Source organism: Phyllostomus discolor, chromosome 7, assembly GCF_004126475.2.
Source record: "Phyllostomus discolor isolate MPI-MPIP mPhyDis1 chromosome 7, mPhyDis1.pri.v3, whole genome shotgun sequence".
Classification (NCBI taxonomy): domain Eukaryota; kingdom Metazoa; phylum Chordata; class Mammalia; order Chiroptera; family Phyllostomidae; genus Phyllostomus; species Phyllostomus discolor.
This window is the reverse complement of record NC_040909.2, coordinates 14,709,735-14,851,633: the sequence shown is the minus strand read 5'-3', so window position 1 is coordinate 14,851,633 and position 141,899 is coordinate 14,709,735. Positions and strand designations below refer to the sequence as shown.

General features: G+C 46.9%; 2 protein-coding genes and 1 long non-coding RNA gene across 7 annotated transcripts in view; 2 read left to right on the top strand and 1 right to left on the bottom strand.

Moving 5' to 3' along the window:
* Positions 1-42,353, top strand: part of CNOT10 (CCR4-NOT transcription complex subunit 10) — a 59,550-nt gene extending 17,197 nt beyond the window's left edge. For 3 of the 4 annotated variants that reach the window (XM_036030555.1, XM_028518362.2, XM_028518361.2), the window contains 14 exons: positions 3,086-3,172; positions 3,732-3,815; positions 5,086-5,203; positions 11,030-11,179; positions 12,450-12,652; positions 15,878-15,999; positions 17,318-17,494; positions 18,326-18,406; positions 32,094-32,207; positions 35,985-36,115; positions 36,976-37,011; positions 37,214-37,341; positions 40,960-41,035; positions 41,930-42,353. In XM_036030555.1, coding sequence (XP_035886448.1) covers positions 3,086-3,172; positions 3,732-3,815; positions 5,086-5,203; positions 11,030-11,179; positions 12,450-12,652; positions 15,878-15,999; positions 17,318-17,494; positions 18,326-18,406; positions 32,094-32,207; positions 35,985-36,115; positions 36,976-37,011; positions 37,214-37,341; positions 40,960-41,035; positions 41,930-42,081 — 1,659 coding nt within the window. In that variant the 3' untranslated portion in view covers positions 42,082-42,353. The remainder of the gene's footprint in view (positions 1-3,085; positions 3,173-3,731; positions 3,816-5,085; positions 5,204-11,029; positions 11,180-12,449; positions 12,653-15,877; positions 16,000-17,317; positions 17,495-18,325; positions 18,407-32,093; positions 32,208-35,984; positions 36,116-36,975; positions 37,012-37,213; positions 37,342-40,959; positions 41,036-41,929) is intronic. The other variant, XM_036030556.1, reaches the window with a different exon arrangement.
* A 20,830-nt stretch (positions 42,354-63,183) lies between these two features.
* On the bottom strand, positions 63,184-64,942 carry LOC118501571. Of its 2 annotated transcripts, XR_004904193.1 has the most exons (3): positions 64,546-64,942; positions 63,924-64,080; positions 63,184-63,480 (listed from the first exon to the last, which is right to left on the bottom strand). It is a non-coding gene; the product is annotated as an uncharacterized LOC118501571 (long non-coding RNA). The 2 variants fall into 2 exon arrangements; XR_004904191.1 differs by lacking the exon at positions 64,546-64,942 and having other exon boundaries at positions 63,924-64,154.
* Positions 64,943-65,107: 165 nt separating this feature from the next.
* On the top strand, positions 65,108-131,116 carry TRIM71 (tripartite motif containing 71). The gene is made up of 4 exons (XM_028518293.2): positions 65,108-66,594; positions 111,665-111,832; positions 124,666-124,800; positions 129,584-131,116. Exons 1-4 carry the CDS (start codon positions 65,734-65,736, stop codon positions 131,033-131,035), a joined length of 2,616 nt encoding a protein of 871 aa, XP_028374094.1. The 5' UTR covers positions 65,108-65,733; the 3' UTR covers positions 131,036-131,116.
* The last annotated feature ends 10,783 nt before the right edge of the window (positions 131,117-141,899 follow it).

The following is a 141,899-nucleotide window of genomic DNA, read 5'->3' as shown; positions in this document are numbered from 1 at the left end:
TAAAATGTGAATACAAGTTAATATTTGTAGTTTTTAAATATCATTTTAATTGCAATTTATTGAAATATAACTCACTGTACAGATGGTGACTATAGTATTGAATATTTGAAAGTTGCTTAGAGAGTAGATTTTAAAAGTGCTCATCGCAAGAAAAAAAATTTTGTAACTGTGTTGTGTGGTCGTAGATGTTAACTAGATTTATTCATTTTGTGATATACACAGATATCAAATTATTATGTTGTATACCTGAAACTAGTACAATCTTGTATATCAATTGTACCTCAATTAAAAATATTTTTAATAAAAAAAATCCAAAAATTATTCCTACCCTGAGGAGGCTTATAAACCAGATGGAGACAGATGGAGTAAAGATTTGATTAATGGCAAGAAAGGGAGGGAGGAAATATAATTCACGTGCACAAAATTTACTGTTCTACAGTGTATACAGTTCAGTGGTTTTTATGTCCTTGCTGAGTGGCACAGTCATCATAATCTGAGTTCCAGAACATTTTCATGCCCCACAAGTAAACCCATGTTAGTTAGTGGTCATTCCTTGCTGCCCCTTCTTCAGCCCCAGGCAGCCACGAGCCTCCTTTCTCCCTCTGTGGATTTGCCTGTTGTGGATGTTTTGTAGCAGTGGGATTGTACGATGTGTGGTCTTTTGTGGTTAGCCTCTTTCACTTACACTATTTTCAACCTTTACATGTTACGGCATGGACTTTTTTCCTTTTCCGTGTATTTTATTCCTTTTTATGGCTAAATCATATTCCATTATTTGGATGCCCCACTTTTTTTATTCATTCATCAATAGATGATGGGCATTTGGGTTGTTTTGCATTTTGGGCTGTTTATAAATACTGCTGCTATGAATATTTATACACAATTTTTTTGTGTGGGCATATATTTTAAATTCTTTTAGATATATAATTAAGAATGGAATTGCTCAATCATATAACTTTTTGCTTTATAATTTTTTAAGCTTTATTAGATGTACTGGGGTGACAATGGTTAATAAAATTATATATTATAGGCTTGAAGGGTACAATTCTATCATATATCATCCATACATTGCAGTGTGTTCACCCCCCAAAGTCAAATCTCCTTCCATCAACCTGTGATTATTTGTGATTAATTTTAGGAGGAACTGCCAGACTTTAAAAACAGCTGCACTAGTTTACATTCCTACCAACAACTTCACGAGGGTTCCAGTTTCTCCACATTCTTGCCAGACCTTGTTACCATCTCTTAAAACAAAATTTGTGACATCCCAGTGGATGTGAACTGGGATCTCATAATAGTTTTGATATCCCTAATGACTAAAGATATTTGTTAGCATCTTTTCATACGTGGATATTAGTTTTGCAGAATGTAAAAATTAGAATTAAGACAATGAAATTTCATAATCTGGATAAATAGGGTAGTTTTCACCAGGGAAAATTTCATTATTAAAGTTCTTCAGAAGGTCACAAGTTTATGATGATCAAGCTTAATCGTGTTCTGATAAGAGGCTTGGTGCACATTAGGAGTGCATTTTATTCTCATGTGTTTCAGTTTACCTGTGCTTCTAGTCCTTAAGGGATGTCCTCCTTTCTTCCCGTACCTGCCCTTTTGTTAAACATAGAGTATTTGCAGAAAATAGATTGTCCATCCCTTTCTATCTGTATAAGTTCTTGAAGTTTAAAAATAAACATTTAGCATTGCTTTTTTTTTTAAGATTTTATTTTTTCAGAGAGAGGGAAAGGTAGGGAGAGAAACATCAATGTGATTTGAAGAAACATCGATCAGGTTGGCTCTTGCAAGTCCCCCACTGGGGGCCTGGCCTGCAACTCAGGCATGTGCCCTGACTGGGAATCAAACCGGCAGCCTTTTGGTTCACTGGCTGGTGTGCAGTCCTCTGAGCCACACCAGCCAGGGCATTTTTTTTTTCAATTTAACAAATGTGTGTGTATAAGAGTTCAGTTAAATGATCTTAGCATTATTCATAAGCAGTAGTAAAGTATTTGATATTCAGTGTTTGTAGTAGCTGGTGAAGTATAATTCAGTTCAACAGATGCTTGTGTGCTCTGCTCGGTACTAAAGTGACAATGATGAAAACCTTGCAGTGCTTGCTTTTCAAGGAACGCAAATCGCTGAGCAGATCTGTTCAGGGATGGGGTGGGAGGAAGCAGGTTAGGGAATGTTGCAGAGAAATAGGATGTTTGATTGGGGCCTCTTCACAGATCCGATAGTTCGGCAAATCAGAAAAGGAAGGATGGAGTAGGAGAGCCATCCCAGCAGGGAAAACGGCACAAATGGGGTGGCAGTGGTGTGCTGGAGGAACTCGGGCAATCTGAAATGGGTAGCAGTGCCTGAGAGAGGTGATGGAGGTCAACAGGAGATGCCATTGGCAGCTCAAATAGGGATCATGCTGTGAACGGTTTTGAATATTTTGCTCGGAATTTCGAGTATGATGTTGGCAGTGTTGTGCCAGAGAAAATTTTTAAGAGGGGAATGATATGATCACTTCTGGGTTTTAGAAAGGTGATCTGAGCTCTGCCTGAGTAATATCCGTGAATTTTAAACCTAGTCTGTGATGGTGCTCGACAGTGAGCTTCTCATAGGTAGAGTTTCCTGATGCCCACTCCACATTATTAAACCTCAATCTGTGGGCCTGGGACCTGGCATTCTCAATTTTAAAAATGCTCTCTACATATCATTTCACTTACATGTGGAGTCTAAGGAATCAACTGAACTAACAAGCAAAATAGAGACAGACTCACAGATAGAGATCGGGATGACAGGGTGGGGTAGGGAGGTCAGGGGGTGGAGGGATTCAGCAAAAAGGAAAAAGGACTCGTGGACACGGGCAACAGTGTGGTGATTGCCAGGGGGCAGGGGGTAGGGAGTATAAGACTGAAGAGTAATGGGGAAAAAATACAATAAAAAAAACAAAAAATAGAAATAAATTAGAAAAAGGTTCTAATTTTCTCTTATATTAAAAAAAATGCTCTCTAGGTGATTCTGATGAACTCAGTTGGAAATCAGTGATTTAGTTTATGGTCAAAAGATATTTGATTTTGGTTAACTTTGTTTCACTGCCCTACAGACGGGTAATAACACCAACAAAGACGGATCCAATCATAAAGCTGAAAGTGGAGCTCTAATAGAAGCTGCAAAATCAAAGATACACCAGGTAACATAAATTTTAAGAGAAGTTATGCATCACGCGTATTTCCTTGTGCTTACAAGTGATGAAGAATGCTGTAGATCAATGAAGGCAGAAAGTCATTTAAGGCATGTATATTTATTTGGCTTTGAAGTACTGAAGTACTTGAAGTTTAGAAGCACATTTAATCCTTCTAAATATACTTTGCTTAAGATGATAATGCAGTATCATTTATTTACTCGGTAGAAGATTGAGAAAAATGGTCTGGGAGTGTATTAGGTGATAAAATCAGTTTGTAGAATTTTAAAATTCACTATTCATTAGCCATGTACAGATAAGAATCAGTAGGATTTTTGCTTGGAACTTCTGTATAAATTTTATTCTACCACGTTTTCAGTTTTTTAGAGTATGTTCCAAGAGCACAGTAAAAATAGATTTAAAATAAATTTAAACTTGCTTTTGCAAGCAACTGGCATAACTATGTTGTAAACAAATTGGGTTTGATTTCCTTAACGAGAAAGGAGACCCACTTGAGAAGGTGTAAGTCCTCCCCAGTTTTTACATTCCAGCATTTTCCCTCTGGCAGTACAAAGTAAGAGCGTACATCCAAATGAAGTCTCTGAAAGCGTGCAAAAGGGAGATCAAGTCTGTCATGAACACAGCTGGAAATGTGAGTTTCTTCTTGACTTTTTATTTCAGTTGTTGGCTTTCATGTTCTGAAGTTTTTTTATTCAGACAATTTGTATTTGTCAGTTTAAATCATCTGTCTTAGTCTGTCATAGTAGATTACACTGCCAGGTATAAGCCTTGGTAGAGATTGTGAAGTAGTGATCATACTGTGTCTCCTACCATTTAATGTAATGTGTTTCTCACTTAAAATTATAACAAGCATTTCCCCTCCACATAAAGCCTTCCAAACCATTTTAAATAACTACCCGGTATTCTATGAGTGGTTTACCACAATTCACTTACACACATTTTTATTAGACACTAGGATTTTTTTTAGGTTGTATTGAAAACATTTATTAAAAATTAACAATCAAGCTGTAGCCTAAACCTGCCCCTTCCAAATGACCTTTGGCTTGACAGTGCCTTTGACTTGACCAGTGCTAGAGTATTTCAGATATAATAATTACTCCTTCCTTCCACCCCCTTCACCCCAAACTCCCACTGAAAAATAATTTTTAAGACAGTGGTAAAAAGGGACAGTATTGAAAACAATCTTGATGCTTTTAGGATAACCGTTAACTAAAACTATGAAATCATGCCCTGGCCAGGTGTCTCAACTGGTTGGAGCATCGTCCTGTACACCAAAAGGTTGTGGGTTCGATTCCCAGTCAAGGCACATACCTAGGTTGTGAGTTCAATGCCTGGTCAGGGAGCACATGGGAGACTACCAACCTTTGTTTCTCTCTCACAGCTACATTTCTCTGTCTCTTTCTCCCTTCCCCTCTCTCTATAATAAATAACATGTATCCTCAGGTGAGAATTTTTTTTTAAGAAGTATGAAATCATGAGGAGATATGGTTTGTAGTAGGAATAGTTCAGGAAAATTGACCTTAGAAAAATCTCAAGCAGGATACAGGTTAGCCACTGGGTCAGTACCCAGGTGATTTTTGAGAACAATTGTAGCCTAGACCTAAGAGGAGAATTAGGGCCTAGTCATCATAAAAACTTTTTTGAGATTTAAAAAACAAACAAACAAACCCATGACCCCTGCCTCAAAGGATGCCATAGTCACAGGGAAGAAACAAAAGTTAAACAAATCACTGCAATGCAGAGTGAGTTACACCTGAGCAGGGAGCACTTCGGGGGGAGAGACTGGGTTCTGTGACCCGACTTAACCGCTTTGTTTGTGCCCTGGAACACATGCGGCACAACAGTGTGGTTGTGACCTCACTGGGTCTGAAAACAACTTGTAACTTACATTTTCTTTGCAGTCTGCACCTTCTCTGTTTCTTAAAAGCAATTTTGAGTACCTAAGAGGCAATTACCGGAAAGCTGTGAAGCTATTAAATAGTTCAAACATTGCTGAGCATCCAGGATTCATGAAAACAGGTAAAAGAAAACTGAAGTTTTGTATTTTTTCCTGGCTTTTCTACACTTTGTTGCTGCCTCCCACACCCTGCAAGATTGCTCTTCAGAATGATTTTTGTTAATCTTTTAAAGGAACATGTTTTATTATGTCTGCTGCAGAAAATTATTGGAAATTTACTACTGAGTTCTGTTTTAGAAGACACCTCACTGCTTATACTTCTACTTTTCTTTTATCCTGCTTGTTCTTTCTTTCATTTGTTTCTTAATAGCAGCTTAGAAATTATGTCCAGGGAATAAGGTCTTTGGTCTTTTTTTTTTTGTGAAGTGAGACCTTTTAAGGAAATGGGATTATAATGTTTTTACTTTTTCTTTTTTTCCCATAAAAGCAGTGAAAAATGTGATTTCTTTGAATAATTAACAAAAATATTTCTATACAGTTAAGAAGATAATTACCGTTATCCTTGCCTCTATTTAGAAAGTTTTAATGGATTGCTTGATATTAATGGTAAAATGTGTTGCTGTCAATTTCATATCATTCCTGTTTTATGAGGAGGAAGGACGAAAATCAGTTCATTCAAGAATGAGGTTGGCCCTGACCGGTGTGGCTCTGTTGGCTTGGCATCATCCACAAAGCCAAAGGTCACCAGTTCAATTCCTGATCAGGGCACATACCTGGGTTGCGGGTTTGGTCCCTGGTTGGAGTGCATGTGAGAGGCAGCCAACTGATGTTCTCTCTCACATTGATGTTTCTCTCCCCCTCTCTCTCCCTTCCTTCTCCTCTCTCTGAGAATAAATAAATAGAATCTTTGAAAAAAATAAAATACAAAGACTGAATACATTTTTTCGATTTAATTCTATGCTATATATATGCACAGAACATACATGCAAACTAAATACTTAAACCTTCTCCCATTTCCTCCTTCAGTTCGTTGGAGTCATAGATGACGGAGAAAGGCAATCCCATCATAATTCTCTTGGAAATTCATTTGTTCTGAGTACCCGTGTCTGTCTGTTAAATCTTAATTTTTGATGTTTTTATTGTCATGGCTTCCCCCCGGGGCCCATTAACACTCAATTAATGTAATGGTCTCTCAGACAAGCCAGGTAATATGCTTTGGGAAAACTTTGCTTAGGATGGTCTTGACACAGAGTCCGAAATAGGTGTTGGTGGTCTCCAAACTGGGGTTGGGAGCGGGACGTGTTGTTGACTGACTGGCCAACAGTTACCACACTGTTTTTTAATAATACTTACTTCTTTTTAGAGGGTTGGGAAGGGAGGGAGAGAGAGAGGGAGGAAAACATTGATGTGCAAGAGAAACATCAATTGGTTGCCTCCTGCATGCCCCCAACGTGGAGCCCAGCCTGCAACCCAGGCGTGCACCCTGACCAGGAATTAAACTGTCGACCCTTCAGTTCACAGGACAACGCTCAGCCCACTGAGCCACACCAGCCAAGAAAACAGTTACCATAATTCAATGGAAAGATTTTTATATAATAGTTGAATGTTTCATATATTTGTTTTTCCATAATTAATTTGGAAAATTTTAATTTACTTCCATATATAAAAATGTTGACAATACCACCACCCAGAAGCAGTCTCCTTTAAACATTTTAGTGTATGTCCTTTTTTATATATATAATCATTGCTTAATTATATTTATTTTTATTTATATTTTATTGATTATGCTATTAGAGTTGTCCTGATTTTTCCCCCTTTGTCCCCTTCCACCGACAACCCCCACCCCCTCAGGCAGTTCCCCACCATCGTTCATGTCCACGGGTCATGCATGTAAGTTCTTCGGCTACTCCGTTTCCTATAGTGTACTTTACATCCCCATGGCTACTCTGAAACTACCTATTTGTGCTTCTTAACCCCCTCACTCTTCACCCATTCTCCCTGACCCCCCTCCCACCTGGCACCCATCAGGATGCTCTCCATATCCATGATCCTGTCTCTGTTCTTGTTTGCTTAATTTGATTTTTATAGTTTCAAATTTAGTGTCAACAATTTTTAGATTGTTGATAGATATGTATTTATTGCCATTTTATTCACAGTTTTGATCTTCTTTTTCTTAAATAAGTCCCTTTAACATTTCATATAATAATGGTTTGGTGATGATGAACTCCCTTTGTTGTTGTTGTTGTGTTTTTGTTTGTTTTCTGGGAAGCTTTTTATCTGCTCCTCTAATCTAAATGATAGCTGTGCTGGGTAGAGCAATCTTGGCTGTAGGTCCCTACTTTTCATGACTTTGAATATTTCTTGCCAATCCCTTCTAGCCTGCAAAGTTTGTTTTGAGAAGTCAGCTGACAGTCTTATGGGTACTTCCCTGCAGGTAACTAATTTCTTTTGCTGCTTTTAAGATTCTCTCTTTATCTTTAACCCTTGACATTTTAATTATGATATCTCTTGGAGTGAGCCTCTTTGTTTCTGTGTTGTTTGGGACTCTCTGTGCTTCCTGAACTTGCTTGTCTATTTCCCTCACCAAATTGAGGGAAGTTTTTTATTATCCTTAAAAATAGATTTCCAATTTCTTGCTTTCTTTTCTCCCTCTGGCACCCCAATAATGCAAATGTTGGGTCACTTGATGTTATCCCAGAGGTTGCTTATACTATCCTCATTTTAGAGGATTCTTCTTTTCTTCTTGCTTTGATTGGTTGTTTTTTTTTCCTTACATTCTAAATCATGGAGTTGATTCTTGGCTTCATCCACTCTACTATTGTTTACCTATAAATTGTTCTTTATTTCAATTAGTGTATCATTTGTTTCTGACTGGGTTTTTTATTCTGTTGAGGTCCTCACCACGTTCCTTGAGCATCCTTATAACCTGTGTTTGAACTCTGCATCTGATAGATTGCTTATCTCTATTTCATTTAGCTCTTTTTCTGGAGTTTTGATCTTTTCTTTCATTTGGGCCATGTTTCCTTGTCTCCTCATTTTGGCAGCCTCCCTGTGTTTGTTTCTAAGTATTAGGCAGAGCTGCTTTGACTCCTTGTCTTGGTAGCGTGGCTTAATGTAGTAGATGTTCCATAAGGTCCAGTGGCACAGCCTCCTCTATCATGGAATCTGGGTACTCGAGGTGCATCCTTCATGTGCGCTGAGTACACCTTCTGAAACTGGAAAAGACACCGAAGTTCGGGCTGCCTGCCACTACCAAACCCAATAAGCGGAGACAGGGATTGAATCTTTATGGATGCTTTATTCATATGGCCAGCGATCTGAGAAGATGGCAGGTTCATACCCTAATAGACCACTTTAAATTACATTTTAAAATGGCCCTTTTTATAAGGAGAACAAAGTGTAGGTAAGGGTTTGGAATTCAGGAGAATGTTAATTGCATTAAAAAAAAACAAAAACTTCAGCATTCTTGCCGTGGGCAGTGGGCTTAAGCTGTGTCCCAGGTAATGGTGTTTAGCTGTGTCCTGGGTGGTGGTCCTCTCACCCTGGAGTACAGTGGCTCAGATATCATCTTGAATTACTTTCAGTCCTACTGAGGAACAAAGGTGGAAATACTTATAGTCTCCTGGAGTCAGGGGGGGTCATACCTTCAGTTCCTGCAAGAAAAGCTTTTATATGCATTGACTACTAAGCTAATTAGCTATTATTTAAACTAAAAATGTCCAACTTTTAAGTCCCCTATCACTCCCTCTTGTAGTCAAGCCTTGGTTGCTGTTGGCAGGTCAATGGGAGGGATATACCCAGGCCAGTCAGCTGCAAGGACTGGCTGTGACCACTGATCACCACCCTCTGCCCTCTTTGGAGGATCAGCTGTGCAGGGGCGAGGTGGTCATGCTCTGGCATGGTCTCTAGCTACCCACTATGTGTATAGACCTTGGGATTTCCCAGGTGGTACAGGCCAAGGTCAGCCCCCACCTGTGTTTTGCCCTGGGCCACCCTGCCTGAGCTATAATGCAATCTGAGATGGTTGCTGCTTGTGCTGGACTTGGTGATTCCCAGGTGAAGCCAAACTGTGAATCTAGGCTGGCTGCTGCTAGTGCTGGGCCTGAGGCTCACTGAGGCTGGCTGTTGCTTGTTCGAGAGGATTTAGGAAGTTGTGAAGCATAAGCTAAGACCAGCCATTCATATGGAAAAGCAGCTTGGGTGGACCCATAACTTGGGGGTGGGGGCGGGGGCAGCATCTCCGGATCTCCAGGGCAGGGCAAACAGTATTAGCCAAGTTGATGGCGTCTCAGATATGGCACCAGTTTGCTGGGTTTGTGTGGGAAGGGTTTAGAAAAGGGACAATGGCCTCTGCCAGTCTTGATGCCAGCCACTTCATTTTCTCCCTGTGTACCACTGGTGCCTTTCAAACTGCTACCCCGTGCTGGAGCTCGGAGGGAGTGAGTCTCAGTAGGTGAATCTGTCTGGGTTCTTTAAGAGGAACTGCTTGGGGCTCCAGCATTTTCTTTCACTGACTCAATCCCCACGGGTTTTTGCAGCCAGAAGTTGTAAAGACTTGTCCTGGCACTGGAACCTGGGGCTAGGGGGCCTGGTGTGGAGCTGGACTCCTTCCCTAATTTTAATCCATCACCTGTGGGTGAGGGACCAGCCTGTTCTGCCTCTGTGCCCCTCCCACCAGTCTGCATGGGTGTGGTTTCTCTAACTCTGTAGTTGTCAGACTCCCATTCAGTGCAATTTCTGACAGTTCTGAGTGATGGTTCTGTATTTTAGTTGTGATTTTGATGTGGTTGTGGGAGGAGGCAAGGCATGTGTGTCTATGCTGCTATCTTGTCTGGAAGTTGCCTAATTTTAAACCATTTCAAAAGCTAACCTTTAGTTTTTAGTTCTAAGCGTTGAATATCCTGATCGTGAATTTCGTCAGTCTAGTCAGGCATTTTATATCATTGAGGAAAGGTGAGCTGTCAGTAAATAGCTTTAGAAAGTTTGGGAAGCCATTTAGAAAAAGAAAACTAAAGCTTGGATTGCTTCCACTAATTACACAAAAATAAAATCCAGAGAGATGAAGGATCAAAATGTGAAAACAAAATCATAGAAGCAATAAAAGGAAACTTGGATGAATATATTAATTTTGTGGTGGGGGAACCTTGTTTAAACATTATCCAAAATCCAAGAACCATGGTAGTTACAAAAGATTATTAAATTTGACCACATAAAAATTTAAAAACTTTTTATGATGAAAAACATAAACACACATACACTGGACCAAGTCACAAGACAGATGATAAACTGGCAGTGGGGGGAATATTGGAAACAGATGCAACAGAAGGTTTCCATAACAGGTAACCAATAGAAAAACATCTGTAGCCAAATTTAAAAAACGGGTCAAAAACAGGAAGAGGCAGTGTTCAGAGCAAGAAATACAAATGCCAACTAACATGGAAACATGGATGTTCAGCCGTGGCCGTGTTCAAAGTGTGAACCAAAACAGTGGTGGTTACAGTTTAACAAGCAACACTGGGACTTGCTTTATGTATTCATTTAATATATTTTGACTATTTCCATATATACTTGCTTCATTCTTTCCAGTTTCTACATAGTGTTTTGCTATGTGGATGTAATACGTATACATTAATTTACTAATAAATATTTGGGGGGGTTTGCATTTTTTGTATCTGTTGCCTACAATTATTAAAAATTAGAAAAAAACTCAACAGGCTAATTAAATCATTACACAGTTTGGCTTATCACCTTTAATAAAAGAGATGTTAAAAGGAAAGGGAGTTTACAAGATTTTCAGATGTTCCCTAAACTGCAGACGCCTTGTGAACTGCTCTGCAGGGACTGTGTGGAATGGCATGTAGAGTTGACTCGTGTTAGAGAAGCCCCGTTCTGAGGTGATGTGCGGCAACAGTGAAATTTGTGGACAAATGTATTTGTGTTTTTCATAGGCGAATGCTTGCGATGTATGTTCTGGAATAATCTTGGTTGCATCCATTTTGCCATGAGCAAGCACAATTTGGGGATTTTCTACTTCAAAAAAGCTCTGCAGGAGAATGACAATGTCTGTGCACAGCTCAGTGCCGGCAGCACTGATCCAGGTATGCCCTTTGCTGGGGGACAGCTTACACTTTACCGCGTGAGAAAAGTGTAATCGTAAAGAGCAACTATCTTGCCTGGCTGGCGTGGCTCAGTGGGTTGGGCCCTGGCCTGTGAACCAGGGGTCACTGGTTTGATTCCCAGTTAGGGCACATGCCTGGCTTGCAGACCAGGTGTGGATGCATGTGAGAAGCAACTGATTGATGTTTCTCTCGTACATCAATGTTTCTTTCCTTCTCATTCTCCCTCCCTCCCCCTCTCTCTAGAAATGAATAAATAAACTCTTAAAAAGAAAAGGGCAATCATCTGGTCAAAATGCATGCCGTGTGCATTTACAGTTAACACTGAGCCTGTGCAACAGGTTTGGGGAGTTTTAGTACATATTGCTACTTTCAATAAATAGCAAGGGGTTCAGAATAATTATCAAAGACATTTAAATTTACTTTTTCATGGATTTGAAAATGAATAATCTCATATGGTAATGTTGAAAACAAAAATATTTTGTTAAGATTTCTTGACTGTGCCAAACTTAGTGTTATTATAGCTTCTTTTCAGGGTTTCACTAATGGCACCACCTGGCAATCTTTAAGCAATTTCTGAAATTTATTCCTTCAACATTCATATTATACAGATCCTTGATTTGAAATGCTTAAAATCAAACAATTATTTAGCTTTGTAAAACATTTTTTAAAACTATTAATTGATGAAAAATGTGTCTAAAGTCACCAATAATCTTACTTTATTATGGATTGTGAAACTTTGAATATTTTTGTTTAAGAATACTTATTTATTTATTTATTTTTAGACAAAGGGGAAGGGGGAGACAGAGGGAAAGAAACATCAATGTGTGGTTGCCTCTCACATGCCCCCACTGGAGACCTGCCCCGCAGCCCAGGCATGTGCCCTGACCAGCAATGGAACCAGCTACCCTTTGGTTCACAGGCTGGCGCTCAGTCCACTGAGCCACACCAGCCAGGGCTACTTACAGACTTTAAAAATGTAGCAAGTAGGTCCTATCTCCTCTCTTTGCCTTCCTGGAACATTGTTGCCTGAGGAGCTTCTCATTTGTTGGCAAGCAGACAACTGAGATGACTGGAGAATATTTAGGGGGCTGGTTGGGGCTGGAGAGGATCATCACTGAGGGGAGCTATGAAACTTCAAATTGGGGTCACTGGTATTAAACATGGTAGTGTTTAAGTACTTAGTGGAATAGATGTTTTCAGTGTGACATTTAAATCTGATGATTTCTTCTCATCTGATTTTTATCATTAGGCAAAAAGTTCTCAGGAAGACCCATGTGTACATTACTAACCAACAAGAGGTACGAGTTGCTCTATAACTGTGGGATTCAGCTGCTTCACATCGGAAGGCCTCTTGCCGCCTTCGAGTGCCTGATTGAAGCCGTTCAGGTTTATCACGCCAATCCCCGCCTCTGGCTTCGGCTGGCTGAATGCTGCATTGCTGCCAATAAGGGGGTGAGTGCTGCCTGGGTATCTTTTCAAACCCATGCCTTCCCCCCTGTTACATGGAACGCAAAAGATACTTGGGAACCTACAAGACCTCATCCCTTCTTTAACTCACAGGGAATTTAGAAAAGATAGTCTTCTGTTCTTAAACAGCTCGACCAAAAAATGCAGTTTTCATAAAGTCAATCGTTAACATTCTGTTCTAGGTAAGTGTGGCAGCTGGTGTCAGCAGCCCCATGGAAGACTTGAAGCCCGTAGAAGGTCACACCTGTGGGAACAGACGTGGGCTAGCTGCTGGGGCAGGGGCTGTGCCGTCTGCAGGTGTGAGATGGTGCGCGTGCACCCAGTGGTTAAGAGAAAGACTGGTGGTGACCTAGTGTGCAGACAGCTGCGTTGCACTACGTTTCCCTCAGTGCCTGGGGCTCTACTTTTGATTCAGTAAATGGTTCAGAGTTCGTGGGTTACTGGGCTGTTTCTCTCTACACGTTGGTCCGCAGTGGCTGTGAGAAATAGGCCAGTGTACATTGGCGTCCACACCTAGATTATCTCCAAATGGCAGTGGGTGAAAGGCTTTGTATCTCAGGTGAGGAGTGGTAGTGGGAAGTGGGGGAAGGCAGGTTGTATCAAAATTGCCAGGTGTCTGTATCACCCCGTTTCCTGACCACCCCAACCCTTGCTGCGCTCTGGAGGTCAGTGGAGATTGGAGGGGTATGACCTGAAATGTTACCTGGCATGCCTGCCATAGGTGATGGAGGATGTTCAGGCTGTCCTCCTGCTAAGCAGCACTTCCCGAAAAACACCTGCAAGGACTAATGGGTTCAAAGAGGTGTGCTGGCCTGGCGGTTGGAGCACAGCGGGGGCACAGTGGGGATGTTGCCTCTGAGCGGCTTCTGTGAGTCATTCCGCTGCGCTTCTCCTTTTACGGGACGGTCTTTCTCCTGGATAAGTGTTAAATGGGCTGACGAACCATTCTAGGCGAAATTTATACTTTTTTTTTTTTAAATAAAAGGCTCTCTAGAAAGTGTGTTTTCTTTGACCCATTGATGAATTTGAGTGTTGGAGGCCCTTCTCCTGCACAGTGAATGGGAACCCGGGGGTCACACTTTCCGGGAGGAGAGACACACATTAAGGTTTAATGTCTTCTTTTCAAATGGCTTATTTTTAGAAACAGTGCTTTTTACAGTTGTTTTTGTGGATTATGACCCCTTCCATTTTCTTCTAAAAAGTTTTACATTTGTAATAAAGAAGACTTAGTTACCATAATTTGATCAATACCAGAACACTCATAGTCTGTCCTAATAATAGATTTGCCTTAAATATTTATCTGTCTTTGTGTATGTTTCTCCTCCTTTTAAAAATGATCTGAAGGGACCTAAAAGATAGTAAGAACAACCCAAAATGCTCTCAAAATCAGAAAACAAAATCCAAAGAGGAGCAACAATAAACTCCAAAGAAAATTACATCAAATTTCTTTCATCTAGTGAGGACAGAGGAGATGCTAAATGAAGCAGTTAGTACCCTGAGAAAGAAATTTACTTTTTAATAAAAACAACCAACTTGTTAAATTGAGGGTGCTAAGGAGATCCTTTTGTCCTGTTGATTTGGCAGAAGTAGGGCTTATGTGCAGGTGGGTGGTGTATAATATATGAGAAGAAATCTGCTAAACAACATCACAAGACTCCATTGTAGGGAGAGTACTTAACCAATGTAAGAGAAGGCTTAAAAAAAAACACAGTGTATCACTTAGTTTTCTGAAAATGTACCATTTTTTTCTGAGTTTTGAAATTCAGATTTGTTAATGTTATTACTTCCAAGGTATTATACAATAATATTTTAATTACATGTGATTCTTTAAGACCGATCTGGCACACTTTCTGGCTATGGGTGTATTATTAAATATATGGTTTATTGCCATGGAGTTTCAGGTCCATTCCATCATGGTTTTCATCTGTTGCATCTCCAGATCTAGCCAGATGATCAGCTTGCATGCATGGCCTAAAGGATCAGGGAAGAGAGTATAGATGAATCATTATAAATTTATCACCATCACTAGGAAAAGAAGTCAGAATGGAAGTCCTTCCTTCCAGTAATGGCTCAACACAAATTTGTTCAAATTAGAGCAGTTAAGCATTATGTAATATTTTCTTTTTAAAGTGACTGTACAGTGAATCCTTGTTTTATTAGAAGTCACACTGGAGGCACAGGTATAACGCAGTTACATTAGGGAGCACTAGGTAGCAACACAGAAACATTGTTATTTAGAGAAGGACGTTTCTTCACAGGGCAGAGTTGAACTCTGCAAGTCCATGTGGGTTGGCTCCACTTTGTGCCTGTATGTGAGAACCTGGAAGAGTTCGTCAAATGACTAGCTGGGATTCCACCTGCAGGTGAATCAGAGGCAGAGTAAAGAAGGCAAATGAAATTGGCCCCAAACTCTTATAATGAGATAATATAGCTTAGTGAAATGCCCTATATTTATTAATTTGAGAGAGAAGAAGAGAGAGAAACATCGATTTGTTGTTCCACGTATTTATCCATTCAGTATTTGATTTTTGTGTGTGCCCTGACCAGGGATCAAACCTGTAACCTTGGCATATTGGGATGGCACTTTAATCAATTGAGCTACCTGGCCAGGGCTTAGTATATTTTAATATATATTTTATATGTATGTATACATACATGCAAGTAGCTTTTACCACTTTCAGTTTAATGTTTACAGGGTCTTAGGATTTTAATTTACTGCAAGGCGAGAATTGTGACGTATGTAGCTTATTAAAGTTTATATGTTTTTGACAATTTAATTAATACATACTTTCAATTAGGAAGGGAAAAAATTCACTTTAGGACTCAGAGCTGCCTCCCTTTTCTTTTTCACTGTGTTTATGTGAATCTCTTTTTACTCTGATTTAAAGTGCCTGTGATGTGCAGCCTGGTACCTGGGGGGTCGAATATTCTAAATAAATCATTCTAAATACATGCTCGAGTCATTCTTAAATTGCCTTTTTCCCTTGGAATTACCTCAAATCTCATATTAATTAAAATACAGCATATGTCAAAGACTTTCAGCCCCAAGTACTCTTTTCTTCGATACTGAACATACTTCCTTTATCACCAAAAGCTCCACACTGATGCGTCTTAAGAGCTTTACTGAGTAACTGGTAAGGTATTAGTTAATTTTTCATACCCTGTTTCATGATTCTGTTAAATTAATTGGAAATCGTTTGTGTTTTGTAGACTTCTGAACAAGAAACAAAAGGCCTTCCCAGTAAAAAAGGAATTGTGCAGTCTATCGTTGGCCAAGGCTACCATCGCAAAATAGTTCTGGCGTCCCAGTCCATACAGAACACCGTGTACAAGTAAGTATGCTGCAGAGAGAAAGGGGCTGTGTTCAGACTCCTCATTTCATGGGGGAAACTACGCTGTAGCTAGGTTTTATGGCTCTTTCAGAATAGGTCCGTAGTGAGTGTTGCCTGACATGTGAGTTCGGCTGCCTGCGCAGCATGGGTGCTGAAATGACTAATGGCCCGGGAAGGCCTGGTCTGGTCAGTGCCGTTATCCAGAATGTCCAGGAGAGGGCATCTTCATGTTTCCTTTTCAAGGTTTATCATGGTTAACTTCTCCTTTAGGTATTTTCTTAGAGACCCTGAAGCTAATTCTTTCTATTAGGAGAAAAAAGAACTGATATGTAAAGCATCCAAAGTATCATAAATCTGTCAAATGTAAGAACCTTTAGTGAATGACTTACATACAAACATCTTTATCTTGTATAAAGATTCCAATTTGGTGTTGTATTTCTAAAGTAAGTAGGCTTTGTAAAACATTCACTGCTTCCCTACCCCCCTGCCACCCCCTGCCAAAATAAAAGTTTTCTCATAGTTTTAAAATAGTATCTGACCCACAATATTTTGGTCCTAATTTATTTCAACTGTAATGAAGAATTTTTAAAGGACTTTATGTATTAACATATCACTTTCCTACGATTTCAAAATTGTTACTAATTTTTACATTTATGTATTTTCAAAATAAAACCAATTCAGCTTGATATATCAAAGCAAAGAAAGTTATATAAAATCTCAACAAAATTATAAGACAAGAGATAATGCTACCTTTTCAAAACCTTTTTTTTTTTTTTTAAGTCATTTTCAGCCCTGGCTGGTGTGGCTCCGTGGGTGGAGTGCGGGACAGGTTCGGTTCCTGGTCAGGGCGCATGCCTGGGCTGCGGACCGGGTCCCCCGTTGGTCGGGGTGTGAGAGGCAGCTAATCGATGTCACACATCAGCGTTTCTCTCCCTTCCTTCCTTTCTCTCTAAAAATACATAAATCTTTTTTTAAGTCATTTTCAAAAGTAAATAAGGGTTAAATGTGACAATCTTTCTTCCCTTGCTTCCAGTTCTTATTAAACCTGCCTAGTTGTCCTTCCTTCTCTGTAGCCCCTTTGTTGCATTAACAACGATGTGTATAGTGTGTGTGCTTGCGATCTATGCTTTTTGTACCTTATATATACTATTTAGAATTTGGGTTTTTAGCATTCTCTTGTAACTGCTTATACAAAAATGTCTACCTATCACAGGGCAAAGTTTTCATTTACCATTATATTGGTTTTATTTTGGATCGTGGAGAAGTATTATTTCTTTTTATGTTATTTGCTTAGCTAATTTGGTTTTGTTCTTTTAAGTGACGGGCAGTCCTCAGCCATCCCTGTAGCCAGTATGGAGTTTGCAGCCATCTGTCTCAGAAATGCCTTGCTGCTGTTACCTGAAGAACAGCAAGATCCGAAGCAGGAGAATGGGTCTAAAAACAGCAGTCAGTTAGGCGGGAACCCTGAGAGCAGCGAAAGCAGTGAAACTTGCAGGTATTCTAATTCCTCTGAACCCCTCCCGGACCTCATTAGTAAGCCTCTCTCTGTCCTTTGGGTGCGCTCCTACAGTCTGCAGCCCGAATTTCCAAAATCATCTGTTTTGAATAATAAGAAAGGAAAGTATGAATGTTTAAGTGTTTCTGGAAGAGAAAAACAGGTGAAGGCTGAGTCAGGAGAGAACCTTGGGAGAGAAAAGTGGAAAGTAACAGCTTTTCAGTAACAGGAAGAATAGCTGCAAAAAATCCTGTTGCAGAAGAAGCAGTGTTTTTTTTTTCCTTTTATTAAAAGAAATACTTAAATCTTAAACCTATACCATTCTATAAACATTGGGAAAGCTTCTTTAGTAATAAGTCAACACCTCTTTATATAAGAGTGTTCTTTTTACACATGGCACTTCAAACTCCAGTCTCCCATCCCAGCGTTTTATCTTAAGTATAATAGAAATGAGTGTGTGATATAGAAAATCTGAAACAAAATTGTAGGATTTTTTCCCTCCATAAAGGGGTTGTATTCTACCGTAGTTGATAAAATGCCATGACAAGAATGAGGAATGTGTGAAAACCTTGGAGTGGTTTTCTTTGCATGGCGGAGATACTGTTCTCATTTAGGGGCTTTTGAAAGCGGTATCGTGTGCTGGGGGAGAAACTAGCGTACAGTGTAGTTTTAGCACCTGAGTGATACTGAGTTATAAGCATATTTCATTGCTTTGCCTCTTTCACACTTTTGTCTCAAAAAATTGCACGGGAGTGAGGATAGAGAAACAAAGTTTAGCATTTAACCATTTATTTGTTGCTCTTCATAACTGAGAGTCCATCTTTATTTTAGCAGTAAAAGCCATGATGGTGATAAATTCATTCCAGCTCCACCTTCTTCTCCGTTAAGAAAACAGGAATTAGAGAACTTAAAGTGAGTATCTAAACAAAATTACTGTTGCGTTTATTGAAATAGCACGTCGTTTTTGATCTCCCTTATTCTCTTAGTATTACGAATTACACGGATGGAATGCCAGATGTTAAGCCAACCTTTCAAGCTTGTGACAAATACTACTGATCAGAATATATTATCTCTTTCATAAAATGTTGGATTCAGTTTGTTAATATTTTGTTAGGAATATTTGCTTCTACAATATGTTCGTTCACAAGGAAGGTTGGTCCTTGCCTTTCTTCCCTTGTAATGTCTTTGGTCAGGTTTTGGTTCCAGGGTGGTGATGAACAGATAAATGAGTTGGGAAGTGCTTCTTCTTCCTCTGTTTTCTTAAAGAATTCGTATAAGATAAATGTTATTTCTTGCTCACATGTTTAGTAAAGTTCACCAGTGAAACCATCTGGCCTAGGGTTTTCTCTCTGGGAAGCGTCTGATAATTAATTCAAATTCTTCAATAGATGAGTGCTATTCACATGTTCTACTTCATCTGTGTCGGCTTGAGTAGGTTATAGTTTTATCTATGTACATGATAAGCCCCATTATTACTGCTTTGCACAGTAATGTACATGTTAAAGAAATTAAAAGGAACACAGTAGTCTTTTATGTTTAGCTGCATAAATACCATTTCTTGATGATTTTAGTTTCTATAAGATATCATTTCCCTTCAGTGTGAAGATGTGAAGACAGCAGGTCTTATACAGGTCTTGTTTTGCTAGGTGTTTTTTTTGTTGTTTTGTGTTTTTTTTAAGATTTTATTTACTTAGTTTTTTTTTTAAGAGTGGGAAAGAGGAGAGAAACACTAACGTGTGGTTGTCTCTTGCACACCCCCAACTGGGGACCTGGGTGACAACCCAGACATGTGCCCTGACTGGGAACCGAACCAGTGATCCTTCAGTTCATAGGCTGGCACTCAGTCCACTGAGCCACACCAGCCAGGGCTGCTAGGTGTTATTTTTTAAGTCTAGAATTGTCTTCATCTCATCTTTATTCTTGGAGGCTATTTTCACAGAACACGGAAGTCCAGGTTGGTGGTAGGGGGCGTTTTTGCTCCTCCAGTCTGATCGGTCTGCTCTTTCAGGACGTCACTGTACTGTCCTCTGGCCCCCGTTGTCTCTGATTAGAAGTTCACAGTCATTGCATGTAGGTGATATTTTCCCTCTGTCAGGATGGATTGTCTCTCTCTGTTTTCCAGCAGTTAGGTTATGACGACTCTAAGTCTGATTTTGTTTGATTGTAATCCTGCTTGGGGTCAGTTCAAGTGAAAAGAGAGTACAGTTAAAATGTTAATTATACACTGCTGGTAGCATTGTAAATTGACATACTGCTTTTGGAAAGCATTTCATTTATTCACATTTTGTTTCAGCAAACATTAGTGCTAGTCTTGTGCCAGGTGCAGGGAATCAAAAATAAAAGAAAAAACGGTCCTCAAAAGCAGATGGCCAACACTTAGCAGAAAATGATACTGGCTAATAGGTTAGTTGTTAGGTGGGGAGATTGGGGATGTCTTCTTTCTCGTGATGGTTGAGCATCCTTGTGAAGGGGAAGCGGCCTCACTTGACCATTTTGCGTCTCTTTCATTCTGCTCACGGTGCTCAATCCGATGCGAGAGTTCACTGACCACCTGCATTTCTTGATCTGAGAACCTTTATTTGTTCAGTTTACCATTTTCATACTGTGTTTTGCATCCTTTTCACTTTTATAAGGATTCTTTTTTTTTTTTTTTTAAGGATTCTTATATACTAGGAAATTGGCCTTTATTATTTATTTGTCTTGTGACATTGTTCACGATACTCACTTAATAGAGTAGAATTTCATTTTTTAGAGTCATATTTATCAGTATCATTTCTTATCTGCCACCCATGGGAGTGGGACCAGCTTGTCCCGTGTCTCTGCCCCTCCTAGCAATCTTAAAGTGGTTTCTTCTTCAGTTCTGCAGTTGGTTTCTTCTTTAATTCCATAGTTGTAGGACTTCCATTCAGCTTGATTTCTAACGGTTCTGAATGATGGTTGCTCTATAGTAGTTGTAATTTTGATGTGGTTATGAGAGGAGGCAAATGTGTTTCCTTACGCCATCTTGACCAGAAGTACCTCTTTACTTTTTTTTTTATTTCATGCAGTGTTTAGAAGAAGAAAGTCCTTTATGCCTCTAAGATTTTAAAAATAATCCATCCTGGCTGGTGTGGCTCAGTGGATTGAGTACCAGCCTGCGAATCAAAAGAGTGCTGGTTCAATTACCAGTCAGGGCACTTGCATGGGTTGTGGGGCCAGGTCCCCTGTTGGGGCACGTGAGGGGCAGTGGATCCATGTGTCTCTCTCATGTTGATGTTTCTCTCCCTCTCTTTCTCCCTCCTTTCATCTCTCTCTAAAAAATAAATAAGTAAAATCTAAAACTAAATAAATAAAAGAATTTATCCATGTTTTCTTCCAGCATTTTCACTGTCACACTATCACAACCACCAATCTAAGTCTTTGTTTCATTTCATGTTTATTTTGGATAAACAAGTAAGTTAGGAAGTCTGTCCTTATTTTGTATAATTTTTCATAGTATAGTCCATAGAACTGTACTATGGAACAGAACCTTAAAACGCTAAGGTTTTATGTCTAAGCAGTTTTATTTAAATTAGATTTTTATAAAATAACATGTTTATTTACAGGAACCAAGTATAAAGGACACAGGGACAAAAACTAGGGGTGGGATGGAAATGGGAGGGAGGTGGGGAGCACTAGGGGGGGTGGGCTGGGATGGGAGTAAAAGACAGAAAACTGTACTTGAACAACAATTAAAATTAAAAAATAGGAGAAAAATAACATGTTTATTTCTCTTTGCATTAAAAAAATCTGGAGGGCCCTGGCTGGTGGAGCTCAGTGGATTGAGTGTGGGCTGTGAACCAGAGGGTTGCGGGTTCCATCCCCAGTCAGGGCACATGCCTGGGTTGTGGGCCAAGTCCCCCGGTGGGGGCCATGTGAGAGGCAGCCACACATGATGTTTCCCTCCCTCTCTTTCTCCCTCCCTCTCCCTCTAAAAAGAAATAAATGAAATATTGTTTTAAAATTTAGAGGGATTATATCAAAACCATTATAGTCATTGTCCCTGAGTGGTGGGATAATTGATACTTTTTTATTAGTTAGCTGTGTTTTTCTAGCTATTTAAAAATGGAGCTGTTGCATTCATGTTAGTGATACACCCCTCCTGATACCTTGGCTCTTCAGAGGACACTGGCCAGCACGTGTGCCCTTTTCTGGTCGTGCATCCTCAGGTCTGCGTGTTCATGGCCGAGCACTGCTGCCAGCGAGCACAGGGCGCCAGGCACCCTGCTCAACGAAACAGTAACTTCCTGTGTCTTTGTTTAGTTTTATTCTGTCAACTTATACCATACATTCCATCCTGGCTGGTGTGGCTCAGTGGATTGAGCGCCGGCCTGTGAACCAAAGGGTTGCTGGTTTGATTCCCAGTCAGGGCACATGCCTGGGTTGTGGGCCAGGTCCCTGGTAGGGGGTGTGTGAGAGGCAACCACACATTGATGTTTCTCTCCCTCTCTTTCTCCCTCCCTTCCCTCTCTAAAAATAAATAAAATATTTTTTTAAATTATACCATAAATTCACACTTTGCAGTGATACCCTCTCTGTCCTGGTGTGTGTGTGTGTGTGTGTCTCCATATCCCCACAGTGTCCTACGTCAGGAAGAAAGAATTAATCCTCTGATTATATGGAAGAAAATCTTAAGTCACAGACTTAGTTAGAAATGAAGAGTTGGTCATTTAAGGTCTTAAAAGTAGTATTTTGGTTTTTCAAACTTGACAATGATAGTTAAATATTTTTCCCAATTATCATTGGTATATTAAAATTTCTTGAATTCTTATTTCCTGTATGAGTCATAAAATAACAAGAAAATAAAAGTGACAAATTTCATGAAACAATGGCAAAAACAAAATATACAGAAGAATATTTGCTGTTAAATGAAATAAAATTGAGTTTTTACAAAGCAATCAAATTTCAACCATATAACTAAAATAATTCACTGTGCCAGATTTTTGTCTTGAGTGAGTGGAAATGTATGAAAACAAGGCAAATTAAGGAAAGCCAGACTGTGGTGTGAAGTAAACGGGTGGGGAAGAAGTGGGCTGTGAAGCTCAGCCAGGGCAATATTTAGGAAAACACTCGAACTTACTGAAAAATGTACCATTGTCCCCCAGTAAGTCTAATGCCTCTAGAGATGCCACTGTTTATGGAGCCACCCACATTTCATATTTATTGAAGGGTTCATGTGTTTTTAATGTTATTTTATATGGTGAAAGTCCAAGTACAGTCCTGTGCTTCTTAGTAACATTTCAGCCACAGACCCCATATATGACAGTGGTCCCAGTCCCATAAGGTTATGATCGCATTGAAATACTCCGGCCTCCTGGGGACATTGTAGCACAGTGCGTTCACTCACATGTCTGTGGCGATAAACAAACCAACTGCTCCACCAGTCGTATAAAAGTATAGCTCACAGAGTTATGTATGGTACCTAATACTTGATAACAAACTCCTATGTTACTGGTTTATATGTATTTGATATACTGTACTTTATCGTCATTGTAGTGTACTTTTTCTCTTTCTGAAAAACGGTTTGCTATAAAACAGTACGTGCAGGATGGCATGCTTCTCAAAGAGTTTTGTGCCTCTCATGGTGTAATTGTTTGCTTTGCACATGCCCTAGCAGGAGGATTGGGGATTTTCAGGGAAAATGAAATTACTTCCCTATTCTTGCAGAGAGGGGCCAAGGCTTTCCACAGGGAATTCCATCATCATAAAGTGAGGTGAAGATGGGCTCGCTGGTATACAGTGACCTTTTTTCCCTTGTGGAGCAGATGGGAGAAAGGAAGTGGGACAAGATGGAAGGAGCCTTAGGGTAGGTTTATAAAAAGAACTGCTGTGCAAGACAGTAGTAATGGCAACATGGAGACAAATGGTGGAGGGAAGGAACCATAAACGATTTGTGTCGTAATTTTTAAAGCAATAAAAGCTCACGCACGATGCAGTTGGGTGCGATGAAGGGCAGTTCTATGGCCGGAGCCAGCTGTCCTCTATGGAGGGAAGAGTCCGTGTGCATCGGTTCTGTGGAGATTGCGATTTCTTAGAGATTTCTTCTAGTTCTGACCTGAATTCTTTTATGTGATTGGAGCTGTGTGTGACTAGTGTGTAGTTTAGTTTTTATGGATTATTATATTCGACCCCTTGTGCCCCATAATACCCAAGACACCAATGCAAAACCTCATTTCCTATTTCTAGCATAACTAATATGCAGTAAATTATCAAGACTGTTCTAATGGCCACTTCTTACGGTATGGGTTCACAGCCCTTTGAGTATTTTTCAGTTCCTTTCATTTGCACATAAATGAAGATGGCTCCAAAAACATTAATTCTAACCAGGTTACAAGCATGCTTTCAGAAGGCCTGTGACACCTGGAGCAATTTCAGGACTCTATATTAAAATGAAGGTAGGTTTCAGGAAAACATTCTCACAATTAAAGTGGAAATATGAGCCGTTCCCCAGGTCACGGAACACGGCTCAGAGACTAACCGAACTGTTTCGTTGCGGGGCTCAAGTGAGCAAAGAGGCACTGATAGGAGGGGCCAGGGAAGGCAGGCGTGTAACGGCAGGGGGAGAGGATTACCGCGGGTCCTGAGCCACTCCGCTCCGCAAAGCCTTCCGTTTCCTTCAGGCAGCAGAGCACATACGTGGATTCTTCTGTCTTCGGTCAAATAAATGCTCTGATTCTAAGTTTTTAAAATAAAAGGTGATTCTGCTTCTAGGTATTTAGACAAGAGAAAAAATAACACGGACACACAAGAATTTCAAAGCAGCTTTACTCATCATGATAGACAAAAACTAGAAAATAACCTAGGTATTATTCATCAGCAGGAGAATGGATAGCGAATTGTAGTTCATGCTGTATATTGGAGTACTACTCAGCTCTAGAAGGAGAGGAATTACTGATGCCCAAGTTAACCTGATTAGAGTCTCAAAACACTTGTGCTTTTTTTTTTTTTTACTTAGTATAAGATACATGTTGTATAATTCCATTTATACCATTTATATGATAGGCAAAACTCTACAAAAATAATATATTTTCATAGAAATTAGAACAGTGGTTGGGGAATTGGAAGGAATCATTTTGGGGTGACATAAATGCTCTGTATCTTAATTGGGTTGCTGGTTACATATATCCAGACTCAACAAGCTGTACACTTAAAATGGTGTATTTTAATATATATAAACTATACTTCACTTAAAGTTTTTAGAGGTATTTTGAAATTTTGCAAAATTAACATAATTCTAAAATATATTCTTTTGGGAAATGTTATTTAACCACTGATGATTAATAAGTGGTCAGTTTCCCTTACACATCATTTATGAGGTGGCATGACATGGAAAACTGGTTTTCTTAACCAAAAAAGTAAAAAACAATTCCTCTTCTTGAGTTTAACATGTGTTTCTTCCAAGTGCAGTGTTCACTGCCAAATCCACTCACCACGTGTGGCTGCCGAGCGCATGGAGTGTGGCTGGTGAAGGTGTGATACCCATATTTCTGGGGGAGAAAAAAACAAATTTTAGAGCTCCCCCAAAAGTGTAAAATGTCAATAATTTTTGTATGGATTATATTTGAAAGTTTTAAATGTATTAGATCAGCCCTGGCTGGCGTAGCTCAGTGTATTGAGCTCAGGCTGTGAACCAAAGCATCTCAGGTTCGATTCCCAGTCAGGGCACATGCCTGGGTTGCAGGCCACGGCCCCCAGCAACCGCACATGGATGTTTCTCTCTCTCTCTCTTTCTCCCTCCCTTCCCTCTCTAAAAATAAATAAATAAAATCTTTTTTTTTATTTTTTTAATAATAAATAAATGTATTAGATTAATTAAGATATGTAAAATTAGTTTTGCCCGTATCTTTCTACTTTTTTAGATTTGCCCACCAGAGAATTCTAAATCTCACTCACGGCTCCAGTTCTGTTCTGTTGGACTGCGCAGCTCCACAGCCTTTGAGCCGTTTGACATGTCGCATTTGTTGACATACGGTTTCTACAAATGTGTGATATTGTTTCTGTGCCACTTTTCTCTCATGCCACAGGTTTTCGCTGAGTATCTCTTCAGAAAAATTTGTATCTTTAAGAGGCCTAATGTCCAAATGAATCTTAGAATAGAAGCTTGTGCAGGATTCATATTATGGCCATATGTTTTGATTTAATTATTAATGTTGCCACATGCATTTGGAGATTGATTTTCTTATACAGTGATTGGTTTATAAGAGTGTACTTTTAAGATTTTCTTTTTTTTTAAGAGTCAAACATTTATTGATTCTCTACCTATAAATTTTAAAAACAGTTTTCTTGAGATATAATTCACACCCTACAATTTACCCGTCTGAAGTGTACAATCAGTAGTTTTTAGCATATTCACAAATATGTGTACCTTTCACCACAATTTGAAAAGATTTTCATCATCTCAAAAATAAACCTGGTACCTTTTAGCTAAAGACCCCTTTACCCCCAGTCTGCAGTCCTAATTAACCTACTTTCTCTGTGGATTTTCCCATTTAGACTTTCATATGAATGGAATCATATAGTATGTGGACTTTTGTGACTGGCTTCTTTCACTTAAGATAATGTTTTCATAAAGGACCCATGGACATGGACAACAGGGTGGGGAATGACTGGGGGTGGGGCGGGTAGGGGTGAGCAATGGAAAAATTGGGACACCTGTAACAAAACAAAATTTTAAAAAAATAATGTGCCCTAGCTGGTGCAGCTCAGTGAATTGAGCTTGGGCCTGCGAACCAAAGGGTCGCTGGTTCAGTTCCCAGTCAAGGCACATGCCTGGGTTGTGGCCAGGTTTCCAGTGAGGGGTGTGAGAGAGGCAACCACACATTGATGTTTCTCTCCCTCTCTTTCTCCCTCCCTTCCCATCTCTCTAAAAATAAATAAATAAAATCTTTAAAAATATTTTAAAATGTTTTCAAGGTTCATCCAAGTATCATGTATCATATTTTATTCCTTTTTATTGCCAAATATATTCATTGTATGGACATACCACATTTTATTTACCATTTAATTCATTGATGGACATTTGGATTATTTCCATCTTTAGGCTGTTGTGAACAGTGCTGCTATAAACATTTGTGCCCGAGGTTTTGTGTGGGCGTGCGTTTATTTTTCTTGGATGTAGATGTAGAAGTAGAACTGCTGCGTCATGTGGTGATTCTGTTTAATCATTTGAGGAATTGCCAGGCTTTTGTAAAGCGGCTGCACCATGTACAATCCCAGCACTCATGTATGAGCATTTCAGTTTCATTGCATCTTCACCAGCACTTGTAATTGGCCTATTATTATTATTATTATTATTATTATACATTGCAGTGGGTGTGAAGTAGTGTTTTCTTGTGGTTTTGACTTTCATTTCCTTCAGGACTAATGAGGTATGGCATCTTTTTTTTATTCAACAGGCATTTGTATTAGCTTCCTTAGAGAAGTGTTTGTTCAGATTCTTTGCCTATTTTTTAATTGGGTTACTTATCTTTTTGTTATTAAGTTATGAGTTCTTTATGCGTTCCAAATACAAGACCCCTAACAGGTATATGATTTACAAATATCTTCTATTCTCTGGGTTGACTTTAGACTTTTTTGAAGGTGTCCTTTGCATCACAGAAGTTTTTCAATTTGATGAAGTTCAGTTTCTCTATTTTTTTTTCTTTATTTGTGTGTGCTTTTCATGTCATATCTAAAAATCCTTTACCAAATCCAAGGTCATGAGGGTTTGTGTCTGTGTTTTCTTGTAAAAGTTTTATAGTTTTCAGTGCTTACGTTTAGGTCTTTGATCCATTTTGAGTTAATTTTGGGGAAGAGTATGAAATAAGGCCTTGACTTGATTCTTTTGCATAGCGGTATCTTAATGATAATAAAGAAATAAGTTCATCCATAGGATGAGTCCCTATTAACATTTCATGCTTACATAGTGGTTTAATACCTGTCATAGGTATATACTGGCCTTCCATGTAGCTTTTTACAGGACATCATTGTTGTTCATTCCAAGGTTTTGATAGTAGCTGAAATTTTAATTTCTAAAACTGAAGTGGAGGCTGCTCTGGAGCCTGGGAAGGGGCATAACAACTGGAGAAGGGAAGGAAGCAATGTTGAGGCGAACAGGGGTGATGTCTGTACGAAAAATTAAAGTCAAAGCACATAACATAAAAATGTAATTCAGTTTCTCCTTTTTTCTTTAATTAGAGGCTCAAAAATGGATAAAAGGAAATGTTCCGGCCAAATTTAATGAAGCCCAGTTAAGTTATTTCACAAGTATAAATTGTAGAGCCTGGAGTAGTTCGTTTAGACCCTGATGTAACACTCAGCGAATTACTTCCCATTCAGTGAAAAAGGACCTCCATGGCCCGATGTTTGTAAGAGAAAATGAATCAAACAAATGGTCAATAACATAAATAGTATAGACACTTTTAGTGTGCTTAAGGAATCATATTTCTTTTGCTGTTAGCCTGGTTGTTCTGTTGTCTCTCACGAGACACACCTAAAGCAGGACTATGGCTAATAATCTTCTGAATCTCCCATTGCTCTTGCCCCGGCCTGCTAACCAAGTGCCATCCTACTGCAACCTGTCCGTCTGACCCACTCTATCGGAGAAGGAACCTGTCTGTCTGACACTCCCTCACGTTATCGCAGTTGGCGTTCACGCTGGCATGATTCACGTCTGCTCCCAGCGCTTCATTTGGGTGGATGTGATGGGACTGATTACAGGCCAGGGTTAGAGTAGTTCTCCAGTGGTCTGCCCCCCTGTGGAAACCCCACAGGGCCACCGCCGACACTGGACAAATCATCTAATCCCTCTGGGCTTTGCTTCTCTCTGCCAGCAAATCAGCAAATTGGATTGGGTGGACGAGGTTCTCTGAGATGCTAGACTTAATTAAAAAGAAAAACTCTCCAGCTTCTTTGTACTGGGCTATTTGTTTTGGATTTGGGTGTGTTCGTCAGTGAGATTCTTTTTGTACAGAACTGTTCCTAGAAAGCAAAACATTTGCAGAATATGTGAAGTGAAAAATTTATCTAATTTAACTTAAATTTTCTTAAGAGTTGAAAGTTGACAGATTTAACATTTTCTAAATGGTTGTAGATAAATGGAAATGGTTTTGGGGTTTTTTGGGGGGGGGTTGAAATTTTAAAATTCAGTACCATAGTTTTTTGGAAGAATTTTCTTACTGGACTTTTGTAAGTACCACATGCTAACCACTGGAGCGCCTCTTACTGGATTTTTGCTGTCAAGTTTTCAGGCAGTGTTTGTTATGAGGTCGGCTTTGTGGATTTGTTTTGCTTTGACCAATGTTACTTACTGGATTTACGCCCATCTGAACCTCTCCCAAATAAGGGTTCAACTATGTCAGACACTTATTTTAGATTCATTTAATTTACAGAAAATAATGGCTTGACAGATTTTAATGCCCAGTCTTGTATAGCTGGTTGCTGTAATTTGGTGCTTTGAGGAAAGTTTTTTTCCCCCCTTTTCTTTCTTCTTCATCCTTTTCTTTTCCAAGGGCCGGCGATCTGTGGCCCCAGAGCCAGCTCCTCCAGCAGGAGGGGGGGAGTGTGGGGCTGTGACAGGCCCTTGGCGGGGGGCCGGGGCTAGCGTGTCTCTCCCCTTGAGGTATAGTTCTTCCAGTCTGCTGAACTGTCAGATCCACTGAGGGCCTGGGAAAGCGGATTGGACAGTGACTCGGGGAGTAGCGGGGTGGGGGGCCAGTATATTAAGTAGCAGCTATCAAAAGCAATGTGATTTCTCCAGAGGCTTACTAGGTAAAGCCATGCGTGTTTGCAGTGTCCCCAGTGTGCGGGAATTATGCAGAAGAGTGCGTGCGGGATTGTTTCCTAAGAGGACAAGGAGGACGCGGGAGAGGGTGATGAGCGGCGAGGTGGGGTCCGGGTAAGGCACAGGGGGAAGCGGAACGGAAATGTTACTTTGAGTTTCATGCGGTGGAACTGACTTCATTCTAATGTTTCTTGATCAGAAAGCCAGCCTTCAGTTGTTGCGTTCACATATATTTAAGTGCTTTCTTTATAGAAAGATCGTTTTATTATTAGAATCTTTCACCCTGTTGTGATGTGACATGGTATCTCCTGGGAAAAGGGGCGACAGTGGAGGAAAACAGATTTTTACCTTCTACATAAGTATGGTTTGGACTTCCTGAGAGGCAGGACCTGTGCCTCGGATATTACATGACTGGTTTCTGGACCCAAAGTGGGCCTGACAGGGGGCTGGCGTGGTGATAGCCCCCTCCCGTCGGGAGAGGCCGGGCGGGCTTTTCCCAGCGGGCCTGCCCGGGGTGAGGCTGTCCTAGACTCCAGGACCCGGACACTCGGCTGGGTGGCTGCCCTGCCTGCGGGAGCCCGGAAGGAGGCGCCTTGGTCGCTGGGTGGCCTGCCCCAGGGGGCCAGGCGCGGCTCTGGGTGCCTGCAGAGTAAATGTAAGATTTGAAAACGGTGGTCTTCGGTGCATACCCATCAAACGCCTGCCGCAGGCGGTGAGAAACTGCGCTAGCCTTTGTGCAGGGAGCAAAGGATGGGGGCTTCTCCTTCTAAGGAGTGCGAGTTTTGCCCCCATCTTTGGCAAAGTCACAAATGAAAATGGATATTAGACTTGGTGTCCGTCATTCGTATAGGGCCTGAATTGACGGTCTTCTCAGGCCTCTGGAAAACCTAACCCAGGGCTTTAAAATTTAAGTTTTTTCTTTTTCTTCATAAGCAACACACACCTGACTGATAAATGAATGTTCACTGTCATCTTAAAACAAAAACTCCAAGTAAGCCAGAAGAGGAAACTGAATTACCCTAATCCCTAATCTCACGGCATTGGGAGTGACCCACTGGAGTACTTCTGAAAGTGGGAGATAACTAGCCAGTGCCTTCCTCCTTTGGGCCGCGAGTCCTCCCAGGGAGAACACCGCCCCTCAGGGGGCCGTGGCCACAGGGAGTCTAGCTCCTGGAGACAGCTGTTGGAGACTCGGGGATATTGACAGCAGGCTCGTTAGGAAAATCCCTTTGGAAGTGGTACTGCTTGTCTGCTCTTAAATCATTCTTCTCTGTGAACGGGGTTCAGATTTTCAGTTATATGCTCAGCAACAAAATTTAAACTTGTAACATTTGGATTATGTTTTCTTTTTAAAATGACAGCAGGAAGACAATACTTTCAGGGGTCATTTCTATAGTTCATTAAAATGACAGCAGATATGTATATGTGCATAGTTATATATGCAGTAGAGAAATCGTAATGTAATCTTTCTGCTCTAGTTTTAGGGCGATCTTGTGAATTGATAGAGAAGCGCTCTGATAGGATGGGGGGAGCAGTGAGTTGGGAGTCCACAGTGTTGAGCGTTAGCCTGAATCTAGTCATATGCTCTAAGCAGGAGAACAGTGTATGTGATCACTTTGAACCTCAGTGTCTCCGTCGATAAAACAAAGAACCGAGGTGGGCAGTCTGTCAGCCCTGCCCTTGTGGCCTAAGACCGTACGTGTCCATTTCCGTTTGCCGTCTCCGGGGCCAGGCTACCTTTCCGTGTCATTAGAAATCGAGGGGCTGCCTTTCCGTGAGTGGGTAATTTCTGAAGGCTCCAGCAGCCAGGACTGAGCCAGTGAGAGGAAGCAGCAAACCACTCCTGAGATGGCCCAGCTGTGCTTTTCCTAGAAGGGCCATTTCTTGTCGGGGGGCTTTGGAGTGTTAGAAGACTGCGGCAATGTGGTTACCTTCTTCCTGAGGCTGAAATTACAGCCTCAGTACATGTAATGATATACATATGCATTGTCATTTGTAAACATACCTCAAAACCCTCTATCTAAGTCAGGTCGTTTGTGGCCGGCCGTTCAGACTTCATTTCTATTTGACAAGGGTTTATTTTAAGATCGCTTTGTGGGATGGTTGTTTAACATTCAGGTGATGTATTCGTGTCAGGTCTTCAGCCAGACCTGCTTTAAATGAGCCGCATGTTAAGTAGAAAATTGAACAAATGTAGGTTTCCAACCCAGCTTAGCAAAATCAGTGTAACTTAATTTTTTTATTTTCGCATTAATTTATTCAGCCTGGGTTTTTTTGTTTTGTTTTGTTTTCTTGAATATTTACTTAGGACGATAGTGCCTGTATGACTGAAATTCTTTTAGATACTCGTGATATTGTTGCGCAGTGAGAACTATAGGCTTCTTAATAGGCTCAGAGAACAGCACTTTACAGTAGCTAAGTTAAATGGATTTTTAGTAAGTTAATTGTATTTTTTAACAAAGTCACAAATGTGTAGGAAGAATAACAACTGCTTCTATAGCTTTATTTATAGGATGTTAAGAGAAATGTTACATTATCTTTTTACAGGCTAAATATATATTGTAACTCTCGTTGGTTAATTTGTTGGAGACTGGGTCAGTTGGATGGAAGCTAAAGATGATTTAGGTAAACAGCTATACTGTGCTTCAGGCAGCAGTTTGTACGCCATTCTAATTGTTCACCACCAGTATTGTGGCTTCTTCTCTGCCTTCCTGGTATCCACATTGTCACAGTCACAATTAGCGTGTCCTTTCCTGTGTAACAAATGTGACCGCTGCCAGCTTTGCAGCTCCAGCTCTCAGCCTCCCTTTTATGTTGCAGATGCTCCATCCTGGCCTGCAGTGCTTATGTGGCTCTGGCTCTGGGCGATAACCTCATGGCTTTGAATCACGCAGATAAACTTCTTCAGCAGCCCAAGCTGTCAGGCTCTCTTAAGTAAGTGTGACTTGCCCTGCGCGTCCCTGGTTTGTTTTGTTTGGGGTTTTCAGTTAATGTGTGGTGCGTGTTGCTACTTTTTACTCCCCCAGTAGAGTGTGTACTATCTAGGGAAAGCAACTGATAATTCCGTGGTTGGTGGTGAAATTTTTTCACTTTCTGCCCCTCGAGGATTAATGGGAATGGCACTGCCGCCTCAAGGATTAGGCAGAAACTTTGGCCTCTCTAGTGTCTATCACTAGGCCTGACTCAAACATATCAGCACAGCGTGGTGTTGCACGTTAGCCTCGAAGTGAGATGAGTCCTACAGAGACAGACTCAGGCCGACAGCTCGGGGGTAGGGGTGGGCATCGTGGGGCGGCAGGATCAAGCAGAAAGGAAAAAGAACTCACGGACACAGACGAGTGTGATGGTGGTGGGGATCGGGGGGTGGGCGGAGGTGGAAAGCGGGTATAAGGGTGATAAATGATAATGGAGAAAATACAATAAAAAATAAACTATTAAAAATAATAAGATGAGTCCCCTGAAGACCCACAAAAAAGGGAGTTTGGTCACCATGATAAATCTCTTTTGAGGAATGCGGTTGAAATAAATAAGAATTTTAAAATATTTTTCCAAACTACTATCCCATTTCCTGAGTACGAGTTTTATTCAGACATTTCAGTTGCCTCTTTAATGATAGTATCATTGCCATTCTAGATTTTTCTAAAGCACACCGTCATCTTGTATGGAATTGAGTGAGTTGCGGCATGCAATCTTTGTACAATGCCGATGCTAAAAATAGTGTCCAAAGCCACAAATACTCTGCATAACACTTTGCAGTTGTTTTTTCATTCATCCCGGGTGTATGTTCTTATAGTCTCCAAAGTATAATACTTACTCATTTGCCTTTTAGTGATCTTTGTTTATAAAATGCAGCACTCAGAATTTGAGATCATACTCAGAAATGATTGTGTAAATGTTTATTTTTTTATCTCTGAAAAAAAATACTACTTTATATAAACATCTAAAATTAGCATTGATTAAGGCTGTTTCAGGCCAGTGTTCCCCAAAGGTAACTGGTGCATCCAGTATCATGGGGCTTTGTCACAACTTCAATATACGGGAACTCCTGCTCTCTTTGAGAAAAGCTTGTCTGATATCCAGACGGGGGGGGGGGGGGGGGGGGGGCGGATCCTGAGTTCAGTCCAAGGCAGTCGGGGTGCCTCTAGGAAGGTGCCTGTGTCCTCCCTGCCCAGCCCCATGAAACACCAGACCAGAGCCGCAGCTGCCATAGGGGTTGCAGTGTTCGGATTGCGGTGCGCATGGGCATTCTTAGAGTAGTGTCTTGGTTTTCTTTTTAACAAAAACAAAACACAGCTCTGACTAGTGTGGCTCAGTGGGTTGGGCATCCTGCAAACCAAAAGGTCACTGGTTCAGTTTCCGGTCAGGGCACATGCTTAGTTGTGGGCCAGCTCCCCAACTGGGGGCATGTGAGAGGCAACTGATTGATGTTTCTCAGGCACATCAATGTTCCTCTCTCTCTCTTTCTCTCTCTCTCTCTTCTCTCTCTCTCTCTCTCTCCCTCTCTCCCTCTCTCCCTCTCTCCCTCTCCCCCCCCCGCCCCCTCCCTCTCCCTCCCTCCCTCCCTCCCTCCCTTTCTTCCCCTCTCTCTAGAAATACAGAAATAAAGAAATAAAAATAAGGGTGAAACATAAATCCTTGCTGCCTTTTCTAATCCTTTGGTTGACATTGTGATTGCTATTCTTAAATTATTCCATGTAGATTCATAATCTGGCATTTGCAGTACAGTTGTTGTTTTTTTTAAAGACTTTATTTATTTTTAGAGAGAGGGGAAGGGAGGGAGAGAGAAACATTGATTGGTTGCCTCTTGCACACCCCCAACTAGGGGCCCTGACTGCAACCCCGTCATGTGCCCCATCCAGGAATCGAACCTGCGACCTTTCAGTTTGTAGGACGTGGCCCAACCCTCTGACCCTCACCATCCGGGGCTGCTGGACAGTTTTTAACCTCATTTATCAACTTCTTCCCTTTGGATGCCAAAGAAACAAAATTCCTTCCTAGATTATATGATTTCTTAGCTAATTTCTGAGGGATTGGCTGAGCCCTGTCTGGTCATTTCTTTTTAATTCTCTGAACCTCCCTAACACGGGTGTCTGAAACTCTGTGTGCGGCAGGGACAAGCAGGTCTCTCTGCATTTGGCAGAACCGCAGCAGCGTCATCCCCCTGCCTGTGTTTCTGGCCTTCGCGTGTCGTGGAGCCATTTCAGTTTGGTTTAAAAAATTATTTAAGTCCATTCACAGAGAACAACTTGACGTTTTGTTTGAATTTATGTGTTTGTTTTTTTGTGATTATTGGCTTGTGGATACTGTTTTAATGAAAATTTTAAAATATCTTATTTCAAAATGTACTTGAAGTTACTAATTTTTTTTAATTGTCATTTCTGTGAGGGTGTTTCGGTAGGGAAGCAAAACAAAAGGTCACTGCAACACTGCTAGTTGGAAGAAAGAAATTGCTTGATAAAGAAGTAAAGAGCCCTGGCTGGTGTGGCTCAGTGGATTGAGCATCGGCCTGTGAACCAAAGGGTTCCCTGTTCGATTCCCTGCCAGGGTGCATGCCTGGGTTGCAGGCCAGGTCCCCAGTAGTGGGCACAGGAGAGGCAACCACACATGGTGTTTCTCTCCTTTTCTATCTCCCTCCCTCCCCCTCTGTCTAAAATAAATAAATAAAGTGCTTTTAAATAAATGAATGAATAAAGAGCTCTGGAATGATTGATATGCATAAATGCCAGGATATGGTCCATTTGAAAAGAGCCCCAGATTTGGGAACCCTAGGCCCATGTGGACAGACTCGGTTGGGTTCACTAGAAGAGGTGAGACTGAACTGGCCCTTTAAAAGGAGAAGTCAGATAATGGCTTGTGGAGATGAGGCCCAGCTTTGAGCCCAAGAAGGCAAGCCCAGGCATGAGCAGTGGGTGCGCCCTGCCCAGGACACTGTCGGGTAGGAACAGAGGAATCTTGGGGGAGTAAGAATCTTGACTGGATGTGGGAAAGCGGGACCAAATTGTGGAGAGCTTTAAATCGGTAAAAATCTAGTTTTTGTTCTCGTGTAGAAAAAGTCATTAAGATTTTGAGCAAGGGTAGATCACATCTAAAGCCTGTCTGAATTTTGAAAAATCAGTCGGGTGATCATGGGGAAGTGGCTCAGAATAAGAGACTGGAAGAAGCGGGCTGTCGTAAGTGAGGAGGATGTGCGTCTGCTCCAGCACCCCGGGCATAAACCAGGCGGTTAGGAAAGCAGGAGCCTTTGGAATGGGCGTCACGTAGGTGCAGCTCAGATCCGGCCCCAGTCTGGCCTGGTCTCTGGTGCAGTTCGGCTTTTCCAGCAGCGAAGACGGGAGGACTCCGATTCTGAGGCCTCCCTCAATGGGCATCCCACCTTGGGCCTGCCTCTTGTTCCAGACCCTCATTACCTCCCTGGCTTAGTGTTCTTTTCCGTATAGATAGAGCAGTATAGATTTGCCAGTTTGGAACTGCTTTCTTAATTGATATGTGTAATTTGTACCTGTGTAGATAGTATAAAAATGATTGTTGTATGTTTTAAGATCATTTTAAAGAAATAAAATTTAGGTGACCCTTAAATGATCCATTTATAAACTGAGATTTCAATTCAAGGAGTTGAAATATATGAAACATATACCAAATCTTATACATGGGGTATTTTGTGAGGACCTACTTTTCAATTTGAAATCTTTTTTATTTATCTTTTTATTTTAGGTTTTTGGGTCATTTATATGCTGCAGAAGCCCTCATCTCTCTGGACAGAATATCTGATGCCATTACTCACTTGAACCCGGAGAATGTCACTGATGTCTCCTTAGGGATCTCTTCAAATGAGCAGGACCAAGGTTAATGAGGACACATTTGATCCGAAGCGGTCACCATTCCCACCTCCTGCTGTATCTCAGGCTGTGTGGAAGTATAAGGGCACAGTTGTGGAGGGAAGGAAGCTTTAGGGCGGCTCGCTACAGTTTTGTCTGTAACGATTTTGTAGTAATTGTTCGCTCCGTAGACCTAAGAGTTGATTATCTTACGGCCTAAATTCTAACTTTTAAAAGGCTGATAGTATTAGAACTATTCATTTTGATTCTCATACAGTATTATTCTCTCCGGGAGGATTCCATAATCCACAGGAAGGTAAAATACTGCATTCAAAAGTCAGTTTTATGCCAAATGCTGCTGCTAAGATAAAGACTTAGAATTGCCCAGTGGATGATGGATTTAACATCATGGATGTCGTAGAAGCTTTGGTCGTGTGGATGGTGTTAAGAGAAGGTTTAATAAAACAAATAGCACAGAATTGTGAGTAGCATCTGAAATAGGAAGTGATAAATTTATTAAAATTGAAGTTATATTTATACTTGGATTGTTAACTATGATTTTATTTCTCTATCATTTTTTTCATTATCACTCAGCAAGAAATTTAAAAAAGACATCCTCATCTAATATGAAAAAAAAAGTTTTAAATCATGGCTAAGTTTTTTTGAGGGAGTGAGACTGGCATTCACTTTTTAAGGTTATTTCTCAGATTTGAGGTGGTAGGTGGTGGTGGCATTCTGATGTCTTTTCATTGAATGTCCGCTACAAGAAAAGTAAATACTGTTACAGTTGCCTTGATACTAGATTTTCATTTCATAAAGAAAGCCAGGTTCTTGGACTATATACTCTTTTGTCCAGCTTCCTCACATTTATCTTCATGTCTTTGTAGGATCGGACAAAGGAGAAAATGAAGCAATGGAGTCCTGTAAGTGACAAGTTTCCTAAATGCTTAAGTAGCCTGCTTGGCCTGCATCTCAAAGATTTAGACTGGAGCCTTCTGTGTCCTTCATTCTCAGCCTGAGGAGCAGAGCTGTGCTTTTGCCCATCAGCCCCTGGGGCAGTGGATTGGGTTGCTCCCTTGCCCTTGGCCCGGCCTCTTCACCAGCGTCTGTGCTCTTTTTCCCCAGCTGGGAAGCGGGCCCCTCAGTGCTACCCCAGTTCCGTCAACTCTGCCAGGACCGTGATGCTCTTTAACCTTGGCAGCGCCTACTGCCTGAGGAGCGAGTATGACAAAGCCCGCAAGTGTCTGCACCAGGTGAGCCTGCAAGGGCGGTGCCAGGCCCCGCTGTAAAGCAGCCAGCAAAGGGTGTGGAGTGTGGGTTTTGGGACTTTGGGGCTCCTGGTGAGGTTGGTAAACCTTCAAATACCATTTTCCAAGCTTAAAAATATTCTTGCAAGGTAAACAACCCATCAGTATTGAAAGTGAAACTAGGTCTTGATTTCGGGGTAAAAAGGCACTTAGCGGAGAGTTTTTTTTCTGATGATTTTGATAATTTAAATTTCAAAAGATTGGAAACCATCTAAATAAGGGATCACTTAAATAATGGTGCATCCACTTAGTTGAACACTGTGTAGCTGTAAACTCTGTATGAAAATGATGATATCCATGACGTATTTTTTCTTTTAAAAGATTTTATTTATTTTATTTTTAGAGAGAGGAGAAGGGAGGGAGGGAAACATCAGTGTGTGGTTGCCTCTCTTGCACCCCCTACTGGGAACATGACCCGCAACCCAGGCATGTGCCCTGACTGGGAATCAAACCAGTGACCCTTTGGGTTGCAGGCCAGCACTCACTCCACTGAGCCATTACCAGCCAGGGCCTCCATGACATATTTAGTGAAAGCGAGATGTACAACAGTCTCTGTATAATCCTGTATGTGTGTGGAAGATCTCTGAGAGGACACACCAGAACCTGCTAACATGGCTTTCAGGGGTGGCAGAAAAGCGCACTATGGCTGGAGCACTAAAAAGGGAGACTTTTCACCAGATATTTGTATACTTTTTATTTTTGAATAACATGAATCTATGCCTCTTCAAAATGTTAAATTACAAGTATACCTTTCAGAAAGACAGGGTTTGGAAAGTACCAAAGGAACTCCACATACGCTAAAGAAAGCTACTGGCGATGTGTAACTAAAATAGACCTCTGAATTCCACCACTGGGATGCTGCATCATCAGCAGGTCTCAAGGAAGTTTCTGATTGGACATCTTCAGGTCACCAGCCAATCCCTGGACCAGCCATGGGCACGGACATTTACCTGTAGTGGGGCAGCACGTCCCACCACTGGCAGCCCCAGAGGGATTTCACAGAATTGGAAAGTAGTAATTCCTCCAAAGCTATCAGTTCAACAAGTCAGCCGTGGGAAGAAGTAAATAAGTGGGCATGATACAGCCCTGCCCCTGTGGAGATGATGCCTTATTAAAGAAGAAGTATAGCCCTGGCTGGCGTAGCTCAGTGGATTGAGCTCGGGCTGCGAACCAAGGCATCGCAGGTTCGATTCCCAGTCAGGGCACATGCCTGGGTTGTAGGCCACAGCCCCCAGCAACCGCACATTGATGTTTCTCTCTCTCTCTCCCTCTCTCTCTCTCTCTCTCTCTCCCTCCCTTTCCTCTCTAAAAATAAAATAAAAATAAAATCTTAAAAAAAATCTGCAATAGAAACAAAAAGCAAAATTGTTAAAAAAAAAAAAAAGTACAAGGTCAGAGGGTGTACAGATTTTAAGATTTTTAACATGGAGAGTTTGTTCCAAATGACATACTCACCAGCAGCACGTGAGAGAGCCTACCGCCCCACATGCTGTCGGAGTGACCGAGACTGAAATTACCCCCACTCTCAGGATGGGGTGGCTCTGGGACGCTACCTCCAACGAAGGCCACTTCGTTGTGTCCAGCAGGCAGAACGTAACCACAAGTGGTAGTGGTGTTCAGTCAACTCAGTGGTTTCTGGTCATCCTTTCTCCTTTAAAATCAGTCCAGTTAAGTGATGGACTGTCCAGGGAAACGTGTGATATTATCTGGGAATTGAGTAAACGTGTTAGATGGGTAAGAGTTCAGCTGTCTCGCTGTTCTCAGCGGCAAGGCGAGGGTATTTAACAGCCCCTCCGAAAGCGCCCGTGGGCCCTGAGGACTGCAGCAAACCGGCCTTTTGATCTAAAGTTACAGCGTGTATGGTCTAGCCCGTGGTCTTGTACAGCAGGTGGCCCTGGCGGCTGCCACGCTGGGAGAGACAGATGGGGTCAGGCTGGTTCGGGGTCTGAAGGGGGGTTTGTTTTGGTCCCTGGGTTTTTAGGTTAATCCAATGGCTGGACCTCTGTTAATTGGGAGGCCTGCCCTGCCTGGGAGGGCAGAACACGGATGCGAAGGGCTGGGGAGGGCTCCCGAGAAGACGTTTCAGAGGTTGCCTGCCCACCGCTAAGCCTTCGGTACAGCCGGTGAGCAAAATGCTACGAAGTCTCACAATGGAAAAAGCTGTAGCCTGTGGTCAACGCAAGGAACAGCAACAACAGAAATGACCTGTGTTAATAGCCGGTTGGAGGGAAAGTGGAGATTTTAATCTTCACAAAATGCTGTAAAGGTGATCCTGCCAGTATAATGGGGCCTGGAGGTATAAAATCTCGTTTTCTGAACTGAGTTGTTACACCTCGGTGGGAGGAGTAAAAAGCTCCCCGCTTCGTTCATGAGGGACTGGGATGCATGTGCCCTGGACAGGAATCCCCACAAGTCAGGTTTCTTCTGATGCTGCCAGGACCCAACCGTGGGCACGTGGCTGGTCCCATAGACGCCTTCCGCATTTGCGCCTCGGCCTGCGATGCAGTTTCTCCCATTTGCTGCCTATCAGACACAGGCCCGGCGAGGAGTAGGCGGGCTTCCTTGCCCCGAAGCCCTCCATCAAAACCAACTCTCCCTTCTCTCTCTTCAGAGTCACAGTGCATTCCCTTCCCTCTCTCCCTAGCAGCTAGGTAGATGTGTTTGGATGGTTGTCAGTGACCTGCGTGCTCGTTTATGTTCTGGGTGTTTCACCCTCACACCCATCTCTGGTCAGTACGTGCTCGTAGACATACACTCTCTGGTTCGATGAAGGGCTAAGGTGAGGGAAGGCTGCAGCCCAGAGCGGCCCGGGCTGAGGAACTGCACCTGTCATCTCAGAACCTTTGCCTGGCGCAGGCCAGGCCTCGTTTTGTGGGGGCTGGAAGGGAGAGAAGCTGCTGGCCAGTGCTGTGGCTCTCCTCTAGGAAAAGACAGCATGTTGCCTAAGCAAATAATTTTATTTGACCAAATCATACCGTTTCAGTCCTTAAGAATGAAGACATTGGATAGGCTTAGTGGTGCTCATTTGTCTGTACCTCCAGCCTTTTAAGCTTGAATTCCCATTGTTGACATTGGAAGCTTGCAGGCTACAGCACTGGCCTGTGACTTTGGAAAGCGAATGGGCTGCAGGTTCTACTGTAAGTGCTGCTGCGTCTGTGGCAGGAAGCACCACAGACTTGGCTGGATGGGCGTGGTGCGGGATCAGGAGGGCCCGACCATCCATCTCAAAACCGAGTCTAGCCAGGGGGCAGAAGAACCCCAGGCAGGTGAAAAGCAAGGGGAGAGAAAAGCTTTCTCCTCGGAAGAACTCATTATGGATTAGGCAAGGGAAATACTTAAAAAGCACACGTCTAGTTTTACTGGTAGGGGGTCAAGACAAAGGCATCTGAGAGCCATCAGAGCAGAACTCGTGGTCCCTAGGAGGCCATGTGGGAATGAGCTTGAGTAAGTTGGCTAACTTGTCGTGTGTAGGCTGACATCCTCTTTGTTTTTGTTTTTGTTTTTAACTTGGAGTTTGTATCTTATGCTGCTGGTTTCACGAGTGTCTTTTTGTTCCACGCACAGGCAGCTTCCATGATCCATCCTAAAGAGGTGCCCCCTGAAGCCATCTTACTGGCCGTCTACCTCGAACTGCAGAATGGTAAGGGACTCTTCTCTTTGACACGGAAACTTTGCCTTCCTTGAAGATATTGCCCATCAAGTTCTTCTGAACAAAAGTGGAGCTAGGGGATTTTTGGTATCTTACAAATTCCTGCTTCTTGCAAGTTAGGCATATTTCCTTTTACCTGTGAAAATGCAGAATAGCGTAACTTCCGGACAACTATGATTAACCCCTACGGATGGACCTTTCTCCTGGGCAGCCAATGACTCTGACTGAGACCGTGAGTCAGACCGCCAGCTGCTCCGAGCTGTACACCCGAGTATTTTGAACGCACATAATGACTTTTACACCAAGCCAGTTTTTGCTGGGAATTATTTATCCAAACCTAAATCCTGGTTATACCTCTGGAGCACATACAACCTCCAGGACATGGCTCCCTGGGAGAAAGGCTGTGGGTCCCACACAAGAGACAGGTGAAGTGGGAGAGAGATGGAGATGGGAGAAACCAGAAGAGACAGGAATAGTGAGAATTGAAAGTCACACCTTCTTGTGTTTCACGGGAAGGAATCCTTAAAAGGCTCCCCTCTTTACAGCTGAAGAAGGGGCGTTAAGTGTGTGTCACCCGGTAGGCCTTGGCCTCTAGATTCTTTCCGTGCATCCTACCTATAGATGGGGTTCACCCTGGGCTAGACCTTAGAATCACTGGGGGGGGGGGGGGTTAAAAAAATCCCACCGCCATGCCACTCCCGAGATCTCCTACATCAGAATCTGTGGGGTTGGGAAGGAGGCCTTGGGTGGTTCCAGGGTACAGCAAATGTGCTGATCACTTCTCTTCCAGGACCTTTTACCTCCCTTGCAGAATTCTGACCGCTTGCCCTGTGTGTGGTGGTGATGTTGTGCGCTGCTTTTTTTTAATGGGAAGTGTTCTTGCAGGTAACACCCAGCTAGCCTTACAGATCATCAAAAGGAATCAGCTGCTCCCTACAGTGAAAACACTCTCGGAGATGAGAAAGAAGCCAGTGTTTCAGCCCGTCCACCCGATCCAGCCCATCCAAATGCCGGCTTTCACTGTACAGCGGAAGTGACATTTTGCTCTTGGAAAACTACTACCTGAGACCCAGGGGAATATCTATGGGCCTTTTTAGTTGTATCGCAGCAAAATGAATAAAAGACAGATGGTGAAGGGTGCGAGTCTAAAGATACCATTTGAAATGATTCTAACCCCTGATTATTTTTGCCAGAAAGTTACTTAAAATTAAGGATTCACAAATTAATTTTCATCTGTTTTTCTTTAATCTTTGGAGCGATTATGTAATGTCTGTGTCATAGGCAATTAAATCATGGTCTTATCAGAACAGCCTCATATAACATATTTTGTCTTTCTTGCAACTGTTAAGAGTGTTTTGGCATCTGAGACTTAGTGTTAAAAGTTTGTAAAATCGAGAGAACATCAGCCACAGACGAGGAGCCTTCCAGAAGCTGACCCGGAGGCAGAGGGGAGGAGAAGTTAACGTACTTTATACCTCGTTATGAATAAAGGGACCGTAAAATGCATATGAAACCCATAGGGCTAGTAACATGGACCAAAAGAAGAGATTACTGATCTGATAGGAATCCGTTTGCTTAAAACTCACAAATGAAGACAAGCAAGGGTCGAGGCACCGGTCCGGGGTCGCCCCCTTGCACCCTCGCGCAGAGGCACTGATCCTGGAGTCTGTTAGCAAGTTGTTCAAGGTTTATTGCTAACCCCTTTGCAAATGCAAACAAAAGTTTAAAAGCTTCTATCCAAGAGATAGGTTTGTGTACCAGGATTGACGTGGCCACAATTTGTGCATTGGGTCAAATACTAACTTGAGGTTCAGGGGGCGGGGGTGAGTCATACAGACTTGCTTTAGAAAAATTGGGTGACTTCCCACTTAGAATCATGTTTGGTAGACTCATCAAAGCTGGCCATTTAGTATCTCTTGCTGTTTACATCTCTTCAGTTCCCAGATTTGGAAACCCAGTGTAACAGTGTAACACACTAGCTGAATGTGATTTCTGGGTTTCATAGCTGGAGAGGGAAGTGTTTGCATAGCACACGATTTATCCAGAACTTTATCTGAATTACTCTGGCTGAAATCAAACGGAGTTTATAGGGCTGTGCCCCAGAACTGAGGACTCGTCGTGTACTAGACATTGCGCTCAAATTACTCAGACACAGAGGTGGGGTTCTTCCTTCACGGAAAGGTGGGATGGGTGTGCGTATGGCTTCTCTTGCTCTTTTGTCACATTGCTGTAAAACACAAGAGATTCTTTCCAGGTAGGCGCAGAATACAGGCTTTAGCTTGCTTGGGCCTCTGGAAGCCTTTTCCAGATGAGACGAGGCCCCTTAAGCTGGTCCAAGTCTGCAGCTTCTGCTTTCCCGAGCCAGACGAGCCCCAGCTCCGTGGGACCCACTCCTCTGCTGCAGGACGGTAGCAGCCGGAGCGTTTTCTGGAGAGAGAGCCCACAGACCTCACGTTGCTGGGACCCCAAAGATCTCAGTTTGTGAAGTGGGAAGAGGCTTGTGATTATACTGAAAGATAATACAACTTGGGAAAAATCTCAAGGAATCAGAACATCCCCTGCTTGCTGGTCAGTTTGTGGGAAGGCAGGAATCACTATGAGGCCCGTTCAGGCCCCGTGTTGCCGTGTTAAATGAGACTACATTTGGCTCCATGGAGCAGAACATGGGTCTGTGGTTTAGAGGATGCATGTTTTCCTCTCACATGAGAAGGGTGTCTGTGGGCACCTGCCTGCCAACCTGAGTTGCAGTTCTCAGTGACGCCATCAGGCACTCGGCCATATTTTTCCACATGACTCGGCATTTGGGCTTTTGTCCTCACGGTCACGAGATGTTCCAGCATTACACCCACATGGAAGGCAAGGAGAAGAGGGCAAAGGCAACCTACCTGGATGGGAGACTGTTGGGACAAAGCTTTCCCAAAAAACTGCAGCAGACCCCGGCTTACGTCACCATTATCAGATGAAGTCATGCAGCCATCCTTGGCTGCAGGGGAGGCTGGGGAAGAAGTCACCACCAGTGACTGTGGTAGCTGCTGGGGCAGCCCAGTTAAATGTTTCCCCAGCCGGAGAACTCGATCTGATACCTTGTGTCAGATTAAGATTCCAGCAGCCCAGCTTTGCCTTCCACAGCCCACCCTCGGCAGATTCCAGCCCCGTAAACCGTCAGCTCTTCCCCTCTGTGATTGTTACTGGTTCTGTCAGCCAGGATGCTTCTTCTCCTCTATTTGTCCTGCCTCCGTTTGTTTTTTGTTTGTTTTTTAATGATTTTAGAGGAAAGGAAGGGGAGAGAAAAACAATCAGTGTGTTCCACTTATTTACACATTCATGGGCTGATCCACATATGTGCCCTGAGGATTGAACCCACAATCTCAGTGTTACCAGGATGATGCACTAACCAACTGTGCTACTCGGCCAGGCCTTCCATTCCTATTTGTTAACATCACCTACTAACTGAGGTAATCCTAAATTTGCTAAAAGGTTTTAAATGTCACTTCCCTAGTGTTTTTCCTGGTTGTCCCCAATTTCTGCCCCCCTCCCCCCTACCCCCCCCCCCTGCCCCATGTGTCTCTTCTGATTTATAACTTTTCTTCTCTGGTATGTGGTTTTCTGTAGTCTCAGACCTGCGGGTGCTGTAGGCATTAACCTCAAACGATGGCATCTTATTTTACAGGGATGTGAGTTCTGAGAAGAGCCCCGTTGAAGCTCCACCGCCCCATTCAGCTGCAAAATGGGGCAAAATTCACTGCAGGGATCCCTTTACAGACCCAGTGAGACTGACCACAAGTGTCCCCCCAACTGCAGAGTGTGAGCCCTCAGAAGAGCTGGGGCTGTCCTCCATTTCACCCCCTGGTTCCTACCACATAGGAGGGCCCCCCTCAGGGCTCTGCCCTAGCCACTTCCCTGACTGGTATCTAGGCCTTTCCCAATGCCCTTCCACTGCCCTGCTCAGGGACACTGCTCAGCCTCTGCCACCTCTGTCCTCACAACGTGTCCTGACTGGTATTCCCAGCAGTCGCAGTCTGTTATCGGACAAGTTACCTAGGAGCTCTGGCCCCGACTGACTCAACCCGAGTGACTTAGAGCAAGGGCTGGGATCACTCTTGAAGTTCTCCGACCGGTTTGCAGGAGGAGGGTGCCTTTCCTCAAGGCCCAGTGTGAGGGTTAAAATGAGGTAATGAAGGCGAAGCGCACCGTTTAGTGCAGGAGAGCTCACTTACTGTCTAGTTGCCTGCAGGACCCGCTCAGTCCAGTCCTCTCTGTCCTTCCTCTCAGTGGTACCTGCTCAGTCTCTCCCGGCCATTCCCCTTCTTGGAAGCCACCTAGAGAGAAGTGACGATGTCTCAGGCCCTGGAGCCAGGCTTTTCGACTCCAAATCTGTTCTCTCACCAGGACAAGGTTGAAGGGAACAGGCTGTTTCGCTTCTTTGTGCCTCAGTTTCTTCATTTGTAAAACGATATTAATACTACCGACCTCATGGGGTTGGTTTAAGGATGGGATGTGGCCATCGCTGCTATTGCTGGATGCGCCTGGAACTCCACCGCTTCGAGAAGAAACCATCATTTTCACTGTGTCAGATGGAGGATGTCAAAGCACAGACCGTTTCCGGACCCACTGGCGCTGTGGAAGGCTGCACTGCGGGTCGGGGTGGGGGTAGCAGGGAGTGGGGGACTCGGAGGTAATCACGTTGGATACATGCAGTGTCCAGTTCAGCCCACACCGGTGCCCTCTGTCTCACCCCATTCCTGCCTCGCTGGGCCCTTCTCCTGTGAGGACAAGAGGCCCTCAGTCCCCCTGCCTCCTGCCCCTTCTCCGGCCCCATCCTCGCCACCCCCTGACTTCCTACAGCAGCTCTGACTCCCCTGCAGGGCTCAGACCTTCAAGGTCTTTCCATGGTACCCGCTTCCTTCTCCTGCTTAGCTCCTCTGGGTCCCTCCCGTGCACCCCATGTGACCCAAACTGGATTCTCTGCCACCTCCCCAAAGGAGTCACCATTTCTCAGCACCAGGGCTCCGCTGCAGTCTCCCGCACTCCTTAGGACTTTCTTCCAGTTTCACTGTGTCCACATCCGCACGCTCTCACACCACCTCTCCGTGTTCCCGACAGCAAGGAGATCCCTCTCCTGCCCCAGCTCTTCCCAAGGGTCCTTCTGGGCAAGGGAGCTCGCTTGCTGAGGCCCCTGGTAACTCGGGGAGGCTGCAGGCAGAGTCTATGTCCTGTTCTTTATCCGTTGTGTTTTCCTCCTTCCTGGATTGCCAGTACTTTCGAAGACAGGGCCGCTGGTTACTATACAGTGTATGGATTGTTCTGTATGAACAAGAAAAAATCTGCTGAACACAATTTTTGATGATGTGCTTGTCCCAGGCCTGTCAGTGTGTCAGGAGCCGCTTGCCAGGTTGGGATGGCCTATTAACATAATCCCCAGGTTCACGGGGCCTCCGCATCCTTGACCCTCTGAGCCTTATCAAGTGTTAGTTAAACAGTGGCCCGGCACAGGTGGGTTGCTGGTGGGACTCCGAGGCCCGCCTAAAGGAACCAGATCCATACGTGCACCGAGCAGGCAATATACACACTCAGGTTCTGCCGCAGGAGTGGGGGTGCCGCGGGAGGAGGCAGCGAAGTTCATTAGCCCCCTCATTTGGGGCAAAGGGGATCCGTGTGGTGACAAACAATTGTCCGGGAGGATTTAGGAGGCTTTGGCCAAGTGTCCCTGTGGGCCCCAAGCCTGGTCCTAATCCGGTCCACATTTCAGACTACTTAGGATCGCATTAAATGTCAAAGCCGGCGTTTAGGGAAATATCTACATTTCGTATGCATCGCCCGGGTCAAAAGAAAAGCTGAAGCGAACCTTCGAGCACTTAGCTGGAGAAGCGCTCTGTGTGGTCCGGAGTGTGAATGGGGAGAGGGGGGCGGCGCCCTCGCGGCCTCTCGGCCCAGGAATGCGGGCTTTTCACATGTAGAAAACGCTAATGCTTTGTTCCAGCCTCGGCCTCCCGGAGGCTCGGAGGCGCCCGGCCGGATTGTCACAGCTGCATTTGCATGTGAGCGGCCCCTTGTCCCCGGTCCCCACCCCCATCTCTCCCCTCCCCCACCCCGGCTTCCCTGGGGGACTTTCTGGGACAGATGGAAAGGCCGTCTGCAAGGTCCTCTGCCCCCATTAATCCCCGCCGAAGCCACAGGTACTGTTTGGGAACTTTCTGAACAGCTTTCCCCTGAGGTACCAGGCAGGTGAATTGTGTTTTACTCGGATGTCGAGATGCGATTAAACACTGTCGATTATTTTGTATAAAACAACTTACTCCGTCACGGAAGATCAAAGCGTTGGCTGTCCAGTTGCACATTTACGTGGGAAGAGCCCTGCGATTGATGTGACCCTTTGCAGGGACTGCAAACCAGCCAGTACGTGGTCCGCGCTCAGGGTGGGCAGCCGAGAGGCCGCCGGTGGGGTGGTGAGGAGGGAGACACGCAGCCCGAAGGGTTAAGGGGCGGCGGGGGTGCAGATGCGCGGACTTGGAGCGGCTGTCCCGGCGGGGGGCAGCGCCTGGCCGGCTCGGTCTGCGGACGCTGCGCGTGGACCTGGGGACGCAGAGCGCCACCTACCGCGACGCGGCCCGCCGCTCGGTGGACGAGCCCGGGAAGACCCGGTTACTGTCAGGCCCGCAGCGCCCCACCTCCCCAGCAGGGCGCCGCATTTAGGAGCTTGGGAGCCCCCACCCCGGGCGGAGGGAGGGGTGCAGTGCTGGGACCCAGTGTTGCCCAGCGCCGAGCTTTCCCTCTGGCGGACAGCCGGGGGGGCCCCGAAGATGCAGGCGGAGGAGCGCATCCTGCCCAACAAAAAAATAGTGCTGTTTCCTTCCATGATTGTGGCGTTTATTTGATTACTTTCCTTTCTTTTCATTTTGCTTATTTCCTCTTATTTGTTTAGTTAGTTTTATTTATTTTACTTTCTTTAGTTACTTCCTTTTATTTCGTTTTTATTTCGTTTATTCCATTTTGTTATCTTATTTGGTTTATTTCATTTCACATTCGTTTCACTAATTTTGTTTCATTAATTTCGTTTTTATTTGATCGACTTCATTAGTTTATTTTTAAGTTCATGTTATTCCCTTAATCTCATTATTTACTTTATTTCGATTGTTTTATTTTATATAGTTTATTCGTGGGTGAAGGAAAGACAGCTATTCTGAGGCTGATATACTTTTCTGTCTCTGAGTCCTGAGTGAAAACAAATAACATCAGCTAATTATTCAGGTGTCAATAGACCGAAAGTTATTAATAAACACTTCCTCAGCTGACACTGTGTAAAACACTCATTGCCTGTCTAGACAATTCTGGCTGTTAAACTCCATGAGGAGGATGTGCCACACAAGGCACATGGCCAGGGATGTGGCACAGAAGTCAAGGTGAGGACATGCAGTCCAACCTAAAGAGCTCCAAGCCAACCCGACAGAGAGGAGCAGGAGGCTGCTGCAGGTACCTGGATGATGGGGGACCTGCTCCAGATCAATGATGTGGAGGGAAGTTCTGTGTCCCACTGCAGAGTCAGGGGCTGGAGGGAGGGTGGTCTGCAATCCGAGGCAGGCGAGGGGTCCTCCGCCAGGAAAGTCTTGCTTCTGGGGCTCTGAGGTTCCACGGGTTTCCTGGAGGGTCTGAGCACCTGGGGCTGCCTCTCCTGAAAGACCGTGTACAAACCGGTTCGTGTCCTGGGTTATTTGAGGGAAAGGGAGAATGAGTCACTATTAACTTGCTATTGACCACTGTGAATTGCATTTCTGAATGTTTACCTTGTCTTCCCCAACCTTTTATTTTGAAATATATATATATTATGTTTATAAAATATATATAATACATTAACTATATATATTTTAAATAACTTTTTTTAAAAAAAAGGTGAGTCTCTTTTTTAAAGATTTATTTATTTATTTATTTTTAGAGAGGGAAGGGAGGGGGAGAGAGAGGGAGAGAGAGAGAAACATCAATGTGCGGTTGCTGGGGGTTCTGGCCTGCAACCCAGGAATGCACCCTGGCTGGGAATCGAACCTGGGACACTTTTGTTCCCAGCCCACGCTCAATCCACTGAGCTACGCCAGCCAGGGTAAATAACTTTTGAGAAGTAAGATGTGGACATGATTCTTCACCGCTGAATGCTTCACGCTGTATCTCTAAGAACAGGGCCATTTTCTACGTAACCATAACACAGTGATAACTCCCAAGAACTTTATCATTGATACAAAATTTTACTTAATTAGATACCGTCCATATTTAAATTCCCTCAGTTGCCCACCCCCCAAAGTGTCCTTTATTGCTGTTTTTCATTTGGGTCCACCATCTACCTCAGGATGCTGCATTGTATGTGGTTGTCACAAGTTTTTAATTCAGAACATTTCTCCAGGCTTTTGGTCACTTATGACTTGGATAGTTTTGAGGGCTCCAAGCCAGTGGTTTTGGAGAAGTGTCCTCCGCCTGGATTTATCTGATTATTTCTTGATTCTATAATGATGCTCTCCCTCACCCCCCAAGCTGAAGGACCTCTGCCCAGAAGCCAGGACTGTGGTTTCTTGCAAGTTTTCTCCTCTTGCTTTCCTGGCTGTTCAGATTCCAGCCCCTCTATCCTTACACCACTGTCAAAACAACCCAATAAAAAAGGCACCAAGACATCCAAATTTCCCTTTCTATAAATGGCATGTTTTCCAAGTTGAGAAACTCAACTTTCTATTCCTGTTTTGTTATTGTGGCTTTTGTTAGCACGGAACACTGCAAAGGCAGGAATCTGGGAGCTGTGGGAAGTGGTTGTGGACCCAGGCAACAGGTCAGAAGCGGGCTGGAGGAACCCTTTGGGATGAGGAGATGAACCCCATGGTGAGGAGCTGCAAGCTATGCTGGCCACGCTGAACCCACCTCTGGTGCAAATGCAAGGTGGACAGCAGTCCTGAGCTGGGGATTGATCCACAGCGTGTAGGGGCGGGTCTTTGGAGACCCCTAGCTCACGTGGGCTTTATGAGATTGGCAAGGGGAAGGAGTGAGCGGGTATAAAGAGAGAAGCCTCCTTCCGGGGCTTGGGCCCTGTGGCTCACAGCACCACAGTCAACAGTAGGGCCAAGGAGCCTGCTTGGACTGGATTCCTGCTGTCCCCAAGGGGAAGGGCTCCTCGGGAAGGAAGGGCAGGGCTGAAAAAGTCTTCCAATGAAGACACTGCCCAGGCATGACTACCTCTGAGGCTCTCATCTCTCAAACTGGGCAGAAGACCGGCTTCCTATCTGCGAATTTCGGGAGGTGCCCCACTCCGCTTTCTCCGTAATCTGTGAGGTGTTCACTTGTACGCCCTCTCCTCCGTGGGGATCTAGCTTCAGGGAAGGTCGGAAACAGGCTCTGGAACCCGCCTGCCAGCGCCCAAGTCCCCGTTCCACTACTTCCTGTGTGACCTGGGACAGATGACCTCACCTCTCTGGGCTATGGTTGGCTTATCTGTAAAATGGGATCTTACTAATATGAACCTAATGGGCCTGTTCTGAAGCGTCAGTGAGCTAATCCTTGTAAAGCTCTAGCATGACTGCCTAGCAGTGGTGAGTACCACATCAGTGATGGCTAGTAAATCAGTAAACGCTGAGGCCCCAGTCGGTGCCATGGGAAAGTCCTGAATCCAGCCCTCTCCCACAGCCTGGAAAAGGAAGGATGGGTTCACAGGAAGTCATGGGCGTTGGAATCAGACACTCTTAGATTCAAAGCCCAGCTCTGCCATTTCTTGGCTGTGTGACCATGTGCAGGTTGCTAGCCCTCTCTGGACTTCAGCGTCCACATCTGTAAAACGAACTCAGTGCTCACTTTGCAGGCCAGCTTCAGGAGGAGTACTTTCCTTTAAGGATGCAGCGTAATAAATGAGTGGCCTCTAGCCGTTTTGGGAGCGCTTCTGAGTCTCTCTGATTTCTGCCTGTTAAAATCTGCTCTGCTGGGAAGAGTAGATGGGAAGGGCCCTCCCCTGGCCGGCCCCTTGCCTGGAGCCCCTGACTCTGCTAGGCCTTCTCTCCCAGAGAAGGAAACAGGCCTTTTCTTCCTTTCTGGTCTTCTGCAAGAACGGTGTAAAACACCCCACTGTGGCTCCATGAATTAGGAATCTGAGGTCACGAACAGCCCTCATGTGGCCTCCGTCAGCCCCTCAGAGGCCACAGAAGCAGAGTGGCTGTTGGCTAACCCAGTGTTTCTGTTACAATTGTCCTCTCAAGATCAGAATGTTTTAGAGAATTCTGAATATAGGTTGGCTTACCCAGGCATCTGTCTATCATTTATCTCTGTCTATCTCTCTATCTACCTGTTATCTTTCACTGAAATCGACTAGGCAGATCATGAAAATGAGGGCCAGAGCCCTGGCTGGCGTAGCTCACTGAGCTCGGGCTGCAAACCAAAGCATCGCAGGTTCGATTCCCAGTCAGGGCACATGCCTGGGTTGCAGGCCATGGCCCCCAGCAACTGCACATTGATGTTTCTCTCTCTCTCTTTCTCCCTCCCTTCCCTCTCTAAAAATAAATAAATCAAAATCTAAAAAAAAGAAAAGGAAAATGAGGGCCGGGTTTTGGGAGGAAATGACGAGCTTTCAGCCTCTCACCCACTCACTCACTCAGTAAAATTCATACAACAAAAGGATTCAAGGTTTCTGGAAACCTGCCTGAGCCCCGGATTTAAGAGAGAAAGTCTAGACTTTTCTCAGCACAGTATTGTACTTTGGGAATTTTGACTATGTTTATCTGTTCAGAAAAGATTTAAATCAAAATAAATGTGTTTTTTTAATGTGTTTTGTTTTGTTTTAATGAGGGTGGAGTTCTGAAAGGGGCAGGGCAAATGGAAGAAAACGGAGCCAGTAGGAGGGTGACTCGGGCCACCAGGGACCGATCTTAGGCCCACCCAGCAAATCAAAAGGAGAAAAATCAGCCCTGGCTGGCTTAGCTCAGTGGATTGAGCTTGGGCTGCAAACCAAAGCATCGCAGGTTCAAGTCTCAGCCAGGGCACATCCCTGGGTTGCAGGCCACAGCCCCCAGCAACCGCACATTGATATTTCTCTCTCTCTTTCTCCCTCCCTTCCCTCTCTAAAAATAAATAAATAAAATCTTTTTTTTTTAAGGAGAAAAATGGAATTTGAGAGGGCGAGTAGACTGAGCCTGAGAAAGCTAGTGGTTGGTTTCCCTTCCTAGGCCACCCTTTGCTGAGAAAGAAAAGGGGACTGTTTCATTACGACCCAAAACAGAGGTGAGTGTGGGGTGCCGCGCGGCTGCATGTCCACCCTCCGAAACCCCACCCTGCTGGAAAAGGCTTCAGGGAGGTGTGAGAGACCACTCTGGCTCGACCTGTGGAGTCGGTGCTCCTGTTTCAGAGGGCGATCCTACTGAATTAAAATTCAATTAATCCGACTTTAAGGGCCAGAAAAACTGTTTGTGAAAAATCATTAAACAGCACATAAAACCCTTTGAGGAGCAGCGGAGACTGGGGGCCGTGCAGCCCGGCTTTTGTTAAGGCGCTTTGAGCCCGACGAGTTCACTTTTGTCAGGAATTTTAACAAGATAGTGGTCAAAGTGGAATTTGTTCATGTAGTTTATTTAAGGTTTTACAAGGCCCTGCAGAGAGTCCCTCCCCGGAGTCTGGACCAGCAGAGAGTTTGGTAACAACGTGGTGAGAGGTACAATCTTAGGGACGTTTTTGAAACCCGCGAGGAGACAAAACGCCCGGCCTGGCCGCTTCTGAAAGGTCGGGGTCCTGAAAACGCAGGCAGAGCTGGGGACCGCCCCGGATTAAAGGGAACTGCAGAGACGCGACCCCTGAACACAGCCGGTCACCCTGGACTGGGTCCTGGGAAGGACAAATGTGCCCAGAAAGGCCGTTATTGGGACAACTGCTGAAAGGTGAACACAGTCCGGAGGCTAGATAATAGTGTTGTGTCAACGCTAAGTTTCCTGACTTAGATAATTGTGCTTTGGTTATAAAGATAATGTTTGTATCCCTAGGAAATGCACAAGGAAGTGATTAGGCACAGAGAGGCATTGCCATCCCCCCCACACGTTTCAGAAAGATGTAAAACACGTATATGCATATATGATACATACATGGTATGTACGTGTACTATGTACATATATATGAAGAGGGAGAAAAGGCGTAAAAATGCAAATGGGGAAAATGTTAACATTTAGAAAATCTGGGTGCAGGAAATACGGGAGTTCTTTGTATTATTGTAATTTTGCTCTACATTTAACATTATTTCAAAATACAAAGTAAAAATAGGTAAAACTAAATAAACGTGAGAAGAAATAAAAGATAAAAAAGTAAAAGAAAGCAGGGGGGCAGGATGTAGGGGAATAACCAAGTGCTCACATCCAAGGACAACATTCGCGGGTTCCCCCGCCCAGATGAAGCCCTAAGACAGGTGCTGACGGGAGTTGGGGACCACCCTGTGGGAGGTTCACCCCCTCACTGGGCAGACCTAAGGCACTCGAGTGTAGTCATTGAACACCCGCCGTCATCCACACATGCAGCGGCCAGCATTCAACAGTCACTGATGACCGATGCCCTGGCCGGTGTGGCTCATTGGTTGGAGCATCATCCCATACACTGAAAGGTCTCAGATTTGATCCCAGGTCAGGGCACATACCTGGGTCAGGGCTCGTTGCAGGCTGGGTCCCAGGTCAGAGCAACTGATCCATGTTTCTCTCTTACATTGATGTCTCTCTCCTTTCTCTCTCTCCCTTTCCCTCTAAGCATGTCCTTGGGTGAGGATAAAAAAAAAAAAAAGAGCCCTGGCTGGTGTGGCTCAGTGGATTGGATGCCGGTCTGTGAACCAAAGAGTCGCCGGTTCGATTCCCAGTAGAGGCACATGCCTGGGTTGTGGGCCAGGTCCCCAGTTGGGGGCACACAAGAGGCAACCACATATTGATGTTTCTCTCCCTCCCTTACCCTATAAATACATAAAAATCTTACAAAACAAAAAAGAGTCACTTAGGGCCACTGGTGCCCAGGCTAGAGCTTGGGACTTAGCTCCTGACTCCAAGGAGCTGGCCATTTTATAAGGAAGACAGACGTGTGTAAATTTACTGCCGGGTGGCTTGGCAGGAACCATGGTGGCAGCATGACTCTGTGTGTGTGCGTGCACGCATGTGTGTGTGTGTGTGCGCATGCGTGCACGTGCATGCCTGGGTCTGGGCAAGCAGCCTCCCAGAAATAACTGACTTCTCAATGGGACACTCGAAGTAGGCTTTGAAGGCTGAGCAGAAGTTTCCCAGGAAAAGGGAGCTGTGAGCAATAGCAGAGGGACAGTGCCAAAGCACAGAGGTGGGGGAGAGAACGCAACCACTGGGCAATATTTGAGCAAGTGCACATTGAGCAAAGGCCACGGGCTGGAGGCTGGGCAGATGAGTCACTGCTGGAGGGCTTAGAGGAGGCCAGGGTTCCAAGCTGGGATTTGAGGAGGGAGATTGCTATGGGTGCATAAAAACCAAGCACTACATACACATGGAAAGAATGTCTGGTACAAAAGCACAGAGGTCAGCAATGAGCAAATCCCAAGGTGAAGGCTGGTAAACACCCTGGAGCCTGGGAGTCTGCACAAGGTGGGGTTGTGCAAGGTGTTTGCTTCTCACCTGAGCCTGCATGCCTTCATGTAAGTCCTCGGCCCACAGTCCCATGGTCAGGGTCAGCTCAGAAAAACAGAGCTGACTTTACATATTTATACAGAGGGGATTTAATGGAGGGATTTAATTGGACAGGTGATGGAACCCAGAGGTCAGCTACAGCAGGAAACTGCTGACACTCCTCGGCTGGAAGGTCAAAGAAGCAGATGATGTTACCGGAGCCCAGGGGCTGGGGTCACCTGCTGGAAGCTGAAGCCGCAACAGGCAGAACTGTGTCCATGGCTGGAGACCGGAGTTGCTAGCAAAGCTTGAAACAGAATGGGAGAAATACCACGGCTTTCCCTTCTTCCCACTCTCCAACCTACTGCCAGACTCCTGTGTGCCAAACCCAGCCAGAAGTCAGCTGACTTGGGAACCCAAGCCACACTGCAAAAGTCAGCCCCTCTGGGATACAGGACAGAGCATCGGAGGGCAAGGAACAGCTCTGAGGGCACGCAGGCCCAGAGGCAGCCCCGCTGGGACTTGTCCAGAAATTGCTTTCTGTCCTATACATAAAGGGCACAGTCCTCTAGTCCCAGTATCAGCTTGAGCTCATTCAACACCCCCACCCCCTGCATTCTGCAGCTCAGGAAATGGTACCACCATTTAACCAACTGTTCAGGCCAGAACTCTGGAGTCACCCCCACTCTCACCTCTTGACCTTCTCTCACTCAATTCTTCTTTCAAAATATACTGGAGCCAAAGCAATCTTTAGAAAGAACAAAGCTGGAGGCATCACACTCCATGATTTGAAACTCTATCACCAAGCTACAGTAATTAAAACAGTATAGTATTGGCATTAAAAACAGACTTATAGATCAGTGGACCAGAATAATCAGCCCTGAAGTAGACCCACACATATGTATGGTCAGTAAAGTTATATATGACCACGGAGCCAAGAATATACATTGGGGAAAGATAGTCTCTTCAATAAATGGTGCTGAGAAAATTGGGCAGCCACATGAAAAATAATGAAACTGGATCACTAACTCACACTATAAACCAATGTTAACTCAAAATGGATTAGACTTAAACATAAGAGTTAAAGCCATAAAACTCCTAGAATACAATATAGATGGTAAGTTCCATGACATAGGTCTCAGAGATGATTTTTTGAGTCTGACACCAAAAGCAAAATTAAGAAAAGCAAAAATAAACAAAGGAGACTACATTAAACTAGAAAGCTTCTGTACAGAGAAGGAAACCATCCAAAAAATGAGCCCTGGCTGACATAGCTCAGTGGATTGAGTGTGGGCTGTGAACCAAAGCGTCGCAGGTTTGATTCCCAGTCAGGGCACATGCCTGGGTTGCAGGCCATGACCCCCAGCAAGTGCACATTGATGTTTCTCTCTCTTTCTCCCTCCATTCCCGTTCTAAAAGTAAATAAATAAAATCTTTAAAAAAAGTTTCTTAAAAAAATGAAAAGACAACGAACGGAACGGGACAAAATATTTGCAAATCATCTATCTAATAAGGGGCCAATATGCAAAATATATGAAGAGCTCATACAACTCAAAAGCAAAAAGACAAATAATCCTATTTAAAAATGGGCAAAGCTCTGAATAAACATTTTTCTCGAGAACAAAGACATGGGGATGGCCAACAATACATGAAAAGCTGCTCAGCATCACTCACCGTCTGGGAAAGGCAAATCAGAACAACAAGGAGGTTATCACCTCACACCTGTGAGAATGGCTGTCTTCACAGAGACAAGGAATGTGTTGCTGGCGAGAACGTGGAGAAAGGGGAACGCGTGTGCACTCCTCGTGGGAAGGTAAACAGGTGTGACCACTACGGAAATCCTCACATTGAATACATTGACTACATTAAAACCCCCCAAAACATAGTGTATTTCATCCATTTGAAGAGGCGCATTTTTTCCACAAAATGTTACTGAGATTGGGATTGATGGTGCAGAATAAGAAAATTGGAAGGTTTTTTGTTTGTTTGTTGTTAGTGATCGGTAATAATGGTATATGCTCCAGTTATCCATCGCTGCTTAACAAACCATCCAAAATTAGCAGCATAAAACAAACACCATTTTACTATGCTCCCCGATCAAGGGGGTCTGGGGTTCAGACAGGGCACAGCAGGGGGGCTGCGTGAGCTTCACGACGCCTGCAGCCTCAGCTGGGAAGACCCAAGGGGCTGGGGCGGCTCTAAGGCGTGGAGACTGGAATCGTTCCAAGACAACCCCACTCACGTGTCTGGCTCCTTGGTTGGGATGATATGAATAACTGGGGCTGTCTGTCTGTCTAGCTATCTGTCTAGTTTATCTATCTAATCTGCACGTACTCTCAGGACTTCGTCACGTGGACTCTCCACAGAGCCTCTCCACGTGGTCTTCTGTGACGGAGCCCCCGAAGTCGTCAGCATCACTTCCACTGCACCCTGTTGCCTGAAGCGGTCACAACCTGCCCAGATTCTAGGGGAAGAGACGTAGACCGCTGACCTCTTCATGAGAAGAGTATCCGGGAAGTCGGGGCTGTTTTAGAACTGCCATAGTGGATCCTACAGTCAATGGGGTCTCAGAGTCCCTAAAATACAGTATTGTTTTTTTTTTAGATCTTATTTATTTTTATTTTTATTTTTAGAGAGAAGGGAAGGGAGAGAGAAGGAGAGGGAGAGAAACAGTGATGGGTTGCCTCTCACATGCCCCCAGCCAGGGACCTGGTCCGTAGCCCAGGAATGTGCCTTGACCGAGTAGGGGGAAATGGGACAGGGAATAAGAAGCATAAATAGTAAGCCCTGGCTTGCGTAGCTCAGTGGATTGAGCGCGGGCTGGGAACCAAAGTGTCCCAGGTTCGATTCCCAGCCAGGGTACATTCCTGGGTTGCAGGCCAGAACCCCCCAGCAACCGCACATTGATGTTTCTCTCTCTCTCTCTCTCTCCCCCTCCCTCCCTTCCCTTTCTAAAAATAAATAAATAAAATCTTAAAAAAAAAAGAAGCATAAATAGTAGGTAGAAAACAGACAGGGGAAGTTAAGAATAGTGTGGGAAATGGAGAAGCCAAAGAACTTATGTGTACAACCCATGGATGTGAAACTAAGGGGGGAATGCTGGAGGCAAGAGGAGGCAGGGTGGAGGGGGATAAAGAAAAGAAAAAAATTGGACAACTGTAATAGCACAATCAATAAGATATACTTAACAAAGAGTAAATTGATAAAACGAACTTCATCAAAATTTAAAATTCCTCTAAAGAAAGAATGAAAACACAAGCTAAAGATGAGGAGAGAAATCTTTGCAAAGCATGTATCTGATAAAGGATTTTATCCAAAATATATAAAGAACCTCAAATAACAAGGAAACACTCATAGGGGAAAAAACAACCCAATAAAAAAAAAGGAGAAGTTTTGCCCAGGCTAGGTGGCTCAGTTGGTTGGGGTTGTCCTTGGTATAACAAAAGGTTGCGGGTTCAATCCCTGGTCAGGGCACACACCTAGCCTGCAGGTTCCACCACTGGTTGGGGTGTGTATGGGAGGCAACCGATCAATGTTTCTCTTTCACATTGATGTTTCTCTCTCTTTCTCTCCCTGCCTCTCTTTCTAAAATCAATAAATATATAACCTCTGGTGAGGATTTAATTTTTTTTAAAGATTTTATTTATTTTATTTTATTTTTTGAGAGGGAAGGGAGGGAGAGAGAGAGACAGACAGACAGACAGACAGACATCAATGTGTGGTTGCTGGGGGTTCTGGCCTGCAACCCAGGAATGTACCCTGGCTGGGAATCGAACCTGGGACACTTTGGTTCCCAGCCTGCGCTCAATCCACTGAGCTATGCCAGCCAGGGCTAGGATTTAATTTTTATTTAAAAAGTGAAAGGTCTGAACAGACACTTCACAAAAGAAGAGACCTATGATTTGCAAATAAACACATGAAAATACACTCCACATCAATAGACATTGGGGCATGAAAATTAAAATGGTGAGATATCTCACCTCAGAATTACCAAAATGAAATAGAACAAAAACTTGTACAAAATTTGTACAAAAATGTATAAATTTTTGGTAAGGACATGGATAGAACTGAACTCTCACACACTGCTGGTAGAAATGTAAAATGGTGCAATCACTATTCACAACTATTTCGCAGATCAGATCCTTGAAAAGGTAACATGCACCTACCATATGATCCAGCTCTTCCACTCACAGGTATTTTTCCATGAGAAAAAGATATGCTTTGTCCATACAAACACTTGTATATGAATGCTCCTGGCACCCTTACTTGAAATAGCCAAAACGGGCAAACGATCCAAATGACCGACAGGTGCATGAACCAACAAGTTGTAATGCGTCCACACACAATGGAATCCTACTCGGCAATAAAAAGAAATGAATTACGGATGCACACAACGTGGATGAATCTTGCAGTGATTATGCTGAAGGAAAGAAGCCAGATCTCCCCCCCATCCAAAAAAGTACAAATTGTACCAAAAAAAAACATATTATATGATTTCATTTAGAGAAAATGCAAACTGATTTACAGTGACAGAAAGCAGGTCAGTGGTTGCCCGGGATCAGGTTGAATGGAGGGATGATCAGGGGTCTCCGGGAGACTTTTAAGGGTGATGGACACATCCGTTCTCTTGGTCGTGGTCATGGTTTCGAGGGGAGATCCGTCCATCTAAACTGACCAAAGTGTACACTTCTTTTGCTTTGGGGGTAAGTTTTGATTTCTCTTTTCCAGTTATAGTTCACCATCAGTATTATTCACTATCAAACGGTGCACTTCAAATGTTGTGTGGTTTATTTATCGAGTGTCAATCAGAACTTAAGGCTATTCATCTGGCAGAGCATAGAGAGTGAGCTGGAGTGCAAGTGTCTGAATTACTTAGTGCTGTGTAACAAAAGACCCCAAAATGTAGTGGCATGAAACAACCACCATTTTTATTATGTTTCACAGTTTTGTGGGTCAGAAATTTGGGCTGGCTCAGCTGTGACACCCCATGGCACCAACCCGGCCCTCAGGCTAGAGGGTCTGGAGGTGCCAAGATGGCTTCCCTCACATGCCTGGCACCTCAGCGTGGGTGGCTTGGAGGCTGAGCTCAACGGAGCCTTTCCCTCTGCATGTAGGCTCAGCGACTCTCCATGTGATCTCTCCAGAAGGGATGTCACACTGCTTCCCTGGTGGTTCAGTCTGTAAGAGTCCAGAACTAGCATAGCATCCCTTCTGCCATATTCTACTGGTCAGAGTAAACCCTCACCAGCCCAGATGCTAGGGTAGGGGCAATAGACCTCACTTCTCAGAGGGAAGGTCTGGGATGGGGAAGAGGCTGAATCGGCACAGCCAGGGTCAGGCAGAAAACATAATGGGTCCTAAGCAGTTGAGTTTGGGCATATATGGATGGTGGGCAGGGCTGCGTGGAACAGGGAATCGGGGACAGAGCAGAGAGGTCCTTGGCATCAGGTTAAACCATTTGAGGTAACGTTTTTAGGTAAGAGGCAGCCCTTGAAGTCTGGAGCAGGTGGAATGAGTGAGGGTCAAGGACAAGCTGAAACAGGGATAACTTGAATGGCATCGTCTTTCTGCTACAAAATCAGAGCATTTGGAATAAGAAGTTGTAACAGTATGGACTGCTTTATACATCTTTCGATTTTCTGCTACTTTTATTTTAAGAACAACTTTTATAGTTTTTTGTTTGCCCCCTTCTTATGAAAGACACGTTTCCACTTTAGAAAATTGAGGCTGAGAGCTTAACTAAACCGTAACATGTGGGCCATAGGCAGCCACAATGGGGTGGGTCTTGAACAGAGAGTGACCAGAGGCAAGATTACAACTCTCTGTTATGGAGGGGAAGGAGTACGTAAATGAATGTGTGAGATTCTAAGGTCCGGTGAAGGGTAGTGAGTAGGTAATGGCAAACTTAAATGAGTGGACAGGCACTTTGCAGAACAGTCTGCTGAATAAAGATAATAAAAACAGAAATAAATAAATGTGTGCTTGAGATGTGATTGGTACTATACTAAAACTATACAGGTAGTAGCTCACTTAACCCCAATGGGCTAGGTACGTGCACCAGTCCCGTTATATGCTTGAGAAAATTGAGGCACAGAGAAGTAACTTGCCCAAGGTCACAGTTAAGAGTGAAGAAGCTGGGATGTAAGCCTAGCTGAGCTCTCTGAACTACTTTTAACTACTGAAGCTGCATGTTGACATTTAGCTTTCATACGTGCAAATCAAGTTTCCTCACTATCATTTCTGAAGATCTAAGTGACTAGAGCTTATACTCTATCATCTCACTTCTGGTTATTCTGAATTCTGGGATATGGAAAGCACCTGACACACGTCTGTTAATGATGCTAAGGCGAGTCAGGGTAGAGTCAAGAGTTGGTCTAGAGTGTATAAGTCCATCCCCTCTCAACTGGCAGGATGCAAGCAATCCCTCAACCGAAGGTGGTCTATTAGGCTGGTACCTGACCACCCCATAGTTCAAAATAGTCATCGTGATGGAATATTTGCTTAACGTTTAAAAAAATACTCTGGTGACTTATGTTTGAAGGATGTATACTATGTATACTCTGAGGATGATGGTGAAGGTGCAACTTTGACATCAAGACAAGTGCGTGCATTAGGTGTTTAATGAAAAGATCAGCTGAAGCCCTGGCTGGCGTAGCTCAGTGGATTGAGTGCAGGCTGGGAACCAAAGTGTCCCAGGTTCGATTCCCAGCCAGGGTACATTCCTGGGTTGCAGGCCATAACCCCCAGCAACTGCACATTGATGTTTCTCTGTCTCTCTGTCTCTCCCCTGCCTTCCCTCCCTAAAAATAAATAAATAAAATCTTAAAAAAAAAAAAGATCAGCTGAAAAAAAAAAAAAAGCAGGTGCAAAGTCACTCTGATGCAAATGTGGTCGAGTCTCCAACCCCAGGTCAGCGCGCAGCAGCGTCTAGTGTCATCTTTGGAAACAACATATGACTACGGGTAAATTTGAGAAAGGATGCAAGTCTACAAAGGCCGTATGGACCCCCTTTCTAATGGTAACCTGCCGAGGGAAAACTGGGAGGCTGCGTGCTCCTCCCTTGCTGAGAGAGGGTGTTTATTAGCTAGGATGCAATGAAAATTTTAATACTAGTTTACAGCAGGGGACTGTCTTTGGCCTTTCATCTGGATATATGGCTTTTGTTCTTCTCCTGGATAAGCCTAATTAGAGTGGAATCCTAATTTGTTCTTTATCATTATACCAAATTAAAAAAAAATCATAGCTGTATTTCTGTACAATTAGACTAAATTAGTTGCTTCAAAGAGTTCCCTCTTTCCTACCTGTGGTAAATTAAATCAATGGAAATTAGGAATGTGCCAATTTAACAATTTATATACCACAGCCCTCTTTCCTGGTGGGGCTCTATCAATTCAAGGAAAGCTATTTCGTAAAGAGAAATCAAAACCTTTCTCCCCCCAACCCCTCTGCTCTCTCTCTCTTTTTTCTTTTTAGCTTATTCTGAGCAATCATCCCCAGGAAACTAACCCACCAACCGCTGCCAAGTCTGATTCCTCTCTCTGGAGTCACAGCCTTCCTGCTCCTCCACAATGTCTCTCAGCTGACTCCTGTCATCTCTGCTATATCCACTTGCACCATTTCAGGGTCACGGGATCAGGAGAACTGCTCAAATCTGCCCCCAACCTCTTCCCCTCACCATTTTTTAATTAAAAAAAAAAAATAAACCTTGTAAGATGCTGGTGAGTGGGGCCAACCAAGAGGGAGACAGCAGGTCTGGCCCATCCTTTTTCGGAGCCTCTGGGGCCATCTTCCTCCTGGCAAATTCTCTTCCCCCATCTGTTTTCCTCTTCTTTTTTTTTTTTTTTTTAAGGGGGGAAGGAACTAAAAACAATCAAACCAAGGAAAAGAAACCAACCCCCAAATACCTACAATACCTCTGAGGCAAGGCCAGCGTGGTTGAAAATCCTACAGGCGTGTGTAGAGTCCTGCATGATGTGTGCATGTCACACGCTGGTCTTGAACTATGGAAGAAACTGTGACACTCATAAGGGCAAGGCATGGTAGCGTGAGACACGGCTCTCTGAAGCAGAAACTGTTTACTTCTCTTCCCACTGGCAGATAAGGAGCTCTGCTTTAGTTTTATTGAGATGTCACTGACATGTTTTGCTTTTATTTGTTGACCATTTTTGCACTTACACATATCTCGGTCAATGTTCACTGAGCTTGGATGGGCCCCAGGGATTGAGGAGAGGGCGCCTGCTGACCCCTTGGGCCCTCCTAGAGGGGTTGCCAGGCCAGGACAGCACTTGGGCCCCACGATGGCTTTGTCCCCTTAGTGACGTGTCTGCAGCCTGGGACTTGGAGCACATTTGTCCCGCTGCGTTGATTTAAAGGGTCTCTTTCCAGGTTGATCTTTTCCTGGAAAACTCCCTGAATTCTGGTGAGCAAATTCAGAGGAAGAGCTTGGGATACTAATCTAGTTTGTTTATTTACTTTTTAAATTTTTATAATCCAGGCATGGTTATTCAGGTTGGACACCGAATTATTATTTTTTTCACTTTATTGAAATAGAATTTAAACACAGTGAAATTCTGCATAGATCTTAAAATGTCAGATTTACAAGTTTTGACCAATGTAGACACCAATATATATTTCTATATCATTACTTTAGGTTCTCTTATTCCCCTCTTTCAGTCGATACACCTTCACCCCCAAGGATAATTTTCCTATCCCCACAGCTTAGTTCTTTTGCCTGTTCTAGAATTTCCTGTAAATGGAACCACAAAATATGCGCTGTCGTGTTTGGCGTCTTCCTCCTAACGTGATGTTTCTGAGATTCTTCCAGGTTGCTGCCTGTAGAAGTAGGATCCAACGTGTCACTAATGGCTTGACAGTGTTTAGAAGGGGACAACTGCTCACCCCTTTGGCCTCCTGATCAGATTCCTCTAAATCCTGGTATGGGGTCCTCTATGCTCTTCCAAGCCAGTCTCTCTCCAGGGCCAAGCGAGTTCCTCTCCCAGAACCGCCCAGGCCGCGAGGGGCACCACCCAGATGGCCGAGAGGCCATCACCCGAGGAGCCTCCCCTGAACAGCTGCCCTCTGCCCCCACCTCTCGTTAAAACTCAAAAGGAAACCGTCCCCTCCAGAGATCAGAATTCAGATTCGTTTAATTCCACCCATTCAACTGCACACAACCGAATGTTTTGGTGTTGATCGCGGATATGCAGAATCCTTAAGAACACGTAAAAAAAAATAGAGAAAGAAAGAAAAGGTGGGGGGAAAAACTCAGATCTCACGGGCAGTGGATATCAGCTCCTGCTGAACCAGGATTCAGGATGAAATTTTTCCTTTCTTTTCTTTTTTTAAATAAACCGGAGTCTCTCTCCGTTCCTCGCTAGGAAGGTTTCAAAGGTCGTCACACTGAAGCTTGGGGGCGTTCATCTCCCCAGCGGCCTGGAGAAGGGAGGAGGTTGGAGGGAGGAGGGAGGGAGCACACAAAAGCGAGCCATGCAGAGAGGGCTAATGTTTCCTGTTTGCCTGGAACCCCCTCCCCTGTGTCCCCTCCCCCAGCCCCCTCCCAACACTCGGGCGGAAGTGAGTTTGCTCCTTTGGAGATTAAAAGGATTCCGAATTCCGATCAGTCCCAATAACCAGCGTACTAAGAGAAGGAGGAGGAGGAGGAGGAGGAGGAAGAGGCGGCAAAGCAGAGAAAGAGAGGGCTCGCGCGCGCGCGTGCACGCACGCAGTCCGAATTGGGGGAGTTGTGCAAAGCCCCAGGAGGTCAGGGCGCACGGCGTTAGCAAAGCCTGGTAGGCGCAGCGCGGCCGGGGCCACCGAGTCGTACACGGCGACTGGTTTCAGAAAGAAGATGACGCGGGCGCGGGTCGGCGGCGTTGGCCACGCGGCTCCAGAGCTCACCGCGCTGGGCCGTTGCCGGTTCCACTGATTCCTGCGCGCCCCGGAGGAGGCTCCGTCCCCGCGACTCGGGATCGGAGGGGGGACTAAGGCGAGGGCGAAATGGCCCGATGACAAAGGAAATGTGATCCCCCTTCGCTGCCAAGGTTTCAGAGAGGACGGACGTGAGGAGGAGGAGGAGGGGCGCGGGGCGCGCGCGGAGCTCGGATAGCATTGCACGACGGCTCGCGCGGAGCGGGCAGCGGGTACATCTAATATCTTCCTGCGGATGAATAATTCAGGACGGCCCGCGGGGACCTGCGGCCCCGCGCTGCAGCGCAGCTAAACCGAGAGGAAGGAGCGCGCGGGAGGCGCCCAGGCCGGGCGAGGCGGGGGCACGAGGGCCCTGGGCCGCGTGGGGCGCGCGTGCGTGTTAAGTGTCGGCAGCCGAGGCCAGGCAGGCGCGCGGGAGACTCGAGGCGCGTGGGACGCGCGTGCGTAGTACTACACGCGTGCGGCCGCGGCCGGGCCCACACGACCTGCAGCTGCTGCGGGGCCCGCGCCCGGCCGTGCGCAAGCCCGAGCGCACAAGCCGGGCCACCCAGGAGTCCCTGGCCGCCGCGTCATGCAGTGGGGCGGCCAGCGTCGCGCGGGGGCACACGGGCTTGGCGTTGCGCCGCTCCCACCTTTACTAGTTTGGGGAGCCTTTCTCTCCAAAGAAGAGACTAACTAAATCCGTTTAAAGAAAAGCAACGCACCAAATACTCGTCAAACCAAATTTTGCTTCTCCCGCTGGGACTGGGATTGCACATTGGACTTTAGAGGACTTATCTCCGCGAGCGAGAAGCTAAGCTAAGCTCCAGCTGCTCTAGGGAGTCCTCTGACCTCCCTGCCCCCGCTCTCCCCTCGCGAGTCGAGACTTGTTCCGGCGCTCCGGGTTCGTAAGGCACGCAAGTCCCCACGTCGTCCGGGAAGAATCTGTGTCACCTCTGGACAGTGGCATTTAATGCCCGCAGCGTCGGGGGTGGCAGCGCGAAGGGCCGGACGCGGGGAGGCCAAGGGGGCCGAGCCGCTCTGGTGCGGGCTCCTGGGTTGCAGGCCTAATAGATGCATTTTTCTGAGTGAGTCGGCGGCTCCCCCACCCACCTCGTCCGCGCTCTCCTCTCCTCCTCTTCCTCTCTGGTCTCCTCCCTCCTCCGGGCCTGGTTGCAAATGGCTTCGTTCCCCGAGACCGACTTCCAGATCTGCCTGCTGTGCAAGGAGATGTGCGGCTCTCCTGCGCCGCTCTCCTCCAACTCGTCTGCGTCGTCTTCGTCCTCGCAGACGTCCACGTCGTCGGGGGGCGGTGGCGGGGGCCCTGGGGCTGCGCCGCGCCGCTTGCACGTCCTGCCCTGCCTGCACGCCTTCTGCCGCCCTTGCCTCGAGGCGCACCGACTGCCGGCGTCAGGCGGCGGCGCGCCGGGAGAGCCGCTCAAACTGCTCTGTCCTGTGTGCGACCAGAAAGTAGTTCTGGCTGAAGCGGCAGGCATGGACGCCCTACCCTCGTCTGCCTTCCTTCTCAGCAACCTGCTCGACGCCGTGGTGGCCACGGCCGAGGAGCCGCCGCCCAAGAACGGGCGTGCCGGCGCCCCAGCGGCCGCGGGCGGCCACAGCAACCACCGGCACCACGCGCACCACGCGCACCCTCGTGCGTCTGCCTCGGCTTCGGCGCTCCCGCAGGCACCGCCGCCGCCGTCCGCGCCTTCCCGCTCCGCGCCTGGAGGACCGGCTGCCTCCCCGTCGGCGCTGCTGTTGCGCCGTCCTCCTGGCTGCAGCTCCTGCGATGAGGGCAACACCGCCTCTTCGCGCTGCCTCGACTGCCAGGAGCACCTGTGCGACAACTGCGTCCGCGCGCACCAGCGCGTGCGCCTCACCAAGGACCACTACATCGAGCGCAGCCCGCCGGGTCCCGCCGCCGCCGCCGCGGCCGCGGCTCAGCAGCTCGGCCTCGGGGCGCCCTTCCCCGGCCCGCCCTTCTCCATTCTCTCGGTCTTCCCCGAGCGCCTTGGCTTCTGCCAGCACCACGACGACGAGGTGAGTGCGTGGCGACTTTCAAGGGGGTTTTCCGGAGTAGGGTGCGGGCATGTATGAGTATGCGTGTGTGTGCCCACCCGGGAATCGCGGGAACACTCGCAAAGGGCTGCGGGACACGTCCCAAAGCGGTGGGTGGGTGGTTGGGGGAGTCCCTTCGGAATGTCTTCTTTTTCTCGTTGGCTAGGTGGCGGTCATCGCCACCAAGAAGTAGCAGCACCAGCAGTAGTAGTGTGTGTTTAAGAAGATCTGCTTTCTGTGTGTTTTGCTGCGAGGTCCCCTCGAGGAGTCCCCAGACGCGGAGTTCCCTTCCCCCTTTTCCTCCTCCAGTTTTCTGTGTGGCAAAACGTGGCAACCGTTTTTCCTTGAATTAGGTACGAGCTGGGGAGAGTGAAGTGTGTGTCAGTCTAGACCTGGTTTCCTTGTGCGGAGGGAGGTTCCCGCCGCCGGGGTTCCCGAGGTTTGAGGACACCCCCACCCCCACCCCCACCCCCACCCCCACCCCTTCTTTGTGAACTTTGATTTCTTCACTTCGTTTCTGTTTGACAAAGCGTACATGCTGTTGCTTTAATTAAGACCCGAGATGGAAAAGCATGTGTTGTGTGTCTGTAGATGGGTCTCCTTGTGCGCGCACACTAGAGGCCTCTCAACGTGCTGAGGGCTCTTTTCTCTTCGTTCCTCCTTTTTGTTTGTAAAGCTCCTAGATGGTTGCTTTTTTGGGAGGGCGTGAGTCAGAAGGAGAGGGTTGTGGTGGGGGAGGGTGCGTGTGCCTCTGTAGACGTGGCTTCCGCGTGCGCGCTTATGAGGGAGGGACTATATTTTTTGTTGGGACATGGTGGCAATCGTTGTCTCTTAGTGTTGGGTCTTGGGACATCTTGGTCTTTGACGGCCAAGGGGCCCTCGGTCTAAGCTCTTACCCGCGGTTGTTGACTGCATTGTGGAAAAAACGTGTGGTGGGCCCAGGGCCTCTTGGGCCCAGGGCTGCGCCTTATAGAAGCGGAATTCGGGGGACTGGACCCATTGCCCCCTCCCAGCTGGGGGTCCCTCTGGCCGCTCCAGATGGCCCCAGTTTTGACCCCTACTGGAACGAGGTTCCCTGGTTGGGAGGTGTCTTCACCCCGCTCAACCCAGGGGCTCGACTTCTCTTGCGGGAAAAAGCCGGACCCAGCTGTGTGCGGCCTGAATCCGAGGGCTGCCCTGCGGTCTGTGGGCTTGAGTTCTCTGTTTTGGCTGTTGCTTATTGCTGATTTTTTTTCACATCATCCTGTGACACTTTTCCACTCTTACGAACCATTATTGGGAAGGGCCTGAAATTTTTAGCAGCAGAGAGGGTCGGCAATTTACGTGATCTGTGTAGACTCGTGAGATATACTAGGTGTGTGCTTGCTCTCTAGGCTTGGCGTTGGACGTAGAGCAGGAGACGGTGGAGGCTTTAAAAGTCAGAGTGGGAGTTGCTGCCTTCCAGTTGGAGGGGTCGTGCTGGCAACAAGCTGGGCAGAGGCTCGCACAGCGCAGCATTTCCCACTCCTAACCTGTTATTTGGGGAAGAAGGCGGAGCTATTGCCTGATGGCCTTAAGCCGGGGTCTCCAATTGGAAAAAAAAAGTTGAAATTCTAATGTACGTGTGGTGGGTGTCTCAGTTTAAAAGTTTCCTCCTAGGTATAGAAGAAGTTACTGTTTTCCTTGATTTTTAAGCTTTGAATGGACCCATTAAAATTTCCCACATTTGTGGGCGAATGTTTCCAGTATGTTCTTTGGCCGATTTTAGAAAAATGACTGAACTAAATATCAACCCGAATCTCAGGAAAGATAAGATGGAGAGATAAAGGTGAGAAGGGAGGGGGTGGAGGGTGGAGTGCAGGAAAAGAGGGGCTTTGAACCCACCACCGTTTTCCTCCTGGGAGCGGTGTTGATTGAACCCTCCTTCCCAGCAGTTGATTTTAAATGTCAGATTTTGTTTATATTCCCAGTTAAAGATCCACATAATGTTTTATTTGGGCCAAAACAGTGGATGCTCAGTGTTGCCAGACTTGTAAAAGGTTTATGCACTTTTTAAATTATAAAACCACTCAAATGGGATGGGAGAGTGTAAAATGCAAAATGAACCTCCTCTCACCCTGGGAGGTAGGTACCTTGGCTGCCCTGAAATTTTACTTTTTAAATGTGCTACACTCGGTTAACGTTGTTTGTTTGGCGCAAGTGTTAAGATGTTACATTGTTAAACTAAAGGTCCTTCAAAAACATGACGCTTCTCAGTTTTGAGCAAAATCCCCCCCACCCCCCACTTTTCAGTTTTTCATTTAAAGAAAACTTGGAAATTGGACTTAGAATGCTACAAAATTGGAGATTATAAAGGTGACAAAACCAGTGCTGTGAATGAAGCAGGAAAGTGACATCACGTTCATGCATGGCCTTAAATTCTCCCTTTCGGTCAAAGGAAGTAGTGATGGGTAACAGTTGGAAGACACCATTCCATTGAAAAGCCACCCTTTGGATTGGAAAAGTGACTGGGCACTTTTCAGAGGATGACCAACCTCTGTTGGTGACCGGGCTGAACTCCTAAACCCGGTGTTTGGCTGTACATACAATGCACCTCAATTTTCAAAACTCGCTCCTTGGGCGAGTTGCCTCCCTCCAGGGAGGGACATCAGGCTCCATTAAATAATTCAGGGCGCTCCTGGTTTATGGCGACTAATGCCACCTGACCTTGGGGAGAAGGTTTGACTCCGGGCGGTTGCTCTGTCATTTTAGGGAGGGCGCCTCCAACAGTTGGCCACTCAGGGGAACAGGAGGCTTTCCTCAAGCACCCCCCCCCCCCCTCCAATGGCTTCTCGCGATTGGCAAAGTGTTTCGAGCGCTTGATTTGAAATTAACTTGAAAACCTTAACCGTGGAGGGGGGGAGTTCTGGTTTACAAGGAATTTAAAATTGCGCGCTCCCACTCTTCATAGTCGGCTTATTAAAAAAAAAAAAAAAGAACCGTTTCGGGGTTTTCGCGGGGCTGCAGGCACCGCGCCCCGGCGGCCATCCAGGCCCGGAACCCGGCCCTCGACCCACTGGCTGAGCCGGGTCCCCCGAGAGGCGCCGCGGAGGCGAGGCGCCGCGGAGCCAGACTGTGGGCCCGTGCCGCCCGCCCGCCCGCCGCTGCCGCCACCACCTCCGCCGCGGGGCAAGCCCGCAGCCCGCGGCCCTGGTGACGCAGCCCGACCCGGGGCGGCCGCTCCTCACCCCGCGGGCACCCGAGAAAGAATTCCAAGGAGTTCCGCACACGAATGCCGAAAAGAATGCGGAGGGGCAAGGGAGTTCAGTGGGACAGAGTGCCATGAGCCCGTGAGCGCGCTTTTGCAGCCGCTCTCGAGTTGCCCTTTAACGTTGGGTTAGGGGCGCAGAGGATGCGGTCCCTTTGCCGCCTGGGACGCGGCGCTGGAGCAGGTTGAGGGTGTTGTGTGTGGCGTGTTGCGGAGGTGGGCGCCAGGCCCCTGCGAATGGACGAAGGCCGAGTGGGGTCTGAGCGAGTTCCGGTTCCCCGGAAAGGCCTTGTCGGTAGCAGTGCCTGGGATGACACAGGGACACAAGGGACACACTTGCCATATTAGCCGAGGGAAACATTGTAGCTCCTCTCGGGGAGGATGGCAGTAGTTGTGGTCCAGTTTGGCAGGCCAGGCGCGGGATTTTCCTGAGCCCCTTGGATGGAAAAGTGGGGTGTAGGTGTTGATAATGTGTATATCCAGCCCCCCTCTTTGGTCTTAAGAAAATAAAAGCCCCCCCCGGAAAGGAAAGTTTTAGAATTCCGACCAGTAAAGAAAGACTCTGAACATTGAACCATCCTAGGCCTGGGGACTGTATTTCTCTGGGAAAACACTCCCCCCAAATTAGCCTCAAACCGCTTTGAGGAAGGCAGTTAGCTGCCTGAAATAATCGGTTGTAGAATAAATTCTTGCCTTGTGTCTTATTTTGAATAGTTCACCATGAATGGGGATTGCACCAGTGTTGGCACCGGGATGCGTATGGCACCGGGATGCGTATGTATCGGGCATTCGCAGTGTCTAACCTTTTTCGAGCAAGCATATCCAGTGCGTGCACGTTTGTTTTAAAATGACGCATGTGCGGTGTGAATTATAAACCTATACCAAAGGACTTGGCAAGGACGAGAAAAATATATAAACGTACATTCTACTACTTCTGCACCCCATTTTCAAACCTCTGTGTAGGACTTAGGTGGTGTGCTTCTATCTGCTTTAATTCCTCCATCTCGCCTGTTCCTCAGAGAACCAAACTTTTCATAACTTGGAAATAATCGGAGGTTGCTACTTTTCACCCTAATTCAGCAGGTTTGTAGGTTGAAGTCTGTTGAACGCAGAAAAGGCTTGATGAAAAAAATATGGGAGACCAGTGTTTATTATGGATATGTTGATTTTTTTATTTATCCTTGAAGGTAATCGGTGGGCTTTTAAAAAGTCCCGTTTGAGCTGAGGAATGTGCCCCATCTTTCATTAACAGTTGCAGCGATGGGTTTCATCAACAGGGAGGTGGGCCTTGGCTCCTTTGGCAAGCCTTCGCTGGTAGGTAACCCCATGCCATCATGTTTGAGACAGCCGGTGGCATCAGCACTACCTTGGAGGGAACCTTGGGTGACTCTTCATATTCAAGAAGAATAAACTGCACTGGCTTTGATGTTGCATAGACTTGCTTTGGGTCTACAGGGTTTTTATTTCCAACGCTAGGCATGTATGTGTGTCTATATATATTTTGGAAACAATGAAGAAATTTGAGGAAGAAAACAGGCACTTTCCCCCATGCCTCATTCAGTTCTTCACTTGATATTAGTGTATATTTTTTTATGATGGACATGTGTTCAAGTTAAGTGATTGTGCCCGGAATCAAGTCTTGAAAGTGTAGGAAGAATGGATAAAACTTCCCACTTTCCACCACAGTTCTTCCTCCCAGGTTTAGCTTCTTAGAAATTTCAAGACACTGAAACTAACATTAAAATCTATGGTTTCCTTAAGCTCAACTTAAAATGGAAGCAACTTTCTATTCATATGTAAAATTTTGAGCATAGCTGTTCCACTTTTTGTGTTCAATTTTTAATACTGCATGTGAAGGAAGGATGTTAGCTTTTGGAGAAGCAATACATGCGGTGGAATTGTTAAAATGCTAAGTCAGGAGGAAAAAAGGTTCATAAGGTGTCTTGATTCAAGAGAAATTTTAACTTACTTGATAAACTCTATAGCTCTCAACTTTAACCCCTCCAAAATTTTACTTCCTCTGATGCCGACCGAAAAGTCATGGTTTGCCTAGTCTTGCCACTTCTCCATCCAGTCCCTCGCGTGGGGCAAAGTTTGTTGTAGGTGTTTCACTCTCGGTGAATAAAGGACCATTTTGGTGTCCTTCTTCGTGAGCAAAAGGTTGAGATCAGCTCTCCCACGCACCCACGCAGGCGGTTCAGAGTAGTGCCCCCCCCCCCATACCCCCATGGCGCTGACAGAGAGCTAAAGGCTTGGCCCAGAAGGCTGTTTTTGCCAGCTCTCTGTTGTTTTGGAAGAGAGCAGGGAGAAGAAAGGTTGGTGAAGAGTTACAGTTGCCTAAAGGGAGCAAGACGCCACCCTTGCAGTCCCCTCTGTCCCCTTTTCTCGTGACCTTTCAGGCATAGGGACTTGCCAGAGGAGCCCTGACCCATCTTTCCACCTCAGCTGATGGGACCTCAAGATTGGTCACTCCTAAATTGACTCTTCTCTCTTTGAGGTTTTGTCTATACCTACAAACTGAGTTGACTGAAACCAGATTGGCTCTTTTTTTTTTTTTCGATTGACAAGCCTCTGACTTAACAGAAAAACTGCAAGGGGTGGGGGCCGAGCCATTTACATCTGAAACCGTTTGATTTACACCTTATCCCAGTGTAATTCTTTCCCTCTTTAGCTGCCATGTTTCAGTTTGCTTGCGAGAGGCTTTGAAGGTGGGGCGGCATCAAATGGGGGAAGACCCCGCCCCCCAGCTCTTCCTGTGTCTCCTCTCCCACTCAAACCCAACTGAGATTCTGGGAGATCCATATTTAATCTGAAGACATTAGGCCAGTATTTTGTTTTACTCTCCCTGTTGTAGATTTTCTACAAATCCCAGGTAGTTCTTTCCCTGCGCATCACTTCCCACCGAGGGAAATTTTTAGTGAATCTGTATAAGGACCCCAGTTTCAGAATCAGTAGGCAAAACATGCTAAGGAAGCGGTCATCTTTAGTGATCAAAGTTACTGCTTTTGGCAAGTTGAAGTTGTCAGTTTTGGGAAGGGGAGGCTTGGCCATGAATAAGGGGATTTTTTTTTTTAATCAGTTTTTTTTTTTTAAGATTTTATTTTATTTTTAGGGAGGGAAGGGGGAGAGGGGGGGAGAGAGAGAGAGAGAAAGAAACATCAATGTGCGGTTGCTGGGGGTCATGGCCTGCAACCCAGGAATGTACCCTGGCTGGGAATCGAACCTGGGACACTTTGGTTCCCAGCCCGCGCTCAATCCACTGAGCTACACCAGCCAGGGCCTGGGATATTTCTTGATTGTGATTATTTACCAGGATAGACTCCTGCAGAAGAGCACATTCCTGTCAACATAAACAGAATTTGAATGAAGCAGAGCAGGGTACACTGAAGAGAGTCAAGTGGGCGAAGGTTAGTTACATAGACTGAGGGTATTCCCCTCCCCCATGGCTTGGCCACCCTGTGAATTTTGAACACCCCCCTTCCAAGTGGAGTTCGGAGCCTGAGCTGGTGAGGAACCCCTCTGCCTTCCTACACATGTGTCGACAGCTGTATCCTTTAGTTGTTACTTCTGGGAAGGGTGGCCAGCCGTTTCCTTCTAGCCTTAACTATTTGCAGTTAAAAATACGTTTTTCTTGAAATGCCTATGGCGTTTTGGGAACATCTTTCATATTCTGACTAATGGGGGTAATTATAAAAATGCTGTTTATAAAACAAATCCGCAGTTAGACTTGGCTGCTGGACATGGATCAGCGATGACTACTTTGAGGACAGGTTTTTTTTTTTTAGTTGTTGTTTGTTTGTTTGTTTGTTTTAGAGGATATTTTATTTTCGTCTCTTTTAGAGAGAGAAAGATACATGGCTTAGTTGCCTTCTCTTACGTGCCCCAACCAGGGATCAAACCCACAACCTGGGTGTTTGTCCTGACCGGGACTAGAACCCGCCACCACCTTTTGGACTATGGGATGATGCTCCAACCACAACTGAGCCACGCTGGCCAGGGCCAGGGTGGGTGTTTTAAAAATGAGAATTGTGGCCTGGCCAGGTGGGTCAGTTGGAGGCGTTGTCTGGCACATCAAAAGGCTGTGGGTTCGATCCCTGGTTGGGATGCATACAGAAGGCAACCGATCGATGTTTCCCTCAAATCAATAAACATATCCTTGGGTGAGGAGTTAGAAAAAAAAATAAGAGAGGATTGTGAATAGGTGGCATCAGCAGTCAAAATTAATGATGTGTTAAGACCTCATCTATAAATTTTGATCTGTGCCCTCTGTCTCTTTGAGATCAATGTCAGAGGGAGATATTCCTCTCTTGCTTGGGGTCATCTGTAGGCTTGTACTGAAAGTGCACCCACAATCCCGAGTGGGTAAGCGTTGAGCAGAAAAGGATCGGTGAAGAAAATTTTAGTGGTAGTTGGAAAAAGGGTTTTGTGATGTATCTTACTAAAGGTGCCTGTTTATCTCTGAGCCTGAGACTGCGTGATTCTAGGTCTGAGTTCTTGGTCTTTTTCAGTTCTCTCATGTGAAACGGTGTTACGCTGTTCAGGGTTGTGAGGATCAGAGGCAACATAAAATGGCACAGCACAGGGTCCCACAACGGAGGGCAACTGGGCACATTTGTAATATCTACTATTGACAAGCCGTGTATTAGAGTGTTGAAGCAGACTCCTCCCTCGCTCTTCCTCCCCTTCCTCTTTCCTAAAGAGGGTGTTGTAGAAGGAAACTAATTTGTAGTGCCAGGAATTCCAGCTGAGCTCTGCTTTTATCAGTTTACCATTATCTGAAAGGAAAGATAGGCACCATTATCTAAAAGGAAACATAGGTAGCTCTTTCACGTGAGGCCAGGTATCCTGGAGAAAAAAATGCATAAAAACTTGGAACCAACTTTAACTTTCGATCTAGACCGTTTTAGGGTTCTAGGGCTCCCCAAACCAAGGAGAGGAGATGGGTGCAAGTGTGTTTAGAGGCTATAGTGATAGCTTTTTATTTTCAGGCGGAAGTATTTGGGAGCCATTAATCTTTGAAGCCACAATACTGTTCTCCCCCCACCCCCGCCCCTGCACCCTGGAACTGGCATTTTAAGGAGACAGATCAACTTGCTTCAGGGAACAGTCTGATTTCAGGGACTGCAATATTGTATAAGCTTTAATTTTATGGTGTTGTCAGGTATGTGTGCTGGGGGAGGGCCTGGGAAGGCATCTGAAGAGGAAAACTTATATTTATTAGAGGGAAAGCTCAAATCTCCATAGGAAAAAAAAAACCCTACCTCCCAAACCCTGGATGGCGAAATAAATGACTTCTGTGGGTCAGACTCTCGTCTAGTCCATCTGTCTCTTCACGCTGCTCCGTAGTCGACTGTATTTGGCAAGTTCATGTTTTTGAAACTAGTCCTTAAACAGCTGGTATTTAACATACAATTTATTTGACTATTTAGCTTCTTGGACTTTATTTTCTTTTTTTTTTTTCTTTTTTTTTTTTAAATATTTTATTTATTTATTTTTAGAGAGGGAAGGGAGAGAGAGAGAGAGAGAGAGAGAGAGAGACATCAATGTGCGGTTGCTGGGGGTTATGGCCTGCAACCCAGGCATGTACCCTGGCTGGGAATCGAACCTGGGACACTTTGGTTCCCAGCCCGCGCTCAATCCACTGAGCTACGCCAGCCAGGGCTTATTTTCTTATTTTGGAACTTTTCTAAGTTGAAGTAGGACGTTAAATATCATGCACGTGAGTGGGCTGTGGTCTCGGCAGAAATGAGGGTGACATCCTTACTCTGTGTCTCATCCCGAAATTAAGCAACTTTAAATGTAAAGTGTTATCAGAACAACCATGTAGCAAGAAAAAACTTAAGTCTCAAAAGCTATCGCTGCAGGATCAAAGTGAGAAGGACGCTGCTTCTGCCAACCAGTTCTACCACAGGCATGTTCTCCGCTGGGTCTCAGGCCACGGAGGCCACCTCCGGCCCCCACCCCAGTTCACCCCCACTCTGGCCTCAGCACTTCAAGGAAAGTACTTTGGCATTAGTGGGTGGGGGCTCTTAGTGGATCAGGCCTCTGTGGATGGTGGTGGGTTTGAGGACTAGTTCCAGAGAGCTTTTGCCAGATTGTCAATTCTCAGCGGTGACTGATGCAAATTGGGTTTGACCATCAGAAGATGCTTAGGCTGCTGCCATTTTATTTCCTTGCCAGGAACAAAGGGGACTTCTCACTTTAAAGCCAAAGAATGAAAGCCCTTGAAAATACTAGGTTCTGATATTTGGACCTTTCTCTCAACCTTATGTGGATGAAAGGAAGAAACTGGAAAATGCTTGTAGCTTTTCAGTATAAAGGGAAGAGGATGAGCTTTAGAGTAAAAAGACCTGGATTTCAGGCCCAGTGTTGCCCTGAAGTAGCTGTGTGACCCTGAAGAAGTCATTTAACCTCTTGATCTCTGACCTTTTAGATGGGAGCAGCAGGAACGGGATGGTTATGTTTTACCAAGACCTACCTATCTGTGGGGTGAGCTGTAATTTACATGCAGATGCTTTGGAAGGCGCTAGGAAGATGTGTTTTAATAATTTAGGTGCACAGCACTGTGTGTTAATATCCCAGGAAAAGTTTTGGCTTCAGCTTTGCCTGCAGGTTGCTGCCAAACAGGTAAACTTTCTTTTTCATGAAATTAAATATGCCGCTTATCTTTGTTAAATACTTCCCGGTGGGTGGCCACGTGATATTTGATGCCACACAATAATTTGGGCGGTTCCTCATTGCTGACAGGGCTTGATGTGTTAAGATTTGTCATCAAACTGTTTGAATGTCTTTGCTGCCTAGAACTGTGTGCGCCATGCTAAAGATGTTTAAGGCCCGTCTGCCCCCTGGCCTGTCCCCGAGCTTGTGGTCTGCCTGGGAAGGCAGAACCGAAAGGGAGGTGAATGGGGGGGTGGGGATTCTTGTAATCGGAATCTTCACGTTATTTTTCCTAATCTTTCAGCATCTCCCTCAGGAGGAGGGGGAGGGTGTTAGGGTCCCCTCCTCTTAGCCCCTTCCTCTGGGCGGGTTATTGATATGTAGAGGAAATTGCTGGTGTATCCCGTCAGGAGTCAGAGCCACATTTCTTTTTCTTTTTTTAACAGGTAAAATTTATTTAGTGTAAAGAACTGTTGACTGGTAACCAGGTTGTTAACTAGGAAGCCCATAGGCAAGACGAGAACACTAAGATATCTGGGAAGTAGCAACTGTGGGAAGCGGCTGCCATCCCAGGGTTGGGGATCCACAGGGAAGAGGTTGCAGGGACTAATACTTAGGGGGAGGAGGGTTCCTGTGGGTCTGGACCTTCCTCCCCTAAGTGGGGGTAGGGGTGGTGAAGCTGGGTCCTCCACAACTCTTGCTGGTAACACCCAGGGAAATCCCCCCTTCCTTTTGCGTCCCCTGTTGTCAGAGGCACTCTGCGACCCAGGTGACAAGGCGAGAGATGTGCTTTGCCCCGTCTCATCCCTCTTCCCCCAGTCACAAAGGGGAGGGGCGCAGGAGGAGGATGGGTTTTTGAGCTGAGAGGAACTCAGAGCAGCATAGCTGGGAAGATGGCCTCCCATTCGGAGGGGCCGTGGCTCCTCCTGGCTCGGTTTCATTGAGACTTCTCATGCAAGATGTGGGGGAGACCTCCGAGCGATGAGAACCAGAGCGTGTCCCCAGTTTGCAGTGCTGTTCTTTCCAGGGGTCAGCTTCGCCTCGCCCAGCCCCTCTCCCTGCACCCAGCCCTCATCCGTGGAGTTGAGTGCCTTACTGGGGGAGATTGCTCTGTTTGTCCGTTGTACTTGCTCCTGTAATTACACAGTTTAAGAAAAGATGCAGTGAAGGCAGGAAATTGTAGTTTCTGTGCAAACAGGCCCGAATGTCTGGCAACCACTTGGGTGAAGGAGGAGGCCCTGGGAATACAGCAGCGGGAGAAGTAGCCCCGGATCCCTTTCCTCACCGACTTGGGATTGGAAGACTCCCTGTCTTCCCTCATGGCTTGACTTGTTTCTGGCCCCAGAGTGGGGGATGTCACTGATCTACAGAGGGGCACCTGGTGTCCCCCCATCCCGTGCCAGCCCATTCTGGTTAAAATCTTGGAAGTGAGCTGGGGAGTCTCAGTCCTGGCTGGAGGCAGGAGCCTCTCCTCTCCCTGCTCCCCCTCCCTCCTCCCTCTCTCCAGCCTTTTAAGATGGTGCGCCCCCCCCCCCCCCCAGCTTTGTCCTGTGGTTGAGTAGAAAGGCCTGACTTCTACTGGTCTGGTGTTTCTCTAATTTGTTTTTGTTTATTGAGGTGTAGTTACATAGTGTATAGTTCTACACATTTTAACAATAGTATACAATGTATAATTAACCGCAGTCAAAACAGTTCCATCAGCCCCAGAACCCGCACTCCACCTCCACCCAGCCTCAGGCAGCCACCTCTGTTCCTGCAATTTGGCCCTTGCTAGAATGTCGTACATGCAGTGGAACCACACAGTGTTAAAGGTTTTTTCAGTGGCCCCAGTGAATTCAGGAGGCAGCCCCTCTTGGAGTCCTCTCTCCTTTTATAATGCTGAGTACTTCTCCCTTGTCCCAATGTACCCAAGTTAACCAGTGACCCATTGGTTGTTGGTTGTAGGACACTCGCGGTTCCTGGTTTTTGGTGGCTGTGAATATTTATTCGAATGCCTGGCATGCGTGCAGAGCTGTGTGGAGTGGCGGTGGTCAGTCTTTTTGTGCTGGAGACCCAGGTTTGATCCAGCACAGATGTGTGAGATTTTAGCCTCAGTTTCCTCATCAGTCTGTATGGGCTGCTAACATTCTCTTTTGTGAGCTGCAGGCTCAGTTTTTCGTTTGGGAAATCCAATGAAGTATTTCTCCCCCCCCCCTCAAAGATTTTATTTATTTATTTTTAGAGAGGGAAGGGAGGGAGAAAGAGAGAGAGAGAGAAACATCAATGTGCAGTTGCTGGGGGTCATGGCCTACAACCCAGGCATGTACCCTGACTGGGAATCGAACCTGCGACACTTTGGTTCGCAGCCCGCGCTCAATCCGCTGAACTACGCCAGCCAGGGACCAATGAAGTATTTCTTGATGAAAAATTGCCATGTGCCCTGTGCTTACATTTCAGTGGAGACGTTTAAAACCAAGGGACTGATTTGGGAACATTGCAGTGGGGGCGGCGGGGAGAGTCAGTAGAAGCACCTGCTAGACCCCACTCCTTATTTTTAATAACCTTCCAGAGAAATCCCCCTTGTTTTTTATCTCCTTTGGTTTTTGTTGTTAGTTTTATCAAAGCTTTCAGGGATTTAGAGGGCTATTCTAAGAGGAAATATTATTTCGCCAATTTAATTGGATTCTTAAAATGCCACATGGGTGCAAATAAAAAATTAAGACCCCTGGCTGGCGTAGCTCAGTGGATTGAGCGCGGGCTGGGAACCAAAGTGTCCCAGGTTCGATTCCCAGCCATGGTACATTCCTGGGTTGCAGGCCATAACCCCCAGCAACCGCACATTGATGTTCCTCTCTCTCTCTCTCTCTCTCTCTCTCTCTCTCTCTCTCTCTCTCTCTCTCCCCCTCCCCTCTCTAAAAAAAAATAAATAAATAAAATATTTAAAAAAAATTAAAACCATAGCTCTGGTCAGCTGTGGACCCAACCCAGTTCTATCTGGAGCTTTTAAGGGAATCTTGGAAAAGATCCCTCCGTGTAGTGAGGATGGAGGAGGGTTTGAGTCCGAACATTTAAACCAAAGGTTAGTTAGGGGAGGAGAGGTTGTGTGTTAGGGTTTATTTCTGGTGATAAATGGAAAGCTGTTTATGTGAAGGGGGTTGCAAAGGCATCTCCTAGCAAGAGATAATGGTTAATGCTGGGCAACCTTTGGGACTTGCCACTACAGCTGCTCATCTTGTTGCTTTTTTCATCCTTAAGTTTGTTGCGCAATGAATAGATAGGCCTCCGCGTTAAAGAAGTGAACTTCTCTTACGGATCCCCACCTGCAGCATCTTTCCTCTGCTGTTGATTTTTCGCTGAGTTTGTGTGTTAACTGTTCATTAGGTACAAAGGTGGATGGCATGCAAACATGTGCAGTGAAAAGCACTACATAGATTTGGGCATCTCGGACTGAAGGTTTTATGCCTCTAGCATAACTTTGCAAACAAACACTTCCCTCTCTCATAAAAGGCAGGGGCGCAGCATTCACATTTGGTGTTTCCAGAGTTCATAGGAGAGTGTTTTTCCCTCTGTTGATTGTCTAGGGTCCGCTGCACAGCCGAGCACAGAAATTGTCTGAATTTTATGACAATCTGTATGGTTCACCAGTGCCTATTTTTCCCCCCTGCCCTCTAAAACTTATTTTCAAGTTTCTTTTGTTTGCTTTCTAGAATGCAAGACTAATTTTGCTCTTCATCCAAGAAAGGGGGGGGGGCAGGTAAAGCCACAAATAAATGGGAATAAAATTAGAAAGCCACATGTGACATCAAATTATGCTGATGAGGAGGAGATGATGTTTGGCCCTGGTTTGGGCTTAAAGGAGATTGGGTTTCAGGTTCTGTTGGGTCCACTTGTTGGCTTGTAACATGGTGGAGGGTGGAGGTGGAGGTCGAGGAGGAGGAGGAGGAGGAGGAGGAGGTTGTCTCACGGGGGAGCCCAGAATGTCAAAGGTGTAACTTGTGCTGGGATTGCAGTAGATGAAGAAACAAAAGTCTTAAACACTAGCTTGGAGGCAGGGCCCTGTGCTGCCCGCCAGGGCCTGCGAGGGCCTGGACCTGCAGCCGGCACTCAGCAGCACCCTACCCTCACTGTGTGAGGGCTCTCACCCTATCTCGATGCTGAAGGCAGACAGGTCTGCCCACCGAGAACCAAAAAGAGGAACCAGATGAATGCGTGCCTGATAAAAACTGCAGAAGATTTGCAGACACTTCACCCAGAGGTTAAAAAGGGGGAAGAGGTAACAATTTTGATTTAAATTTCTGTTCTTTTTTAACAACATTTAAGGTTTTTCTAAACTGACATTATGCTTGACTTCACAGCCCTTGGCATTTTGGGGTGCAAGTTTTCTGAGTACCTACTTGCTTGGGACTATCGTTTGTTGATGGGAGGATGGAAGAATTTAGGTTTTTCTCAGGGCTGCCTTGTATTCCCAGCAAGTAACTTGGACCAGTTAACTCTAATCCTGGTATAAGTGTACAAGTTAATACATAAACACATCTTTGTTTGGCTTACCTATAAAATTTCTTAAATAATTTATTTATTTTTAATTTAATTTATTTTTAGAGAGAGTGGTGAAGAGGGGGGGAAAGAGGCAGAGACAGAGAGAAACATCAGGTTGTGGTTGCCTCTCGCGTGCCCCAAATTGGGGACCTGGCCTGAAACCCAGGCATGTGCCCTGACTGGGAATTGAACCAGTACTATTTGGTTCCCAGGCCAGCACTCGATCCACTAAGCCACACCAGCCAGGGCAAAAGAAATTTTTTATTTAAAGCATACCCCCATTCCTACTTTCCAAAAGCATGTGATCTGGGTTTGTGTGTTTTCTTTTAAACCTTAAACACACAGAAATAGGGTCATTTAAAAAAAACTCCTTTCAGAGATCTGTTTTTTAAAAATTAAATCTATTGGGGTGAAATCGTTGGTCATTCCTGCTCCGAACTTGGTGTCCCTGGTGTGGAATTTATTTAGTTCTTCCCTGACTTGGGTTTTCTCTACATCTGGCCATCGCCATCCACGGGCTTCTCTCCTTGTCCCTGCTACTTCTAGATAGGGAAGATCCCTCTCCACTCCCAGCCAGGGAATTGCTAGGAAGCTGGAGAGACACATTTGAAATGTTAATTTGCTCCTGAGAGCTTGCCTCCCACCAGCCACATTTCCTCCCACCCCACCCATCCTTGTTGCCATCAATTTAACGGAGAAAAATGGCTCGTCCTGTTGTTTTGCCTTGCATTTCCGTGATTGCGGCTAGGTGGGCGTCTTTTTCATATGTTTATTGGCCATTTGGGGTTCCTCCCTGGATTGCCTTGGTTCCTGGGCCTATCCTGGGTTTTTAAAAAAATCAATCTGTAGGACAAACACGGGAGCACTAGTCGTCTGTCGCAAAGGATTTCTCTCTGAGTACGTGACTCGCCACAATTTAGTTCAGCTCGGTAGGCATTTTAAATCTTAGGCAGACGATGGTCACTTATCTCCTCTACGTTCTGAGCCTTGACTCCCACTTTCGAGCCCACCTTCCGTGCGTCCTGTGAGGCGGGATCTAATTGTCTTTAGAGCGAGTGATGGGCCTGACGTCCTGGCTGTTAGTGAAGGGTCTCATTTCCCCTTTTTCTCTGAACCTCGCATTTCTGGGAAACAGCTCTGAATGTAGCTGTTGGCTGGGGGGTGAGGCATTGGGTGTATTAAGGCCTTTACCCCGAGAGTGCCAGCTGGCTCACAGTTTAATGTCTGTCGCTTTCTGGACATGCCGGTGATCTCTTAAAAAAAAAAAAAAAAAAAAAACCTTGGTGCGTGGAAACAGAATTCTCTGCAGATGGTTCAGTTGCAACGGATCCGTGGCAATGCTCGTGTTGGTCTGGGCCTCTTCCACGCCAGTGCGTCCTTCACGTGTTGCCTGCACGGTTGCCTGTTTTACACCCAGTTCCTGGGCAGGGCCTCTCCCCCCTCATTTTTTATCTTTATTCGATTTTCAAATTTCTAGAGAAGTAGTCGTTCTCCCGCCGGCCAATGCTAAGTAGCTAAACAAACAAACAAAAAATTCAACTTGCTAATTCCATTCCCTGGCTGTAACTGTTGTTAACAGTTTCAATTGTCATAATTTCCTGCGCTACCTTATTTTTACGACGGTCAGGTAATCATGTGCGCACTGTGACGACAATAAAGTTGCGTTGAAATGTGTGTGTATGCAGCTGTGGATCTACGTTTTAGTTTTTTAAATAATAAGAACCCGGCCCGTTCTGGCATGACAGGCAGCAGGCAGCTCATTTGTTCATCGTTTGTAGTGAGGTGTAGTATCCTTAAAAAAAAAAAGCCCTCATTTTGAAAACTTCTGACAAATTCTTATATATCTCTGTGCTACTTGCACCACAATCAAGACAGACCATCTCTAGCATTCCAGGAAGTTCGCTTGCCCGTGGTGCCTTTTAGTGCTGATCTTGGGAGAATGTGGCCTGCTACTCTGGTCACGGGTTTTGGGAGGATGTTTGGAAACCAGAGTGAGTGGGGGCGGGGGGGGGGGTTTGGATGAGAACAAATCTCTAACGATGGAAAGTTGCAATGTCTGATGCCCTGGTTTATTGCGGAAGGCTAGCTAGCTCGCCCTGAAAATCTTTACCTTGAGACAGTTTAGCCTCTACCAAAAGAAGGCCCAGAATATTTTTTTCTGTTTTGTTTTTTTTTTAAACATTTGCTGTCTCAGGGCCACAATGCAAATGGCCATTGTTTTCTAGTGAGCAGATGCCTGCTGGGAGGCAAATTCCTCAAGGATTGCTTGGAAAATGTGGAAGTGAATTCCGTTCAATCAACATACCTCCCATTGAGCATCTGCCATGTGCCTGGCTCTCTCCGGGTGTTTTGAGGACACAAAGGACTGGAGCAGAGGTTGCCTCTGGGGACTCCTCGCATCACTATAAAGGGAAATAGAAATTACTTGGCAACTTTGGGGACCCTGCTGAACAGTCTACATGTAAAAGCACTACACTATTTTTGATTAGGTATTATATGTTCTTTTATAAATTCAAGGGCTCAAACGGGGTATGTGGTGGAGAGCCGAAGTCCTGGCGACAGAGCACCCACTTCCTGTGTTCTTCCAGAGGGGGCGGGCGGGCATAAGGGAGCCAAAGCTCTCCTGTGCTGGGAGTCAGGCCCTTGGTGGTAAACACCTATGAGAAAACTCAGAGCTCTCCACGGCCCGCCAGGTCAGTGGGAGTTGACAGCTTGGTTGGCTTCCATTTCCAAAGACTCTTCTTTCAGGAAAATGTTGGTTTTGAGTTTCTTAGAAAATTTCACCCAGGGGTAGGGGGACAGTTCCCTTGCGTTGGACCGACCATCGTCTGTGCCATTCAGAGCTGCCTTTTGCTGACTGACACGTGACCCTCAAGCCTGAGAACTTAACCCCCCAGGTTTGAGGCAGTTTCCTGTGCACCGAATTGTTGAGACCTCAGTTTGGAAAGATGGTTGAGCTTTGTTGTGGGGGAGGGTCCCTCCCTGACTGCCCAGGACTCCAGATTCAGAGTTGGTTTCTCTGCTTTCCCCGGTCTAACCATGTGTCCTTGGTGCCTGGCCCCCGCAATGAGATTCCAGTCTAATGAAATAAGGAGCAGGTTGCTGAGCTGGAGCTGGAATATGGAGTATGGGTTGGATACTGTGAGAACCAGTTGCGAAGCATGAAAGCAGACTTTCTTTGGGGTGTGTGTTGGGGGGAGACAGGACCTCCAGGGGTGTCACAGGAGAGGAAGACCTGGGAGCCTCTGAGGAGGCTCAGAAAACTGGGAAGCACTTTTCTGAGGGCTTCTCTGGCGATGGGAGCTTTATCTGCAAAGCAAATGTTCAACTAGTGTTTACGGAGTTAACTCAAACAAGCTCTAGGGAGCTTTTGGGCCACAGGAAAAAAACCTGTGGTTGGGGACGGTAAGGGGGAGCTTTTCATGGGAATAGTCACTCGGCCCTCAAAGCAAAAAGACAACCATGAGTAGTGTCTGTCCCAGGCTTCTTTGCAGGCGCCTCTGGAAGCACAAGTCTCTAATCTCCCTTGTGAGCTGTGTGAAGATCCCATCCACCACGTAGGCAACCGGGTGGGCGCCCCAGCCTGCAGGAGGGAGGAGAGGTTGCTTTCATCAGTTCCTATTCCCCACCTACTCCCCCCTTCCAAAGGTCCCTTTTGTTGGGGACCCCTGACGGGAACCTCCCTGGAATTATTATCTCCTGTGATAATTATCTCCTGTGGCGATGCAGAAGCTGAAAAAAGCAAGCCAACAACACCCACCTTCTCTGTGTTTGGAAGGACAGTACAATGTTTGCGTTAGTTAGAGTCAGAGCCAGTGTATATCATGAATACAAAGAAGACCCTCAAGATAGAGTTAATGATTACATTGAGAGGTTTTGGCCTCGTTCCTTTAGAGATTTTTCTCTCTTGTACTTTACTCCATTGCAGTGAGAGGGGGGACTCGGCCCCCAAGTGGCACACCACGTTTATATAAAGCCCAGTGTTCCTGCCTGCGCTGGGGTTCGTTCCTTGGCCTCCTTTCGTTCCTGTGTCTTGGAGGGAGTGGGCGTCCTAGGTCCCTTTTTTCTGCCCAGTTTTGTTTGGATACCACCCCACCCCCCAGGCTTGGGGCAGCAGGAATTCCTCCTCGAGCCCTTTGTTCCTCCTGAAGGGCGGGAATGGCCGCCTCCTGGAATGTTGATCGCCTGGGCCTGAGTGGTGAGCTCCATTGAAGCCTTCTCCCTCCTGTTCCCGGGGAGTTCCCAGGCCTCCAATGGGAGATGGGGACGGGGGGCGGGCGTGGGCCCTGGCCCGGGTGGGTGGCCTCCCATCCCTGTCACCCCTGGGTTGGATTCAGTGAGCCAGAAGCACAATCAGGCTAACCTCCCTCCCCATTAAAAATGCTTAATAAAAATGTGGTGCTTATTTCTATTCATTGGCTTCAACGCATTCGCGGTTTCCCTTTGCAAGATTTGTGGGGCCTCGCCTCACTGGGACACCCGCCAGGACTCACCAGAAAGTCTCCTGATCAGTGTTGCCCGCTTTAGCCCCACCCTCTGCCAGTTCATAAACAGTAAATTTATTTAGTATGATTATGTACCATGCAGTGTTTGGGACATCGGTATACTAAAGATTGTCTGAAGTTTTAACTAGGCCATGCTGGTTTTGGGGGTGTGTTGTTTTTTTATTTTCCATGGTTATTCTAGTTCTGACATTCCTCTAGAAGTTATCATGGAGGCTGAAATTCCCAACATGAAAGGTTTCTCCCCATAGTATATCCTCCTCATCCCTTCCCCTGACTCTGCATTTGGGCTCTGTAGACCATTTAGGGCTCCTCATAGGTGACAGCAGTTTGTCCCAGGACACTATACCTGGAATAGGGCCCTTCTGACTCCCCCCCCCATCCCACCAGGTCCTGGTGGAGGGTGTCCTGGCTAAGAATGGGGCGGGGAGATGGAAACCAAATGCCTGCCAGGAAGGGGAAGGAGCCAGAGCCACTCCCCCCGCCCACCGCCCCTCACCTCCCACCCCATCGCCCTGCCATTCCTGGTCCATCACTGCCAAACGCTCTGGGGTCTTAGTGCCCCCACAGGCCAGTGTGTGTCATTAAGAAAAATTCCCCCGCCCCATTCTAGTTCTAAGGGGTTTGGGCAGTAGCACATAGAATCTGGGGCTTCTAGAAGAGGATTTTTAGGATGCAGTTCTTGGAAAACTTGATTGCGTAGGGTTTTAGCAGGGGTTTCCACAGCTCAGAGAGTGGGTTACATCTGTGTGTGTCTAGCCGTGTATTTGGGGCTGCCCAGGGGTGGTATTTATAGGTTACACTACCGTGTCTGCTGCATTTGCTGCCAGGAAGACTCTTTGTCCTCTCAAAGTGGTAGTTTGACAGTGACACAGTTGTATAGTTCTGCTCATTTTGCTACGACTGCCGGGAAGCTCAGGATCAAACTCCTGGCCCCAGTGTGGGAATTCTCAACGACATGTTTCTCCTTTCATGACGCATACTGCTTGTGTCTGCGTGGCACTTGGCTTCCTTTGACCGTTGCTCACCCCCGGTTTGATTTGGGTAAGAGCGTGGCTTGAAATAAATTTCAGTACGAGACACTGAGTGAGAAAGATGAGGGGGTTGTAAGCTGCCCAGGACAGTGACAGTTTTCGATCCAATAAATCTGGCTGATGAGCATGTTAAAAGAATCAAGCCATTGTACCAGGGTGCTGCTTGTCGGACAAACACGTAATTCTCCTGTGCACGCTGTCCCTCCCTGGACAGAGTCCAGACCTGTGCCGAGGGGCAGTGAGGAGGCCTCGCGAGAATGTGCCTCAGAGAGCTGCGGGGCAGCAGGACTACAAAGCCTCATCTGTGAAAATCAAAGCAATTTGAGAAATCCCAGGGTTAGTCATGTCCCCCTGGTAGAGGTGTAGGATCTTCTGACCTGACTCCCCACCCCCACCCCCCGGGAACCCTCTCTTCTGCAATTTGGTAAAGCTTGAAACCCCTTCTTGAGGGGTGGGAGGAAGTGGTTAATCCCCACTTCCTTCCCTGGGAGTTTTATGGGCCTCTGGGAGCCTGCCTTCCTCTGGCCTTAATGGTCATAAATGACCCTCTCCCAGGGCAGGGGCCAGGCCCCTGTGAATCTTTGCCCAGACCCTGGGCGGTTAGGTGTTTTAGTAAATGTGTTTCTTTGGTGGTGGTGATGCTCTTGGTCCTCTGTAATTGGGAAGTGGAGTGTGGGGAGCTTTGTAGGATTACCCGGGCTGGTCACTCAACACCCTCCAGCCTGGCTTGGGACTCGGAAAGACTTTGTGACTCGGCAAGGTTAGATGGAATTCGTATGGCAGGGGAAGCCTGGAGGGGCAGGACCGTGTCATCCTCCTGGGGAGCCCTGTGCTTCCTGCTGCTTTTCAGTCCCCCCAGCTGGGGCCTGCTTGATAGCGCGGGCAGAAATACGAAGGTAACCCTCATGGAGGCTTGAGTGATTGTTGGCTTCAGAGGAAACTGCCCACCCACCCAGTTTCTCCTTTGCTTCATTTGCCAGAGCTTTAAGTTTAATTTTTAATGAAAACAAAACAAAACCCAACAACAACAACAACAACAAAAACATTTGGAGTGGCCCAGCTCTTGGGACAGGTTTGCAGAGTGGCCTTTCAGCAGGGGACACCTAAATGGAATGGTGGCACAGCCTCGTGCTCGCGGCCCGCTCTGGGAAGGAAATCTGGGGGGGGGGGCAGGCAGCACCTCTGCAAGCAGCCCCCTCCTTTCTGCCTACCAGCTAATCCCCCTGCCTCCCGTTCTGCAGGGTTTTAATTAACTTTGTTTAATCTTCCTCGGGAAGCGGGCTGCCCTGCTGGGTTTTCAGTTCCAGCCCAGCCAAGGACAAGTAACATTCTGGGAAGGGCCATTTGAACCTCCCTGAAAATGCGCCTGTCTTTCCGGGAAGGTGGGAGGGTGCAGAGCCGACCCAGAAAGCAACCCGGGTGTGGGCAGGGGTCAGTCTGGGCCGTGCCCATGAGGTACCCCGGCCCTCCTTTGTGCAGGGGCTCCATAAATCCTCGAGGATTAAATGTTATGCAAATCACTCCAGATAATGCACTTTTTCTGTGCAGGAATAAAGAGGCCCGGAGGTGGAGTGAAAAAAAAATAACAAGTGTCCTAAACTATTAAAGCAGAAGTATTTTATGCATTTTTAGTGACTGCCCACTATGAACTTCCTTATGTTTTCTCATTTCATTCCTAAAATTAGCCTCTCCCATTTGAACAAGGATGGGGAGTTGATAGCCCTGGGACGCTACCCCGTGGAGATTCTGATGCTTTAAAGCTGAGGTGGGAATCAAATTTGCATTTTTAACTAGCACCTCATGCAGGTGACCTCTGAGTAATAGATTTAAATGGTACTCTGGAGATGAGAATCAAGGTCAAAGCTCTAGACCTGGGCAGTTTGGTTTTTTATATTGACATTTAATCCCCAGTGGTCAGCCATAAATTATCTGTTTCATTTATCCCATTTTAAGTGATTGCACCTGAGCTTGTTACACCTGTTTATCATCAGATGCCCTGATTTAAGCAGCCCTTGATAATACATGACTTATCATTATGTGGTGTTTCTTCAACTTGAAGCCCAAACTGTATCGGCTTAGAGCCAGCCCCCTCCTCTGAGACACCCTTGAAAAGAGGGTCAAGGTGGAGGAGACATTAAGTTTCTAAGACACACTACCCAGTATTCCCCAAATTCTCCAATCTCAGTGACATTAGGGATGAAAACCCAATGGAGACAGGTCGGCGAAAGCAGTAAGTCATGTGGGCCTGCGCTGGGGTGGAACACATCCCACAGTGGTGCCTGCAGGACTCAGCCCGACACACACAAAGCAGCTGGAAATAGGTTAGCTGCTCTGGGTCCACACAGCTGCCAAGGGCGCGGCTTCGTCCCTCGCCAGGTCTTCAGCTGCTGGTCTCGCTGCCAGTTGGCATCTCCTTTGTTTAAACAGAACCATCTGGAGGCCTTCCAGGTGCCTCTCTGTAGGGCACCGAGTCCCCAGGGGTGCAGCAGGGGGGACCTCAGGGCAGCTCCCAGCAGAGTGGAAAGGCAGGCAGAGTGGAGAGGCAGCCCACGTCCCAGTGTGGGGTTGGGGGAATGATTGGAGCGCTCCCCAAGAAGCCCAGACCTTAACCCTGTTTATCAGGATAGTGTAGATGCGGTGCACACCCAACTTGAATCTTGGTTTAAGAAACAGCCCTTTTAAAGCTACACTGTTTTTATACTTTCCTGGAAAATTCACCTGTTAACATTGTGCGCTGTATCCCAGTATTATTTTTTATCATCTCCATGTTTCCTGGAAATAGTAAAATTCCGTAAATAAGCCTTCTCCTTTCCCTGGAAGCCCACTGACATTGTTTCCTTCAGACTCCTCCCCAGGAGCCACTGACAAGTAAGGGGGGATGTTCAGTTGTGACACATCTTCCTCGAGTGTCCTTTTCATTTGAAGATTGTATTAAAACGGCTTCTTTTGTGCTATGGAGAAAGAGTGCAATAAGTTTTTTTAAAGATTTTATTTTTAGAGAGGGAAGGGAGGGAGAAAGAGAGAGAAACATCAATGTGCGGTTGCTGGGGGTCGTGGCCTGCAACCCAGGCATGTACCCTGACTGGGAATCGAACCTGCGACACTTTGGTTCGCAGCCTGAGCTCAATGCACTGAGCTACACCAGCCAGGAGAAAGAGTGCGATAATTTTAAGACACAGCTGAAATGTTGAGGCCGTGTCTCCCCCAGAACAGGCCAGGGCTGCTGGTCACTGCCCAGGTGGGACACGTGGGAGGATTTGTGGCTCATACCCTGCTCCTGACTCGGAACTAGACCCACAGAAACCTCACAAAGGTGTGGGAATCCCTTGGAGCCCTGGACGGGGTTGGAGGCGCAGGGTGGAAGGAGAACGCAGCTGCTGATGCTCACTTGTCACTAGTGTCCCGGAGTGCCCCAGGACATGTCCCCATGCCTTCTTCTGAGCCGAGTAGCCCCTGCAGCCTCCCTCTCACCCACCCTTTCTCCTTCCTTTACTCTCCCTTTCAGTCTCGCCTATAAATAAAGCCGGCAGCTCTTGCACAAATCGATATTTGTGCCTTTGGCACACTCCAGCAGATTTGTAGGGAGTCGTTCAGGTTTCCTCCCAGATCCAGACCTTTTCTTAAAAAGCTGTGGACACTGGGTCACTGAGTTCTGTGCGAGCACAAACCAGTTGTGCGTATTGTGGGTTAATAGTTCCTCAATCTTGCCCTGTGTGAGAAGAAAGTGTCTTGGGGTCTTTCACAATGTTTCTGGGTCAGGTTGCATACCCGCGGGGTGACACGGGTGTGACTCTGTTTCCATCATCTGTAAAGTGGTGATGCGACCTCTGTCTCCTTAGGTTGTGCTTTTTAAAGTAGGATGGTGGAGGGGGTGCAGCTCAGCACCTGATTTACTGCATCCATCCATTTGGCAAGTATGCGCGGACTACCTGTTGCGGGCTGCTGAATGTGGCCCCTTCCTTCTGTGGCAGATCAGCATGCTGACAGCCAAAGAGGCCCGCCCCTCCCGCACTGGCCTCTGAGCTTGGGCTCAGGTTGCTCGCCCTCTGTGGGGCTGGCTGTGTTCTGGCTGCTTGTGATAGCACACGTTTGAGAAGTACCGTCGACTCGCAAACAGCTCTGGTGTCAGGGGGCGCTGAGGTCCGTGCAGTCAAATCCACACGTAACTTTTGACTCCCTCAAAACTTACCTAATAACTCTTAGTCCACTGTTGGCTGGAAGCCTTATTGGCAATATCAACAGTCAGAGAACACATTTTGTATGTTATATGCATTACAGTCTGTGGTCTGAACAGTAAAGCCAGAGCAAGGAATGTTGCTAAGGAAATCCTAAGGAAGAGAAAGTAAACTTTACGGTACTGTATGTAGCTGTTGAAAAAAAACCCCGTGTGTGGGTGGACCTGCACGGTGCAAACTCGTGCCATCCGAGGGTCCACTGTGCCGTGTTTGGGTGTGCTTTCTCCTGGCATGTCAGGGAGCAGAGCCCCACTTAATGGCTGGGTGACCTCATGCAAGTTAAAGTTTGTTCATCTCTCTTCGCCCTGATTTCCTTATTTGTTAAATAGGGATAATGAGAGCCGAATTCCTCTGTGCACCCGTCAGAGATGTGTGCGTTCTGGCAGGTGTACACCCCCAGGGTAGGGTTCAGCTCTCTCTGCCCCCTCTTGGTTCCGCAGGACGGAGGGATCCTGCCAAAGGCGTTCCCCGCGCCCATAAACTGTTATCATTGTCTTTCCAGAAGTCAGCTGGTCTTCTATCTCCCGTTCCCTGGGGTGGTGGGGGCCTGAGTCATCGGGTCATGGGGTTGTTGGAAGGGCCCCTCCAAAGAAACAAGGACACTTGGTTGTTTGCTAATTCTTGGCTCTTGCTTCATCGTTTCGCATTTCCGAAGATTGCTTCTTTCCACACTCCGATTGGGAAATGAGACTCAAAAGCATACTTGACTTCATTCACTCGTGGGCAGATGTTCTGAGGTGGCTTTCCTCCTGCCATACTCTCTTCAAAGGTCCGTGTCCTCTTCACGTTTGCCCCCCAGTCGTGGCAGGCGCAGCGAATCCTGCCCAGAGAAGTAGCTGAGATACAAGTTTGCAAGGAAAGCTAGAACGTGGCAAGTCTTCCATAGCTGCATCGCCCTGCAGTGGGTTGCCGTTGTCCCCAAACCCCAACCCCAACCCCAGTCAGTGAGCTCCCTGCAGCCACAGTGTCGGGGGTGGGTAAGAGTTAAGATACTACTTAAAAATTTTTCAAGGAAATGGGATCTGGGGATCCTGACCCCTGGGAGGTCAGGGGGGCAGAGCTAGGGGGATGGTCATGATAACTGCAATTTCAACTTAAAAGCCACGCATTAGAAAATGGGCCTCAGTTTGGATGAACAGGGTCAGAAGGAACCGGATCTTGTGTGGGGGGCTGCCCTGAACTCGTGGTTAAATGTCTGTTCATGGGGAAGGCAGAGCCGGGTCCTTTCACCTGCCTTAGATGATAAACCTGGCATCGCAACCCCGCCAGCTCCACTGCTGACCATCTCTACACCTCAGGGATAGAGGGGGGAGGAGCCTGGATAAAGTCCGGAGGACCACATCCTAATCCCCCTCCTCACATTAGCTGGTACCTGTCTCACCAGATACACCCACCATCTTCCCCTCCAGTTTGTCTGGTGCAGTGACTACGGGGTTTCTTTTTTTTCTTTTCTTTCTCCCCCCCCCCCCCAAGATTTTATTTATTTATTTTTAGAGAGAGGTGAAAGGATGGAGACAGGGAGAGAAACATCAATGTGTGAGAGAGATATCAATCAATTGCCTCTCCCTTGCCCCCAAATGGGGACCTGGCCTGCAGTCCAGGCATGTGCCCTGACTGGGAATCAAACTGGTGACCTTTTGGTTCACAGGCCAGTGCTCAATTCCCTGAGCCACGTCAGCCAGGGCAACTACGGGGTTTCACTTTTAAAAATCAGGAGCCAGAAAGGCGTTCGCACTCACCACTGCACACACACATCGGGGGTTGCCCCCATCTCGCTTACAAGATTTGGGACTCAGAGTATTCTCGGGGAATGTCTTCAGTTGCTTCAGCAAGGTGGTCCTCTGTTACCATAAGTTGTTTGAGCAGACCCCCCATTCCCACCCCCACCCCAGCCTGGATGGCTTCAGACATGAGCCCCTGTGGCCGAGACCCACCACCGAGGTGAAGCCTTCTAGGCCCTGGATCTGCTTCTTGAGGGGATACGGTAGGTAATGGGGCAGAAAGGTGTTGAGGCAGTTACGAGCTTGTTTAAGATGCCAGCCCTTGTTGGCAAACCTGGGGTTTGTGCTGGAAAGAGAGTGGTGATTAGAGGGGGGAATTTGCATCAGGAATTCCGGAGTGCCAAACTTGACTCCCTAAGGGCATAGATGGGGAGGGAGAAAAGCTAAGAGGAAAACTGTTTCCCAAAGGATTTTTGTAAGGCATTCCCCTTCCCCCTTCTCTTGCGCTTCACCCATTTATGTACTTTCAGAGTGTTGATGTCACAGCATTTCAAAGGCATATTGTGTGTTCTTAACTGGTAACCTCTTTTAAGTGGGCCTAAAATATCCCGTGCCCATTAATGACGACAGCGGGTCCCCTCTAGTGATGGAAGTTGTCAGAGAAGGTCGGAGTCCCCCCATGACTGGAGCCATTCTCCCTCCTGCCTGATTCTGGACCCCCTTTGACAACGACCGGCATGTCATCATTGGCAAATAAAAATAACCTCTACGGAAGACGGGCTGGTGTAGATGAAAGTTCTTTGGGCTTTAAAAAATGTGTTTGAAGATGAAATCCCTAGAATGGGTTGGGGGGGACACCGTGCTTAACCGGAGTATTTTTTGACCTATTAGTGGGGGTTTTGTAGGGAAGCCATTCCCAGCGCCATCCGCCTGCTTCTCTTGTGGGATTAATCATTTCCTTTTGACCTCGCGCTCTGCCCCTAACATGTTGCATTGATCAAATCCCGAAATCTCAAGTCAGTTCTCCTCCCCGCCACCCCCCAGCCTCATTCAAATGAGAAATCCTGAGGTGCAAGTCAGGGGAGGTTTCAGTAGAAAAAGTTATTTATCGAACTACACGCACACAAAAAATTGGGGAAAAAAGTTTACTGTTTAAAACAATCCTTTCCACCTTTCTGGGTTTTTTTTTTTTTTAAGTGCTTGTGTTAACAGGCCACTATAAAAGCCTCTTTCCCCAAAACATGACTGGAAATGTCACTAGTTCAAGTCTTGCATTTTAAAAAACCTTGTTTGACAATGTTTCTTGGGAAATGGGGAAAAGCTTTTTTTTTTTTTAATAGGTGTTAGGTTTCAGTTCCCTCCCCACCCCCACTCACACTTACCAAAAAATCCAAGTAGATCCTGAAATTTAAATTTCTGCTTACAATTAGCAGGAGAATTGCAATCGGTAATCAGACGAATAGAGTTCACGCAATAGTGCTGAATGCAATTAGCAAAAGAGCTGAGTCAACAGCAAGCAAATGCAGAATTGACTTGGGTTGTACGCCTTCCTCTTTGAGGGAATACACTCAACTAAAGATAAAGTTATTTGAAGTCTCTTTGTTGGTGTTATCATCTCCCCTTATTTCAGTTGGTAAGGAAGTTAGAGCTGGCACCTTGAAAGAGGGGTGGGGAAATGCTGGTTTAAGTTAATTAAACCCTGGCGTGATAATCAGGAAATTAAATCTGGGGAAGGTAATGATTTCAGGGTGACAATAGCAGGGGGTGGTCCGAAGAGTGTATCAAAACTGCAAAACAGGGAAAAGAAAAAGAAGAGAAAGCCGATTTTATATTACCATCTAGGCACAGCTAATCTCTCTAGGGTGGGGTAGGGTGGGGTGGGGAGGGGAGGGGAAGGGAAGGCATTTTCTGTTCACTTCCTGCTTGCAAGGAGCTGTTCAGTGGGAGAATGTACCTGGAACCTTCTTGCTGGAGCCTGTGTGGGGGAACCTGGAAGCACAAAGGTTCTGCCTTGGGCCAGCTGCCATCTTGGACCATCTGTTACATGATTGGCCCTGAGCCCTGGACTAAATTGATCACAGACCCCCTGGGAGGGGTGGAGCCTTTTGGAGCTTGGGGGCCAGGAGTGAAATTAGGGACAGGGACAGTGTTGTGTCCTAATCGGAGCCCCTGGGGGCACATCCTGGAGAAGGACTTTGAGAGCTGTGTTCCTTTCCTCTGATCAGAGGGGGGAGGGGGAGGGGTCCGGAGACAGATAAATGGGTTTTTCCAGCCTCCCCACCAGTGCACTGCTGGGATATGCCTGAGGGAGTTGTATAGAAATTTGAGGTACTGGGAGCCGAGATGAATGGATGGAATAAATGCAGCGCAGGGAGGGAGGAAGAGGCTCCTTAAGAGCTAGGACGAGGGTGGGGCCCTCAGAGGTGAGCGTTTAGGAGCAGAGGCCCAAAGCAAAATGAGAACATTTGGTCAGGGGTTTTATCCTAAGTTCATGTTACAGTGCCCTGGGAATGTGCTGTTAAATTCAGGGACACTCAACTCAGTGAATTTATTCTCAACCTGTAGACAATGGGGAGTTGCCAGGATTGTGGAGTACTTGGGGGGGCGCACAGAGAAAAATGCCTGTCCCACAGATTTCCACACCCCAGCTGGGTAGTTGGAAGTTTTAAGAGGTATTTCAAGGTAGCGGGTGAGGGGAGGGAGTGTTGTTACAGTTCCTGGAGGCGGCACACCCTGGTGGCTGCTACATTGACTCGGGAGCCAGATTCTCCCACTTTGTACTTGTGTGGTTGGGCAAGTTACTGTCACCGCCTCAGTTGCTTCATCTATAAAATAAATGAGGATGATAACAGTAGCTACCCCGTGGGGTTCTGCGGAGAGTTAAACCAATTTATGGGTCTAGTGCCTGCTGTAGGGATGGGTCCTCGTCAACACTGAGAGAAATGTTTGCCATTAAATTCCTTCTGCGTCTGGCAGAGCTCGGGAAATAAACCTCAGGGAAAGCCCCTCGATTTGTTAAAGCCCCCAGCATATATGCTGTATGTGGAAACTTTCAAAATACTGTGAAAAACTAGCCCTGGCTGGTGTGGCTCAGTGGATTGAGCACTGGCCTGTGAACCGAAGGGTCTCGGGTTCGATTCCCAGTCAGGGCACATGACTGGGTTGCAGGCCAGGTCAGGTCCCCAGTGTGGGGTGCACAAGAGGCAACCATGCATTGTTTCTCTCCTTCTCTTTCTTCCTCCCTTCCCTCTGTCTAAAATAAATAAAGTCTTTGAAAAAAGAAATGAAAATTAAATTGTTGATCATCCTAAGAGAACTGTTAACAATTTTTTTTAATTTTTAATTTTACTTATTTATTTTTAGAGAGGGAAGGGAGGGAGATAGAGAGAGAAACATCAATGTGCGGTTGCTGGGGGTTAGCCTGCAACCCAGGCATGTGCCCTGACTGGGAATCGAACCTGCGATGCTTTGGTTCGCAGCCCTCACTCAATCCACTGAGCTACGCCAGCCAGGGCCTGTTAACAATTTTATGTGTACAATTTTTTTTTTTTTTTTGCTTTTATGGCTTAAAGGAAAGTGGGCACCGCTCTATTAACCTATCAAGAGCATACTGTTTTTCATTTCACATAACATGTCATGTTACTATCTGGTATTATCTATTTAGTACAAACAGTAGTTAAATGTGTAGCTTATCTTAGCAAATATTTTAGGAATGTAAGGGGAATAGCAATTTTATTAAGTTCTAAGTTACTACTTAAACATGTCCAGTTTGTCCTGAAAGGTACACAGTAGTAGTAGTATTCTGTGGCATCCAAACCACATCCAGGTGTACCCGTCCCTATGGATTTGGTTAGCAAGGCATATTTGTACCCATTTTTCTTCCTTCACACAAATAGTAAGTAGCGTCCTGTGTACATTACTCCGTATTTTTTCCCATAATAATGCATTTGCAGATCATTCCGTGGGTCCAGAGCATCTCATTCTTTTGCATGTCACCCAGTCATCAATCTACTTAACAGTTGTTCAGCTGGTCCCCTATCGATGGGCATTTCGTCTGCTTCCCATCTTAAGCATGGTGCCATAAATCATCGGCCTGTTCAAGGAAGCGCCTGGTTCCTAGCCTAGTGGCTTCAACATAGAAAGAACTCCCCTGCCCCTTGTAAAGGTTCTTGTTTCCTGGTGGAAGCGACACCCTTTCTTTTTCCTGAGAAGCAATGGAGGTTAAAGCTCGTCCCGAGATCCCATTGGGCCGGTGGTGAGAATAAAAGACGAGAGCCCTGGACCTTGGATGTGTCAGAACTAGAATCTGGTTTTGTCTGAAATGTGTGAGAGAGACAGCGGCTGAGGGAGACCCCACGGAAAGACATCTGAGGGTTGGCCCCTCTGGAAGCTCACTGAGGATTTACACTCTGCCCTTCCCATTTAATGGCTACGTTTTCCACCGCATTCCATGGGTAGTTACTTCTGGAGAACCATCAGGCTGGTAGATCACTATCTAAGACATGGAAAGATGTTTCTAGACACGCTTCGCAGACCTTTGAGACTCTGAGAGCTTAACACCAGTCCTTGGGGTTGGGAATCTGAATTTTCCTGTGGCTCAACCCCTGAGGCTGCTGCCCGCCTGACCCAGCCTTTGGAACGGAGTCCGGGAATCGGTGTCGATGGACTCGGCCTTGGGCAGGGCTAAGAAGGAAGGAACCCTTGTTTGTGCATCCTGGGCCTCGCTCAAGGAGGAAAGGACTATTCAGCATTATCTGGCTGAGGAAAACCTAGCCCGCAGCTCCTACTTGGTGGAGAACTGTTTTATCTTTTTTATTTTTTAAAAGATTTTACTTATTTATTTTTAGGGAGGGAGATAGAGATAGAGAGATAGAGAGAGAGAGAAACATCAATGTGCGGTTGCTGGGGGTTATGGCCTGCAACCCAGGAATGTACCCTGGCTGGGAATCGAACCTGGGACACTTTGGTTCCCAGCCCGCGCTCAATCCACTGAGCTATTCCAGCCAGGAGTTTTATCTTTTTTAAATAGAAGTGCGTTTCTCATGGTTCTGTAGGCAGACTCAGCCCAGAGTCTTCTGTCCTATTTATTATTGGAGGCGGAAGGCCAGATGAGCTAGAAGGTCCCAGGTGGCTCACCCACCTGGCTGGCGGCCCGGCGGGGCCACCCACCAGAGCACCCAGGTTCTTCTCCCTGTGGCCTGGGCTCCAGGAGTGAACGTTCCAGCACACGGACAGCTTCGGCTGCGCTGCTGGAAGGTTGAGAACGTGACTTGCACCACATCTGGCTGGGCAAAGGCAAGTTGCAAAACCAGTCCATTCAAGGGGAGGGGAAGCGGACATTTTGATGAGGAATAGCAAGAAATGTGCAGTTGACCACAAATGGCTTTTCCAGGAACCGTTCGTAAACTTACCCAGATACTACCTCCCAGTGGTGGGAATTGGATTTCCCTCACACAACCTAACCACCATTTTAGAACTGCAAACTGCGGAACACGATTTTCTATCATTCCTCCTGCCCTGTCCTCTTCCACTTGCCCTGGTTTTTTTTTTTGTTTTGTTTTGTTTTTTGGTTTTTAAGCTTTGGATTCTGGGGTTGGAGTGGGTGGGTGTTTTCATCAGGTGGATTGCTAAACACAAGGAAAGAGGTAGCCAGGACTTCCAAGTCGTGGCTCTTGCAGACTTGCTGTAGAATGGCTGGTAGAGCTGTGGGACTTTTCTAAGCCACGGTTTTTATTCTGGTGGGGTACGATGTTCACCGCCACCTAAAGTAGCTATTCCCATATTTATTGGGCCTCCACGTGCCAGGCACTTTCAGGGGCTGGGAATGAAGCGATGAACAAGACGGAGATCCTTAGCCTTGGCCATGCTCGGATTCTAGTGCAGAGACTGGCCGTGAACAAGCCAATAGATGATGCACTTGCAGGTGGTGGAAAGTGCTCCTAAGAAGAAGACTCCCAGGATAAGGGGATGGACCCAGGACCGAACCACCAGTTTAGTGGTCGGAGGAAGTGTCTTGAATGCAGTGAGGGAGGGTGCGTGTATGTTGCGTGTGGGGGAGAATACAGTCAGCAAGTTTAGCTCGTGTTAACCCAACAGCGGGCTGAGTGGCCTCCTGATGGGGAGCGCCCCCTCCCCCCGCCCCGCGGCCTGTGATGTGAGGAGGGGAGTGCTGCAATCTGTCTCTGCCTTTGTCAGAGGTGCTCTCTGCATGGGCAAGAGACCTGTATGTAGGGCAGTGACAGAGAAGCAGGGAGGCCCCGGGAAACAAGTCCCGAGCCTGCTGGTGGTCTGGAAAGCGGTGGCGTGCCCAGGAATGTCTGAGAGAAGAAAGACTGTCTTGTCCCAGAATAAAAAGGTTCAGGGATGGTGGTTGGGTGAACACAGCAGGGGCTCTGACTTGAGGGAGAGAGCGGTGAGCTCCCGGGGACACATCCTGGGCAGCGCAGGGACCCTGAGTGTCAGGGCTGCCCCACCTGAGCCACCCTGCATCTGGACCTTTCCTCCCTCCTCCCATTCCTGTGTATAACTTGCACACCTCGGGCCCAGTGCTTCCTGGTTTCTTCCCCCCAACTCCTGAAATTGCTGGCCTTACTCAGCCATCCGTCCTGCTGCACTCCTTGCGGGCAAGGGCCTGGGGCAAGCATGGTGCAGTAAGGAAATACGCATCTTGGGAAATCATGTTAAAGACATAATGACATTTATTGGTGGAAGCTAAAAGAGGCTGATCTAACCAGTCACGAGCTGGAGGGGCAGAGGCAAGTAGGAGACAGGTACAGGTCAGAGGTTGTCACGCAGGACCCCTTTTCCACTCGTGTTCATGGACTGTCACAGCCTTCTTTGCAACGGGCTAATAAAGTAATAGCCCTGGAGAACTGTGGCCCAGAAGCCACTGGAATCGGCCGTCTTTGGACCCCTGTGCCTTGCATCCATCCTGCAAACTCGGGCCGGGAGTCCAACTTGCCCTGCTACTCGCCTTGTGCTTGAACCCTCGGGCAGCCCCCCATCCCTCGACTTTCTGTTACAGATGGTCAGCATTTGGGTTTCCCGCAGTTTATCTGCAGAACAACTCTTCACCACCATCTCCCCCGGGAGATGAAGTGTGTGGTAATCCCCGTTTTATGGGTAGAAACAGAGCTCAGTAGCCGAGTCACCCCAACGAGCCGGGGAAGGAAGGGGCCACTTCAGTGGTTTGAACACAGGTGTTTCGACTCCGACTCCTCGACAGAAGATGGCCCCGGGTTGTGTGCTCTGGTCTCGGCACGTCTAGCTGAGTAGTGGAACAGGCACTGTAACCTCTGTCCCCTCAAGGTCACCAGCTGCCGTAAGCCCCTGCTCAGAAGCTTGCTTTTCCCCATTCCTCACTCCTGTGGCTCCGTCCAGTCTGCCCCACGCCCTCCCCCTACACCTGGGCCCGAGAGCGGTGTGCTGCTCCCTTCGCTCCAGTTGTTCGTTTTAATGGGGTTTGCGAGCCTTCTCCCTTGGTCTTCCTTTTGTTCCGTTTTTAGAAGTCACTTTTGATTTACCTGCTCACCCCCCAGGCCTTGGTGACCACCGTAAGCCGTGTGAGGTGCGTCATTTTCTGGATGGCAGATTTTCCTATTTGCTCTTCGGTATTTTGGTAAACTCATTTGTCTCCATGACCCTCTGCAGCAGGTTTCCCAGCTGCCATTTCTGAGGGTGAGAGAGGGTGCTGTCAATAATTACACCTGGACAACGTGAGCAGACTGGACCTCCCCGGACGAACCAACCAAGACTGGACGCTTCTTGAGTTGTTTTTTAATCTCCCAAGGCCCTTAGCTCAGAGCCTTAAATCCAGTGTAAACAGTAAAAAAGAAAAAGAGCGGCAAACACGGCACGCTTGATAAGGATACTGTGGCCTTGCACGGGCCACTGCACCACCGGGGTTCAGGCTGAGGGGGAGAGCGGACACTACAACATGAAATTGACCACCCAGGAGGGAAATGGTGGGGTGTGGGGGGCTTCCCACAGCAGACCAGAAAGTGGACAGGCCAGCCTGAGTCCCAGGCCAGGGCCTCTTGGGAAGGCCCTTTTGAGTTTTAGGAGCGGTAAGATCAGTGTTGCAGGAGGACTAAGAAAAGCCACGTGGGGTGAAAACTTCAAAACACACCAAATATTTGGATTTCGCCTGCCTTGTATCTCCTCTATCTAGTGTGGGTGCTAGCCAAAACAGGGGTGAGTTTAAAAAAAAAAATCAACACAGGGCCAGATGAAGCCAGTCAGAAATTTTAGGGCCCAAGCAGAGACCTGATTTCCTTTCTTTTCTTCCCGAAACAGTCTTCATGACTGAAATCCTACCTTTTTTTCCCCCTACCCTATCAGGTCTGGCTTTCCTCATCTTTTTAAGTTTATCCTTGAGTATCTGCTTGGGTGGTGATGAAGTTCTGTAGAACCAGGGTCCCCAACTTCCAGGCCACCGACTGGTAACTGGTCCAGGCCTGTTAGGAACTGGTCACACAGCAGGAAGTGAGCTCGAATCACCCTGACCCCCCCCCCCCCCGCCCCCAGGGTCTTCCGAGAAACAAGTCCCTGGTACCAAAAAGGCTGGGGACCCTTGCTGTAGAAGATGGAGGGGGGTGCGATTCCTGACTCCATTACCTGCTGAGGCCAGCACGCAGGTACAGTTTGCAGAGATGCCTCACATTCACATGCTTCGTTTGTTGGAATGAAATGGGGGGATTCCCGAGAAAGCTCCATATCTGGGACTTGGGAATTATTATTTCTCATTACCATCATTTTCTTAATTGTGGTGGTGGTGGGGGAGCAACATATGACGAATGGTCCCGGGAACTCCGGCTTCTTCAGGAGGAGTTTGACGCCAATGGTTTGCCTCCATTCTCCCCCAGCGTGGGCCTTTTTTTTTTCCCCCAAGATTGTATCTTGTTACTAGTTAGTTGGCATTTTTCTGCCTGAAGCCCTGGTGGCCTGCCTGGGTGTGGGGCTTCCCTGACTCCCTGCCAGATCCGGCTGTAATTAGTGCTTCTTTAAGAGCACAGCTGTTAAGAGCCGCTTGCACTTGTGGGAAGAGGGATGGGTGAGCTCCCGGGGACGAGGGCTTCGCTTCTGGCTTCAGCCAGGGCCCCTCTGCAGTTCCTGATTGTCTGGTTTGGCGGCTGAATTGATCCTCTGCCGCGGGTGGGTTTATCCCGGTCTGTCCCCTGTGGTTCCAGCGCAGGTTGGGCCCTTCCTCCCCGGGTCACATCCCTGATGATCGGAATGCAGCTTTTCTGCCACCCGGTTCTTTTCTCTGCTGGACCAGTTTCTCCTGGTTTGCCTAGGCTCCATGTCCCACCCTTTGTTGAGTTTGGTTTCTGGTTCCCACACCCTTCTTTACAAGGGCCTTTAAGTTTTCATTGTGCCCAATCTGAGATGGATGTCTTGCTTAGTGTTATCCCCACCCTACCTGGGCCTGACCTCTAGGACCTCTCTACAATTTGCATTTTTCCCCCTCTGGGGCAGGTGAGGGAGCAGTAAGACCCACCCAGGAAACCGCCTTGGGTCATGGAACAGTCCCGGGGCTCCCAGTCCTCTGGTGACTCCCAGTGAGGGTGACAGGTGACTCTAAATTTAACCCTGGTCTCCTAGTCTGTAATTCTGGCCCGTGGTGTCCTTTTGGCCTTTGCTGGGGTGTCTTTGGAATTAGGTTTCCTATTGTTGGAGTGGAGGGGAGCGTGGAGGGCGTGCGTATGTGTGGTTTAAATTAATTAATTGCTTCACGTACTGCTATGTTTAACTGCCGTCTTAAACCTTTTTCAAGGGTTTCAAAAAAGGTTGGCCCCCAGCTGTTGCATGAGAGATTTGGTTTGAGCCCCCTCGGCTCTTGCTCCGTTTGCCTTTTACCCACAGAAGAGGCCCTTGAGAAGGGCCCTGGCGATTCCTGGGGAAAAGGAGGTGCTGTAGGAGTGCGCCTGCCCTCTGTCCTGCGTGCTCTCTCCCACGGGGCCGTGTGGAGGAGTGCTTCGGAGAGGGCCGAGGCCCAGGGCTCGGCCACAAACCCCCACCCCGCAGACACACACCGGCCTCGCCTCAGCCCCTCCGAGGCTGGGGCACTGAGTGGCTGGGGCACTGAGTGGCGGTGAGAATTCCCAGAGGCCTGCTGCCTGCTCCGTGATTGGTCCCCTCCCCAATTTAAACAAGCCCCGCCCACAGACAACTCCGGATTAAAACAAGATTTCTCCAGCAGTAAATACTTGGTTAACCTATTGATTTGCAGGCAGTGCCTGGTAAGGTAACCTGCTCTTAAAATTGTCAGCGGATGTGACAGAGCATGTAAACCTGGGCCACCTGGGCCACCGGGAAGGCCGGGGTTGGATTGGAGCCCTCTGTCCGAGGCAGAGGGCAGCTGACTAGCAGGAGCTCAGCTGCTCCGTCATGGAACTTGCTGGAATGGGGAGAAAAAAGAGCAAACATTTATTGCGTTAAGTTGGAGGGAGAAAATATGCCTAGAAATGTTTTAAAACCTTTTTTTTGTTGTTGTTGTGAATGGCTATCTGTGTCTTTATTTTTGCTTCCTTCTCGAGATAGTTTTTTCCCCCCGGTGAAGAAGGCCTTTCCTTGCTTTAAATCCACCTGTCCATGTGACCTCTGCCACACAGGCAACTGAAACCCCTTTGCGACTTTAGGAAGTGAAAAGGTTTCAGGTGCACAATGTCGCCCACTGTTTAAGAGGTGAGTGAGGACTGAGTTACATGGCCACCTACAGAGCCTCGCCATTAAAAAAAAAAAAAAAAAAAAAAAGGGCAGCCTCCAAGCACGGCCGACTCTTCTTGTCCAGAACACACACTTGGAAACGCTGCCTCGCTCGCTGCTCTCGAGGCCGCAGAGGCAGCAGAAAAAAACTTTGTGTCAAAAATCTATCTTCTCGGGTCTCGTTGAAACATCTATAATTTACGTGGACGGTGATCTTGTGTTGGAACAAATCTCGATTTTATTTGCTGCTGGAAGCCGCTTGGGCCACTCATTAGTACATCAGAGGTCAGATGCACGCAGGGGCGGCAGCTGGGGCACTAACGATTTCGTACGGCTTTGTATGAGCGAGGGCCGCCTGCGGTGCTGTAAATCGGGCTGGGGCTTTAATTTTTTTTTTTTCTCCCTAAACCTCCAGGGAATTAGGCCAAGACTTGTCTCTTGTGAGCTAGAACTTAAGATAATATTTATAGTGGAGGGCAAAGGAGAAATCATACCTAATGGGAACATTGTGGGAAGAATGGTTGCCGACCTATTCAAAGTAAATTACGTGGGGCCATCGGAGTAAACTCATTTACGGGCTCAGCGAGTATTTATTGGGGCCTCGGCGAGGAAGAGGGCCGTGCTGAGGCCGGGCTGCACGCTTCACCCCATCCTGCAACCCGAGGTTATTGCTAGGAGGGCTTCCCCCTCACTTTTTTAAGGTATAATGTACAGAAAATAAACATTGTAAATATGCATTTTGAGTTTTGACAGTTTTTATGTACACCTGTGTCTCCATTGAGATATTAGAACATTTCTATCACCCCAGAACAGTTTTCTGATTTCTGATTTTTTTTTTTTTCACCTTTGATTAGTTTTTGCCTTCATACACATGGAGTTAGGCAGGCTGTTCTTTTTTGATTCTGGCTTTTTCTACCAAGCACATGTCATCGGTGCAGTCATACTAGTAAATCTCAATGACATATCACTAATTCATTTTCATTGCTGAAAAAGAGCCTGTTAGGGTAAATACCATACTCTGTTTCTCTGGTGTGGAAGTTTTTATTTCTGAACGGGAAGAATTTTTGAACACCCAAGTTTTATTTAAAGTAAGTAGCTCTTGTCTGTGCAAGTATGTTTGGTAGGTGGTAATCTAAAACACAAGCCTGGCGTGTTTCGGGTGTCCCTTAATGTCCTTATAACCTGGATCTGTTGCAAGAAACCCAAGCACATGTGTCATCTGCCACTGTGGGCCCGTGTTAAAGCCTTCAAGAAATGGGAGAGAGACTCCACATTGTGGGCAGCACGCTGCTGGCCTTGGTGGGCATGGCCGGCCCTGAAATGTGCTTCATTCAGGCTGCGTGGTGGTGGGGCCAAGGAAGCAGGCTCCAGCCCGGAGGTCAGAGTCGGACCAGAGTGGAGTGATGGAGCCGGTTACAGGTTGGGTTCCAAGAGGCAGGCGCTGGGAGCTGGGACAGGGAACATGTCTGTTGGTTTGTCCGAGGCTGTGACAGGCGGGCAGAGGAGGCAGATGCGGGCCCAGCAAGGCCTCGGTGCCCGCAAAACAGAATGAACCTGACCCACGGCCGCAGAGTTGCATGTGTATTGTCGCACACTGGCTATTTTAGGACGTCACGTTCATACTTTTAAAGATCAGATGTTCTTGTGATTTCCCAAAGGCTCTGAGAAATGCTAACAGTATTAGCACGTGTTAGCACATCACTGTGGGTTGTGCTGTCTTTTGCCCATGAGTTTCTCCACCTAAATCCCTCGGCACCCTCCCCAGTTTGGCCTCTGCTCTTTTAGCTCACCTGGATGGTTTTTCCCGAGCTGTTGAACTAACCGCAGCAACCTGAGTAGGGTCAGGGTGCCTGGAAAACACATGCGTGGGTTGTACTGTCATTGTTGCATCCTAATGCAACACCCCTCCCCTTATACAATTTTTTTAAAATTTCTTAATTAAAAAAAAGACTTTATTTATTTTAGAGAGATGGGGAAGGGAGGGAGGAAGAGAGGGAGTGAAACATCCCATATGGTTGCCTCTGGCACACCCCATACTGGGGATCTGGCCTGCAACCCACGCATGTGCCCTGACTGGGAATCAAACCGGCGATGCTTTGGTTTGCAGGCCTGCGCTCAATCCACTGAGCTACACCAGCCAGGTATTGATTTTTTTTTTTTTAAGAGAAACATCTGTTTGTTGTTTCACCCATCTATGCATTCATTGGTTGATTCTTGTAGGAGCCCCTGACCATGGAAGAACACGCGGGGATGAAGGGAAAACCTCAGCTTATGGGGACCTCAAACCAACTGGGCTACCCGGCCGGGGCCTGGAGGCCCTTCCTTGTGTCAGGCAGAAGGGCTGCTGTGTGTGCCCTTAGCATCAGGGAGGGGCCGTGTGGTAGGAAACATGGGGAAACTAGTTTGTCCGTGACTCTGGCACAGCTGGTGGAAGGCGTGTGTGCTGTGCTGCTCAGGGTGCCCTTGTCTGGATTTCGTGGTCAGGTCGGCCCTGGAGGGGAAATGCTTTTCTTCCAGGGTGAACGCGGTCCCTGCATTTGAATAATTCTGACAGTTCTGTGAGCCCAAAATTGGGTCATTTCTCATTTTACCAAAATCTGCAGCTAAGCTCAGCCAAATTCCACCATTCAACTAGGGAAACAGCTTACCTAATTATCTGTTCCTTTTTCTTTGGTCTTAGTTTTAAGAAGGCAATCTTTCTGTTTTTGCATATGTTAATAATAAAAACCATGTGCTGGTGGTGGGGCAGGCTGTCATGTTCTACAGGGAGGGTCCTAGGCGGGGTTGCTAGACTCTAACATGAGGGACCCTTGTGTCCCCAGGTCTGGGGCGTTGGGACCTTGTCCCAGAAGCAGGGCGACAGGTGCTGGGAAGGAGCACACAGCCTGCCCAGGTGAACAGCACGTGACATTTCATGGTCATCAAACTAGGCACCAACACCCTCACTGAGCATGAAATTGTTAGAGTGAAGGGTCTCCCCCTCTATGTTCAAGCCTTTTTCTAGTTTGCCCACGAGGCCTAAAAATGTGGTCTGGAGTTGAGCCGGCTGTGCTCGGGGCACCTGCACCCGCACCTCAGCACCAGGTACTGTTGACGCTGTTGCCTGGTGAGAGAACTGGTCATGAATTTTATTCCGCTGGATGGCCAGGCAGGTAGTATATGATGTTTGTCCAGGTCTTCTACCCTAACCCTTGGGATCAGATGTGCCTCAAAGTTTCTGGTTTTCGAAGAAGTTAACACTGTGCATGCCTCTCTGCTAGTAACAACATCACAAAACAGTGAGTATTAGCGTTTCTTCAGTAAGTACGTGAAAACTCACACTCAGTGGTAAGAACCATAATTCATTGTCATGCCAGTTCCAGTTTCGCTGTCAGATAACTTAAGTAAAAACTTGGGGTTAGCAGAGCCTGTTGGGTTTTGGAATTGCAGAAAAGGGACTGTGGGTTTGTATGGGGGGGGATCCTTAACACCCTTCTTCCTGTGCATTGCCTGAGACCCCTTGCACCCACTGTCCGCCAGGTGACCCCAACTAGCAGCCCCCCATGCCACCCCCGTGTTTGGGATAGTCCACGGCACCCGTTACTGAGGACGCAGCGCACAAGACGTGCTTTCTAGCATCTTCTTGGCCCTTTTCCAGTCTCTCTCAGCGTCCACAGTAGCCTGCACACCCCAGTCCCCCAGCCTTGTCACCTGGTTGTCCCTTTGCTGGCTTTTTGTGTTCCTTTGGGAGCAGGCACTTACCAACCCGGGTTCCCATGGTCGGAGGTCGAGTTATTAAACCAGAGAATCCTTACTGCCCACACTTAACAGGGAGGTGTTTCCCCCGACGCATCCAGTAACAGAACAATTGAACATAGTACCAAGTTTGGAAGTGTTGGGGTTATATAAAGAACAAGAGTAGTCACTGTGGCGTTGCTTGTGGTTTTTGAAAAATCAGGACTGCTTCTGTCCGTGGATTCTAATTAATTACATAAGTCGTGGTACATCTACAAGCGGCAAAGTTTGTGGTGGTTCATAGGACAGGCCTCTCGACTCAGAATATTCTCCAAGTTGATACAGTTAAGGGAAAACGGCCCGGTATGATGTGTGGGTATTTGTCTCTAAAAACAAATCCACACGCGTAGACTCGAGCACATTTTTGGACGATTGTGTACGTCGGGAGAGAGTTAAAAGTGTTGGCACCTGTGTGTCTTTTTGCATTACAAACACGTGTTATGTTCCCTGTCTTCATTTTTTCAGACACTTTCCTTCTCCACCAAACAACAACAACAAAACAAAAAACCCCACCCAAACAAAAAAAACTTGTCCTCAGTCCAGCTCTGCTGTGTTTGAGCTGGTGGTGGCTGTGCTCGAACAAGGGTCCGGTTTCTCTCCCTCCCTCCTCCTGGGGCCCAGCTCTAGGTAGCAGCAGCACGTGGCCAGGGGTGTGGGGTGGGAGCCCCCCCCCTCGGGTTCGGACGTCATATTCAGTGTATTGTCCATAAGTCCAGTGAAGCTTGGTTTTCGTGTTATTGAGTAGACTTAGTTTCTTGGCTGGGCTTGACTCCTTGAACTTGGCTCACCACTTTTAAATACGAGAGCCTGCGTAGTGGCACACACCGATAAGGCTCCTGGTTGTCACCAGTCATTCCTCACTTCATTTCTGCAGCGGGGAGCTGAGGAGCCCTTTTGGATGGGTGGACGCCTCCTTCCGGCTGAGCCCGGAGTTTGTGGGAAGCCAGATGTCCCCGGTCATTCCTAAGACCTCTAGGGGGGGAGCAATCTCAAAACTAAGTTTACAGCAGTTAATATATTGTGTTTCAGTTGGTATTTTGATGATGAGAGGCCCCATCCGTCTTGTGAACCTACTTTTTTTTTTCCACCGACGTGAGCACTTGTGTTTAAAGCGAGAAGCTCATTCTTACGCACGTGGGTGGTGTGTGTTTGAATTCCTTGTGGGATCCCAGGTAGTCTAAAAAGGAGATTTCCAGAAAGCGTGTGCGCGCACAGCACGCAGTCATCTTCGTTAACAAAGCACTTGGTTTAAGCCCTGGCTAAGGAAAACCTCTACCTACTTGGTATTTTTATTTATTTATTTTTTCTCTAAACCTCCCCCTTCCTCTCCTGCTGGGCCCACATTCCTAGGTCTTTGTCTCCCGCTTGGTATTTTAGAAATTTTGGGAGAGGAAGGCAGTGGGTGGGGCCTCCTGGAAGCTGGGGGCAGGGAAGAGGGTGGTCTCTCACGGGGTCAGAGGTTGAGCCTGCTCCATTCAGCTGGGGCAGCCAGATTGTCGCCAGGCAGGGGCGGGGGCGGGGGCGGTGGGGGTGGGGGCTGGTGCGTGCATCTGCCCGGGAAGCCCCAAACAGGCAGCCCCAGGCCCTGGAATTCCTCCCACCAGAGCTCTGCGCCTCTCCCCCCACCCCCTTCCTGGAGCCATAGTTCATGGCCTCTGCTACGTTTCTGGCCTTGGACCCTCCACACAGCCCTTTCTTCGGAAGACGTGGGTTCCAGCTCATTCTGTAAAAATAATCTGGCAGCCGGTCCCGAGGGTTGTCCCCACACACACCCTTACCTGACGGTGTGTTCCACAGGCTCTGAGATGGTGGGTTTCCGACCTTAGGCTTCGAGCTTGTTAATGGGTTAAAAGTTCTACACCAGCTTTCTGCTAGAAAGTTTATCAAATTGATCACATTTTCCATATTTGGACAATATGTTCTCCCCCCCCCCAAAAAAAAAAAGAAATCAGTGATTTATCGATTACTAGCGCCACGATGCTGTGGTTTTACTCACCCATAGCATTTTATGACCGACTAGCTGGGTGTGTGACCCAGGCCCAGCCCCAGCGCCACCTGGACCTGCACTTTTGCAGTCGCAGGGTGATCTCGGGCCCCTAGAGCTGCTTCCATCCCATGGGGAAGGGTGCCAGGCAGGGTCTGCCCATTGTAGAGGGTCTGGACCCCAAGGCTGCACCTGTGAGAGGCCTGCTGCCAGTGGGGGGGCTTCTTTCTGAGGTCGAGGCCCCAGAAACAGGGTTCCTGGGGTGTCACAGGTAGAGAATGAATCTCCCCAGGCACCTCTTCAGACTGGCTCGGTAGGTGGTCCCATGACCAGGTAGTGCCAGGCTCAGGTGAGCAGCCTAAGGTGCTTTGCCACTCACTCACTGCCTGTGCAGATGAATGGTCGCCCAAAGACACAGCACAGCGGGGTGGCTCTGGCACACAGCTGTCCCAACAAGGCGTTAGTTAGTCCTGAGAAGAGACAGAGAAGATTGCTTCACTGTTTGGCAGGAGGGGCCGGGAGACAGGAGGTTCTGAGGCATGCTTCATTCTAATTTAAAAGGAGCCCTCTGATGGAAGGTTTTCACACCAGCCATTATCATAGGGGCGATCCCTTTATTCCCTTGACAAATGGAGGGAGCAAAGGAAAGGAATGTGGTTGGAACCTGTGGGCGAATTGCTTTAGCATCACATCATTTAAAAAAAAAAAAAGGCTGTCCGGGAATTACCCCCAAACTTGAGAAATTTTAGGTTTTATCAGATCAGAGAGGTGAGCTCATCTCTACCTGGTGGCCCTGCTATTGAAAGGGATCGGTCTGGAAGAGGGCAAATTGCCAGCCCTTGGTTGCAGTCCCCCCTGGTTCCCCGAGAAAAGGATTGCACGAGCCACAAAAAATGGTGGCAAGGCCACAGCCCTGACTGCGTTTCCCCTCTCCTGTAAAACTGAGTCCCTAAAACCTGCCGTGTCGGAGCCCCTTCTTAAAAGTAGGAACAAAGTCTCCTAAATCTTTTCCTGTATCAGAGTCCAACGTTCTGGGAGAGGCAGCCTGGCCCATACTGGGTTACAGGCCTCCCTGTTATCGCTCGGTTAGCCCGGAGCGGGGCAGGCCTGCCTGCGTACTGGACTGAGCCGTTTGAGAGGCTGTTCCCTAGTGTGTGCCTCTGCGCCACACACCCCAGGACGTGGGTGGGTTAATAACATAACCCCGGAAAGGAGAGAGATGGTCTTCTTATTGTTGGCCTCAGGGCTGTTTCTGTGTGAGACTTGCAGCCTTATGGGAACTTCCTGGCCCTTGGGGCTACCCCCACCCCCACCCCATCTCTGTCTCTCTGTCTGCCTCTCAGCTGGGACGAGCTCTTGTGCTGTTTCACGTCTTGGACCTCCAGGGTACCTAGCGAGGTGCTGTGGGCTCTGCATGAGGTAGCTGGTACCAGGCCTGTGCAGGAAGCAACTCTTTAGAAGTCTCAGGTTTGCCCTGGCCTGTGTAGCTCAGTGGATTGATGGAGCTCGGGCCTGCAAACCAAAGGGTCGTCGGTTTGATTCCCAGTCAGAGCGCATGCCTAGGTTGCCCACCAGGTCCTCAGTGAGGGGCATGTGAGAAGCAGCCACACGTTGATATTTCTCTTCTTCCCTTCCCTTTCCTCTAAAAATAAATAAATAAAAACTTAAAGAAGAAGAAGTCTCAGGTTGGCCTCCCTGCTCTGGCCTAGCCCTTGCTAGCTCTGCAGCCTTAAACAGCTCACAGCCTCTTCTCTTCATGCGGGGATTAGGGGCGTCTCGTGTGTGTGTGGGAGAGCTCCCCTTGGACACCGCTTCCCTGCCTCCTGTTGCGTGCTGGCTGGCTCTCCCTCACACCCAGGTGTACCAGAGGCACATTTAAGCTCTGCTCTTGAAAGCAGTCCAGCAAACATTTACACAGAGTGGCGCTAAGTGCCCTGCTCTGTGGAGGGATACAAGCCTGGCCCAGTTTCTGTGCCAAGGAGCTGTCGCTCTTGAGAGCTCCTCATTTATCAGCAGGTGGATGTGGTGCCAGCCCTCCTCTCCCGCCCTCCCCGAGTGCTGGGCCCCAGGGAAAGAGAGAACATCGCAGAAAGCAGCTAAAGCGGTTTTCTCACCATGGGCCGCCTCCCAGGGTCAGCTCCTTGGAACAACTTGGCAGGAGGAAGAAAGACAAGAAGCTGGCTGACCTTACCACTGGCTTTTGCCCTTAGCTTGCTCGAGTGCCTAGAGGACCACACTTTGCGTGTTGTGCTAATCTCCTTGATGGGAGTGGGGGGTGAAAACCTGTGGTGTGAGGCCGATGAATACTGGCCCCTAACCTTGCTTCGCATGCCCAGAGGCTGGGGTGGCAAGAGGAATTTTCTGGTGTATTGTTTCATTTGGGCCACGCAGCTCAGTAATAACATAATCTTAGAACTTCTCTGGGTGATTCATCTAAGATACAGGGAAGCGTTAACGCCTTTGCAGCGCCTCAGTTAGATAGGTTGTCCGTTCTTTGACTTGGGACGGGGGGGAGGGGGGGAAGGAGAGCAAGCTGTGCTCCCAGACGACTACCCTGCTCCCTGTCTTCAGTGGGGCTGTGCCCCTTCCCTGGGAACGGAGCAGGTGGGGGTCTGGGACCCAGAGCACCCTGTGGCTGTCCTGCCTGCCCCCAGTCCTGCATCTCTCATTAATGCCTGTCCCGGCTTTGGTCCCCAGGTGCTGCACCTGTACTGTGACACTTGCTCAGTGCCCATCTGTCGTGAGTGTACAATGGGCCGGCACGGCGGCCACAGCTTCATCTACCTCCAGGAGGCGCTGCAGGACTCCCGGGCGCTCACCATCCAGCTGCTGGCCGACGCCCAGCAGGGCCGCCAGGCAATCCAGGTCAGTCCTTCCCCACCCTTCACCTATTTCCCTTGTTCTCCCTTGCCCAGAAACCCTTCCCGCTCCCTTCCAGGTGGCGTGTGGAGATTACTGGGCAGACACCAGTGTCGGGGGGTAGGGGGGACATGGAGAAGTGTGACCCAGATGAGCTGCTGTGATATCCAGGCAGCACCTATCCTTGGGTCCCTGGGGGGCTGGGGGGAGACCTCCTTGAAGCCTCGTGCAAATGAGGATGTGGCCAAAAAGTTACTGGCCAGACTGGGTTTGTTCTAGACACCTAGCCAGGGCCCCTATCACATCATCTGTCTGTTCCCCGTCCAGGCCCTCCCCACATCCAGGTGGATTGCCGAAGGACTGGGAGCTCAGTGCTTTCCAGACAGAGGCCTTTGCTATTCGGAGTTCGTTTGCCTGTTTGCCTGTTTGTTTGTTTGTTTGTTCCTAGGTGAGAAATAAGTGAGCATGGGAAATTTCTGAGGATTCAGAGCCTCAGACTCTTTTCTGGGTGATAAAATCACATCCTGATAATTAAAATCACATCCTGATAATTCAGACTCTCCATCCACTTGGGGTCAGGAAGGGGCCCACGGAACTTGGGAGCATAGCGAAGCTCTCTCACATAGCCAGGTCGCTCTGTGTGCCTGGATCGGTTTTAAATCTTCTTTCCTGGTCCAGGTATCAAGGTTTTACTACAGCAGAAAAAGATTGAATAGGAAACTGTTGTTATTTACATTCTAGAGTATTTGAATAAGTGAATTGTTTAAAAGTCATCTTTTAGGAAAATGGTTAAAGAACTGACCATGTGCTCTAATTGAGGGGATTCAGGGGTGTTCAGCCTGTGGCCCTCGGGCCACATGCAGCCCAGGGTGGCTATGAGTGCCGCCCAACACAAAACTGTAAATTTACTTAAACCACCCCCACCCCCTTTTTTTTTCTCAACAGTTTCCATTAGTGTTTGTGTATTTAATGTGTGGCCCAAGACAGTCATCTTCTTCCACTGTAGCCCAAAGACTCTGGAAGGTTGGACACTCCTGGTTTAGATTTGAATACATTTCTCCACAGCTGTCACATTCCTGTGCGCGACAATGAAGAAATCTTTCTAATGTGTCAGATTATCTGATACGCAAGTCGTAACATTGGAAGTTTGAGAGCCTGTATTTCTGGAGTCGCTTCTATCGTATTTTTAACGCCTTCAGAGTGTCTCTCGATTGCTGTTGAAGCTCGTTTGGCAGCATAGTTTGGTGTATAATAGTTCTTTTACTTCTGTTTTATTTTAGTGACTCTGTGTTGCTGCAGCTAATGTCTGGGTTCTCCCCCCTCCCCTCCATTGTGGTACTGTCTGATGAACCCCTTTCTGTCCTTGGAGATTGAGAACACGCAGGGGGTCCTTGAAACATAACCAGAGAAGTGCTGGTGAGCTCTGTGCTCTGCTAGCATCCTCTGTTGCTTGGGGTGAGGGCGGTGTGTGGTTAAAAGGATGAACTCTCAGGAAAGTACAAACTTGAGCTTTCTGTGGGGAGAAGAGAGAAGAGCAGATTTCATCTGCCACTCCCAACTTTCCGAACATGGTCAGTGGTAGCTGAGAGCCTGCCGCTTGGGTAGTGAAAAGGACACAGGAGTGAAAATCAAATATTGGTTGGTACTATTGTAGCTGACACTGGTGTACACACTGGATCACGGGGCATTTTGTGGGGGAGGATCCAAGCGGCAGGTTGGGCGGCTGGGTTCTTGGGGTGAGTTGGGGTGCTCAGTACATTGACAGTCTGTACGGCCACACCGAGGTGCACCTGCTGAACACCAGCCGCAGAAGTGCTCGTGTGACCGTGTGCCTTTGGGGGCAGGTGCTCTCTTTCGTGGCTCATGTTATAATTCTTTAAAGCGTGCATTCAGCCAGCGATCTGGGGATTTGGGGTGTAATTGGACACCTGTTTTTTGTCTAAAGTTTTTACCACATTGTCAATGTATTGACCATTCCTACAAACCTGCCTGGAGACCTCTATGAAAGTAGGGTCCAGGTTCTTTGTACCTGTTAGCAAAGAAGTCCCTGGATGTTGGAGGAGGTTCCCAAAGGGGAAACGAGTTACTCCCACATTTAAAGCTCTGGGTATTCCCCTTTTTCCTCTGAGTTGACGCTGTGATGTCAGCTCACACCTTTGGAGGCTTGGGGGTGGGTGAGGTAAAGAGTTGAGGACAAGTCATTGGAATTTGGCTCAAAAAGCATTTTGCTGAAAAGCCAGTTTGTTCCCATGTGGCCAAAAAAACAAAAAAAACAAAAAAAAAACAACAACTCTGTCCCCCAAGTCTGAAGATAGGTGTGATTTTGTTTTTAGTGTGAACAAGTGTTTTTGCTCTATTCTCACTCAGTTTCCTGGGCACGTAACTCTGGTTGTCCTGCCCCCATACAGGAGAGCCCTGTCCTGTCCTAGACTGGTGGCTCCGTTGGTTGGAGCATCATCCCATATGCCAAAAGGTTGCAGGTTCAGTCCCTGGTCAGGACACATAGCTTGATTGTGGGTTAAGTCCCAGGCTGGGGCACATACAGGGGGCAGCCGATCAATGTCTGTCTGTCTCTGTGTCTCTGCCTTTGTCTGTCTGTCTGTCTGTCTCTCATCCCCTCTCTTCCCCTTCTTTTCTTCTCCCTCTGAAATTAATAAACATATCCACAGGCAAGTATTAGAAATAAAGGGAGGCAAAGAGGGAGGAACCCAGGTCCAAGAAACTGAGTGAGAGTGGGGAAGCGTCAGCACTGTTGTAGGAGAGAACTGTCTCGAGAGCTTCAGGTGGGGTCCCCGTTAAATCCAAACGTCATGTTTAAAGTAGATCTGGAAAGATTGGGCAAAGCAGACAGCATAGAGCACAAGGTATGTTTTTGATGATATAAAAAGATTCTTAGATGTATATGTGAACATGCAAGTGGTCTCTCCTTTTCAGTGGTCGCTGAGCGGTGGGCAGAATGACAGCCACTGACATTTTGAGCTGTACCTACCCCACAGGCTAAAGACGTGCTGGCAAAACGCCGGAAAGTAGCACACTGACTTGGGTGGACCCGCTTTGGACACTTGATTTATTTCTTCATGCAGTTGGTCAAACTGTTAAGTAAAGGGCCCAAACACACAGCATTTACACTGTCACTTTATAGCACTTATGTTAAAGAATACAGCAGAGATGGTACGAAGAGTGTTTCTGTTCTTAATGTGAGCATCAGAGAAGGAAGGACAGGATATAGTTAACACAATTTTGGAAGAGTGGTAAGTTTTTTGAAAATATACATAAAACTACTTCCTGTAAAGTATTTTTGTTTACTTTTAGAGAGAGGGGAAGGGAGGGAAAAAGAGAGGGAGAGGAATCAATGTGTGAGAGAAACATCAATCATTTGCTTCTGTCACACCCCCAACCAGGGGCGTGGCCAGTAATCCAGGCATGTGTCCTGACTGGCAATCAGTCTGGCGACTCTTGGGTTCACAGCCTGCGCTCAACCCACTGAGCCACACCAGCCAGGACCACCTCATTCCTTTAAAAAAAAAATCACAAAAAACTGAGTTATTCTGGTCACAGAATAAGAAGAGATTCTGATTCAGAAGTCATTGGTCTAAGAAACTGTCCTAGGTTTGTTTATTTGCTCATACTAGTGTTAATGTATTAAGTATGTCATTTGGGGGCTTTTAGAAGCCATTTATTTGTACTGACAAATTGGCAGATCCAAGGAACAGTAGATATGCCAGAAATAGGCTTTATTTTGCTACTCACATAAGGCAGTCAAGAAGACATCAAACCGAGGGGTAGAGAACACACAATACAGTGTACAGGTGATCTGTCGTGGAATTGCGTGCTTGAAACCTGTATAATTTTGTTGACCAGTGATAGCCCCAACACATTCGATAAAAATGAACAAAACAAAAAGACATCAGTGATAAAGGATGGAAAAGGAGGGAGAAGGAATAGATTTTAATCATAACAAACACCAAATTCAAACCTAGCTAGATTAAAGGGTTACATGGAGAGGAGGGGGGTTCATATTAAAAAAAATAGAAGTGGATACTTACGTGTATTAAAAGTAACACAAACTAGAAAATATGGCAGGCGGTTACTCTGAAAAGATCTAAAAGTACTTAAAACAGGAAGACACATAGATAAAGGAATGAAAGAGACAAAAACACACCTGTTACAGGGAGAAAATTCAGCTACTCATTATATTTAGCCTGAGCAGTGATCCAGTTAAAATGACACCAGAACACTCGTTTGTATAAACAGAATGCACCATGCTTACTCTTTGTGGGTGGGAGAGCATATTTTGGGAAATACCCAGAGCTTTAAATGTGGGAGTAACTCGTTTCCCCTTTGGGAACCTCCTCCGAGACAGGGCCCTGCATTTTGAAGGTATTTGTTGCACCATTATGATCATCAACAATGGGTGTAAGGATGTTTTTAGCTACTTTAAATTTATAAAGTGTTTGTGATCACATTAAAAATAAATGCACACAGTGTTAAGTAAAGCAACAACACTCAAGTGAAGTTGGTTCAGGAAAAATTAGGCAGACCCAGAAAAGAGTGCACAGAAAAATTGGTAGCAAAAGTAGATCAAAATATTAAATTTTTAAAAAACCATGATTGTATTTCAGTATACAACTTATGTACAACCAAAAAGAAAAAAACCCACCGTTAAATAACAAAAAAACAGAGTATTTCATTTGCAATGCATAACTAATGGCTAACATTTTTAGTCATAAATGACTAGTAGTATTTTCTTCTAAGGTGGGACTGAGGCTAGAATTTTTCATATTAAGGAAAACATAGACAGTAAGCTGCACGTATTTAAAGTGTACACCACATGTTTGGTATATATTTCACCCATGAAAACATCACAATCAAGATTATGAACATGTCTGTTACTGTGGAAAGTTGTCTTGTAACCTTCTCTCCCTCTTGTAGTCCCTCCCTCTCTGTTCCCATGTTCCCAAGCGGCCACTCGTCTGCTTTCTGTCACAGATTAAGACTTTGTTTTGATGAGTTAGGAAGTGAATTTTGCAACTAGTAACAGTCCTTCACTCTGCTCTCAGAAAGGAGTGGTTTTAAGGAAAGACTCAAGGTTTTAACCTCTCATACTGAAAGATACAGGTAGTGACTGGAGAGTCCTTTATCTCGAAGACCCTGTCGTTCCTAGGTGTTGGCATTTATCGCTGTGCCCCAGAATGGCTGCTGGAACACCAAACGTTACATCTGTGTTCTGACCAATTGAATGGAAGTAGGCACGCTCTTATTTTATAGAGGTTTCCCATATGTCTTTTTTTTTTTAATTGATTTGGGAGACAGACAAACATTGATTTGTTCCACTTACTGCTGCATTCATTGGTTGATTCTTGTATGTGCCACCACGTTGGTGTGTGGGTGTGATGCACTAACCTATTGAATACCTGGGCCAGGGCTCCCAGAGGTCTTGCGTAACACATTCACTGGCCAAATGCCCAATATCGTGACCACATCAGTTGCAAGGTGTATTTATCCAAACTCACTGCAACCTTAAACAAAATAGAGCTTCTGTTACTTTTTATTGGGTATTAGCAGTAAGTCAGTAGCAGGACAGAACTGAAGTAAAATGGATGTTCTGGCCAACCAGCTGTCTCTGCCCCATCCTCTTCCTGATTTCCTCTATTGGATGTGATTTTTCTACCCATTAAAAAAGTAAACGTCGTCACTCTTCATGTTAAAGCAAGAGTGATAGATATCGTACCATTGTGCACCCAAATGAAGAGAACTGAGCCTAATGACAGAGCATAATTTTCTTTAAAATTTCTTTTTGGGTTGGGGGAGAAAGAGGGAGAGAAATCTCAATGTGAGAGGGAGACATCGATGGGTCGCTTCTTGTATGTGCCCCAACCAGGGCTTGAACTGGCGACCTTTCGCTTTGCAGGGTGGTACCCAACCCACTGAGCCACACTGGTCAGGGCTTAAGCATAATTGTTTTAAGTTGTACAAATGAAATTCTAAGTTAAGCTAGACTTTTTGGTCCCTTCTGTTTTTCTCTTACCGTCTTAGACTAAAGTAACCTGCAGGCACACCTGCCTGCCATGATGGAAAGTTACCACAAGGAGTGCTGGGAATGGCTACTAACTATCCCAGGAAGTAGGTCAAGGAAACATTTTTTCCTGTCGCAAATACGGAAATGGAAGAACAAAATGCCAGATCTCCTTAATCATGGGCCTCCCTTTTCGTCAGCAAGAATTGCCAGACATGTTTACTGACCTTCAGCTTTGTTCCAGGCACTGAAATAGGTACTTGGTACATACATAGGAGCGCCTGAATGATGCGGGTGTCACTCTTTCCATTTTGCAAACAGAAGACTTTGCTCCAAAGAGGTTAACCTCAAGTAACCTGCCAGAGGCACACTGGCAGTGAATAGAATTGCAGTTTGGTTCCAAATCTAATGGATGCTGTCTCTCATTTGGGAGGCAGGTGGTCTCTCTCTAGCTGTGCACCACCCCCTCCCTGCCACACCCCCTCCCTGCAGTATGAGTGAAAGAATCATGATGAAAAAAAAACGTGAATACCCCATGACCTGATTTAAAAATTTCCCATGCTCTCTTAATTAGGACTCTTGGTTACAGTCAACTAAGAGAGGATGAATAGTCTCAGGTGACCAGGTAGAAGAATGTTGGCGGATCAGGCTTCAGGTATCCAGGGACGCAGGCCTGGGTGCCAGCACCGCCAGTCACTTGGCCCTGTCCCGCTCTCCGGGGTAATCTCATTCTCGCCGCTGGACCTGGGCCTGTCCGTGCGGTGCCGAGAGAGAGGTGGGCTTAACCTGGAGGTCTGCTCAGGCCTGCGCTGTCCAGCAGGCCACCCTCAGGGAAAGAGTGTGGGTCTCCTCCTCTTCTCCCGCTGTCTCTCCTGTTGGGTTTGGGAGGGGAGGAGGCCCGCACCATCCATCCATGTGTAAAACCCCAGGGAAAGTGAAGAATACTAGGCAGCCAGCTCTGCAGGTGGGTTTAAGTCTTTATCAACTTTATATACCACCTTTAAATGAGTATCATTGTCTCAGAATTCCATGCTAGCTACATTGTGTCTGGGTTTTCGGTACAATTTGGGAATTGGGTGTTTTCATTTCCTTTGAACAGCTTCTGTTTAGAAAAACTCTTTCAGACACTCTGTTCCCTTTCCTCACCCAGGGACATTCATCTCACTTATCGGTTTCCCCTCCACAGCTGGAGATAATACATACACACTTACTGGGGGCTCAGCCGGAGGGTGTGTTGCCCTTTTTCCAGTCACTGCTGCACCCCGAATCACACTACAGACCCACGTTTGTATGTTTGCATTGGTGCCGGAAGGCCCAAGGTTTTCCTGGGCTCCTTTCCTGTGGTAAGGACGCAGCCCAGTGCTGTGAGCAGCTCGTGTATTAGTAATCTGCCTAGTGAGGCCCTCTCGTCCTGGACACCTCTTTTTCCTCCCACTCTGCTGTCTTCATCAGCTTATATTCATGAGTAGGTTTTTTGTTTTTGTTTTTTGTTTGTTTGTTTGTTTGTTTGTTTTTTAGAGAGGGAAGGGAGGGAAAAGAGAGAGCGAAACATCAATGTGCCGTTGCTGGCCTGCAACCCAGGCATGTGCCCTGACTGGGAATCAAACCTGCGACACTTTGGTTCGCAGCTCGTGCTCAGTCCACTGAGCTATGCCATCCATGTCACGAGTAGTTTTTGTGTGAGCGTCTAGTAAGTCATTTCTGGTTGGGAAGAGTAGATACAACAAAGGCACAACTCCCCCCACTGACTGTCCCTTTTCATCCAGTGTTAAATTACAAGTGTTCCACGGACAGCTGGGCAGGAACCACACAGTTCCTACTCTGTGCCTCTGGGAGAATTGCAGCTTGGCCGTGTTTAGCTCAGGGGTCTCAGTTCTTGACAGAGCACCCAGAGGTAACTCCTTCAGTTAATTCAGTTGATACATAGTCCCATGAAGGGAATTGACCCCAGCGAGGGTCTAGAGTTACGACAAAGGAAGCACGGAAGACATCTGTAGCGGGCTTCGTTTTTATTGCTTTTAAGAACACCGTTACTTCGACTCTTCCTACACATACACTTTTGGTCACCGAGGTAACTAGAGGGTTTTGTGAGGTGCCTGTTTACCTGGAGGTGTTCTAAGCAGGATCAGGGATATCGTGGCTCTCCATGTAAAAAGAACCTTGATTCCTTAATTACTGTGTTTCTTTCATCACATTTAAGGTGTCATTGAGTGTAAGCTGCACATTTATTTTATATACAACTAATAAAGGGGAAGTCCTCCCGACAATTAGGATAAACCCATGACAAAGATATCAGATGTGACTAAAATGATACATGGAGTGCACTGCAGCCTTTTCCACATCTGGTGTGGTGGACTGAGGTTCTGGGTGCTGTACTGGCCACTACTATTACCTGCTGACTGTCAGGACACTTCACGGTACCAGCCACCAGGCCACCACTGGTCTCCATGGCAAACGCCACTAATTGCTGACTGCACCCTTCCCCAGGAAACGCACAGTAGGGCCTCGGGCTCCTCAGCATGGAGTGGCCGGCACGAGAGTCCACTGGACTCTCAATGTTCCCAGTGTTTGCTTGGATCTGTTAACATGTAGAGCATGATAACATTTTTTCCTCACCCCCGTCATCCATGCTTGTCGTTTTTTGTTTTTTAATGGCAAAGGTGTGATTCAAAGTTTAACCAGCCCCTTCTCCGCTGTTCATGTTCCCCAACCCACCTGCCTCTTGTCCCGTTCCGAGGCCTTGCTCCGGGTAACGGGAACCCGTCCAGCAGGTCCTGGTCTGCACATCCTGGCGGGCAGGGCTTGGCCGCCTTGTGTGCTGTGTGGGGAGGGAAGATCCGTTTTGTCTGTAAGGTAAAGCTTCTCTGACTGTCCGCCCTAGGGCTGATAACTATCTTTGCCTGCTTGGGGACAGCACAGGAAGAGCGTTCACACCTTCCGCCTCCTTGGAAAATGGAGGTGGAAGAAATAGTTCCTAATAGCATGTTCCAGACCCAAGGGCTCGCAGGGGCCTGGCAGGACATGAGGAAGCAGCCTGGCTGGGCGACAGGAGGAGGGGGAGAGGTGAGGGAGACCGTCGAGTGAATGGGCCTCCCCGCTCCCACCCCAGCAAAGGGTGTGGGTGGTCGGTTGTGGCCCTCCCAGCCTTTTCTTGCCCCTGCAGGAGTGTGGGCCTGTTATTTCCTTCCATTTCTTGTGATTTTTTTAAATGGAAAAATCAGTTTGGTGAATAATATGACGTTGGTATAAATAGAAAGCCGTTCGCCTCTCCTGCTGACCATTGAGGAACCATTAAGAAATACGGACCTACACTTGGTTGCATTCATCAGATTTTTACGTGGACACCAGCTCTTTGCTAACGAATAACCAATAAAACAGGGTGTGCCGGTTACTGATGGCTCTCCCGCCCGTTCACACTACCGCCTCGGGGTGCCGGGCTGCAGCACTCTCTCCAAACCACACACCTGGAGGTGGGAAGAAGGGTCTCACTTCCTCCTCCTTCATGTTCCCGTCAGGGGCATGTTTTTCATCCCGTCTGCAGGAGTGGGTTCCGATTTCTAGCTTTCGCCTCCCCACGGATGAGCTGGGCAAACCCCTGTGTCTTCTCTTTGTGTTGTCCTAGCCCAAGGGGTGGCGGCTGCTTCCTGAAGTTACGGTCTGTCTACAATCCCCAGTGTCCCCTTCGTCCTAGCACCTCTCTAGTTCCTATTTATCCAGATTCCCTCCGTTAAATTGCACCCGTTTAAATGTCTGGGGAGGTCTCTCTTTTTTTCTTGCATGAACGTTGACTGCTGGCCTGAGATACTTGAGATCTATTAACCCCATTATGATATTTGCTTATATGTACACTTTAAAAAAAAGATTTTATTTATTTTTAGAAAGGGAAGGGGACACACACACACACACACACACACACACACACACACATCAATGTGTGGTTGCTGGGGGCCGTGGCCTGCAACCCAGGCATGTGCCCTGACTGGGAATCGAACCTGCGATGCCTAGTCACAGCCCGCACTCAATCCACTGAGCTACGCCAGCCAGGGCTTTATATGCACACTTTCTGATTGGTCATTCTAAATTTTTGTCTTAGGGATAATTGGGATATATCCATCCGCTTCCACTTGTTGGCAACTGTATCAGTTTCCTAGGGTTGCTACAACAAATGGCCACCAGCTGGGTGACTTACAATAATAGGAATGTACTATCTCCACAGATCTGCAGGCTGGGCGTCCAAAATCAGGGTGTCAGCAGGAACTTGCACCTTCTGAAGGTTCTAGGGAAGGATCTTTTCCTGCCTCGTCCTAGTTTCTGGCTGTTGCCACCAGTCTTTGGTGTCCTGGGTGTCACTCCCAGTTTCTGCCTGTCTTCACACGGCCTTCCTTTTTGTGTGTCTGTGTCTCCGTCTTCCCTCGACCTTACGTGGGTGAGGACAGTGGACTTAGTTCTCACCCTAGTCCATCATCGCCTCATGTTGACGTCTGTGAAGACCTTACTTCCAACTAAGGTCACATTCTGAGGTTTTAGCTGCACCTGAATTTGGTGGCGAAGTGGGTAATATTTAGGTCAGTGCAGTTACCTGGTGCTTTGAGAAACACGGCTACGTCCACAGACATGAACAAGTTTAACATGTATAGATGATTGCTCATATTACAAGCCAGAGGCTATATGTACTTAGCCCTCACTTAGTCTGATACATAATGACAGTTGGGATGAGATTGTAAAGGTGGAGCAGAAAGATGGTGTGACGCTGCCCTGCACTTTCCAGCTTCATGAAGGAAGCAGTTCTTGAGTTGGGTTTTGAACTTCAGGGTGCATTTGGAAGAGGGAGGTATTCCAGGCAGTGGTCAGAGGCCAGCCTGTGGGCTGTGCAGACCCACCCTGGTGCCCACTCTGACTGGAGCTGAGAGTGCAGCGTGGGGTGTGGCTCCCCTGCCAAGGGGATTCAACTTGGTGAATAGGGGCCTCAATTTTACCTTATTTTACTGGGGGGTGGTTTTAAATGACCGAATGAGTTGCAGCTGTTTAGCCGGACCCGCATTCGTAGCAATAAGGTTGATCATGGGTGGTTTGAGTCCGTAGGTTATGGTTGCCTCGGGGGAGGCGGAGCTGAGATGGAGAATGACTGCTGCTTACTGGGCGCCGTGGTTTTCTTTTGGGGTGATGGAAGCATTGCGAATTTTATGTTCTGCATTTTGCCACAATTAAAAAAAAAGGCGGGGCATGTGACTAGGCCGAGGTGCGTGCGATCCTGCGTGTCCAAGGAAAGCTAAGTGGGAGGCAGGGAAGTGATGGTAGAGGTTTTGGTTTTGTTTTTTTAAGATTTTATTTATTTATTTTTTTAGAGAGGGGAGGGAGGGAGATAGAGAGAAACATCAATGTGCAGTTGCTGGGGGTCATGGCCTGCAACCGAGGCATGTACCCTGCCTGGGAATCGAACCTGCGACACTTTGGTTTGCAGCTCGCACTCAATCCACTGAGCTACACCAGCCAGGGCTGGGATGGTAGAGTTTTTGTTGGAGGCGTTTCTTGAGAACTGTTCACAGTCACCTGTGCCCGGTGCTGTGGTTGGCTCTTTCCACATCTCCCCTTGTGCTGTTCTCACAGGCCCCCTCCCCACAGTTGGGGCCAGGAGCTATTCCAAGGTCTTCCCACTAGTAGGATGTGGAGCCAGGATTTGAGCCTGGATGCCTGACTCCTTCGGTTGACCATCAGCCTCGTCTGCCCAGTATTACTCCGGTTTTAGTTGTGTTTTAGGTTCCAGAAACTCCTCGGTCCAGGGTACACAGAGGCTTGGTCACCCATAACCAATTTCTGGGCCCAAACTTTTTTTTTCGTCTTTTTAAAATTTTTAATCATTTTTAGAGAGAGAGAGAAACATCAGTGTGAGCACGTGCCCTGACCCGGAATCGAACCTACGACCTTTCACTTTGTGGGACGGTGCCCAAACACCCAAGCCCCTCTGGTTGGGGCAGCTCCAAACTCCGAGTGCTTCCCCGAGCCCCTCCTGGTTTTGGACACCTGCTCTACAACTATTGCACCCTCAGCAGTCAGTTTGGAATCCCTGATTTAATACCTCAGTATCTCAAAGAAATCCTTGTGGCTTTTGAAGACACGTCATGTAATATTAATGAAAACACGAGGCCTTCTGTCTGGATTAATTTTTTATGAACAATAATACGTCTGATTAAACTGGCTGATTTACTAGAGCTGGTGGTACCGGGTTGGAGGGGGGGGTGGTGTGTAGATGGTCTCTGACCACAGGGCACGGTTTCTTAGGTGACCCGTATTCCCAGGACGCACTTGGTGTTGGTTCTGGCTGGAAATGGCTAGACAGGGAGGGAGGTGATGGATAACCCCCGGGCTGCAGCCTGTCTCGAGCTCTTCTCACCCAAGGGCCGTGCCCAGCCGTCGGGGTTCCCCGCCAGGCAGGGCATACAGCCGGAAAGTCTGGGAAGTTGGTCGTGTGCCGGGGGAAGTACATTTCACATCTGATCTTCATCCCCCGTTTTCGGCTGCGACCCAGCTACACTGGTTTCACTGTGTCAGAGTGTCTTTTAATAGTCCTGACATTCACTGCGTAGGTGCCATTTCTCATACAAAGAAATCCAGCGCTTGCCAGCAGCTCCTTCAGTTACATGTCAGACAGATGCCATTCTCTCCCTAAGTGCCTGCTTTCTTTTCCAAGGAAGTGGATCCAGCGGCCCGGGGGGCCCCGGGTGTTGGCTTTTCAGGCCTGGGGAGAAAGAAAGCGGTCTTAAATGTTCTGTCTGAGGCCTGTGAAGGTCCTTCTAATGCCACGTGACTGTTTTTGGTTTTCCAGCTGAGCATCGAGCAGGCCCAGGCAGTGGCAGAACAGGTGGAGATGAAGGCCAAGGTGGTGCAGTCGGAGGTCAAAGCCGTGACGGCGAGACACAAGAAGGCCCTGGAGGAGCGGGAGTGCGAGCTGCTCTGGAAGGTAATGGGCGGGGCATGCCCCCACCCCTGGTCTGGGCCTCCTCCGCCGGCTAGCGGCCAGCATTTCTTCCCTGAACCACGTGCCAGATCCTGGACCCCGGCTCTGATTTTAGAGTACTTGGTACCTTTCCAGAGTTCCATTGGCAGAGAAATTCAGGGGTCCCTGGAACCTTGTGGGTGCTGTCCAGGCAATAAAACAGCAAGGAGCCTTTTCAGAAGTAGTCTGGTACCAGGACCGGAGGGAGTCCCAAGTGTTCTATCGCACGCGTGCAGAAGGAAGCAGAAGGGCAGTACAATCGCAGCCGTTGTTATGAAAGCAGGCTGGTAGGAAACATCCTTGTTTTTGGTGTCCTGGCTGGATGCACTTCCTGAGCCCCGGTGGAAAGGCAGCTTTCCACTGGTGAGGGCGCTGAGCGTGTGCCCTTTCTTCCTGCTGGGGCAGGAAAGAGTGCTGAGCACACTGGTGTGCTGTTTAGATAAAAATCAGCCGGGAAGATGGCACTCCCCACTCAACTTGCCATCCCAGTATTTTCTTCTCGAATCTTCTACCCCCCTTCTGAGGGAAGGGGGCAGTACGCCTGCAAGTGGGCCAGTTGCACTATTACTACATTCTCAGAACACACAAGTAAGGCTGAATACAAAGCTGATGTATTTTTTTTAAGATTATTATTTTTATTTCTATTTATTTTTAGAGAGGGAAGGGAGGGAGATAGAGAGAAACATCAATGTGCAGTTGCTGGGGGTCATGGCCTGCAACCCAGACATGTACCCAGCCTGGGAATCAAACCTGCGATACTTCGGTTCGCAGCCCATGCTCAATCCACTGAGCTACGCCAGCCAGGTCAAAGCTGACTTAAAAGGGTGCATGGAGGTGTATGCATGCTTGTTTTTATTTTTATAAAGAGGGGAAAGGAGGGAGAGAACCATTGTGCAAGAGATCCACCAATCAGTTGCCTCTGGCACATCCTCCATTGGGGGCCCAACCCCCAATTCAGACACGTGCCCTGACCGGGAATGGAACCGGTGACCTTTCAGTTCGCAGACAGACACTCAATCTACCAAGCCCCGCACCAGCCAGGGCCGCATGCTTATTTTGATCATCCCAATTATATGATTGGTAGAGGTGGCGTCTCAGTTTCTGAAAGTGACCCTCACCAGTCAGAACCTTCTCTGCAAGGCTGTCTCGGATTCTGCATTTTCCATGTAGTTCGCTTTCTGCTTCTTCGGACCTCTCAGAAACTACGGCTTCATCGCTCTCGGACAAGAAGAGAAAGGCTGCATGGGTAGAAACAAGTGCAAGATTTAATTTGGCACCTATTTTAGTTAGGCACCTCTGTGGCCCCCGACATGGTTTTCAGGCACTCCGATGTCCCCGTGGTCTGTCGGTCTCGTGCCACCCACGAATGTTAATTATAACTGAAAGGGGCCCGCTCCTTGCAACCTGAGAGCTCTGTGGTGAGCTCGGCCGCAAACTCGCTCTTCTGGATTTGCTGATGAAAAGGCCTTTGTGTGTTTCTGCAGAGCTCACCTAAGTGATCCTCCCTCCCGTGAGGCTGGCTCCCGGGCCTCTTCTGAAGGCAGCTCTCTAAACGGAGAGCGTGTTTTCCGCTCTAGGAGAAGCAGATTTGGGAAAAGAGTCGATTTCTTCCTGCCGTAAACTTTGTGTCTACTTGCCTAAAAAAACTCATTCTCAGATTCCTCCAAAATAGGCTTGCTTATTCTGGACACACCTCAGTCCCATTTAGCTTCACCTTTTGCTATGGTGCCTTGCTCCAAATCATGTGAGAATACCCCTTCTCTTTTATTCATCACTAATTTTTCTGCCCCGACCCAGCAAAGTTTTCCTGCTTGTAGCAGCTGCCTGGGCACCTCTTTGACACAATGGGGTGTGTGTGTGTGTTTACTTGTTTGTTTTGACAAAACATTACTGAATGCCAGGGAAACAATTTCATGTATCTGGATACATCTTTCGTTCTTTTTTTCTTTTTTTTTCAAATCATACACTTTATATTTTCTTAGATTTATTTGTTTTTAGAGAAGGGAAGAGACGGAGGAGGAGAGGCGGGGAAACATCTATGTGCAAGAGGAAAATAAATCAGTTGCCTCTGCGCACGCCCTCAACTGGGGGACCTGGCCCACGACCCGGGCATGTGCCCTGACTGTGAATCCAACTGGCAACCTTTGGTTTATAGGCCAGCACCCAATCCACTGAGCCACACCAGCCAGGGCACCTTTCATTCTCGTGGCTTATACATTTTCAGTGTTCTTGGCTTCCTCTTGCAGTTAGCTACAACCACCTACCTGGCTGAGGGGTGAGAACTAAAGCCTGGAGGTTTGGTCCAGTGCGGGACCAAAAAACAAAGCCTCTCTTTGATCTGTCCCCACAAGGTCCTCTCTGCACAGGTGTGTCCTGCTTCCACAGTGGACAAGTGAGAAAGCACACGCATGGGTCAGAAGTCACATCATCGCTCCCCAAGGGAAAATCCGATTAGAATCCAGGCCTCCCACCAGGGTACCCTTATTTCGAAATAGGCTTTCTGTAGCTTTCCTAACAGCAGTGTACTCTGAATTCACTGTCCTCTGCAAAGCAGCATGATCTAGCCGGGTGACCTGCGTATTCCCTTCATGAACGAAATGACTCGAAATTAGAGGCTTTTTAGTTAGTTAATGCAAAAGCATGAAGAAATGACTCTATTTCATTGGTCAGACAAAACCTTGCATTCCTGAATGGTGTGGGTTGAGAACCTCAGAAGCAGGAATTGTTACAGCAGATCAGATTCAATGTTTATTATAGCATTTTATGTTTAGAGAGCTCCTTTCTCCAAATTTTCTGTGTTAGGCCTTTTGCGCTCCCTGTTGAAGGTTTCTAAAACCCATTCTTCAGAGTTTAGGAGAGAAGAATAGGGGAGGTGTAATCTCACCAGTCCATTTTCTCTACATAGTCTCATGACTGGGGGGAGGGCGCGAGTGGAAAGAGAGAGGGAGGATAGGAGGTTATCTTTCAAGACATTTCAGATTCTATAGCTGCATTTGAAAAGTCACTCTTTTGCCCTGGCTGGTGTGGCTCAGTGGATTGAGTGCCATCCTGCAAACCAAAGGGTCACTGGTTCAATTCCCAGTCAGGGCACATGCCTGGGTTGCTGGCCAGATCCCTAGTAGGGCACTTGAGAGGCAACCACACATTGATGTTTCCCCTCTCTTTCTTTCTCCTTTCTCCTCTCTAAAAATAAACAAACAAAATTGAAAAAAAGAAAGAAAAGTCAGTCTTTTGAGAGTGAGAGACTGGCTAGTCAACAGGAAGTCCTGGTGGTTATGCCGCCAGTATCCTTTCTGCTGCTTTTCTGTCCCCTTCACAACCACCGCCTTTGCCTAAGGTGCCATCACCCCTCACCGGGGTTGATTGCTGCACTCTCCTTCTCACTTGTCTCTGCAGTGCATGGTCCTCATAGCTTATATAGGAACGTAAATCATCCCTGGCTGGTGTGGCTCAGTGGATTGGGCACCAGCCCTGGAACCGAAAGGTCACCAGTTCGATTCCCAGTCAGGGCACATGCCTGGGTTACAGGCGAGGTCCCCATTTGGGAGCATGTGAGAGCCAACGTACTGATGTATCTCTTGCATATGTATCTTTCTATCTATCTGTCTATCTCTCTCTCCCTCTCCCCCTCCCTCCCTCCCCCTCCTTCTCTTCCTTCCCCTGTCTCTAAAAAAGTACATAAATGAAATCTTAAAAAATAAAAAAAGAAAAAGGAACATAAATCTGCTCACATACTCCCTACATAAAACTATAGTTTTGTTGACATTGCAAGCCAAGCACCCACCTCGAAGGTCTTTGTGCTTGCTCTTCCCTCTGCTCCGACCACTCTCAGTTCTTCCTCCCTGGGCACTGTCTTGCATGCCTACCCTACTTCTGCTCTCTGACCCCCGGCATCTCCTGGACTTGGCCTACAGTGTTTCTCCATGTATTTGCTTAAAATGTGACCTCTGTGAGGGCAAGGACCGTGTTTTTTATTGGTCACTGGGTGCCTCCAGTGCCTGGCACAAAGTAAGTGCTCAGTAAACAGTTGTTCGGTGTCGGTTCTGAACTTTCATCTTTATTTAATTTCTACCGTCACGGAGAAGTTGCAGGTGTGAATAATAACAGAACTCCTTATTATGCCTTTTACCCAGATTGACCAATCATTTACATTTTGCCCCATTTTTCTAAATTCTAAACTATTTCCTCTGAGCAAGGACACTCTTAACTAATCACAGTTAATTAAAATCAGGGTTTGATCTCGATTCTATAGTAGTATAGAATCCTCCGTCAATAGTCAGATTTCACTAATAGTATTTTTTTAAAGATTTTATTTATTTATTTTTAGAGAGGGGAAGGGAGGGAGAGAGAGAATATCAATGTGTGGTTGCCTCTCACATGGCCCCCACTGGGGATGTGGCCTGCAACCCAGGCCTGTGCCCTGACTGGGAATCTAACCTGCGATGCTTTGGTTCTCAGCCAGGGCACTAATAGTAATTTTAGTAGCACTGTCCCCCACCCCAGGATCACTCGTTGCATTTAGCGGTCCTGTCTCTCCAGTCCTCTCCCGTGCCTGGAGCAGTTCCTCAGTGCTTTCTCCCCATCTGGGTTTTGCTTTGTGTGCAGAGCACGGGCCAGTTGTTTCTGTGGGTTAGCCCTCGGCACGGGTCCGTCTGAGGCTTCCTCCTGACTCAGGCCAGGGCGTGTGTTTTCTCCGCTCGGTTCTAAGCCTCTGTCCTCTCTCCCTATCCTCGCCCTTTCCATGCAGGTAGAGAAGATCCGCCAGGTGAAGGCCAAGTCTCTGTACCTGCAGGTGGAGAAGCTGCGGCAGAACCTCAACAAGCTCGAGAGCACCATCAGTGCCGTCCAGCAGGTCCTGGAGGAGGGGAGGGCGCTGGACGTCCTGCTGGCCCGAGACCGCATGCTGGCCCAGGTGCAGGAGCTGAAGACCCTGCGCAGCCTCCTGCAGCCCCAGGAGGACGACCGGATCATGTTCACGCCCCCGGACCAGGCGCTGTACCTCGCCGTCAAGTCCTTCGGCTTCGTCAGCAGCGGGTCCTTCGCACCGCTCACCAAGGCCACGGGCGACGGCCTCAAGCGGGCCCTCCAGGGCAAAGTGGCCACCTTCACTGTCGTCGGCTACGACCACGATGGGGAGCCTCGTCTCTCGGGAGGCGACGTCATGTCCGCTGTGGTCCTGGGCCCTGACGGCAACATTTTTGGGGCAGAAGTGAGTGATCAGCAGAATGGGACTTACATGGTGAGCTACCGGCCCCAGATGGAGGGCGAGCACCTGGTGTCGGTCACCATGTGCAACCAGCACATCGAGAACAGCCCCTTCAAGGTCGTGGTCAAGTCCGGCCGCAGCTACGTGGGCATCGGGCTGCCCGGCCTGAGCTTCGGCAGCGAGGGCGACAGTGACGGCAAGCTCTGCCGCCCCTGGGGCGTGAGTGTGGACAAGGAGGGCTACATTGTCGTCGCCGACCGCAGCAACAACCGCATCCAGGTGTTCAAGCCCTGCGGCACCTTCCACCACAAGTTCGGCACCCTGGGCTCCCGGCCCGGCCAGTTCGACCGGCCCGCCGGCGTGGCCTGCGACGCCTCCCGCAGGATCGTTGTGGCCGACAAGGACAATCATCGAATCCAGATCTTCACCTTCGAGGGCCAGTTCCTCCTCAAGTTCGGTGAGAAAGGAACCAAGAACGGGCAGTTCAACTACCCTTGGGATGTGGCGGTGAATCCCGAGGGCAAAATCCTGGTCTCTGACACTCGGAACCACCGCATCCAGCTGTTCGGGCCTGATGGAGTCTTCCTGAATAAGTACGGCTTCGAGGGGGCTCTCTGGAAGCACTTTGACTCCCCTCGGGGCGTGGCCTTCAACCACGAGGGCCACTTGGTAGTCACCGATTTCAACAACCACCGGCTCCTGGTCATCCATCCCGATTGCCAGTCGGCACGCTTTCTGGGCTCAGAGGGCACCGGCAACGGGCAGTTCCTGCGCCCACAGGGCGTGGCCGTGGATCAGGAGGGGCGTATCATCGTGGCTGACTCCAGGAACCACCGGGTGCAGATGTTCGAGTCCAATGGCAGCTTCCTGTGCAAGTTCGGCGCTCAGGGCAGCGGCTTCGGGCAGATGGACCGCCCTTCTGGCATCGCCATCACCCCCGATGGGATGATCGTCGTGGTCGACTTTGGCAACAATCGAATCCTCATCTTCTAATCGCATTTTCTAGGCTTCTGTGTTTGGGGTGTGCATGTCTCGCTCTCGCTCTCTCGCTCTCTCGCTCTCTCGCTCTCTCCTCCTCTTGCTCTCTCCTTCTCTTGCTCTCTCTCTCCGCCCCCCTCCCTCCCTTTTCCCTTTTGAATTTCAAAGAAGAAACAGTCTCAGGGAAATTTCTTTTTTTCTTTTGTTGAAAGAGAACAAGAAAAGTACAGCATTGCTTAAGTCCTACCTCATCTTTATTTTTTTACAGATGAATGTACTTGTCTTTTCTGCAGGGATTGAGCCTGTGAAGTGATAATTTCTATCTACCTCATCACTCTTCGCATTTCCTTCTCCAGCAGGTCCTCTGCCCGCCTCGCACCCTTACTCAGTGGAGTTCACGTTCCCCCTCCTCCCTCCGTGGGGCGTGACATGCACAGGCCTAGCGTCTCTGGCTGGAAGGGCACTGGATATGTGTGGTGGGCTAATATTCTGTAGATTGAGCCAAGGAAACATGAAAAAAAAAACTACTAAGGAAAAAAAAACCACAAAAAAGTATAAAATGGAAAAATAGGATTTTAAATGCTTAATTATAGATTATTTGTGTTCTTGAGAATACTGTGTTTATGGGGTTAGATTGCATTTTGTGATCTTGATCTTTTTGAAAAAAATCTTTTTTTTTTTTAATGCTGCAACAGAGAACGTTCCTATGTTCTCCTTTTATACCTCAGCGTGTTTATCTTCCTGTTCAGCATCTTTTCTTGTTCCTAGAAGTGGCTGTGGCTTGCTAGCCAAGAAAAGCAGACTGTTCCTATTTTAGGGTATGGGATCTTTGTTTCTTGTAAGGTAGGGGTGTGTGTGTGTGTGAAGCCATCTTACATCAGATTAGTGACGCTGAAGATGATAACACCTCCTCCCAAAGAACCTTTCTTTGCATACGTTAGTGTCTAAAAATAATAAAGGCAGTTCAGGTTTTTGATTCATCTCATTCTTCAAAAGTTAAGTTGCTGTTGCTTATAAAGAGTGAAGCGGAAAAAAAAAAAAAAAGAACAAAGCACGCCCCGTTCTCAGAAAGAGGGCTTCCGGACACGGCCTGGTGTGCGGACCGGTGTGGGCGGGCACGCGTGTGCTGAGGTGTAGTCGGCTGGGAGCATGAGAAAGAAAGAAGTCACCTCCAAAGTCTTCTGGACTCTCTCTGCAGGAGGGCGGGGGTCAGTCCCCGACCCTAGATCGAATATGGTGTTCTGTTAATGGAGGCATTTCTTGTCCTCAGAAGAGTGGGCAAAGGAATGAACTTTTACTTTTAAAAGCACAATTTTTTTTTTCCTGCCTTGGAAGTTCAGGGAAATAGACTGTTTGAAAGTCAAATGAATAGGACAGCTGAGCCCTGCTCCCTGTGTGCAGGTGTCTCGTCACAGAGAGGGGTCTGCTCCGGAGCCATGCTGTAGGACCTCATGGTTAGCATCCCCGGCCCCTCCCCCTCAGGCCTTTGAATGTAAAGGATTTGCAAACTCCATGGCCACCCACTGGAAATGTACGGAATGAGTATCTTTTTGTTTAAACCTGTATCTCGGTACCAAAGAAGGAACATTGAAGCCAGGCTCCCACTGCAGAACCATGGGATGGCGTCTGTCACTTTACAGGGTTGGTTGGTCGTAACCTGGACTCGGGTACAAACCTTGTGTGCTTCTGGGCACCGTTGGTCTTTTTTTCAGTGAAAACTCAGTGGAGCTAATACCCTGCCTGTCAGAACCCACGTGGGTCCCTGCATTTCCCACAGATACCGAAAGAAGAACCAAATTCGAGAATCGCACAGCTCAGGACAAAGACCGGGTTCTCGGAAGGCGGGGGCTTGCAGGAAGAGCTCTTGTTGGACCAGAAAGACCAACAGATCACGTTCTGTTCCTGTATCTCAAAGAAATTCCTTTTGCAATGTGGATGTCGCTTTACACGAACAGAATAACCTGACGAGTGAAGCAATTTGTTTTTTGTCGTCCCCAAAGACGAGGAGGTGCTGGGGACAGTGTAGCTAGTCAGTCAAATTGCTTTTTCCATCCAGCTGTTTGGACATCTAATTCACCACTTCCCTGCCTGCTCGCCCTTGCCCTCTCCCCCCACCCCCCACTATGGCTTCAGTTGTAGGGTTTCTGAAAGACCGAAATGGGGAAAAAACTCCTTTCTTAACGGACTGCAGTAAAGCATTCAAACACTAAAGAAGTACCTTTAACCGGCTGCCCCAGCCCCTGTGTTACAGGGGAGGGAGGTGGCGGGAAATCTCATTTTGTAAAAGCGCCTTTTCTTTCACTGAAGAACTTAGTCGTGAATCCTTCCTCATTTTCTATTCAATTGCCTTTTATTTTGTCCCTAACCTCTAAGCTCTTTGGTAAAGAGCTTGTGTAATGAAGCATTTTTGTTGTTGTTGTTGTTGTTGATGTTTTTTAATTTTGGAATTACTTGGTGCTGGTCCTTCTTCCCTCACCCCCACTGCTGCCTAAAAAAATCACCCTTTAAACACCAAAGATGATGGTTTTAAATGCTTAAGAAAGATTTTTATTGAGGAAATGGGTCTTGAAAGTTCTCGGACATTCTCAGACACCTAGGTCACGATTGTGGCTGGGACGAGTCATCCCAGGCCCTCCCTACCTTTGGTTCTTCATCTTTGCTTTCACCACCATCTTCGCTCTTGCCCTCTCTTTCCAGTCTCCGGCATGTGGGGCGATCTTGGGTCCCGAGTGGGACTTTTTTTTTTTTTTTTTTTTGTGAATAGCTGTGATTAAAATTGCTTAATGTAACACTTTCCTATGGATTTGGTTGTAAAGCCAGGGTTTCCACGCATGACTGAAACTACCAGCTCTCACAGTTACTACTACACTGACCAATTTACAGGCTTCAAAGCTGGTAGGTTCTCCCTGAAACGCATGTGTAGGTGGGCGGAGCTGCCCCCTTTCACCCTCAGTGGTGGGCCGTCCCCACACCCTGCGTTGTGCGTCACCACCATTCGCAAAGCATGGTCACCCTTGGGGAAGATTCTGTTTTTGAAACACTGGCCATCTGTGGCCGCCCACACTTGACTCCTGGCCCACAGGGATTGGTGCAAAGCACTGTGGAGTGTGTTTATTGGACAATGCAGAATGCTCCAAATCAAAGAAAGAGGAGAAAAGCCAACCTTTGGAACTCCCTAATGTGCATGAGGCTGTTTAAATTAGGTGTATTTAAAGGCATAGCTCTCGCCTATTACAAGGTGGTGCTACTAGGGTAGGTAGAAATTGGGTCAGAAAGGGAAGTCTTGACCACAGTGAGAGGATAATAAGGTCCTGGGTGCTAGAAGGGAGGAGGTTAAAATGTTTCTAGTGAGCAAATGTGATGTTTAGACAACAATCCCCATGCATGTCTGATGTGGTCAGGCGGCGAGGTGAAGTGTAAAGTCCCCGTATGTATAAAAGTTTGGGTGTAGAGTTGGCTAAAGGATTTCCAAGTAATGCACAGAGGAAAAAAAAACCACTTCCGGTTGCCACTGACTTAACATTTCAAAAGTGTTAAACTTTTGTTTAAAAAAAAAAAAAAAAAAGAATCATTCCTTCGTGAGAAGCCATGCTCTCTCACCCTGTGCTGTGTGGCGGCTGGCAGGTGGCACGCAGGTTGGCTGGAGCCCAGTGCCCTGGGCAGTGCCCCAGGTGCGCCGACTCTTTGACTGATGGATGCCCTTTTAAGTCTAACTTATTTGGGGAAACACAAGGGTACCATAAACAGAATCTAAATTATGTGTTGGGCCAAAAAAAAAAAAAGGTTGCCAGATTTAAGGCACTTTGCGATAGAGCTGTTAAGAATAGTTTGAGATTTGGCTCAGTCTGTTTTATCCCAGTTAAGCCAAAGCTTAATGATTTGAGGAGAGAAGAAAGTCTTTTAGGCTTGAAGCATCAGAATACTGTTTATATATGTGTTGTCTCCCTCCGCGGGAGATTTGCGATTACTGTGTTCTGGTAGGTAGTGAAAGAAATGCCAAAGTGAATAGGCTCTTTTGTTTTTCCCCTTTTCTGTTAAAAAAAAAAAATCTCATGGTGCCAAAAAAATATTTAGGGTATTTATTGAAAACATCACTCTTGCGTTTCCAACAGTCTGGGGCTGTATAAAAGTCAAACTCTTGAACTTGCGTGTGATGATACCGCTGAGCCACAACCTCCAGAGGCTTGCCCGCCTTCTTGAGCTTCCTGCAGGCCAGGGGCACAGGACCTACCCCCCACCCCCCACTCCACACGCCACACGCCACACCCCACCGTCTGCTTTGTTTCGGTTCTACCTCACTTTTGGCAGAAGTCACCTACCTCATGTCAGCATCTGACGGGTCTCTGGAAATAGTAGTATTAAGCCACTGGGGAGTGGGTGGGAGTGGGAAGCTACCTCGAGAAGAAAATGTTTTCATGAATCCCAAACTGATTGCTCCCAGGAGAAAAACATTTCCTTGACCTTGAAAAAGACACTCTGAAACCAAATATTCCTCTACTCAGGCAAATGTATGTAGTCAGAAATCCAAGTGTCCCTTAGCAACCTGGCTCCCTGTTACAAACGCACACCGTTATTACCATGTTGTTCAGTATTACAGAACTGCTGGTTCATCTGACCTGTCTGAGGGCTTAACTGCAAACAAAGACCTTTAGGTCTCTTTTTCTCTTCAAGAGAACAATATTTTATCTGTAGTTGGAATGCCGGCAGGCGTACCCTTTTAGGAGCAATTCTAAGGGTCTTCTTGTTGGGAACATCAGATATTTGAAGGGAATGAGAATCTTGAGACTCCTGATGGTATTTGTGGTTTTTCTGGACCCAGCAAGGGTCTCTCTCTCACCATCACCGTGACATTGCAACAATCGCTGTGTCACTGAGCAGTGACTGGGAAAGTGTGTGTTTTTTGCGTTGTAATTTTTCCCCCCCTACCAAAGGTAACATGTTGACGGGTTCTTTTCCTCTGCTTGTTGATTAAATACTTGATAACGTTGAGAAGCACATGACCATGATATATACTGTATTGCCTGTCCACCTTTTCTTCCCCTAGTTAATTTTTGTTTGGGTTGTAGGAGAGGGTCCTAAGACCACTGTGATGCTTGTGAATTGGGTTTTAAATGTCATGGTGAAGAGATACCTCAATGATGTCTATTTTTAAACTGATCTTACGGGTTAACAAACGCCAGCCTGGTGGGATGGTTTCCATCACCATTTAACCAGCAATGGTTCTAAAAGTCTTGTCTCTCCGCATGGTCTTAGACCTCCTTTTAATGATTGTATTAACTTACAAGCTCAGGTAGTATTTTGCTTAAGGCTCTGTCTCGGAGCACACTGACTGAATGTTAACGTGTGTAGCAAAGTGTTTACTTTCTTTAAATAACCAGCTCTGTAATAGTTTTCTTTATGTTTCTAGGAGTCTGTAGGTTTCTCAAGCTTCTGGGGTTTTCTTGTTTTTAGGGTGCTAAGATTTCTTTCTCTTTTTTTCTTGTTTTCCCTCCCCCTTAAGAATCAATGCAGGTGAGAGGGTGGGTGGGTAAGGGGTGTTTGTTTTTAACTAGCATGTTAGGTGTACTTGGGTGGGTGGGAGGGTTGTTAGTATTTTTTTAAAAAATCTTTAATATTATCCATTAGCTGTCATGCCCGGTCAGCAAAATGCTTTAAGTGTAGAACACATGACTCAGTTGAGTTGATTTGTTTTTGTTTTTTGTTTTTTTGGGCCCCCCCCCTTTTTTTTTTGTGAGAAAGTAAATGCAGAATTGGAGAAATGAACGTGGGCATGTTGCCTGGCGAGACTAAGTAAAACTTTTATTTTTTAAAAAAATTTTTTTCCAAGGCAGACATGCGGTGTCAGGAATCTGCACCCTCAGAACAACTGTGGCCCACGAAAACCACCTGCGAGCCCATCTCTGGGTGCTTACTGCCTCTGGACACTTTTACATGGAATCACAGTGGTGGGGCCGATCCCGCCAGTTCAGTGGAGAGTGGGAGACCAAGAGTTTTCCCTCAAGCCTTTAAAGTGGGTGTTTGTTTGGGATGCGTTCTCCCCGCTGTGGATTTTTTCCTTTTAAATCCTAAATGTTAGACTGCAGGCCGCAGGCATGTCAGGCAATGAGCAGGTGAAGAACCAATGGGGAAGCGTTCAAAAACTCCTGTGTTGGCTAACGGGCTTCTGAATGTATCGCTGTGGTCCACGGAGAAGGCTGGGGAAGGTAGCAAGGAGATGCTGTATCAGCTACTGCAGCCTTAAAACAAAGTTGGCGTCTCTTTGGACTTTAAAATTGTTCCTATGCAGCTTATTTTATTTTTGTTTAATCAAATAAACAAGAGGGTGTTTTTTGTTTTTCATGGAAATACGTGTCTGTGTGATCCTTTAATCCGGAATAAATACGGATGTGTGTGCTGCCTTTATGAAAGAGATTCGATGGGGGGGCGGGGGGGGGGGGAGCCAGCAGTGTTTTCGAAGCAGATGGATACAGCATTTGTTTTATAACCCAAATAATTACTGGTTTGTTTGTTTTTTAAAGGTTTTATTCATCCATTTTTAGAGAGGGAAGGGAGGAACAAAGAGAATGTGTGATTGCTGGGGGGCCGTGGCCTGCAACCCAGGCATGTTCCCTGACTGGGAATCGAACCTGCGATGCTTTGGTTCGCAGCCCGCGTTCAATCCACTGAGCTACACCAGCCAGGGATATAGCATTTTTTTTAATGGAGGAAATATTGAAAGAGCCTAGATGTTTTAAAACCTGGACTTGGGGAATGCAGATCTGGTGGCCTCAGGCCTACTTTGTCCCGAGGAGCTGCGTAGCAGATGCCCCTTTTGAGGGACGGAAATGTGGTATCTGCCCTGACCAGTGTGCTCAGTCACTGGGCATCTTCCTGCAAGGTGAAAGGTCCCTGGTTCCATCGCCATGTTCCTCTTCCCGCGCAACCTGTGTTTACCCACAGAGGCCACCACCCTAGTGGGCCCTGGCCTTTTGTAGGTGCTCGTGTGTGTAACCCCTCTGTCTGGGATCAGGGACCGACTGGGGTCCAAACTCTGGCTGGGGTGGTGAGCAACTCGTGTAAATAACTATTCAGCAGCGTGCCACCGATGCCAGGTGGATAAAGCAGACCCCTTTGGAGCTCACTGTGAGCGGCTTCGTATTTCATTTGAACTACCATTGTCCCCACGTGGCCCGCCTGTTTTCTGTGTCTCATCCCACAGCCCGAGTCTGGCCTTTGGGTGAAGAGGGGCCAACTAGCGAGATGGCCGGCACGCAGCGCCACTGGTTTCCTCTCGCTTTCTCCTGGTCTGTGTCCCTTCCCTGCTGTGATAATGGATGGCCGTCCTGCGGGCAGTGGGTCTTTCCCCTGCAGCACAGGGAGCATCGTAGCTGGCACGGGGAACCTCCGGTCTTCCCCGAGACCCCATGCTGGCCTTGAGCATGGACACCGTTTTGCCCCATTTGTGCCTGCAGCTGCCCCCAGAGACTTAGGAGTGCAGCGGAACTCCAGTCCCTCTTCTCCATTTCCTTCCCGGTCTTCACTGCTGCTTCTGGCCCTGCATGGACCTGGTGGGAGACCGCCATGTAAAAAGTTGGGTGAATGCACTTTTTTGTCTTTTAAAAGGAAGGGTCTTCTTAACCCTCTGATGGCTCAGGAGAAGCAGCTAATAGAATGAGGCAGGACCCATTGCTGAGCAAAGTGCAAAGAAGGAGAGAAAGGTCTGGAGAACCAACACGGGTCTTCAAGACACTCCCCTCCCCTCCCCTCCCTTCCCTTCCACCCCTATTCCTTCAGCCCCTCGCAGGGGTATCCGACCTTTCAGTGTCTGTGGGCCACACCAGAAGAGTCATCTTGGCCACACATAAAACACACGAACACTAATGAAAACTGATGAGCAAAGAAAAGGTTTTAAGTAAATTTGCGGTTCTGTGTTGGGCCGTATTTATAGCCACCCTGGGCTGCGGGCTGCAGGTTAAGTGATCTTGGAAGGACTCAAACCTAAGGGTGATGATACCTTTGCACCTGGCCACTGAGGTCGCCCTTAAAAGTTAACAGCCCATATTCAAAAGTACAGTACGTGGGGTGGTCGGAACACTCAATAATAACACTGCAGTGGTAAGACGGTGCAAACACTTTGGGACACGATCAGGCAGTTCTTCCAAGTGTTGGAGAAGACCCAGCAGTGCCGTCCCTAGATGGTATCCGAGAGGGCTTACACCTCCACACGGTGACCAGTGTGTGAGTGTCACGGTAGCATTCTAGTGGCCAGAAAGGGGAAACAACCCAAATGACAGACTTACCCTGACGATACAGGGTGGTGTGTATCCTTGCAATGGACTGCTATTCCAGCATAGAAAGGAATGAACTACCAGTACATGTTACAGCATAGGAGAACCTCGAATGTAAGTGAAACAAGCCAACTACATCCATGGTTCCACATACAAGAAATGTCCAAAGTGGGGAAGTACATGGAGACGGTGGGTCAGTGTTCGTTGGGCTTGGGGTTTGGGGCGGGGGGATTGGCAGCAACTTAACAAGTTTTCCCCTTTTTTTTTCCAAAAAAAAGTTTCAAAGATGTCTCAATTAGCTAATGATGACTATCACAATGAATATAAACTGCTTACAACTCCTATAAAAGGATTTTTCTCTTATTTCATTGATTTCTTAATTGAATTTATTGGGGTAATGTTGGTTAATAAAATTGTACCGGCTTCAGGTGTTCAGTTCTACAACACATCATCTGTGTACTGGATTGTGTGTTTACCACCCCGAGTCATCTCCTTCCATCACCGTGTATCTCCCCATTATCCCCTTCTACCCCACCCCACCCCCCTCCCTGCGGAGCAGTTTTAGTTTCACATCAAAGATGAGAGGAAGGTCCAGAAATGTCCCATGCGCCCCCACACACGTGCATAGCCTGGGATTAGCACTCCTGAGGTTTCTTACTGAGACAGTTAAACTGTTCTAGAATCTGGTAGTGTTGATGGTTTACAAACAAGTGAGTGAGTTTTATGGTATATTAATCTCAATATGAAAAGAGAACAGGCAACAGTGACAATCATTTGGCTGGTTCTGCCTGGTGGGTTGGAGTAGCAGTGATTTGGTGCCACGTCCTCACTGCAGTATTTCGCTGGCAGGGTGAGTCTTTTCAGAGCTCTGGTGCCTCTCCTGTGGCCACAGGGCAGCCAGGATTTGGGAGTGGGCACCCAGCCAACCAGGTGCGTGCATGTGATCAAAATATGTGTAGTTGTTATTTTTTCAAATGTTTTCAAAATCTGTCCAATGACCAATTGAGAAAAACAAGCCTCAGTCTGAGAGAAGATACTTTATAAAGGTGTAAATAAAGGATTAATATCCCAAGTCAGTAAGGAAAACAACCCAATTTAAAAATGCAAAGGGTGTGGTTAAGTAACTTACAGAATTCAACTGCACCAGGACTCAAGCAAATAAAAAAGCAACAGTAAGATACAATTTCATACCCATCCACTTGATAAAAATGTAAAAGGCTAATTGTAGCAAGTGGTGTTGTGAAATAGGGATCGTCCCACACAGCTGGTGGGGGTGTGCTGTGCATCCCTTTCAAAGGGGAACTCGGTGCCTAGCAAAGCAGAAGACAATAAATGCAGGTGTACATTTAGGTCCAGTGCTACTGTCACCTCGGAGAATACGGCGTGGAGAAACTGCAGCACAGGCGAGCAGTGACCACCGCCCCGTGGCCTGGGTCAGGCAGCATGCCTGGTGGGTGGAAGACTGACTGACACTCAATGGAAGTTAAAACGAATGGGCACGCTGTGGATGCATGTAAATATCAACGTTGAGTGAAAAGAGCAAGTTCCAAAATGACTTCACAGTATTTGTCTGACAAGGTGTTTGGAAAAAAAAACAAACAAACCACAAAACAAGGCTACATATTTATTACAGATTTAGCTTTTGTTCAGAGAGCATCAAGTGGTTTGGTGGGTTGCAGGCTGGGTCTCTTTCTAGACAGAAACGTCGTGAAACTGAAAGCACCCAACCCCCTTATGGTTGTGGGAAATGGAGAGGGACCAGGGAGGTGAAGAAAACCTCAGAATTTTTGTTTTCTCCTTTCTCAGTCAAGATTCCGACTTGCTCATAAGATACAATGTTGGAGACAGAAATATAACAATAATGACAGTAGTTGAGCTTTGCATTTGTAGGAAGAGTAGAACAGGATGTGAAATGGTATGAGTAGCTGCAGGAGATTTCTTCAGGGTACGGAAGTGCCCCCCACCCAACTCCAGCACCCCCTTTCCTCGGACATCTTGGAAGTTTGTTTTCTCTGCCTGTGACGTCAGTCCTTCCTTTTTTTTTTTTTTAAAGATTTTATTTATTTTTAGAGAGGGAAGGGAGAGAGAAAGAGAGAGAGAAACATCAATGTGCGGTTGCTGGGGGTCATGGTCATGGCCTGCAACCCAGGCATGTACCCTGACTGGGAATCGAACCTGTGACACTTTGGTTCTCAGCCCGCGCTCAATCCACTGAGCTACACCAGCCAGGGCAGTCCTTCCTTCTGAAGTGTGGGGGTGCTAGGCTGAAGCTTGCTTCAGAGTGAGTGTTAGGTCTCCTAGGCAACAATGCTAGGTATTAAAATTTAACAGTGAGCGCCACCATAAATCACCACAAGTATATAATCTAATGGGATATTTAGACAATTCGACTTTGAGAGACTAGCACTTTTCATTTTAAAAGTTTGGGTTTACAGACAATAAGTTTCACTTTTTGGAGTACATGCCTGTGAGTTTTGACAAACATACACAATCGTAACCAATACCACAATCAAGACAGAAAACAGTTTTCATCGCCCCCAGATACCTTCAGCATCTCTCACAGCCAATCCCTACACCACCTGCAACTAGGAAGGCAGTTTTGTTCCTGGGAG

Coding starts and splice junctions, on each gene's coding strand:
- TRIM71 (XM_028518293.2), top strand. CDS start 65,734: ATGGCTTCGTTCCCCGAGACCGACTTCCAGATCTGCCTGCTGTGCAAG. Junction 111,833..124,665: donor AGGGCCGCCAGGCAATCCAG/GTCAGTCCTTCC, acceptor TTGGTTTTCCAG/CTGAGCATCGAGCAGGCCCA. Junction 124,801..129,583: donor AGTGCGAGCTGCTCTGGAAG/GTAATGGGCGGG, acceptor CTTTCCATGCAG/GTAGAGAAGATCCGCCAGGT.